Raw genomic sequence first — 112,479 nt, 5'->3', positions numbered from 1 at the left:
TCTTGACTTCTCTTCTCTCGGTTAAGTGAATGCAAGTGTAATTTCTGGCTGGTCACTTTCTCAATTTCTTTCGCAAAAAGCATGAGATTTTATAACATTTCAGGATATTTTTGGAACTACTAACTTTTAAGATTATGGAGGGCAGATGTAAGTGGTCACTAAAGACTCTAGGTTAAAAGTTAATCGTTTCGAAACGTCCTTAATCCTCAAATCCTTACGATTTAATCAAAGTTTTTAGATATTGTCTATAACCAATAGATAAAAAAAAAGAAAGTCGTAACTTTACCGTCTTGGCTCAACATTTAGTTTTAGTTTACCGTATTTCTCCACCTATAAGCCGAGCGATTTTTCAGTATTTGACACAAAAGTTTGGGAGATTTTTTCACAAAAAACGGGCTTCGGCTTATAGCCGAGGGTTTGGGATTCTAAAACAAGTACAAATTTAATTTTAATGCGAAATGACCGTAAATTCCGTGACTGCAGCGCTCTTTACGTGACATGCTTTAAAATTGATGTGACAACAACGTATTTCTGATCACCAGCAGATTCTCTACTTCCCACGCATTGAAAGACGATCTCACTCAACTCGGCAAAAACTCTTCTCATTTCACATTACAAATGAAATATTTGGTCTCTCTGCTGTGAAAACCAATCCATCGCTTGCTCGTTTAGTTCGGGATACTTGGGAGTGATACAGCCCATTTTTGCACATTTTCTCATCGATTTTTCGCCTACATGCATATCTCTAAACGTGAAATTTTCCATTCCTACCAAAAATCTCGAAATTTTTTCACTTTTTTTACCTTTCTTGATCAATCATCTTGTATAAAGAGCTACAAAATGTAGGTTTATTCGGTCAAGTGACCGCCTAGGGCAAGAATTGTATGACAAAATTGTGGCAGTGTCCAAAGATTTTTTTGATGATTTTCAGAGATGAAATGATGGATTATAAAGGGGAATCAAGACAAGTGTTTCACCTTTCTGGCAAGGGGAGATATTTGACCTCAAAGTTGTCAGATATTTGGATGAATCGAAAAGTCTAAACACATAGTCGTTTATTTGCCTCTGTTAATTGAGAAGCTGTCAATTAAATTAACTGATACTTGCAGCAGACATTGACTAAGGATGTAAAAATATATATACAAACCTTCAGAGTGATTGATTAAATACCATCGCAGTGAGAGCTTCATAGATTTTACCTATTTTGAGGCGATTTCCTTGGTGAAAACCAAGAAAAACTGGGGGGTGGTCTATCTCCCCCCAGAAAAAAACCAAAACAGAAACCAGTTTGTCTTTTTGAGTTTTGGGGTAGATCCTTTAAACTGGCAAAGTTTCATCGAAATTGGTGAGATGGCATGTAAAACGGCTGCCTGGTGCTCTCGTGGACACGCTCTTAAGGAAGAAATATAACTCGTGTTTCTTTACAAACTGAGAAGCATTTGACTTCGACGAGCAGAGAGGTCTAAAGTTTTTACATAAGCTTATCACAGAAAGTTTGGCAATGATTTCCTTCTTTAATAACGACAAAACAAGAGGATACAGAGTCTTGTATGCAGCATGACCAGCTTTTCTTTGATAAATGGAAGTGGCTGTAAAGTGATTACACTTTTGTTGAGTTTTGTTTTGAAGGTTTTTTAAGTGAGCGAAACCGATCAGGCAGGGAGCGGTGACAGCGTGTGGTACAAGTCATCGGCTAGACTAATATGATTAAATGTCTCTCTGAAAAACTGTAAAACATATTAAAGTTCTGCGGGGACTATGTGGAAAGAAAAGCGATCAAAGCTTTTTGCCAGGCTAAACAAGGTGACATGCTTCTGGTCGTAAAATAAATGTCGCCGAGTTCACAACGAGTGAACCAGTTTCTTTTGGCACACTTATTTGAATTTGCCATTGTGTAGGCTTAATCTTTTTCAGATGCAAATACTGTGATTAAGTATCATGGATACCGCGCAGCATGAAAACAAGAGAAAAATAAACACCAGTCAATAGCGCCTTGTTTTAATTGTAAGGACGGGTGTTACAAAGTGCGAAGAGCTGGTTACAAAGTGCAATAGGTTCTTACAAAGTACGACAGGTATTCAAAGTATGACGATTTTTAAAAACCTCGCTGCTCTAATAACTAAATATCATCAGTCGATTATTCTATAAAATTCAAGCAGGTTTTTTTTACGCGGGAATTGTGCTGCAGATTTTCAAACTACAAAGCTTCTTCAATGTTGCTCTATTGATTATTCTTGTTTTTTTTTTAGTGCGGCTCAACGCTATCAAGTTTTCCGAGTGCCTCGTATTTTTATGTGTATTTGTACGAAAAGTTGTTGAATTATTTTCTCCCATCAGGTTGGAGTCATAGACTTAAAGACGTAGTGACTAATTGAACTATGAAACTTCTCCATATTCTTCTGTTACTGGTTTACTTAAAATTTTCCACGAATTCTGAACAAAAACGCAGTGCAGGTTCAAAGTAGCTTTGCTGAACACTCCTCCTTATATCATGAACGGAAGTCTCGATCCAGGATTTATGTGCCAAACCATTAAATGGTTTGTGGACATGGCTTGCTTTAGTAGACAAGCAAGCGACCCAACAGCTTGCAATATGGATACCATCTTTGTGCGAAGTCAAGATGAAATGTCAAATCTGATGAAAACCAAGCAAGTGGATTTCACTTTTCCCTTTCAAGCTAACCATAAGATAGACGATGATGGACTGCCTAATGTCACACTGATCCGAGCATTTGTGTCATTTGGCAGTTCTCTAATAGCAAACTTAAAGAAGTGTGAGGAAGAATCAGAGGAACAGCTCTTTGCACCTATTACGTCACAATGGCCAATTCTGGTTTGTAGGATATTACTGTCAGGAGTTTCAGGAATACTCGTATGGCTTTTGGTGAGAACATAAATTTATGTTGGTCATACAGTACCACATAGACTTAGATAGGCAGCACGTTCGGGCGATGGGACACGACAGAACTCTGAGAGGAGATGCCTGGAGGTTTTAGGAAAACTTTAATGAATTTTGTTTTACTAGTCATGAAAATGTACATCTGACCTCTTGATAGAATGGAATTTAAGCAGAATTTTTTTTCCTGTTCTTTTTTATGAACGATATCCAAGTGATCTGAGAATAACAATTTCTTTTGGGATAGCTCCTAGTTAAAAACCGTAACATTCTTTTGCAGGCTATAAAAGTAGACTTTTCCTTCCTGATTGCAGGAACGCAGAGTTAACAAAGACCAGTTTTCACCTTTATTTACGGCTGGTGCACCTCAAGGATTTTGGTGGGCCGTGCTCTTCCTCACAACAGTGGGGTATTTCAATCTGTCTAAGATAATTGCACTTGCAAATAAACGTACTTCTAAGTTTTTGACTTGAGTTGCGGTTTTTTATGATTACTCCTTTTCTAAATCAGGTACGGTGACATAACTCCAAAGTCCTTTCTTGGCCGTATCTTGGCATTATCTGGGTTCTGGTGGGAGCAATCATGATGTCATTGTTCACAGGCTTAATAATCAGTGCCATGCAAGCCTCCCTTGATTGCACAAAATGCAAAGATATTGCTGGTAAAGAGGTGCGTATAAAGAAAGAAAAGTTTCATCCTAAGTGTTGCCAAAAGAAGACGAATCTGTCCTTTAGTAGTAATTTGAAACTTAGTATGATTGTACCTTTTTCAGCCCTCTCTGAGTTCTAAGTACATGTAGCAGAAATCAACTCCCCATAGTTGTTGGTATTAATGCAAATTATTGTATTTTTCACATCAGGTTGGTGTCTTAGCTCCATTTCTTCAACCCAAAAAGTCGCTGAAGAGTTTGATGCAAAGATCATCAGTAAGTGAGAATTCATTTATGGTAACAATGAGCTGTAATGCCACAAATTATAGCCAGATGAAATGCCAATTAGTTAATATCACTTCATTACCTTCGCGGTCACACTAAAACTTTCTCAACAAGGTAAGAACTTTATTCTCGGCTTGGTTGCCTATATATTGAATATGCTAAAACAACGAGGCAATGAAAATTTGATAAATGATAACTATGTGGAGAAAAAACCTGAGGCAGGCTAAAAATTTATTGATGGTTATTTGGCACACAGTTTTGAAGTGCACAAGTATATATCTAGAAGACACCAAAAAGGCCAGAGATTAGAATTAAGGTAAAGACTACGTTTAAGAAGACATAGCTGTCGGAATTTCTACCTCAATAAAGTTCTCACATCCTTTACTACCATTGTGAATTTTACTATCAACAATCAGGTAATCAGTACTAGCTGCACAACATGAACGGAGTTAGTTTTCATCAAAAAAGGACTTTAGCTCTTTAAACCCATTAACCTACGTAATATTCCTATTCGAATATAACCTAGGTAATCGTAAACCAAAACCATTGAACCTCCATCGCCAAAACAACAACCCCAGAACAAATACAAAATGGCTGACAAAGAGTTTTATAGGCAAAAATCTCGTGGTTCGTCATGTGACCCGGCCCCATCCTTGCATGACAACGTCAATCATCATCAAGATGACACACGCGATCTGAGGGTGAAGGTTTTCACATGCTGATCATCAGCATGTGAACACCTTCACCCTTATTGGATCACAGTTGGTTGTCATGGTGTTGAGGGCCCAATGACCACTGGGTGCTATTGCGCAATTTTTCCATTTCGTGGCGGAGGAAAAATAAAGGCGTTTTATGACTGGGCTACCACAGGTATCCCAATGAATAGTTTGTTAACGACTAACCATGAATCGAGTCTGTATCGTTGGGGCAGACTCGGGAACTTTTGATAGAGAGAGGAAGGGAAGGGGTCACACTTACATTCAAAAAACAATTTTTTTTCTTTTATGCTAAGGCCAAAATAATCTAAGAACTATTTCAAGATAACTAAATTTCAATTACTTCAAGTCGAGAGGTATTTTATCATCTTGTCGTCGCACGAAGTTTTGCTTCAAGCAAGTAGTATACACACCACATGTCTGGTTGGAGAGAGAACACATTTTCATGAACAAAAGGTATTCAACTTCTTGTGATATCAAAGCAATTTAGTTGTTATGATAACAGACAGACATCTTTGGTACATTGTAAGAATGAAACTGATATGTAATTTCTGAGTGGTAAACACGTTTGGTCCAAGCTTCAGCATTTTGTAATTTTGCAATATTCGAGGGAAGAATGTTACCGGAATACTGCGTCAGTCGTCGTCCAGTGGACTGGGCACACTGGAAGTTAGATTACGTTGGTCACAGTTCCCGCTTTCACAGGCTCCAAAATGTCAGAACATATTAAATGTGTAGTAGTGTTTTCTCAGAGCAAGTGTGTAACTCAAGATAAGGAAGATATTACGCTATTAATCATGAGTAATGATTATATAATCTGAGCTTGTCTTGTTCCCTCTTTAAAAACCGCACTTTAAGAAAAAGTGGCATAATTTTGAGCATAATTTGGAAACACATCGGGCGATGCTAATAGCAAATAATGTCAAAGCATAATGAGCTACTTTTATTATCACAATCTGTTAGAGCCTAATCACTATTCTACTGGCGCCTGTACACTTCATGCAGATAATTTTCAACATGTTGACGAAAATAAGGCATTTCGTCATTGATACAGATAGTCTACTTGATTGTTTTGGTAGTATGGACCAAGTATTAACTTCTTTGTGAATAGAATGGCTTTCGTCGAACCGTTTTCTACTTGTTTTGGTTGGCTGATAATTGACTTATTTGACTTATTTGACGCAATCGAGTCCAATGAACTTGTCATTTAAGTACAGTTTTGACTCGGCTATTGTTCATAATCAGCACGTACACCCGTGTTCAATGTGGACAAATAGTTCCTTTTTGCTGCGTTTTTTTGCGTCAAAGAACGTTTAAAAGAATAACAATTTGTCAAAAATTATGATTGCAAAGGATCAATATGAGACAGTTCGGTCTTTTAAAAGTGGGCTCATTATTTTTATGCAAACCAGGCGTAATTTTGGCGAGCGAGTGCTCAGTATTTTCTTAACGAAAATTATGGCCGCCATCTTTGATTTTAAAGGGCAGCGGAAGGCTGGGGAGAGAAAGAAGTTTGTACCAAGGGGCGGTCGACGGTCAAAAATAAGGAGAGCAGATGGGAGGTGGGAGAGTAAAGATTACGGCCCTGTCAAAAGTCATTTGCAGAACCCCGTTCGCCAACAAAGGAATCCCTGATTGGTGCAGTTAAGCTCCAGCTGTCAATCACATTATTAGGGCGAGCTTATAACGTTAGCTCGCAGTGATCAGGCTCTGCACTGCAGGCTAGGCTCACTGTGATTCTTGATACCGTGGAGTTTCCTCTTTAATAAAGTGCTTCACACGAAACTTCATGAGGTAAAGCTCCCAAAATTTCCTTTTGTAACATGACAGCGTCGACTGTTGAGTTTTCTAGATTTTAGTTAGAAACCATCGATGAGTCTGGAAGTTAACCAGCGTGCAAATAGTCTCAAGGGAGAAGGTTAAAAATAGATAGTGTGTTGTCATACACCATCTGTTATTTGCGTATGATTTCTAGTTGAAACTTTAATAACCTCCTCGTTTACCAACTGTTTGGAATCATTTTACGTCTGACGCGTTTTCCGTGAATAATGATGATGACCTTCGGAATGATCGAACGCCTTTTTCCACGCAGGATTGAAAGCATTTCAATAGTATAGAGCACAGTCATTTCTACATATATTTTGAGGTATTTCTTATTTCATTACTTTGTGTGTGTGTTTCACTGCAAAACATATGGTGCTCACCCGTTCAGAAAACAAGTCCTGAATATTTGAAAACGCGGCATTATTCACGCATTTTTCTGACATTTTCCGACAAGAGAATCCCAAGTTTTTCGGTTGTTTTCGAGTCGGCGAATTGGTCAGGAGTATTCGTTCGCATTATCCAGCAGTTTTCCTTCACTGTTACTCTACGAAAACGATTGTTTTCCTGATGTTAAGAATGCGGTGTCAGATGGAGAAAACGGTTTGTATTCGTTGCTTACTGGTGTTTTCCAGTAACAGAAGATTGGCTTTCACAGAATTTTTCCGTCGAAGACAGAGCGTTTTCTTCTTCATTTTCCTTGGACAGGAAAATGCGTAGAAAACGCTTCAAAACCACGGGTCGTCCAACGTTCACGGGTTGGTTAACGTAAAGAAGTGCGAGGTTTTTGGCGTCTTTTTTAGCTGTTTGCGTTGAGAAAACGCGTTGTTATCGGCGATTCACCGAATGCGGTTATTCCCACGCATTTTCAAGTAGTTGCCGATCGATTATCGTGCGAAAAATTGGTATTTATTCCTATATTTATTCGGTGTTTTACACCGTTAACCATTTGGACATCTATAGATATGTTTATTAAACATATATTTTTTGGTAAACCCTTTTTTTCTTAAATGAAAAAAAAAACCAAACAAAACAACAAAAACGGCCACACCGTTTCACCAAAGCATGCCGGTTTGTTTGATCGAACAATGATGGCATGTAAATCATTGAGTGCAGTTAAACAGCCTTTAAATATTCGTAAGAGAAAAGATTAAAAATGGATAGTGTTGTCTTACACCATTGGTTATTTGCATGTCATTTCTAATTGAAACTTTAATACCCTCCTCGTTTACCAACTGTTCGGAATCCTTTTACGTCTGACGCATTTTCCGTGAATAATGATGATGAACTTCGGAATGATCGAACGCCTTTTTCCTTGCAGATTAAAAGCATTTCAGTAGTATAGAGCACAGTTATTTCTACATATATTTTGAAGTATTGTTTATTTCATTACTTCATGCGTGCTTTATTGCGAAACATATGGTGTTCACGCGGCTCGGAAAACAAGTTCTGAATATTTGAAAACGCGGAATTTTTCAAGCATTTTTCTGACATTCTTCCGACAAGAAAATTCAACGTTTACCCGTTGCTTTCAAGTCGGCGAATTCGAGTGTTCGTTTCATTATCCAGCCGTTTCCTTCACAGCTAACTCTATGAAAACGATTGTTTTCGTTGCTTACTGGTGTTTTCCAGTAACAAAAGATTGCTTTGAAAGAAGTTTTCCGTCGAAGACAAGCGTTTCCGTCCATTTTCTAAGACAGTAAAAATGCGTAGAAAACGCTTGAAAACAACATGTCGTCTAACGTTCACGGGTTGGTCAACGTAAAGAAATACGATGTTTTCTGACGTTTTTTTAGCTGTTTGCGTAGAGAAAACGCGTTGTTATCGGTGATTTCCGAATGCAGTTATTCCCACGCATTATCTCGTATTTGCTGTTCCAATTATCGTGCGCAAAATGATATGTATTCCTGTATTCATCGGTGTTTTACACTATTAACCATTTGGATATTTACATATGTAGATTCTACTCCTTGTGGTTTCCTCAGCTTAAGCCCTCCTTGCTTTGAATCGATTTCGACGAGGTTCCATCGATCGCTAAATCCACTGCGCAAATCAAATGATCCATTGAACTACTTGGGCCTTTACATGAATTTTTTAAAGCATTTTTATTACCAACTAACCAAACTGGTATTTGGCTAGTTACATCGGTTTCTTAATAAAACAATTTTACAATATTCCTTTTGTTCTATGTAGTGCTGAGGGACTTTGGCCGAAGCGACGCAAAAAAAGGCCGTGATTTAATCGGAAATGATTGATGACGCCAGCTGAAATCACATTTATTTGCCTGGCTCTGAATATTTCCCATAATGATTATTAATCATATTTGCAGTATGTTTACTGATTCCCTTCTGAAAATCTCTCATTACATCGAAACGCGTTCGTCTTTTCAAATTTCAATGCATCCCTTCGACAGACTTCATTAATTGTGTTCAGAGTCCGCCCCCACTCTCTCCCCCACAGTTAACTATATAATAACATTCGCTCAATCTGGCGTCACAGTCTAGGACACAAAATATCCTGCAGTGTTAGAAAAAAAATCACCTTTACGAGGTGTTTTTGTTCACAATGGTGAGTTATTTTTAATCCTGGCATAGCCATGCTTACAGATTTTGTAGAACACAAATTAATATGCAAAGAACTGCCCTTACATTCTTTGACACTCAAAAACGGAGTCGAAGAAAAAACCATATTTTATCAAAAGATCTCATATAATGAGATAATAGTTTAAATTCTTTTAAAAATTATTATCTTCTAGCCCAAAATTTAATAATCAAGCCCTTAAACTGCATATGCCACAATTACAAATTGTGTCGGTCTGAAGATTCACAGTACGGTTCTGTTTTGGGAAAAAGGGATCCACTTGTAAACTGGTTAGATTTCAGTCATAAAACTTTGGCGTAAAGTATATTTCTAGAAGCCCACTTGATGACACAGACCTTGACAAAAAACAGTTATTGCCAACCGCGAAGCGCAATTCAAAATTCATAATGGGTTAATCTTTCGAACTTCTTGATGGAAGCGAATCACAATTTGTCGGTATGTCTGAAGCCGCCTTGTCTGAATCCCTTACTCCGCACTTGCACATACGCTTGTTGATGTAAATTCTGCAAGCACACCGACTCAGATAACGGCATGTTGTGTGGTAGCAGAGACATCGTAGCTCATCGTAAAAAAGCGTTCAGTGAGGGTAGGTGACTATTGCCAGGAGTGGAGGTTGCTACTCTAATGAGGACTCCAGAACTTTTTGTCTATAAAAAACTCCTTCGAGTCCTTTTAGAAGGTCAAAAATCATATTTTCGTTCCATTCTTTTCAAGTGCATGATGTCTTCTTCGTGAAAACTCTCATGTAAGTGTAATGGAAATCACATTGAGATCTGGTCTCGCATTGCGCCCATGCGGTATAAAACAGATAATACATTATTGGGACTTTCGCATCTGTGTTTTATTTTTTTTTTAGATCTAAATACAACTTGAAGTCTGAAGCCCGTAAAGGGAGGTTTCTAACCATAATCATATCTTGGGGTGTTAACGATGCACGTTGCAGCTCTGAGACTGGTCGTATGCCTAACGGTTTGCTGCGATTTATGGCTTGCCAGCAGCCAAAAGCTCCCACTTGATTCAATTCATCAATCGGAATTAGCGCGCAAAGCCCGTGAAATCAGGCAACATCGTCAAGTTCGCCAAACGCGTCAACTTCGTCAGGAACAAGATAAAGAAACGAAATGCAAATTCAAGCTTGCCCTGTTAGATTTTCCTCCTTACATTATGAACCAAAGTATTAACCGAGGATTTATGCATGAAACCCTAACATGGCTTGCGGACATGGCTTGCTTTGGTAGAGTAGCAACACACTCCATAGCTTGCAAAATGGAACCAGTATTTGTTCAAAATCAAGACGAGATGGTGAGGGTGATAAAAAATCGGTTGGTTGATTTTGGTTTTCCGATTCTATCAGATGCAAAAGAAAACTTACGGGTCTAGACAATGTGACACTCATCCGGGCATCTGCATCATCCGGGTGTGCTGTTCGATGATTGTGAACTTAACGGCAGTGCGAAAGCAGAGTCACGGGAACAGCCTATTACTTCCATTACGTCACAATGGCCCAATATTGGCACCATTTTATCATATTGCTGTAGCAAGGTCGATATCACGGAGTGCATCATTTGGCTCTTGTGGTAAGAGTTAAGAGCTTATCATCGATCAATCTATACTCAGACTTGTGAAGCTCTTTAGTTTTAATTCTACTGTAAGATTAGATTCAAACCTTAATTGTTACGGCTTTAGATTAAAAATAGTACAAGGAGGAATCGACTCGGCAGACATTTTTGAGCTAATGGTAAACGGTTTTAAGTTAGGCCACACCTTATCGCTTCACCGATAATAGAACCCAGCCAAAACTAAAACACAGGAATCTCACAGTGGAATAAAGAAAAAAACTGTATAATGCCCCCACCACAATTTCATAAATCCACAAATAATGTGTTGTTTATTTGTAGGTGAAAAAAAAAGACCCTTGCACAATGACCGCAAGCTACTCGAATAATAACATTTTAAATTCCAAGCATGCTACGATTTCTGGATACTAAACGTCACCTAATATTAGTGTTTTTGTAAATAATATTAATTCATTAAATAGTAATAAACCGATTTCATGACAGGAACACCGTCTCAAACGCGTCTCAGTTTTCACCGGGCCTGTTCACGAAAGGATCACCAGAAGGCTTTTGGTGGGGCCAGTGGCATTATCTTGACAACTATGCTAAGGAGTTCAGTTGAATTTACGATTTGGGTATTGGTGGTGATTTTTTTTTTATAGCGTCCTTTGAAGTATAATCAAAAATTAGCAAAATGTGTAAAACCCATTTCTTTGTCGGTTTTGTTACATGCGTCGGCGTTTATCAAAATCTCAGGGCGTTCCATTCTTCAATATTGGCTTCCAGTCTTACAAACAACTAGTTGTCAAGTGGGGTACCGGATTCCTCTCGTTTACAGCTCTTCACAGAAACCAAGCAAAATGAATAGTAACAAAGAAAAGAAAAATAATTTTCCATTGCCACATCTTATAAACCATGTTTTCAGTTTTTTATCTATTTATTTATTTTTTACATACATACATGTCAAGTACACTCGACACCGCTATACGATTCGTCTACGGTCATGTGTTGACTGAATCGACACACCGGAAGTGCGAAAATCGTGCGCCTTTTAACATACCGGAAGTGGAGGATTTGCGTGCGTATAAACAATTTTTGAAAATGGAATAGCCTATAAAAGCGAGGGGCGTGAGCAAATATTGTGAAAAATGAAGTAGGATTGAAATGAAAAGAGCGAAAATGACAACGTGAACCTTCCACGTTCTTAAAATGTGTAAAACAGCGACAATTCGTCCACGGTCGTTGACGAATCTTCAACACCGGAGGTATGACGGTTCGACATCAACTGATGACGAGTCGTTCGCATTCGAGTCGATTTCGAACAAAACATCTCCAACCACTCTTCGTAGAGTACTCGCGGAATATTTTCTAAGTGTCTCGCCAAATCGACTCGTCCGCGTATGACAGGTCGACACCAGCTGTGACACGAAGTCGTTCGATCCGACAAAATCTGCAACCCCTTTCGTGGCCACTGCCGGAATAGTTTCTAAATGTCTTGTTAATGCCCGACTTCTGGTATGCAAGGGTCGAACGGGTTTTGACATGCTGCCAACTGAGACGAGTCGGTTCAAGCGACAACAGTGTCACACAATCCCTTGACAGTTACTTGCCGAAATATTTCCCAAGTTGTGCATTTGCCAATTGACTACCAACCGTATGCGTTGTCATTTAATGAGAGATGGCCTTAATAAGGATTTAAGGTACAACAAGACGACATATTAAACGCAAAACAGGTAGAATGATTCGCAAACTGCCTTGTACGAATTCGTAGCGGTTTGGGTGTATTGCGACAACATATTTATCTACTTACTACACTATCCTCAAAGTGCGAAGATATTTGGTTCCTTTTTCTCATTAGGTACGGTTGAATAAGACGTCCCTCTAACCCCTCTGTGCGACGTGCATTTGCCGTATTAATGTGGATCCTGATAGGAGTTATAACGTTGTCGCTGCTTCACCGACCACATTTACAAATGCCCCTATGCAAGCTTCCCTGGATGGTTACGGCGATGGCCTAGGGAAATCGGTGACAAAGAGGTTAGGCTAACCTTAACATGAATAACTAAAAAACCCTTTGCACCCTAACACAATCATTATGACATTCTCTATAATTTTCTCTATCTATTTCTTATGGCTGCTGAAAAAAAAGAATTTATTTAACAATCAAGAGTTTCTTTGATTGCGTGATCAAGTTCTTTTATTCTCGTGACCTCAATGTTTGATTCAGGCTTTGATATAGGTAAGGAGATTATATCAGTTCGATTTATTTTCTTGGTTTCAAATTAGACTTCCCGACATTTTTCAATTTATCTTTAACCCAAGACTTCGAAAGGTTTTTGCCCCTGAAAAAGTTTATGTTGCAAACAAATGAAATCTTACCCTCATCGATCGAAACTCAGGACACAACTCAAATGTAACTCGGCACTTGTGACCTCAAACCTCGGAGTCAAAGGGCCAGGGTTGTTCAAATTCAGGGTTCAGACAACTCAGCCTCAGTAATGTGAAATGCTATTTCAGATTTGAAAGCTGTAAAAGAAAATTCAGGTATAATTATTTTTGTCCACATCCTTAGTAGATGCTCCTTTGAAAAAAATAAATAAAATTATTCGAAAAGAGGTTTGCTGAACACCAAGCGTATGAAGAAACTCGTAATGAAATTAACCCCGCCGATTAGTACTACTGAGACCGCTTCGAAACTGCTGGGCCCCTGGAGGCCTGAGTGAGGGTCATGGTTATTGTCCCTGGAGGCAGCTAGGAATAATGAGCTACCTGAGTCCGTGTTAGCAAGTTGTATTGAAGAAATCAATTAACATTTAAACAATTTTGAGTGATTCTCCAAATGAGAAAATGGCTTTGGTTTTGTACAATTTCGCGATCATTATTGGCCCTTTCACAAACGATGCCTTTCCTGTCTTCCTATGATTTAGGGTGGGGGCTTTCCGAGAAATACAACTTATAAGTGTAGTTTAGTTTGCACAGACTTTAATATCTTTTGAAAGAGGAATCTTAGTGACTTATCATTGGCCATAAGTTTCATCAATTTGTGCTTCTTTTTTTCGCTGATATTTTTTGATCTCGTGCGACGACGACCTCTCCAAAAATTCGCAGACTGCTTGCATTCTATGCCACCAAATTCAAATATAAAAACAAGACAAACAAAAAAAAAAGAAAGAAGTACGAAACATCTCGCTGCGGCCCACCCTTGAGCGTCTTGTAACATCATGCGTCTGAGCTCTCAGGACTCGTTCCAATATGCATCCATAACTTTCTTAGTATAATCTATAGCAAGTAATGACCCTCCTTCCCCCGCTGACAGAATCACTCCAACAAAACTTTCTAGAATCTGTTAACGCTGCAAAACCTACTAATTGGTAGCCAAATTGTAATGTACGCAGAAATATGTGGATATTCCAATATGATAGATAATTTTTCCTTGACAAGACAAAACAAATTTTGTAGGTTTTATCGGGTTATTTTTCGGCGCCACAATGTGTAAGTCTTTACCATGGACTCGTCGATTAAATTTGTCTATGTGCGATGAACTATAAAGTAATTGAACCAATTGAAATGTGAGTAATCTGAGTTCAGAGAACTTAACAAAGTGTTTGGTTTTGTCCTTGAAAATAGATGAAAGGAAACTAAAGGATGTAGTCGCGTACGCAAGAAGAGAAAAGGTAACTACTTCTTAAATTAATTTACCATAGGTTCCTGCAGAGTAAATATAAAACAGATACCTTTTGAAGAAAACTGTTCTATCTTAATTAATATAAATCGTGGTATTGGTGTAATTCTATATTTTTAAATTCAGATGGCGATCAAAGGCAATGAGACAGTCACTCGTCCTTCAGTTGGTCAGTCTGTCAGTTAGTTAGTCAGGCAGTCAGTCAGTCAATCAGTTAGTCGGTCAGTCTGTCTGTCAGTCAGTAGTCATCTTAGTCAGTCAGTCTGTCTGTCAGTCAGCCGGATAATCGTGGTATTGGTGTAATTCTATATTTTTAAATTCAGATGGCGATCAAAGCAATGAGACAGTCACTCGTCCTTCAGTTGGTCAGTCTGTCAGTTAGTTAGTCAGGCAGTCAGTCAGTCATCAGTTAGTCAGTCAGTCTGTCTGTCAGTCAGTTAGTCAGTCAGTCTGTCTGTCAGTCAGCCGGACTAATTCGTGGTATTGGTGTAATTCTATATTTTTAAATTCAGATGGCGATCAAAGCCAATGAGACAGTCACTCGTCCTTCAGTTGGTCAGTCTGTCAGTCAGTTAGTTAGGCAGGCAGTCAGTCAGTCAGTCAATCAGTTAGTCAGTCAGTCAGTCAGTCAGTTAGTCAGTCAGTCTGTCTGTCAGTCAGCCAGACAATTCGTGGTATTGGTGTAATTCTATATTTTTAAATTCAGATGGCAATCAAAGCCAATGAGACAGTCACTCGTCCTTCAGTCAGTCTGTCAGTCAGTTAGTTAGGCAGGCAGTCAGTCAGTCAGTCAATCAATCAGTTAGTCAGTCAGTCTGTCTGTCAGTCAGCCAGTCAGTAGTCAGTCAGTCTGTCTGGTCAGCCAGACTAATTCGTGGTATTGGTGTAATTCTATATTTTTAAATTCAGATGGCAATCAAAGACAATGAGACAGTCACTCGTCCTTCAGTCGGTCAGTCGGTCAGTCTGTCAGTTAGTTAGTCAGGCAGTCGGTCTGTCCGTCATCCAATCAGCCAGTGAGATTTTAATCAGAAATGTGGAAACCTTCGTTACATGAAACAGTTCAATACTTATTGAAGGTCGGTCTGTCAGTCAAATAATAAGTAATTATGTAAGTCCGTTTTTCAGTGAGAAAATGGTCATTCATTCAAACGATTAATGACCGAATCAAATATCGACTATTTGTGTACTGACAATCGGAAAGACAAAAGTAAATGTTCAGGGATTATTTAGTGGTTCATTTTCTTAAATGTCCTCTACAATCCTTCTTCTAGGACTGATTCTTAGCAGCAGGAAGATGTCAATGATGCAAAACTTCCTGGATTTCAAGGAACGACTAAAAGACATAACGTCTGATCTACAAAAGTTAAAAGAGGAATTTGAAGGTGCCGCGAACGATTTGTCTCGTGAATACTCAAGACCAAAAGAACGCTCATTTTCTATTAATATGCTTGATCTGAATGTAAAGAGTAAAAATACGGAAACAATAGTATAACACATAAAACATTTTTGTCACTAGTAAACTCAGATAGCATTTTACTTTTCTGAGATTTCCATGGCCAGTGGTATATTTTTAGCTTGAGCAAAAAAAAGGTGAATGTGTCACACAGAGTAGGACACGTAACTGACTTCTTGTTTATTATGAATTGTATTGAATTCTTTTCCTTCCTTTTTCCTATTCCCTTTTTAATTTCCTTACTTTCGGTTTTTAGGCCAACAAATCAATACGTTATGTTCAGAGAAAGGTAGCAAGTGAACCAAGAGGGTTTATAAATTTTCTCATTCCACTGCAATCAGTTTTAGCTGTCTATTGATGAAATAGCTCGCGCTATTAACTACAGACTCTGCCTCGTCCGTCCTGACGGATGAACAGAATCGAGGGTTAAGAATAATAACTTCGGTATTTGCTTTTCAGTGCCTAACTTCTGGTTTGTTTGTTTATACTCTATGGAATTAAATTTCACAGGTGCTGGAAAAAAGCAAGCTTTTGAGAATGGGTGGTGAAAATTGAAAGTATAAATGAAGAATTCCTTTCTTTAATATTTATTTAAGGAAGAACTTATCATAAAATATATAATATAACAATAATTGTTTCTTGACTTCTCTTCGCTTCGTTAGACGAATGCAAGTGTAATTTCTGGCTGGTCACTTTCTCAGTTTCTTTCGCAAAAAAGCATGAAATTTTATAACATTTCAGGAGACTTTTGGAACCGCTGACTTTTAAAATTATGGAGGGCAGATGCAAGTGGTCACCGAAGACTCTAGGTTAAAAGTTAAACGTTTCGAAACGTCCCTAATCCTCAAATCCTTACAATTTAATCAAAGTTTTTAGATATTGTATATAACCAATAGATCTGTGTGCCTATAGCAGCAAAAAAACTGATTATAGGAGAATAACGGCCAGTCAAGGACTATTATTCATTTACAGGTAATAATAAACTCCAATCCAGGTGATGTCTCTCTGAGAAATGCATCCCCGTTCTGCACTTGAATCTTGCACCGTAGTCGCTGATTTTTTTAAATTCAGGCAAGACTGAAGCGTTATATATGCTACAAGCGAAAGCTACAACTTGTGAAGTAATTAAAGGAATCTTTACTTTTAGTGATCAAGAAATATACTGATCAATGTATAGTTATAATTGCAGGTGAAAAAAAAAAAAAAACAAAACAAAACAAAAATAACCTTAGATGTGGATCAAATAGTGTCCACAGCTATTTATTTTAGGGACCTTACTCCCACACTAGATGATTGGTTCCCTTGACTAAGAATTTTTGGGTCGCTCTTTTACTATGAACAGATTAATCGTGTCGCGGCAAGCAACTACAGGAATGGGCTAACGAATTAGAAGAAAAAGATGACGAATCCTAAATCTTGGCCAAAAAATTAGTTACATGAAGGAATGATAAAAGAAAGTCATAACTTTACCGTCTTGGCTCAACCTTTAGTTTTAATTCTTTCGTGAAAATAGCCGCGGCAGTAAAACATACTCACATATAATAGCTTCTACTACAGCATTAGAATGGAAAGGTTTATAATACATACCAGATACAGATTTTAAGTCTAATAAACAAACCTATTATACAAAATAAAATTACAAAATTATGTCTTGACTATAAAATCGTCTCTGCTTGATGGGTTACAATTATGTTACCATCGTTTTTGAGGGTATGAGGCGTTGCGGCGCGCCGTGCAAGGCAAGCTCCGCTATTACACAATTATCTAGTTGCAAAGTGAACTGAAAAATATAATAGTATGTATCGGTTAAACGAACAAAAAAGCGTATGCACGGGGAGAAAACGAATTTTGGGCTACTTGCCACCAAGATTTCAAATTTGTTCGTGGATGCTGAATCCTCTCTTAAAACTTCCCGTGAATATCTTGTCAAAACTTCGAAGTCTCTGGTAGTTTAACATATAAAACGGGAAGACTGCGACGAAGTTGACGATTCTGCCGTTTTTATTTTTTCTTTTCATCGACTAAGTGATAGAAATTCTAATTTTTCGTACTGTTTTGTCGTTCATTGCGCGTGGTGTTTGTTATGTTGGAATTTCGAAACGGACAAGTTTAGGAGTGGGCATCGTGTTTTCAAGGCAAACTGAGTTTTGGAGTCCATCGTTGTTCGTTTGAAAGTTACTCACATTTTATTAACGCGCGCTCAAGATACCATGGAGGAGTAAATATATCGACTGATGTAATGTACTCAGAGCATCTCGAAAGTACAGCAAGCGCACAATGCAGGAGGTAAGAATATAAATTAAGTTATCTTGACCCCTATTGGGGTGTGTGGTTTTATAAAGGGTCAAATCAGCCTACTTTCAATATCGCCCACTCGAGATCGAGAGTGAACTCCGGTTTAATCGTCAACAGGAACCAAGAACAATTTATCAATCACTTCTCGGGTACTCGTTGGTACTTACTAAGGATTACGGAGATGATGTTTGACTGGTATCTATTGCTAATTAATGCTCATTTCTTTTGGGTGCTTTGAATGTAGAGGATTGACCAATACACTGATTCTTTTGTGACCACACTGCATATTCAATAATTAGTATAGGTCCAGGTAAGCTTGGTTGTTGAACTGGTCATTACAAGTTGCCTGTCAGTTCAGGTATATGTTGAGAAAAATTCCATCGATGTAGATATATCAACAGTAGAAGAAAAACGTTTAAAGGGGAGATAGGATAATTACGGGTCAGAATGGTATTACTTATCTTTTACACAGAATAAGGAAATAATAAACTTGGCACATTTTAACAGATCCAGTGTTCCACTCTAATTTATTACTGTTAATCATTGTACACTTACTATGTGTAACATATAACATTGGCTGCATCACTTTGATTTGCCCTTCCTGTGCAAAATGTTATGCTTATTGTACAAGAACACTTACACATAAGTCATGTTTTTATCACATTAAAAGTTACATACTGCTAGTGATGTGAAGTTATACATGTGCAACAGTATAATGATATAATCTACATGTAGTTGAATATTACATTTATTATGTTCTTAAACTGCTGAAATTAAGTGACAGCAATTCAGTGTTTGTTCATATTCTACAAAGCTACAGTCATACATAACAATTTAAAATCAGATACCTTACAGCTTCGTATACCTACTGTTCATTTTGAATGTAATAGTCAATTCATTTAATTCAAGATCCAATACAACATGATTGTACATGCATGTCTCAACTTTGGCACCGTGCACTTTACTTTTACCCTGTCAAACCAGTTGCAATATTGTAAACCAAAAAGCTAACATGCTACATGTACATATACTAAGATATTAAGCTATGTTCACTTTACTAACATGGTATATACAACATGCTTTTACCAGGTTAATTCTAACATGTTGTGTTGAAACAAATCAATTATTAGATGTGTCTTGTGGGTATACATGCTGAGATATATTTATTTCATGCAGTGTGGTCGGTGAAATCAATTCTTATATGTAAAAATCTAAAACGTTTAAAAATTACTGATCCACCCCTCATGATTACTCTATTTTCATGTGCAGGCAACAGTGTAACATGTTCAGACATGGGATATGGAAAGAGGAGTAGTTGGAGGCTGGGAAGACATTTAGAAGTTTTTGTAGACACAACGGGCATTCTCTTGGTAGATCATAAATTGGTAGCTCCTCCCCATAGTTCCACACCTTTAGTGCTGCTAGCTGAATGAGTCTTGGAACTTGTCCATCAGGTGTACAGGTAACTTTATCAATTACTGTTGGGTTGAATGACCTCTGTCCCTCCAGTGTAGATGTTCCCTTGGCAGAAGCCTTCCATTGAAGTTTAAGTTTGCGACCATCTGCTTTTAGGGTCTGACTTGTGTCTGGTAAGGGATTGTTTACTTTCTTCTCTACCCGCGCTCTAGGGTAAACTTCCTTTGCAGTAAGTGGCTCATGTGTGCAGGTTTCTCTAATCTTGTGGAAGTTCTTTTTGCCTCTTGCAAAACGTCTGTGGGGAGCATTTGGGTTTATTCTTTCATTCTTCTTCGTGAAACTTCACGTGCCGCTTCTGTGGTCCTGGTTGTTGGGTTTTCCAATATGCAGAATATTTTCAACAAATGTGATTGAGGCCTGTTTTGATAACTCTGACATGTTATCATTAAGATACAGTTGAGAAAGGTTGAACTGTCTTTCTGCAAGAGCATTGTTAACTGGAAGACTGAAAATGTGATTGGCATAGAACTCAAACAGGTTTGGAGTGGCTTCTTACTTAAGAGTGAGCTGTGTGGTGATGAAGCAAGTTTCTTTGACCTACTGAGAAATTGTGGTTCCATCAATTTCCAAAGAGTGGCCCATTTAATCAATCCAACTCTATCCTTAGACACCAATGTGAGAATGGTCTGTCCATGTACATGAAAGAGATTGTTCACTGACTTTTTTGTTGATTTTCAGATCTGACTGGAATTTCAAGAAGCTTGAAAACAGAATGCCAGAAGGACTTGGGTATCTCTGATCAGCTCCCATTCCAAACAACTTGGGAAAAGTAACAACTCTGCTCCATGATCTTTGATTACTTTAATTGCTTCTTGTAACATTGGCCCCTGTACTTGTTTATGAAAATGGTTAATAGCTGCTGGGTCCTTCAATGACATCTTCACCTGTTGTGATGTAAAGGAAAATATTCTGCAGAGACATCAACATTTTACTTAAAGTTTCATGGTGCTTCAGAACAGTTGCTGGCCATAACCTTGCTAGGTAACCACAGCGAATCCAAGTTCTGCATCACTAGCTTGGGATGTATTCAGAGATGGGATGATAAACTTATCGAGGAATTCAAACAAAATTTGATTTCAACTTGAATCATGGACTGGAGCTCAGCTTAATAACATCTTGCCAAATAGTCTGGTGGCTATATGATTTTGGCAATCTTTCAAGGAGACACTCAGCGAGCTGTAAACAAGCTTTTCCATACTTAAGATACCACTGAAGAGTTTCATCATAATATGTCCACCTTATGTGTAGGAATGTCTGGGGAAGGGGTGGCTCTTTACTTAGAATACGAGAGAAACATACATAACTTTGTATTGGCTTGGACGCTCATGATGGAGCCAAGATATTTTATAGAGTAATTGTAAAACATGGGGGTTGCTCATGTCACCCTTGGCCCCAAACCCGGCCTGGCACATTCTTCTCAGCATAATGTTTAGTACATGTGGGTAGCATCCTACAAAAAAACATCTCTTTTCCAAAAATTCTGACATTGTTGGCTAAGAGACCGTTTACTTTCCCTTTTGGGTAGAGGTATTGTCCCCAACCAACCTGAAAAACATTGGTAATATCATATCATTTTGTACAACATGGTAATCTACATCAGCCTGGTGTTTTCCAGACCCGCTTGCTGTTAGGCTGTTTGCAAGGACATAACTCGCGATCGTGGTCCTCTCTAAGGGACACCACCCTGTGAACACCCGCCTTCAGAACCCTGCTGTTAGGCTGTTTGCAAGGACATAAACTCGTGGCTTCCTCTCTAAGGGACACCACCTGTGAACAACGCCTCAGAACATTCTCACATTGGTGTCTAAGGATAGAGTTGGATGATTAAATGGGCCAATCTTGGAAATTGATGGAACCATAATTTCTCAGTAAGGTCAAGAAATGCTTCATCACCACCACAGCTCACTCTCAAGTAAAGAAGCCACTCAAACCTGTTTGAGTTCTATGCCACTCGTGCCTTCTCTCCTCCTTTGTGGGAGTCATCGCCTCCAGAGATGAAAATCATACTTGGAATTTGAAAAGTGCTTGCGTAAAATTAGTTTGTAAGCTTCACCTAAGAGAAATTCCAGTCAGGAAGTGTAGTTGGGGAGACAATGAAGTTTGTTGGGGGGCTACAATTGAACAAAATATTGAAAATCAGATGTAATGTACAGGGTCTTTTGATATGATAACAAAGATGCATGTTGCATGTATCTGACACAAGCCGTAAACATTAAGGTTCTTTGGTGTGTCCATTGTGACCATGAGCAAATGTCTCCACAAGGGAATACACTTTTTGGCAATTTCACCGTTGCCCTGTAATTTCTGTTTAAGTTTGAGGAAGAAGATCTTGTCCCCCTTAGCTGTGTCTGACTTGTTTTCCTTTTTTTCAGTAGAGGTCAAATTTTTTGACACTTTTTAAGTTGAGTTTGAAGCCTCAACACGTCCTTTTTCAATGGATGTCCTTCCTTTTACAAATACTGAATTATGAAAAAGGTGACACAAAAATTAGGTAAATGTAACTGATTTCACATGATAGAGGATTGAAACATAGAATACACGTAAAAATTCCTACCAGAAATCTTATCGACCAGGTATATTTAGAAAGTTTTGTTCAAATTTGGTAAAAACATTGTTATCACAATTGCAAGGTGGAATAATTGAAAACTATTGTGTTTCCTCGGTGGTCCGTACGCAGATAATTTTATTCATGTTGATAAAAACTTCTAACACAAGCCTCAAAACTTCACTCGTAAAATTCTCGATACTGTGTGACACTTAAAGATACGCGTCCTTATGATCTGCTGACCGAAAAAAATCAACTTGCCTGTACATTTCTTTTCTTAGGTACGAACCTTTAGAGGGAATCTAGTCCGCAGTTTTTTTTCGCTTTGAGTGCGCGTACTGCCTCCCTTGCGTTAATCGCCGCTACAAATAGTTAAGCAAGAAAAAGCCTGAAAATACTGACCATGCAGCCATATCGACTACTTTGTCTTTATTTTCGAGAAGTTTTTTTTCAGCTTCTGTTCGGTGGGAGTATTATCGGTTTATGATTAAATCCTCTTAAAGTAGTGTCATTAGCGATCGCGTAAGTTGCAAACCGCAGAAAATCATTCACCGTAGTTCGTGGCTCAGGTAATCTGCAGTGTTATTCTCAGACATTTGCAAGTCCTTGCAAACTTCCTTTGACGAATCGTAGCGGTTTGGGTGTATTGGACAACCCTCTTTATATATTTACTACACTATCCTCAAAGCGCGAAGATATTTGGTTCCTTTTCTTATTAGGTACGGTGATAAGACGCCTAAAACCATCTGTGGACGTGCATTTGGTATAATATGGATCCTGATAGGAGCAATAACGTTGTCGCTGTTCACTGCCTTATTTACAAATGCTATGGAAACTTCCTGGATGGTACGAGATGTAGGGACATTGGTGGCAAAGAGGTTAGTAACCCTAACATGAATACCTAAAAACCCTTTGAACCCTAACATAATTATGCCCCTTTCTCCATACTTTTCTCTATACATTTCTTAAGGTGCTGGGAAAAAATGGTTTTTTAACAATCAAGAGCTTCTTTAATTGGTGATCATTATTTATTCTCGTGACCTTAATGGTTGATTCAGGGGTGATATTGTAAGGAGATATATCAGTTGATTATTTTTCTTGGTTTCAAATAAGATTCTCCACATTTTCAATGTATCTTAATCCAAGCTTCCAAAGGTTTTTCCCTGAAAAAGTTATGTTGCCAATAAATGAAATCCTACCCTCATCGATCGAACTCAGGAACAACTCAAATGCAACTCGGCCCTGTGACTCAAACCTTTGAGTCACAGGGCAGAGTTGTTAAAAGGAGGGTTCAGATAACTCAGGAGTAATGTGAAATCTTATTTCAGATCTGAAAGCTGTAAAAGAAAATTCAGTATAATTCCTTTTTTCCACACTTTTTAGATGCTCTTAGAAAAAAAATAGAGAAAATTATTGGAAAGAGGTTTTTTAACAAAGGTATAAAGAAACCGCATGAAATTAACCCCGAATTAGCGCTACTCAGACCACTTCGAACTGCTGGGCCCTGGATGACTAAGTGTGGCCATGTTTATGATCCCTAGAGCAACTAGGAATCATGAGCTACCTGAGTCCGTACGCGTCTTAGCAAGTTGTGCTGAAGAATGAAATTAATATTAAACAATTTTAATTGATTATCGAAATGAAAAATTGCTTTGGTTTTATACAACTTCGGATATTGTTGGCCCTTTCAACAACAATGCCTTCCCTGTTCCTATTATTTAGGGTGGGTCTTTCCGGAACTACAACTTAAGTGTACTTTCGTTGTACAGACTCTTCATATTATTTGCAAGAGGAAAGTACTTATCATCTGGCACTAAGCCTTTATAGATTGTGCTAGTAAAAGTAGCATATTATGCTAGTGGTATTGCTCGATCATCTTCAAATAATGCTCAAAATCATGCTCGTTTTTAAAATTTTGCTACTTTTTATTTAAGTGTGTTTAAAAAAAAAAAAAGGAAAAAAGAAGTCCAAATTATATATCTGTCATCAATTAAATTCTTCATTTGAGAAACATACTCTGACAAAAACATAACTAACCATTGGATTCCGGACGAGAAGCAGTGACTTGACAAGTCAAAATGTAAGTTTCTCTTTGACACCATTACTTGCCTGTGAAAACGGTAACTATAAACGATGCAATCTTTACTACGGGTGTGCCTAGTCCTCTAGACAACGAACGATTCAATACTTCGTTAACCCTCTTCTTCCAAGACATTGAAAACCTGAAAATAGACATGAACCATGGACTGAATTTGAAAATAATCGATCTTGGAGACCAAACAAGCCATGACTCTGATAACGTTTCCTTCAAAATAAGAAAAAATATGCTCATTCGGCTTGCAGTGCTACTTTCATAAATAGAAGGAAAATTATGCTTGTTTTTACAATTTAGGTCAAAAATTATGCTTGCCCAATCTATAAGGGCCCAACTGGCGCATAAAAATTTGTCTGACCCCAATTTACTTGTTAGGTGGGTGTGTCCAACAAGAATCCTGAAACGCATGTAGTCGCTATGGAGCTGGATGCAGACTTTGTCAGTAAGTAGTTCTTTTCAGATTTATTTTAATGTCCTTGAATAATGTGTTGCATGACCATTGTTCCTCAGGGACGACTGGGAAAGTAAAGAAATAAGCTTAAAAATTACCTTTTAATTTCAGTCATATTTCGTATATTTTTGTATCAAAACTCTGAGGAGAAATTTCTCCGCCGCTTTTTCTCATTTTATTCATGTAAGAATTTGCGTTGGCGAACTAATGAAATAAATTTTTAACCAACAGAGTTCAAAAACCTGGACGAAATGCAAAAAAGTCTTATCCAAGGAAAAATTGGAAGAGTAATGATGGATCGCAACACTGCATTTCACTTTTTGGATAAATCTGGTTTAAAACGAAACAGGCAGATCCGAATGATTCGTAACGTCGATTATCCAATGGAATATTACCTGGCTCACGTGAGCCATGACGTAATGGCGTCACCGAATGACACGAGCGATTCTAATAACGAAGTATTGGCTAGAAAAACTGAGCTTTCGGTTTGCGGGGAAAGACTGAAAAGAGCATCAGCGGATTTTGTTGCAGTTGCAAAAGACACTGCCAAAGAGCAACTTATTCCTGCCGAATTACAGGTGTTTTGTTGTGAATTTTCTATATTTCACCACGCGCCATTCTTCTCTATTTGTTTAGCATTAACTCCGATGAAATCAACAGTTTGAAAATTATTTATTTCCTTTTAGACAGCGGATTTGTCCGATGAAATGGAAGGGTTATTCTCCACTGGCTCACAAATGACCAAATCTATTTTATTTGCTTTATTGGGAATGTGGCCTTCCTAATAATCATCGGCAAACTTTGGGAGGTCTACACCAACTTTAAGCCAACGGTACGCAAGAAGAGAAAAGGTAACTGCTTCTTCAATTAATTTACCATAGCTTTCTGCAGAGTAAATATAAAACAGATACCTTTTGAAGAAAATTGTTCTATTTTAATTAGTATGAATCTTGGTATTGATGTGATTCTATAATTTTAAATTCAGCTGGCAATCAAAGGCAGCGAGACAGTCACTCGTCCTTCAGTTGCTCAGTCTGTTAGTTAGTTAGTTAGTTAGTTAGTTAGTTAGTTAGTTAGTTAGGTAGTTAGTCAGTCAGTCAGTCAGTCGGTCAGTCTGTCTGTCTGTCTGTCAGCCAGACAGTAGGTCAGTCAGTCAGGCAGTCGGTTGGTCAGTCATCCAATCAACTAGTTTGTCGGTTACCACGTCCCTCAGATTTTAATCAGAAATGCGGAAACCTTCGTTACATGAAACGGTTCGATGCTTATTGGAATGTCGGTCTGTCAGTCAAATAATAGGAAGTTATGTCAGTCCGTTTGTCAGTTAGAAAATAGTCAGTTATTCAAACGATTAATGACCGAATGAAATATCGACTACTTGTGTACTGACAAACGGAAAGACAAAAGTTCAGGGATTTATTTTAATTAGTGGTTCATTTCTTTAAATTTCCTCTACGATCCTTCTTCCAGGACTGACTCCCAGCAGCAGGAAGATGTCAATGATGCAAAACTTCCTGGATTTGGAGAAACGACTGGAAGACATAACGTCTGATATACAAAAGTTAAAAGAGGAATTTGAAGGTGCTGCGAACGGTTTGTCTCTTGTGGACAGTCCTGAACACTCAAGACCAAAAGAACGCTCATTTTCTAACAATATGCTTGATCTGAAAGGAAAGAGTAAAAATACTGAAACAATAGTATAACACATAAAACATTTTGTCATTAATAAACTCAGATGGCATTTTACTCTTCTGAGATTTCCATGACCAGTGGCATATTTTTAGCTTGAGCGAAAAAAAGAAGGTGATTGTATCTCACAGAATAGGACACCTAACTGACTTCTTGTTTATTACGAATTGTATTGAATTCTTTTCCTTCCTTTTCCTATTTCCTTTTTAATTTCCTTACTTTCGGTATTGAGGCTAACAAACCAATACGTTATGTTCAGAGAAAGGTAGCAAGTGAACCAAGAAGGTTTATAAATTTTTTCTAATTCCATTGCAATCAGCTTTGGCTGTCTATTGATGAAATAGCTTGCACTGTTAACTACAGACTCTACCTCGTCCGTCCTGACGGATGAACAGAATCGAGCGTTAAGAATAATAACTTTGGTATTTGCTTTTCAGTGTGTAACTTCTGGGTTTGTTTGTTTACACTCTATGGAATTAAATTTTCACAAGTACTGAAAAAAAGCAAGCTTTTGAGTATGGGTGGTGCAAATTGGAAGTATAAATGAAGAGTTATTTTCTTTATTAATTATTTAAGGAAGAACTTATCACAGAAGATATAATATAACAATAATTGTTTCTTGACTTCTCTTCTCTCGGTTAAGTGAATGCAAGTGTAATTTCTGGCTGGTCACTTTCTCAATTTCTTTCGCAAAAAGCATGAGTTTTATAACATTTCAGGATATTTTTGGAACTACTAACTTTTAAGATTATGGAGGGCAGATGTAAGTGGTCACTAAAGACTCTAGGTTAAAAGTTAATCGTTTCGAAACGTCCTTAATCCTCAAATCCTTACGATTTAATCAAAGTTTTTAGATATTGTCTATAACCAATAGATAAAAAAAAAGAAAGTCGTAACTTTACCGTCTTGGCTCAACATTTAGTTTTAGTTTACCGTATTTCTCCACCTATAAGCCGAGCGATTTTTCAGTATTTGACACAAAAGTTTGGGAGATTTTTTCACAAAAAACGGGCTTCGGCTTATAGCCGAGGGTTTGGGATTCTAAAACAAGTACAAATTTAATTTTAATGCGAAATGACCGTAAATTCCGTGACTGCAGCGCTCTTTACGTGACATGCTTTAAAATTGATGTGACAACAACGTATTTCTGATCACCAGCAGATTCTCTACTTCCCACGCATTGAAAGACGATCTCACTCAACTCGGCAAAAACTCTTCTCATTTCACATTACAAATGAAATATTTGGTCTCTCTGCTGTGAAAACCAATCCATCGCTTGCTCGTTTAGTTCGGGATACTTGGGAGTGATACAGCCCATTTTTGCACATTTTCTCATCGATTTTTCGCCTACATGCATATCTCTAAACGTGAAATTTTCCATTCCTACCAAAAATCTCGAAATTTTTTCACTTTTTTTACCTTTCTTGATCAATCATCTTGTATAAAGAGCTACAAAATGTAGGTTTATTCGGTCAAGTGACCGCCTAGGGCAAGAATTGTATGACAAAATTGTGGCAGTGTCCAAAGATTTTTTTGATGATTTTCAGAGATGAAATGATGGATTATAAAGGGGAATCAAGACAAGTGTTTCACCTTTCTGGCAAGGGGAGATATTTGACCTCAAAGTTGTCAGATATTTGGATGAATCGAAAAGTCTAAACACATAGTCGTTTATTTGCCTCTGTTAATTGAGAAGCTGTCAATTAAATTAACTGATACTTGCAGCAGACATTGACTAAGGATGTAAAAATATATATACAAACCTTCAGAGTGATTGATTAAATACCATCGCAGTGAGAGCTTCATAGATTTTACCTATTTTGAGGCGATTTCCTTGGTGAAAACCAAGAAAAACTGGGGGGTGGTCTATCTCCCCCAGAAAAAAACCAAAACAGAAACCAGTTTGTCTTTTTGAGTTTTGGGGTAGATCCTTTAAACTGGCAAAGTTTCATCGAAATTGGTGAGATGGCATGTAAAACGGCTGCCTGGTGCTCTCGTGGACACGCTCTTAAGGAAGAAATATAACTCGTGTTTCTTTACAAACTGAGAAGCATTTGACTTCGACGAGCAGAGAGGTCTAAAGTTTTTACATAAGCTTATCACAGAAAGTTTGGCAATGATTTCCTTCTTTAATAACGACAAAACAAGAGGATACAGAGTCTTGTATGCAGCATGACCAGCTTTTCTTTGATAAATGGAAGTGGCTGTAAAGTGATTACACTTTTGTTGAGTTTTGTTTTGAAGGTTTTTTTAAGTGAGCGAAACCGATCAGGCAGGGAGCGGTGACAGCGTGTGGTACAAGTCATCGGCTAGACTAATATGATTAAATGTCTCTCTGAAAAACTGTAAAACATATTAAAGTTCTGCGGGGACTATGTGGAAAGAAAAGCGATCAAAGCTTTTTGCCAGGCTAAACAAGGTGACATGCTTCTGGTCGTAAAATAAATGTCGCCGAGTTCACAACGAGTGAACCAGTTTCTTTTGGCACACTTATTTGAATTTGCCATTGTGTAGGCTTAATCTTTTTCAGATGCAAATACTGTGATTAAGTATCATGGATACCGCGCAGCATGAAAACAAGAGAAAAATAAACACCAGTCAATAGCGCCTTGTTTTAATTGTAAGGACGGGTGTTACAAAGTGCGAAGAGCTGGTTACAAAGTGCAATAGGGTTCTTACAAAGTACGACAGGTATTCAAAGTATGACGATTTTTAAAAACCTCGCTGCTCTAATAACTAAATATCATCAGTCGATTATTCTATAAAATTCAAGCAGGTTTTTTTTACGCGGGAATTGTGCTGCAGATTTTCAAACTACAAAGCTTCTTCAATGTTGCTCTATTGATTATTCTTGTTTCTTTTTTTAGTGCGGCTCAACGCTATCAAGTTTTCCGAGTGCCTCGTATTTTTATGTGTATTTGTACGAAAAGTTGTTGAATTATTTTCTCCCATCAGGTTGGAGTCATAGACTTAAAGACGTAGTGACTAATTGAACTATGAAACTTCTCCATATTCTTCTGTTACTGGTTTACTTAAAATTTTCCACGAATTCTGAACAAAAACGCAGTGCAGGTTCAAAGTAGCTTTGCTGAACACTCCTCCTTATATCATGAACGGAAGTCTCGATCCAGGATTTATGTGCCAAACCATTAAATGGTTTGTGGACATGGCTTGCTTTAGTAGACAAGCAAGCGACCCAACAGCTTGCAATATGGATACCATCTTTGTGCGAAGTCAAGATGAAATGTCAAATCTGATGAAAACCAAGCAAGTGGATTTCACTTTTCCCTTTCAAGCTAACCATAAGATAGACGATGATGGACTGCCTAATGTCACACTGATCCGAGCATTTGTGTCATTTGGCAGTTCTCTAATAGCAAACTTAAAGAAGTGTGAGGAAGAATCAGAGGAACAGCTCTTTGCACCTATTACGTCACAATGGCCAATTCTGGTTTGTAGGATATTACTGTCAGGAGTTTCAGGAATACTCGTATGGCTTTTGGTGAGAACATAAATTTATGTTGGTCATACAGTACCACATAGACTTAGATAGGCAGCACGTTCGGGCGATGGGACACGACAGAACTCTGAGAGGAGATGCCTGGAGGTTTTAGGAAAACTTTAATGAATTTTGTTTTACTAGTCATGAAAATGTACATCTGACCTCTTGATAGAATGGAATTTAAGCAGAATTTTTTTTCCTGTTCTTTTTTATGAACGATATCCAAGTGATCTGAGAATAACAATTTCTTTTGGGATAGCTCCTAGTTAAAAAACCCGTAACATTCTTTTGCAGGCTATAAAAGTAGACTTTTCCTTCCTGATTGCAGGAACGCAGAGTTAACAAAGACCAGTTTTCACCTTTATTTACGGCTGGTGCACCTCAAGGATTTTGGTGGGCCGTGCTCTTCCTCACAACAGTGGGGTATTTCAATTCTGTCTAAGATAATTGCACTTGCAAATAAACGTACTTCTAAGTTTTTGACTTGAGTTGCGGTTTTTTATGATTACTCCTTTTCTAAATCAGGTACGGTGACATAACTCCAAAGTCCTTTCTTGGCCGTATCTTGGCATTATCTGGGTTCTGGTGGGAGCAATCATGATGTCATTGTTCACAGGCTTAATAATCAGTGCCATGCAAGCCTCCCTTGATTGCACAAAATGCAAAGATATTGCTGGTAAAGAGGTGCGTATAAAGAAAGAAAAGTTTCATCCTAAGTGTTGCCAAAAGAAGACGAATCTGTCCTTTAGTAGTAATTTGAAACTTAGTATGATTGTACCTTTTTCAGCCCTCTCTGAGTTCTAAGTACATGTAGCAGAAATCAACTCCCCATAGTTGTTGGTATTAATGCAAATTATTGTATTTTTCACATCAGGTTGGTGTCTTAGCTCCATTTCTTCAACCCAAAAAGTCGCTGAAGAGTTTGATGCAAAGATCATCAGTAAGTGAGAATTCATTTATGGTAACAATGAGCTGTAATGCCACAAATTATAGCCAGATGAAATGCCAATTAGTTAATATCACTTCATTACCTTCGCGGTCACACTAAAACTTTCTCAACAAGGTAAGAACTTTATTCTCGGCTTGGTTGCCTATATATTGAATATGCTAAAACAACGAGGCAATGAAAATTTGATAAATGATAACTATGTGGAGAAAAAACCTGAGGCAGGCTAAAAATTTATTGATGGTTATTTGGCACACAGTTTTGAAGTGCACAAGTATATATCTAGAAGACACCAAAAAGGCCAGAGATTAGAATTAAGGTAAAGACTACGTTTAAGAAGACATAGCTGTCGGAATTTCTACCTCAATAAAGTTCTCACATCCTTTACTACCATTGTGAATTTTACTATCAACAATCAGGTAATCAGTACTAGCTGCACAACATGAACGGAGTTAGTTTTCATCAAAAAAGGACTTTAGCTCTTTAAACCCATTAACCTACGTAATATTCCTATTCGAATATAACCTAGGTAATCGTAAACCAAAACCATTGAACCTCCATCGCCAAAACAACAACCCCAGAACAAATACAAAATGGCTGACAAAGAGTTTTATAGGCAAAAATCTCGTGGTTCGTCATGTGACCCGGCCCCATCCTTGCATGACAACGTCAATCATCATCAAGATGACACACGCGATCTGAGGGTGAAGGTTTTCACATGCTGATCATCAGCATGTGAACACCTTCACCCTTATTGGATCACAGTTGGTTGTCATGGTGTTGAGGGCCCAATGACCACTGGGTGCTATTGCGCAATTTTTCCATTTCGTGGCGGAGGAAAAATAAAGGCGTTTTATGACTGGGCTACCACAGGTATCCCAATGAATAGTTTGTTAACGACTAACCATGAATCGAGTCTGTATCGTTGGGGCAGACTCGGGAACTTTTGATAGAGAGAGGAAGGGAAGGGGTCACACTTACATTCAAAAAACAATTTTTTTTCTTTTATGCTAAGGCCAAAATAATCTAAGAACTATTTCAAGATAACTAAATTTCAATTACTTCAAGTCGAGAGGTATTTTATCATCTTGTCGTCGCACGAAGTTTTGCTTCAAGCAAGTAGTATACACACCCACATGTCTGGTTGGAGAGAGAACACATTTTCATGAACAAAAGGTATTCAACTTCTTGTGATATCAAAGCAATTTAGTTGTTTATGATAACAGACAGACATCTTTGGTACAGTTGTAAGAATGAAACTGATATGTAATTTCTGAGTGGTAAACACGTTTGGTCCAAGCTTCAGCATTTGTAATTTTGCAATATTCGAGGGAAGAATGTTACCGGAATACTGCGTCAGTCGTCGTCCAGTGGACTGGGCACACTGGAAGTTAGATTACGTTGGTCACAGTTCCCGCTTTCACAGGCTCCAAAATGTCAGAACATATTAAATGTGTAGTAGTGTTTTCTCAGAGCAAGTGTGTAACTCAAGATAAGGAAGATATTACGCTTTATTAATCATGAGTAATGATTATATAATCTGAGCTTGTCTTGTTCCCTCTTTAAAACCGCACTTTAAGAAAAAGTGGCATAATTTTGAGCATAATTTGGAAACACATCGGGCGATGCTAATAGCAAATAATGTCAAAAGCATAATGAGCTACTTTTATTATCACAATCTGTTAGAGCCTAATCACTATTCTACTGGCGCCTGTACACTTCATGCAGATAATTTTCAACATGTTGACGAAAATAAGGCATTTCGTCATTGATACAGATAGTCTACTTGATTGTTTTGGTAGTATGGACCAAGTATTAACTTCTTTGTGAATAGAATGGCTTTCGTCGAACCGTTTTCTACTTGTTTTGGTTGGCTGATAATTGACTTATTTGACTTATTTGACGCAATCGAGTCCAATGAACTTGTCATTTAAGTACAGTTTTGACTCGGCTATTGTTCATAATCAGCACGTACACCCGTGTTCAATGTGGACAAATAGTTCCTTTTTGCTGCGTTTTTTTGCGTCAAAGAACGTTTAAAAGAATAACATTTGTCAAAAATTATGATTGCAAAGGATCAATATGAGACAGTTCGGTCTTTTAAAAGTGGGCTCATTATTTTTATGCAAACCAGGCGTAATTTTGGCGAGCGAGTGCTCAGTATTTTCTTAACGAAAATTATGGCCGCCATCTTTGATTTTAAAGGCAGCGGAAGGCTGGGGAGAGAAAGAAGTTTGTACCAAGGGGCGGTCGACGGTCAAAAATAAGGAGAGCAGTGGGGTGGGAGAGTAAAGATTACGCCTGTCAAAAGTCATTTGCAGAACCCCGTTCGCCAACAAAGGAATCCCTGATTGGTGCAGTTAAGCTCCAGCTGTCAATCACATTATTAGTGCGAGCTTATAACGTTAGCTCGCAGTGATCAGACCTCTGCACTGCAGGCTAGGCTCACTGTGATTCTTGATACCGTGGAGTTTCCTCTTTAATAAAGTGCTTCACGAAACTTCATGAGGTAAAGCTCCCAAAATTTCCTTTTGTAACATGACAGCGTCGACTGTTGAGTTTTCTAGATTTTAGTTAGAAACCATCGATGAGTCTGGAAGTTAACCAGCGTGCAAATAGTCTCAAGGGAGAAGGTTAAAAATAGATAGTGTTGTCATACACCATCTGTTATTTGCGTATGATTTCTAGTTGAAACTTTAATAACCTCCTCGTTTACCAACTGTTTGGAATCATTTTACGTCTGACGCGTTTTCCGTGAATAATGATGATGAACTTCGGAATGATCGAACGCCTTTTTCCACGCAGGATTGAAAGCATTTCAATAGTATAGAGCACAGTCATTTCTACATATATTTTGAGGTATTTCTTTATTTCATTACTTTGTGTGTGTGTTTCACTGCAAAACATATGGTGCTCACCCGTTCAGAAAACAAGTCCTGAATATTTGAAAACGCGGCATTATTCACGCATTTTTCTGACATTTTCCGACAAGAGAATCCCAAGTTTTTCGGTTGTTTTCGAGTCGGCGAATTGGTCAGGAGTATTCGTTCCATTATCCAGCAGTTTTCCTTCACTGTTAACTCTACGAAAACGATTGTTTTCCTGATGTTAAGAATGCGGTGTCAGATGAGAAAACGGTTTGTATTCGTTGCTTACTGGTGTTTTCCAGTAACAGAAGATTGCTTTCACAGAATTTTTCCGTCGAAGACAGAGCGTTTTCTTCCATTTTCCTTGGACAGGAAAATGCGTAGAAAACGCTTCAAAACCACGTGTCGTCCAACGTTCACGGGTTGGTTAACGTAAAGAAGTGCGATGTTTTTGGCGTTTTTTAGCTGTTTGCGTTGAGAAAACGCGTTGTTATCGGCGATTCACCGAATGCGGTTATTCCCACGCATTTTCAAGTAGTTGCCGATCGATTATCGTGCGAAAAATTGGTATTTATTCCTATATTTATCGGTGTTTTACACCGTTAACCATTTGGACATCTATAGATATGTTTATTATACATATATATTTTGGTGAAGCCCTTTTTTCTTCAATGAAAAAAAAACCAAACAAAACAACAAAAACGGCCACACCGTTTCACCAAAGCATGCCGGTTTGAATCGAACAAATTATGGCATGTAAATCATTGAGTGCAGTTAAACAGCCTTTAAATATTCGTAAGAGAAAAGATTAAAAATGGATAGTGTTGTCTTACACCATTGGTTATTTGCATGTCATTTCTAATTGAAACTTTAATACCCTCCTCGTTTACCAACTGTTCGGAATCATTTTACGTCTGACGCATTTTCCGTGAATAATGATGATGAACTTCGGAATGATCGAACGCCTTTTTCCTTGCAGGATTAAAAGCATTTCAGTAGTATAGAGCACAGTTATTTCTACATATATTTTGAAGTATTTGTTTATTTCATTACTTCATGCGTGCTTTATTGCGAAACATATGGTGTTCACCGGCTCGGAAAACAAGTTCTGAATATTTGAAAACGCGGAATTTTTCAAGCATTTTTCTGACATTTTCCGACAAGAAAATTCAACGTTTACCCGTTGCTTTCAAGTCGGCGAATTCGAGTGTTCGTTTCATTATCCAGCAGTTTTCCTTCACAGCTAACTCTATGAAAACGATTGTTTTCGTTGCTTACTGGTGTTTTCCAGTAACAAAAGATTGCTTTGAAAGAAGTTTTCCGTCGAAGACAAAGCGTTTCCTTCCATTTTCTAAGACAGTAAAAATGCGTAGAAAACGCTTGAAAACAACATGTCGTCTAACGTTCACGGGTTGGTCAACGTAAAGAAATACGATGTTTTCTGACGTTTTTTTAGCTGTTTGCGTAGAGAAAACGCGTTGTTATCGGTGATTCCGAATGCAGTTATTCCCACGCATTATCTCGTATTTGCTGTTCAATTATCGTGCGCAAAATGATATGTATTCCTGTATTCATCGGTGTTTTACACTATTAACCATTTGGATATTTACATATGTAGATTCTACTCCTTGTGGTTTCCTCAGCTTTAAGCTCCCTTGCTTTGAACGATTTCGACGAGGTTCCATCGATCGCTAAATCCACTGCGCAAATCAAATGATCCATTGAACTACTTGGGCCTTTACATGAATTTTTTAAAGCATTTTTATTACCAACTAACCAAACTGGTATTTGGCTAGTTACATCGGTTCTTAATAAAACAATTTTACAATATTCCTTTTGTTCTATGTAGTGCTGAGGGACTTTGGCCGAAGCGACGCAAAAAAAGGCCGTGATTAATCGGAAATGATTGATGACGCCAGCTGAAATCACATTTATTTGCCTGGCTCTGAATATTTCCCATAATGATTATTAATCATATTGCAGTATGTTTACTGATTCCCTTCTGAAAATCTCTCATTACATCGAAACGCGTTCGTCTTTTCAAATTTCAATGCATCCCTTCGACAGACTTCATTAATTGTGTTCAGAGTCCGCCCCCACTCTCTCCCCCACAGTTAACTATATAATAACATTCGCTCAATCTGGCGTCACAGTCTAGGACACAAAATATCCTGCAGTGTTAGAAAAAAAATCACCTTTACGAGGTGTTTTTGTTCACAATGGGGAGTTATTTTTAATCCTGGCATAGCCATGCTTACAGATTTTGTAGAACACAAATTAATATGCAAAGAACTGCCCTTACATTCTTTGACACTCAAAAACGGAGTCGAAGAAAAACCATATTTTATCAAAAGATCTCATATAATGAGATAATTAGTTTAAATTCTTTTAAAAATTATTATCTTCTAGCCCAAAATTTTAATAATCAAGCCCTTAAACTGCATATGCCACAATTACAAATTGTGTCGGTCTGAAGATTCACAGTACGGTTCTGTTTTGGGAAAAAGGGATCCACTTGTAAACTGGTTAGATTTCAGTCATAAAACTTTGGCGTAAAGTATATTTCTAGAAGCCCACTTGATGACACAGACCTTGACAAAAAACAGTTATTGCCAACCGCGAAGCGCAATTCAAAATTCATAATGGGTTAATCTTTCGAACTTCTTGATGGAAGCGAATCACAATTTGTCGGTATGTCTGAAGCCGCCTTGTCTGAATCCATTACTCCGCACTTGCACATACGCTTGTTGATGTAAATTCTGCAAGCACACCGACTCAGATAACGGCATGTTGTGTGGTAGCAGAGACATCGTAGCTCATCGTAAAAAAGCGTTCAGTGAGGGTAGGTGACTATTGCCAGGAGTGGAGGTTGCTACCTTAATGAGGACTCCAGAACTTTTTGTCTATAAAAAACTCCTTCGAGTCCTTTTAGAAGGTCAAAAATCATATTTTCGTTCCATTCTTTTCAAGTGCATGATGTCTTCTTCGTGAAAACTCTCATGTAAGTGTAATGGAAATCACATTGAGATCTGGTCTCGCATTGCGCCCATGCGGTATAAAACAGATAATACATTATTGTGACTTTCGCATCTGTGTTTTATTTTTTTTTTAGATCTAAATACAACTTGAAGTCTGAAGCCCGTCAAGGGAGGTTTCTAACCATATCATATCTTGGTGGTGTTAACGATGCACGTTGCAGCTCTGAGACTGGTCGTATGCCTAACGGTTTGCTGCGATTTATGGCTTGCCAGCAGCCAAAAGCTCCCACTTGATTCAATCAATCAATCGGAATTAGCGCGCAAAGCCCGTGAAATCAGGCAACATCGTCAAGTTCGCCAAACGCGTCAACTTCGTCAGGAACAAGATAAAGAAACGAAATGCAAATTCAAGCTTGCCCTGTTAGATTTTCCTCCTTACATTATGAACCAAAGTATTAACCGAGGATTTATGCATGAAACCCTAACATGGCTTGCGGACATGGCTTGCTTTGGTAGAGTAGCAACACACTCCATAGCTTGCAAAATGGAACCAGTATTTGTTCAAAATCAAGACGAGATGGTGAAGTTGATAAAAAATCGGTTGGTTGATTTTGGTTTTCCGATTCTATCAGATGCAAAAGAAAAACTTACGGGTCTAGACAATGTGACACTCATCCGGGCATCTGCATCATCCGGGTGTTCGATGATTGTGAACTTAAAGCAGTGCGAAGCAGAGTCACGGGAACAGCTATTTACTTCCATTACGTCACAATGGCCAATATTGGCTTTTATCATATTGCTGTCAGGGATATCCGGAGTGATCATTTGGCTCTTGGTAAGAGTTAAGGCTTATCATCGTCAATCTATACTCAGCTTGTGAAGCTCTTTAGTTTTAATTCTACGTAAGATTAGATTCAACCTTAATTGTTACGGCTTTAGATTAAAAATAGTACAAGGAGGAATCGACGGCAGCATTTTTGAGTAAACGGTTAGTTAGGCACACCTTATCGCTTCACCGAAATAGAAAGCCAAACTAAAAAAAAGGATCTCACAGTGAATAAAGAAAAAACTGTAATGCCCCACATTTCATAAATCCACAAATAATGTTTGTTTATTTGTAGGTGAAAAAAGACCCTTGCAATGACGCAAGCTATCGAATAATAACATTTTATTCCAAGATGCTACGATTTCGGATACTAAACGTCACCTTAATATTAGTTTTTGTAAATAATATTAATTCATTAAATAGATAAACCGATTTCATGACAGGAACACCGTTCAAACGCGTCTCAGTTTTCACCCCTGTTCACGAAAGGATCACCAGAAGGCTTTTGGTGGGCAGTGGAATCACTTACAACAGTAGGGTTAGTTGATTTAGATTTGGGTATTGGTGGGATTTTTTTTTTATAGCGTCCTTTGAATATAATCAAAAATTAGCAAAATTGTAAAACCCATTTCTTTGTCGGTTTTGTTACATGCGTCGGGTTTATCAAAATCTCAGGGGTTCCATTCTTCAATTGGCTTCCAGTCTTACAAACAACTAGTTGTCACGTGGTACCGGATTCCTCTCGTTTACAGCTCTTCACAGAAAGCAAAATGAATAGTAACAAAGAAAAGAAAAATAATTTTCCATTGCACATCTTAAAACCATGTTTCAGTTTTTTATCTATTTATTTATTTTTTACATACATACATGTCCAATACACTCGAACCGCTACGATTCGTCTACGGTCGTTGACGAATCGACACACCGGAAGTCGAATCGTGCGTTAACATACCGGAAGTGGAGGTTGGTAAACAATTTTTGAAAATGAATAGTATAAAAGTCGAGGGGCGTGAGCAATATGTGAAAATGAGTAGGATGAAAAGAGAAAATGACAACGTGAACCTTCCACGTTCTTAAAATGTGAAACAGCGACAATTCGTCCACGGTCGTTGACGAATCTTCACACCGGAGGTATGACGGTTCGACATCAACTGTGACGAGTCGTTCGATTCGAGTCGATTCGACAACATCTCCAACCCACCTTCGTAGTTACTCGCGGAATATTTTCTAAGTGTCTCGCAAATCGACTTCCGGTATGACAGGTCGACACCAGCTGTGACGAGTCGTTCGATCCGACAAAATCTGCAACCCCCTTTCGTGGCCACTTGCGGAATATTTTCTAAATGTCTTGTTAATGGACTTCTGGTATGACGGGTCGACGGGTGCAACTGAGACGAGTCGTTCAATTCGACAACATTGTCAACAACCCTTGACAGTTACTTGCGAAATATTTCCCAAGTGATTTGCAAATTGACTACCAGTATGCGTTTTCATCTAATGAGAGATGGTTAATCAGATTTCCGGTACAACAAGACGCATTAACCGCATCAAACGGTAGAATGATTCGCAAACTGCCTTTGACGAATCGTAGCGGTTTGGGTGTATTGGACAACCCTCTTTATATACTTACTACACTATCCTCAAAGTGCGAAGATATTTGGTTCCTTTTTCTCATTAGGTACGGTGATAAGACGCCTAAAACCCTCTGTGGACGTGCATTTGGTATAATGTGGATCCTGATAGGAGTTATAACGTTGTCGCTGTTCACCGCCACATTTACAAATGCTATGCAAGCTTCCCTGGATGGTACTGGATGTAGGGAAATCGGTGGCAAAGAGGTTAGTAACCTTAACATGAATACCTAAAAAACCCTTTGCACCCTAACATCATTATGCCTCTTCTCTATAATTTTCTCTATATATTTCTTATGGTGCTGAAAAAAAGAATTTATTTTAACAATCAAGAGTTTCTTTGATTGGTGATCATTTCTTTTATTCTCGTGACCTCAATGTTTGATTCAGGTTTGATATTGTAAGGAGATATATCAGTTGATTATTTTCTTGGTTTCAAATTAGATTCCCTACATTTTTCAATTTATCTTAACCCAAGCTTCGAAAGGTTTTTCCCTGAAAAAGTTATGTTGCCAACAAATGAAATCCTACCCTCATCGATCGAACTCAGGAACAACTCAAATGTAACTCGGCCTTGTGACTCAAACCTCTGAGTCACAGGGCAGGGTTGTTCAAATAAGGGTTCAGACAACTCAGCAGTAATGTGAAATCTTATTTCAGATCTGAAAGCTGTAAAAGAAAATTCAGTATAATTATTTTTGTCCACACTTATTAGATGCTCTTTGAAAAAAATAAATAAAATTATTCGAAAGAGGTTGCTGAACAAAGGTATGAAGAAACTCGTATGAAATTAACCCCGGATTAGTACTACTGAGACCGCTTCGAACTGCTGGGCCCTGGATGACTGAGTGCGGTCATGTTTATGATCCCTGGAGCAGCTAGGAATCATGAGCTACCTGAGTCCGTGTTAGCAAGTTGTATTGAAGAAAGAAATTAACATTAAACAATTTTGATTGATTGTCCAAATGGAAAATTGCTTTGGTTTTGTACAATTTCGGATATTATTGGCCCTTTCACAAACGATGCCTTTCCTGTTCCTATTATTTAGGGTGGGTCTTTCCGGAACTACAACTTATAAGTGTAGTTTCGTTGCACAGACTTTTCATATTCTTTGAAAGAGGAAAGTACTTATCATCTGGCCCTAAGTTTTCATCAATTTGTGTTCTTTTTTTCGCTGATATTTTTTGACTCGTGCGACGGACCTCTCCAAAAAGTGCAGACTGCTTGCATTCTATGCACAAATTCAAATATAAAAAACAAGACAAAAAAAAAAAGAAAGAAGTACGAAACATCTCGCTGCGGCCCACCCTTGAGCGTGTAACATCATGGTCTGAGCTCTCAGACTCGTTCCAATAGCCTCCATAACTTTCTTCGTATAATCTATCGCCAGTAATGCCCTCTTCGCTGACAGAATCACTCCACAAACTTTCTAGAATCTTGTTAACTGAAAACCTACTAATTGTTAGCAAATTGTAAATGTACCTAAAATATGTGGATATTCCAATATGATAGATAATTTTTACTTGACAAGAAAAACAAATTTTGTAGGTTTTATCGGGTATTTTTTCTGTCCACAAATGTGTAAGTCTTTACCAGGCCCTATTAAATTTTTCTATGTGCGATGACCTATCAATTACTGACCATTGCCATGTGAGTAATCTGATTCAGGACTTACAAAGTGTGTCCTTGCAATAGTGAAAGGCCTAAAGGATGTAGTCGCGTGCGGAGGCCCTAAGGGGAGGGGGGTAAGGTTGCGAAAAAAGGATGACCACACCCAATACATGCGCAAGAGAAGATAAAAGCTGTTCTAATGTAGTGGGATTTACCTTAGGTTGGCGTGTTCATCAAAAATACTGATACGAAAATTGTGGCAAAGCAGTACGACGCAAAGATAATTGGTAAGTAACAATTTTCACTGAGGCTATATCTACTGACAACATTCCGTTCACAAATAAGTTTTCAAATGCATCTGTCTTCATTCGTCCAATTAACGTGACGATGTCATACTCGATTAACGAAAATTAGGGATGTGCTCCTGATTCGGAGGACTCGGGGATAGTTCTGCATTTACATGATTCCGTAACATTAATTCGTACCGGGGGCACACGCCAGTATGACTTCCCATTCAAATGCAAACGTGCACGAACACAGAGCCACGAGAGGAGGGAAGGGGGTTGACTTCGCTCAGAGGTGAAAGTCTTCCCATATCACGAAGACACACCTTACACTAAAAATACATTTGAATGACACCCCAACTAACAAACTATCAACTGGAAAAGCCTCAGTGGTTCGTTTTCTATGAATGCATTTTTGTAAAAATATTTAGCCTTTTTTAAGTGACCTCCATTGTAACTGGACTGATCCTGAAATATCTGATATTACAGAGTTTAGCAGCTTGGAAGAGATGCAAGAAAAACTCAGCGAAGGAACCATCGGAAGAGTCCTTGTGGATCGAAAGACTGCATCTTACTTCCTCGATAAATCCGGACTGAGAAAGAACAGGCAGATACGAATGATTCGCAATATCCATTATCCGATGGATTATTATTTGGTGCACGTATACAAGGGACCAGTGAACGTTACAAATGCCACCGATCCAGAAATTGTCAAAAGAAAAAAAGTGGTGGAATGTGGACCAGCATTAAAGAAGTTTTCCACAATATTGCGCGGAGAAAGTCTAAAGGCATCAGCTGACCTGATACCGGCAGAACTGCAGGTAGTCTTCTATAACACTTTTCAACTAAAGTGATCAAGAGTAATTGTTGATACTCACGTCAGGTTTCTGATGCACGACCGTACAAAGGTTGTTTTTTGTCGCCTTACGGATTTAACTGGCCGAAAAAATATTAGAGGGTCGGTTTAGGTATCTCTAGCCCTCTGATGATGAATTTATGAAAATATGTCGAATCCAGAACTAGGAAAATGAGAAAAGTAGGATGTCTGTGGGGAAACAAAGACTACCCTTGCCCTTTAAACAATTCTATGTGGTTGAATCTATCCCTCTTTAATGTTTTTTTTTCTTTTTAGACGGCAGCCTTATTTGATCAAATGGATGGTTTATTCTCAAGTGGCTCAGAAAGAACCCGGTTTCTCTTATTTAGTCTTCTTGGGATATTCCTCGGACTTGTCATCATTGGGGTGTTTTGGGAGGGCTTGAATTCTTGTAATCCCGCGATTCTAAAGAGGAAAGGTAAGTTTAACCCCTGTGGAAATATTTGGATTCCATTTGTCCTTGTTCTACCAACAACAAAGGTTGTCATTTTTCAGGGGGCAGGTCAGAGGATTTTGCGGCGGGGGGGGGAAGGAGATGCGTGCTTTTCAGGGGGAAGGGAGGGAAGGACCAGTCGTCCCTATAAAAGGGCGATCATTGGCATTCAACAGAACTAAATGGAGGATCAGGTAAATTGTGATACAACCCAAATCCTCCAAAGTAACTCCTTCCCCGTCTTCAAACCCCAACTGTGTGATAGATATTGACCGTTCCCAAATACAATTTATTTTTTGCTAAATTAGGTATTGACAGATCCATCCATCATCCAGGCCACTTTAACAGGAAGAAATTCGTGGTGGAGAATTTTCAGGGTTTTGAAAATAGACTCAAAGAATTATCCAACGACTTGCAGAAGATTAAAAAAGACTTTGCCAAAGCTCTCCTAATCCAGGAAAGAGATGCACCTCATGAAACACTGCTGCAATAAGGCGAGAAATTGTAACGTTTAAATAGCCTTATCTTATTATAGCTCATTCTGAGCTGAGTTTGTAAATTATTAGTAATAACATTGTATCTATAGGTTCTTCTGCACGGGAGAATTCATTGTTATGTCATTTATCACATTTTGAAAGCCACCAAACTTTGTCCCCTAAACTGTCTCCTCTGGCCTGATGCATGGTCAGTGCATTGGACTCTGGGTCGAGAGGTCTGGGTTCGAGACCTAACTGGGGCTTGGACGAGACACTTTACTCTGCCCATGCCTCTCTCCACCCAGGAGTATAAACGGGTATTAGCGAATTGTCAAGGAAGCCTGATGAATGCTGGAAGTAACCTTGCGATGGACTAGCAACTTATCCGGGGGCGGAGGGGAGGGGGGAGTAGTAATACTCCTCGTTATGCTAAAGTGAAACAGGGATAAGTTCCGGCTGAGTGGGTCACTTGGCTTGACGATGGAGCCAAGGAAGGCCAGTTTTAATCTTGTAAAATTATCGTATGGCTGTATCCCAAACAAAATCAAGTGTTGTGTCTCATGATCGATACCTTGTACATAGAGTTACCTTCTGAGAGTTGAAAAACAAAACCAAAGTTATTAAAGCAACCAATCAGAAGAACAGTTTACATTATCATATGCCAAAGAGAGCTTAAAGTGAAAACAAGCAAACTGCTTCGAGAAAAGGAAAAAGGGGAATGAGCAAGTTGCAAATGTAATCTTGCATCCGATAGGTTGAGAGGATGGCTCAAGTTTTCTGGGCCAATCAACGAGCAGAGTTCAGCGAAATTTAAGCAATCGCGGATTTCTTTTATCAATCATCAAATTCTACTTTTTCGACAGGCGTGTGGCAATCTTTTATAGTTGTTTATAGTATTTCATTATTTAGAATAGGATTGTTTTATTTTTACGCTAGTGATAAGCTTGTAGATTCTGTCTCTCGGGTTTCAAAATATTATTTTACTAGGCACACTCTTGTAAAGAGCTTTTGGACATATGGACATATGAAAATGTGTGACATAAATGTTGATAATAATGATGATAATTACTTTCTTTGTTGTTACAAGTTGGTCTCCTTAAGATTACTTGAAATTACTTGAAAATTTCATCATTTAAAGGGTTTTTTCTAACCAATACATACTACTATATTTTCCAGTTCACTCTGCAGCTAAATAATTGTGTAATAGCGGAGCTTGGATTGCACGTCGCGCTGCAGAGCCTCGTACCTTCAAAAATGGTGGTAATATAATTGTAACCCATAGAGCAGAGAAAATTTTATAGTCAAGAAACAGTTTTTTATTTTACTTTGTACAGTACGTTTATTTATCAGACTTATAATCTGGTCTGTATCATAAACCTTTCCATCTCAATGTTGTGGTAGAAGCTATTATATGTGTGTATGTTTTACTGATGCGGCTATTTTCACGACACAATTCAAAAGAAATTAAAACTAAAGGTTGAGCCAAGACTGTAAAGTTTGGTTTGTAGCGTGCACATACATTGTAAACTATCATCTTAATATCATCAATATAAATTTTAATTCACTAAAATTCTTTTCCTACAATATAGTATAAACTTGACTAAATTAAAATCTGTCATAAGTCTCATTTCACATAATTATTTCATTCTAATGATTACATTCAATCGATTATAATCTGTTCCTTCCTAATCCTATCCTTATATACTTCCGAGTTCAACCTAGCTCAAGGGAAATATCATGGAAAATCTTATTTGAAGATAAAAAAAAACCATCTTATATATTAAAAAATCTAAAAATATTCTAAAAAAAAAAAACAAAACTATTCTCTAAATCCTGCTTGTTCTTTTTCGATCTCAAAGTCACAATGTTCGATGTTCAGAGGGACACGCCTAGTGGTGCGTGAACCTCTTAGGAAAAGTAAGGCGGACCTTAGTAGAGCGAAGGACACTTTTGAACGTATCCATGAAATCGTTGTGCTGTACTCCTCTCCTTACTTAATAGATATGAGTTCCGCTAATCTACTGTGGAAACGCTTGCATTCGTCCGCCATGCCTCCGGCAGTAGTGAAGGCTAAAGGTGTAAAAGTCCCTCGTTCAACTTCCAAAACCCTGTTCGCGTATAACCTCTTCTTCTCATCTTCATGTTTGCGATAAATCTGCTGAATGGTGAGATCTTTGTAAGACTCTGCGTTTGGGTGAAAAACCCGTACGTCAAAAAAGGCAGAGCCTTGCCTAGCATATCTTACATTCTTTCAACAGTGCTTGCATTAGAATCATGAAAATCATGTTCTCTCCCCAACCAGACCTGTGAAAGGTATAGATCCACTATTTTTCTTTCTAAAGGAACGACGTGACTGGCGGGTGACGTGAACAAATTTTAAAAGCGCACAAGGAAGAAAAAGGTTTATGACTATGGGCAATACCATAACGTGAGCTGCTGAGAAGTTCCCACGTGACAGGGGCCGTACGCATAGAAGCGAAAAAAAGTCCATAGGAAACCCACGAATAAGAGTCAGACGATGGTGCACGCAGAATACCAGCTGTGACGAAAAGAAGGACATGTTCGATACTGCTGGCCCATACTTTCATCTTTTTCGTCTCATGTTGTACTTCAATACCAGAAAATTCTGCAAAAAATTTTCTTTTTTTGCAGAATAACAGTTCAATTAGAACTTCCCTCTCAGTGGGAGGAGGGGGGGAGTCCACAAACTTTGCACTTCTTTCCCAGATCCACCTCTGTGTTTTTGGATCTACTACATGACACCAAAATTCTTCTGACGAAAGGACAGCATATTTAGGCGCAATAATTGACTCTTTCATCTCGCTTCGTAGGGCTTAGGGCTTCGTAGGGCTTAGGGCTTAGGGCGTATTAAAAAAAAATGGAGAACGTAAGCAACAAAGGCTCTATTCTTTTCAATCTCCAAAGCCTGAAACGGTCATAATAACAAAAACTCAAAATAAAACTAATTCCTTGGTCTCACTTGGTGGCCATTTCCATTGTGTTACTAAAGAAAAGCTGAACAAACTACATACCAGACTCTGTTGGATCCTTTCGGTTTTTCCTGCCTAATGAAGGTAATTAGTGTCAAACTCTCTTTGAAAAGCCTCTCTAATGCGAAATATGTCCTACCCAGGGCCGTGTTCATACGAATACTTTTAATTGTTTAAAAACAACGAACCTTACTTTCTATCAATTTACCGGTGTAATAACCCAGAGAGGATGTTGAGAGAACACGATAAAAGTTTGTAAATCACAAGCGAGAAGCGAGCTACTTTTAGATTGCAGTGAAGCCTTTAATAAACGATCACACTGTATTTAGCGTTTTGTTGTCAGTCCCGAAATTTTTTTTCCCTTTAATAACCGTAGTTTTTACCTCTAGTAAGCGTTCGTGGTCACCCTTTACTGAGTACCAGCGGCCTGTTTGTATTCTCCTCCACCTGTATTGAACGATCACTTAGAGCGGAACCACTTCAAATAGAATTAGTTATAACCTTTCAAGAAAAATTCGATTGATGTTTATCTCCCGAAATCAAGGTTAGTAATAGTTTTGGATGATTTTTTATACTTATAGCATAGGGTGACGTTTTAATCATTTTTTGTGAAAGCCTTATTCTGTATTGCCAGTCTTGAGCACTGACCATTTCCCGTGGGTAAGCGCTCGTTATAGGGTCGACTTTGTATTAATGTTTCCTATTACCACGCATCTTTCAAATTAAAGAGCATCCCTCTTCGCTTGACGAACGAGCTCGTAATAGCCATGAAGCTGTTTGAATCGTGTCGTTATTACACCCATACAAATTTCATTTAATTTTATGGAAAAGTGAAGTATGTTTTCTAGGAAGAAATGTAACTCGTATTTCTTTACAAACTGAGAAGCATTAGACATCGAGTGGCAACGAGGTCTAAAAGGTTTTACATAGGCTTATTAGAAACAGTTTTGCAATAATTCCCTCCTCTACTAACGACAAAACAAGAGGATACAGAGGTTTGTATGCAGCATACCAGCTTCTTTAATAAATGGAAATGGCTGTTAAGTGATTACACTTTTGTTAAGTTTTGTTTTGAAGGTTTTAAGTGAACGAAACAGGTCAGGCAGGGAGCGGTGACAGCGTGTGTTACAAGTCATCGGCTAAACTAATATGGTTAAATGTCTCTCTAAAAAACTGTAAAATCTATTAAAGCTCAGTGAGGTACCATGTGAAAAAGAAGCGATCAAAGCTTTTTGCTAGGCTAGGCAAGGTGATATGCTTCTGGTCATAAAATAAATGTCACCGATTTCACAAGTGAACATGATTTAAATTTCAGTTTTCCAATTTTTATTAGCATATTTATTTGAATTTTCCATTGTGTAGGCTTAATCTATTTCGGATGCAAATACTGTGATTAAGTATGATGGATACCGCGCAGCATGAAAACAAGAGAAAATAAACACCAGTCAATAGCGACAATTTCATCACTAGTGTCCTGTTTTAATTGTAAGGACGGGTGTTACAAAGTGCGAAGAGTTGGTTACAAAGTGCAATAAGGTTCTTACAAAGTACGACAGGTATCACAAAGTGTGACAATTTTTAAAAACCTCGCTGCTCTAATAACTAAATATCATCAGTCGATTATTCTACGAAATTCAAGCAGGTTTTTTACGCGGGAATTGTGCTGCAGATTTTCAAACTACAAAGCTTCTTCAATGTTGCTCTATTGATTATTCTTGTTTCTTTTTTTAGTGTGGCTCAACGCTATCAAGTTTTCCGAGTGCCTCATATTTCTATTTATATTTGTACGAAAATTTGTTGAATTATCTTCTCCCATTAGGTTGGAGTCATAGCCTTAAAGACGCAGTGACTAATTGAATTATGAAACTTCTCCATATTCTTCTGTTACTGGATTACTTAAAATTTTCCACAAATTCTGAACAAAAAACGCAGTGCAGGTTCAAAGTCGCTTTGCTGAACACTCCTCCTTACATAATAAGCGGAAGTCTCGATCCAGGATTTATGTACCAAACCATTAAATGGTTTGTGGACATGGCTTGCTTTAGTAGACAGCGAGCGACCCAACAGCTTGCAATATGGATACCATCTTTGTGCGAAGTCAAGATGAAATGTCAAATCTGATGAAAACCAAGCAAGTGGATTTTACTTTTCCCTTTCAAGCTAACCATAAGATAGACGATGATGGACTGCCTAATGTCACACTGATCCGAGCATTTGTGTCATTTGGCAGTTCTCTTATAGCAAACTTAAAGAAGTGTGAGGAAGAATCAGAGGAACAGCTGTTTGCATCTATTACGTCACAATGGCCAATTCTGGTTTGTATGATGTTACTGTCAGGAGTTTCAGGAATACTCGTATGGCTTTTGGTAAGAACATGGATTTATGTTGGTCATACAGTACCACATAGGCTTAGATAGGCCGCACGTTTGGGCGATGGAACACGACAGAATTCTGAGAAGATACCTGGAGGTTTTAGGAAAACTTTAATGAATTTTGTTTTACTAGTCATGATAATGTACATCTGACCTCATGATAGAATGGAATCAATGCAGAATTTTTTTTCCTGTTCTTTTTTATGAACGATATCCAAGTGATCTGAGAATAACAATTTCTTTTGGGATAGCTCCCAGTTAAACACCCGAACATTTCAGGCTATAAAAGTAGACTTTCCTTCCTGAATGCAGGAACGCAGAGTTAACAAAAACCAGTTTTCACCTTTATTTACGGCTGGTGCACCTCAAGGATTTTGGTGGGCCGTGCTCTCCCTCACAACAGTGGGGTATTTCAATTCTGTTTAAGATAACTGCACTTGCAATTAAACGTATTTCTAAGCTTTTGACTTGAGTTGCGGTTTTTTATGATTACTCCTTTTCTAATTCAGGTACGGAAAGTCCTATCTTGGCAGTATATTTGGCATTATCTGGGTTCTGGTGGGAGCAATAATGATGCAATTGTTCACAGGCTTAATAATCAGTGCCATGCAAGCCTCCCTTGATTGCACAAAATGCAAAGATATTGCTGGTAAAGAGGTGCGTATGAAGAAAGAAAAGTTTCATCTTAAGTGTTGCCAAAAAGAAGACGGATCTGTCTTTTAATAGTAATTTGAAAAAAAAAACTACTTTGTATGATTATACCTTTTTCAGTCCTCTCTGAGTTCTGAGTACATGTAGCAGAAATCAATTCCCCATAGTTGTTGGTATTAATGCAAATTATTGTGTTTTTCATATCAGGTTGGTGTCTTAGCTCCTTTTCTTACAACCCAAAAAGTTGTTGAAGAGTTTGATGCAAAGATCATCAGTAAGTGAGAATTCATTTATGGCAACAATGAGCTGTAATGCCACAAATCATAGCGAGCTGAAATGCCAACTAGTTAATATCATTTCATTACCTTCGTGGTCACACTAAAACTTTCTTAACAAGGTCTTGTCTTAGTTGCCTATATATTGAATGTGCTAAAACAAAAAGGCAATGAAAATTTGATAAATGATATCTATGTGGAGAAAAAACCTGAAGCCGGCTAAAAATTTATCGATGGTCATTTGGCACACAGTTTTGAAGCGCACAAGTATCTAGAGGACACCAAAAGGCCAGGTATTAGAGTTAAGGTAAAGACTACGTTTAAGAAGACATAGCTGTCGGAATTTCTACCACAATAAAGCTCTCACATTCTTTACTACCACTGTGAATTTTATTGTCAATAATCAGGTAATCAATACTAACCGCACAACATGAACGGAGTTAGTTTTCATCAACAAAGGACTTTAGCTCTTTAAACCCATTAACCTACGTTCCCATACTGATTTGATCAAGAAACTTTTAATCTACAGAGTTTGACTCTCTTCAAGAAATGCAAAAAAATCTTAGCAAAGGAGCAATTGGAAGAGTATTGTTAGATCATAACACAGCATTGTACTTTCTGGATAAATTTGGTTCGAAACAAAGCAGACAAATTAGAATGATACGTAACATCGATTATCCGATGGATTATTATCTGGGGCATGTAAGCCATGACGTCATACCACTTGCAACAAGGTCACCAAATGAAACCAATTACTCCGAGGAGCAACGATTTAAAAGAAAACAAGAACTGTCCAGGTGCGGGAAGAATTTAAAAGAATTATCTACAGACTTGGTCGCAATTGCTAAGGAAACTGCAAAAGAGCAACTTATTCCTACTGAGGTACGTCTAAGTGCAAATGTTTTTCTAACTGTTCTCTTATTTTGACACGTGCGGCCGTTCAGGATGAACACCAGTGCATTTGCCTTGACTCCTTTAGTTTTTTTAAGGCTTAACTTCTCGCAGACAACAGACTCATCAAGGGTTAGGGTAAGAAATAGAGGTTTAATTTCATTATCTCAAAGAATACCTGATCCATTTTGCCTCACCTTCAAATATTCCTTTTCCTCAAACTCGTGAGGGAGTCTACGGTAACTTAAATGTCAACTTACTTGGGTCAATATAAACCGAAAGTTTATTGGAAAAGTTACCACAGCTGATGATTTTTCCAAGTCCCTAGAAGTAAAGTAAAACAAGAAATCGTACTAGTGGAGCTAACAAGAACAGAACAATTTTAAAAATAACGCTTGAGATCATTTTACTCGAGTAGAATAACCAATTGTGAAATGCAAATCATTTAGATCACATCTATGTTCTAAACACGAGTGTGTTTTTACAACAATTTCGCAATGGAGATACAACGAATGAAAGAGGAGATGAATATGACCATCCCTGGCCAAGAAACCCCGACCTCAAGGAATTTTTAAAAAAATCGATGATAAGTCGCATCTGTCAACTGCACCTCATTATGGCCACCATCCTTAAAAAATTTAAAACTTAGAGCGTTTGTATAACACCGTTATAATGTTTATATCCAACAAGATTTGCATCAAAACCTTCTTCTTTTTAGTCCAAAGTAACTTATGATTTTTCATTCGTATAACACACTTAGAATTTATCATCAAGCACATGTAACACCCATCCTTAGATCGCGATCTGGCTATAATGAGAGCGCTGCCCTAGCCCATTACGAGCCAAAGGCTATCGTTCAGTTCCTTTCAACGGCTGTTAAACTCAGCTCAGAGTAGCTTTAAATTAACGACAAGGCAAAGGTAACACAATCATTTGAATTGACTATCTCACTAGACCCGGTGAGCAGGGTAACTGAGATACCTGAATGGTACTGGATCCTTGGGATCAAGTATTGTGATACTACGGGTGTCGGACTAGTATACTGAAATAGTGAGCTCAAGTCTGGCCAAGGGCATACACCTATTTCAAAAAAGGTAGTCATCAGGCGATAAGTGTTAGGTCATTCCAAGACTGAAAGGAATCATGGGTATACAACTCAGTAAATAGTTCTTGCTGAGTGTTGTACATTTGATTTTTCAACTAGATAACAGTTTTTCTGTATAGTATTCTGTTACAAACCGAACAAATATAGTATGAACCTTCCCTAATCTTACTTTGGAAAGCTGTGATCTTATGATCTAAATCATGTTTAACTGAGTTTCTATGGGCTTTCCCTTAGCTTGGACTTGTGATATGATCTTATCTTTGTCTGCAAGATCCAGTGTTTTATACCATTATGCTCTGCCAGACAAAAGTTTTTCTTTTTCTTTAGGATTCAATGACTTATACCATGCTGCTTTTTTTGTTTTTGAGCAGAATTGAGCGAGTTAAATCATTCTGCTCTCTTTTGTTTTTGTGCAGTATCGAGTGATTGATACCAAATTACTCTGCTAGACAAAAGATTTTGTTTTCCTGCAGAACCAAGTGATTTATACCAATCTGCTGATAAAACATTTGGATTTTGATAAAGACCTTGAAAATATTTTATCAGCTCATTTAAGGTGTTAACTTCTAACAGTACACAAGTTCCTTGAGGATGAGACATGCAATATGAATCTCTACCATGATAATCAAATATCTTAAACTTACCATAACCATTACAATAAAAACCTACCGTAGTACTAAGGATTGTTAAAAGAAAGGAATTATAATTTTTTCCCCGATGGCCTGCATAGCATTTGCAAATGACACAAAATAATTAAAATCTTGTACTTCACAAGTACCATGTATATTACCATTATAGCTTGGACTATATTGAAGCTGATAATTAATATTAAATACTATTACCATTTCAGGTACTTCTGTTAGCAGTAAATAGGATTCCCTGGATAGACTAGATAGACCAGAATACAATTCGTTAACAATGTTCATGATATTAACCAAGTCCATTTAGGATGCAATATCATTCCTCTTGTTATATATGAGGGAAGCAAATGACATGGCTACACACTGTGTACCAGCATTTAACCCAAACATTGCCACATTGTCTTGACTGTAAGGAGCTTGAATTGTTTTAGCAGAATTGATAACAGGACCAGGGTTTGTTTCTATATCCCCGGACAGATTGGACTTAAAATGTTTTACCCTGTGATTCAGATTTTTATAAACATTTGGTATTGAATTAGGCCCCCATGCATTCGACTGCTTTGGCTTTGGACATTTTATTACATGTGTATATTAGCTCTACATTTTCAGTTTCCTGTATTTATTAGACTTTGGATATTTTCTCCAGACTGCAGAAGAGGGATATTTCGTTGTTCCTTTATTCTCAAATCTGATTCCTTGTGCATATATTTTTTCACGAGCTTAATTTGTAAAAAGGTGCATTCGGGAAGACTTCGGTATGCTTTTTCTGATGTAGGTTCGAAGTAAACGTCTCACTTTCCTGGATTTCTTCAAAATACGTGTAATTCTTTTCTTTGGTATTCTGCTGGGCTCACGATCACGAATACGAATACCATGCGTACGAGGGCGATTAAAATTAAAAAAATTTGTCGTACTGAGATCTACAGTTACAGATTGTATTTAGTGAAAATGCTTCATCATTGCTATTTCTAAGCTTATTATCATATACAATGACAGATAACTGAGCAGCTTTCTCAAATACGTTACATTCAGCGACGCTATTCACGACAGCTTTTGCTGAAGACATCAACAACTTTACGTAGAAATTAGCCCACAAGACAATTGCGTAAACGATAGATAACACAATAACATTATAAACAAAAGACACGGGATTTTGGATCATGAATTTATTAAAAAAGAATATCCCTACAACTACAACGAAAACAAACACAACATTCACCTTTCTGATCCTAAAATTAATACCATTCGTACTTTTATAAATTATCGTTGTTACGTTCCCTGGCATCAAGGGAATCCAACATGGCGTCTTTCTTCACAAACAATTTGCATCCATTAGAGTTTTGTTCTTCAGTCTCACGGTAATCGTGTTGTTCAGTAGATTGCCTAGAGTATATGCAGTTTGGTTTCAGATTTCAGATTTTGCTTTTTTCAACAAGTGTGCGTTTTTCAACTAAGACATTGGTATACTTGGCATACAAGGCATACAAGGCATACAAGGCTTTCATAGCTTTCAAGCGTTCGCGACTCAATCCGTTCCAAACATCTTTTAGTGTGGATTGGCCGCGAACAATACGACTTCTGTATGAGAAGTCTATAAGTATTTTGAGCGTTTGCACCATAAAGCTCCAGTCCAGTGGACTGGGCACGCCGGAAGTTAGATTGCGTTGGTCACAGTTCCCGCTTTCACAGGCTACAAAATGTCAGAACATATCAAATGTGTAGTAGTGTTTTCTCAGAGCAAGTGTGTAACTCAAGATAAGGAAGATATCACGCTTTATTAATTATGAATAATAATTATATAATCTGAGCTTGTTTTGTTCCCTCTTTTAAACCGCACTTTAAGAAAAAGTGGCATAGTTTTGAGCATAATTTGGAAAAACATCGGGCGATGTTATAGCATATAATGTCAAGAGCATAATGAGCTGCTTTTATTATCACAATTTATGAGAGCCTAATTACTATTCTACTGGCGCTTTTACACTTCATGCAGATAATTTTCAACGTATTGACGAAAATAAGGCATTTCGTCATTGATACAGATAGTCTACTTGATTGTTTTGGTAGTATGGAGCAATTATTGACTTCTTTGTTAATAGAATGGCTTTCGTCGCACCGTTTTATACTTGTTTTGGTCGGCTGATAATTGACTTATTTGACTACTCCGCAATCGAGTCTAATAAACTTGTCATTTAAGTAAAGTTTTGACTCCTCTATTGTTCATAATCAGCATGTACACCCGTGTTCAATGTGGACAAATAGTTCGTTTCCGCGGCGTTTTTTTGTGTCAAATAACATTTAACAGAATAAAATTTGTCAAAAATTATGATTGCAAATGATCAATATGAGAAAGCTTGGTCTTTTAAAAGTGGGCTCATCATTAATATGCAAACCAGGCGTAATTTTGGCGAGTGAAAGCTCAGTATTTTCTTAACGAAAATTATGGTCACCATCTTTGATTTTAATGGCAGCGGAAGGCTGGGAAGAGAAAGAAGTTTGTACCTAGGGGTGGTCGACAGTCAAAAATATGTAGAACGGTGGGGTGGGAGAGTAAACATAACGCCTGTCCGAGTTTCCTCTTTAATTTTCCTCCCAAAATTTCCTTTTGTAACATGAAAGCATCGACTGATTAGTTTTCTAGATTTTAGTTAGAAACCATCGATGAGTCTGAAAGTTAACCAGCCTTCAAATAGTCTCAAGAAAGAAGGTTAAAAATGGATAGTGTTGTCAGTCACCATCTGTTATTTGCGTATGATTTCTAATTGAAAATTCAATAACCTCCTCGTTTACCAACTGTTTGGAATCATTTTACGTCTGACGCGTTTTCCGTGAATAATGATGATGAACTTCGGAATGATCATATGCCTTTTTCCATGCAGGAGTGAAAGCATTTCAATAGTATAGAGCACAGTTATTTCTACATATATTTTGAGGTATTTGTATATTTCATTACTTTGTGCGTGTGTTTCACTGCAAAAACATATGTTGTTTACCCGTTCGGAAAACAAGTCCTGAATATTTGTAAACGCGGCATTATTCACGCATTTTTCTGACATTTTCCGACATGAGAATCCCAAGTTTTCCCGTTGTTTTCGAGTCAGCGAATTGGAGTACTCGTTCCATTATCCAGCAGTTTTCTTTCACTGTTAACTCTACGAAAGCGATTGTTTTCGTGGTGTTAAGAATGCGGTGTCAGATGGGAAAACGGTTTGTATTCGTTGCTTACTGGTGTTTTCCAGTAACAGAAGATTGCTTTTACACAGACAGAGCGTTTTCTTCCATTTTCCTAGAACAGGAAAATGCGTAGAAAACTACGTGTCGTCCAACGTGAATAATGAAATGCCATGTTTTCTGGCGTTTTTTAGCTGTTTGCGTTGAGAAAACCCGTTGTTATCGGCGATTCACCGAATACAGTTATTCCCATGCATTTTCAAGTAGTTGCCGTTCGATTATTGGGCGAAAAATGGTATTTATTCCTATATTCATGGGTGTTTTACACCGTTAACCATTTGGACATCTATAGATATGTTTATTATACATATATGTTTTGGTGAAACCCTTTTATCTTTGATGAAAAACAAAAACAAAAAAAACAATAACAACAACAACAAAAACAGCCACATCATTTCACCAGAGTATGCCAGTTTGAATCAAACAAATTATAGCGTGCAAACCTTTGAGTGCAGCTGTTTGTTGCTTCAAAGAATCGTTTACGATCAAATGGAAGAAAAGTTGTCAAACAAATAACCAGCACCTATACTCAAGGATTTTCGTTTGGAAAATATAGATTGTACTAAATATCAGCTTATATTTGTGACAGGGAGATTTTGTCGAAGACATTCTTTCCGAGCTGAAAATAAAAAACTTCCTCACAGTTTCACTCATCGGCTCTACGTGTCTTTGTTTTTGTCGAAAGACAGTGTTTCCGGTTTTTAATTTAACTCAGTTTGATTGGTTACGGGAAAATGTAGTGACACGCAATTAATCAAATTCTAGATTGTACTAAATATCAGCTTATATTTGTGACAGGGAGATTTTGTCGAAGACATTCTTTCCGAGCTGAAAATAAAAAACTTCCTCACCGTTTCACTCATCGGCTCTACGTGTGTTTGTTTTTGTCGAAAGACAGTGCTTCCGGTTTTTAATTTAACTCAGTTTGATTGGTTACCCGCTCATCTTCGGGAAATGTAGTGACACGCAATTAATCAGGGTGTTCTTCTTTTCAACAGCCTATTCGGGCAGGTGTCTTCTTGCCCTTTCTCCGCCCCCTACTTCCACCGTCCACTCTAAACCCAAATCAAACATGGCTGGTCGGAAAAACGATCGCGAGCTTACAACGTTAGCTCGCCCTAATAAGACGCCTGCACTGCAGGCTAGGCCCATTCTGATTCTTGATAACGTAGAGTTTCCTCTTTAACAAAGGGCTTTACGAAACTTCATGAGATATATCTCCCAAAATTTCCGTTTATAACAAGACAGCGTCGACTAATAAATGTTCGAGATTTTAGTTTGAAGCTATCGATGAGTCTGAAAGTTAAACAGCCTTTAAATAGTCGTAAGAGAAAAGGTTAAAAATGGAAAGTGTTGTCTTACACCATTTGTTATTTGCATATCATTTCTAATTGAAACTCAAATAACCTCCTCGTTTACCAACTGTTTGGAATCATCTTACGTCTGACACGTTTTCCGTGAATAATGATGATGAACTTCGGAATGATGATTACAGGATTGAAAGCGTTTCAATAGTATAGAGCACAGTTATTTCTACATATATTTTGAGGTATTTGTTTATTTCATTACTTTGCGTGTGCTTCATTGCGAAACATATGGTGTTCACCGGTTCGGAAAACAGGTTCTGAATATTTGAAAACGCGGCTTTAATCACGCATTTTTCTGACATTTTCCGACGAGAAAATCAACCGTTTTCCCGTTTCTTTCGAGTCGGCGAATTAGAATATTCGTTCCATTATCCAGCAGTCTTCCTTCACAGTTAACTCTACGAAAACGATTGTTTTTCTGGTGTTAAGAATGCGGTGTCAGATGGGAAAACAGTTTGTATTCGTTGCTTACTGGTGTTTTCCAGTAACAGAAGATTGCTTTCACAGAAGTTTTCCGTCGAGGACAAAGTGTTTTCTTCCACTTTCCAGGGACAGGAAAATGCGTAGAAAACGCTTGAAAACCACCTGTCGTCCAACGTTCACGGGTTGGTCAACGTAAAAAAATGCCATGTTTTCTGGCGTTTTTTAGCTGTTTGCGTTGAGAAAACGCGTTGTTATCGGCGATTCACCGACTGCCGTTATTCCCACGCATTTTCAAGTAGTTGCCGTTCGATTATCGTGCGAAAAATGGTATTTATTCCTATATTTATCGGTGTTTTACACCATTAACCATTTGGTAATCTATAGATATGTTTATTATACACACATGTTTTGGTGAAGCCTTTATTTCTTTGATGAAAAAAACCAAAAAAAACAACAACAAAAATAACAACAACAAAAATTATGGGGTGCAAACCATTGAGTGCAGTTGTTTTTTGCTTCAAAGTATCGTTTACGATCAAATGGAAGAAAAGTTGTCAAACAAATAACCAGCATCTATACTCAAGGATTTTCGTTTGGAAAATATAGATTGTACTAAATATCAGCTCATAGTTGTGATTTCAGATGAGATTTTGTCGAAGACATTCTTTTCTAGCTGAAAATAAAAAACTTCCTGACCGTTTCACTCATCGGCTCTACATATGTTTGTTTTTGTCGGAATACAATGCTTCCGATTTTTAATTTAACTTAGTTTGATTGGTTACCCGCTCATCTTCGGGAAATGTAGTGACACGCAACTACTCAGCGGGTGTTCTTCTTTTCAACAGCCCCTTCAGGCAGGTGTCTTCTTTCCCTTTCCCCGCCCACTACTTCCACCGTCCACTCTAACTCCAAACCAAACATGGCTGGTCTGATAAACGATCGCGAGCTTATAACGTTAGCTCGCTCTAGTAAGACGCCTGCACAGCAGGCTAGGCTCATTCTGATTCTTGATACCATAGAGTTTCCTCTTGAACAAAGGGCTTTACGAAACCATCGATGAGTTTGAAAGTTAAACAGCCTTTAAATAGTCATAAGAGAAAAAGTTAAAAATGGATAGTGTTGTCTTACACCATTTGTTATTTGCATATCATTTCTAATTGAAACTTAAATAATCTCCTCGTTTACCAACTGTTCGGAATCATCTTACGTCTGACACGTTTTCCGTGAATAATGATGATGAACTTCGGAATGAAAGCGTCTCAATAGTATAGAGCACAGTTATTTCTACATATACTTTGAGTTATTTATTTACAAAATTGTATGTCTAACTTTTGAAAAACAAATAGAATCTGCTTTATTTCGGTCAATAAAATGAAACTACTAAATGACAAGAACAAACCTTGTACTAAAATGAGTGTAACAACTTCTGTTTACCACTTGAGGTGGATCTGCAAAATTGCAAATATGTTGAAATTCGTAGACGTGAAATTTGGATAGTTATATTGGGACTTAAAAAGCCAGTTATAAAAAAGCTATTTCATGTATAGAGCCGTTTTCTTAATTTTGATAAATATTACGAAAATACTCAACAATTTACTAGGCTCAAATATTAAAGTTTGAAAAGTTCTACTCTACACCTTCCACAATAATAAGAGAACTTTTGTAGTTGAACCTATGGAACATTGTATTCTTAACGTGGAACACATTTATTTGCTTACTATTTATTTACCGTCACAAATAGTGATGTTTTTATTGGCACTGAGCAGATACGGTGAACACTTAAAAAGTTCTTTTGAAATTCCTAAATATCACGGGAGTATTTCGCTTTTGTTGTATGACCATAGACGATGGAAAAAAAAAGCCATAATGATACTCGCTAATCTACGGCTATCCTCTCCCCAACTTAATACTATCAGCAATTAATTAAGGAAATCCTGATTAAGTATCGGTTCATTAAAACGATAGCATTATAAATTATAACATAAATGCGCTTGTTCATGTTCGAATACTGACTTATATTATGGCGTTGATCATCTTTCAGTAATATATTTCTCTGAAGAGCCAGCGCTATTTGTTGAGATCACAACAAAAATTCAAGTGTGCAAGCAAGGGAGGTTTTCCTGTAGTTCCTTTCTTCGGCAGTTTTTGCCATGCATATTGCAACCATAAGACTAGCACTATCTCTCCTCTTTTGTTCCGATTTACGGCCTGCTAACAGCCAAAAGCCCCGAATTGATTCAATTGATTCAATTGATTCATCGGAATTAGTGCCCAAGGCCCGTGATATCAGGCAACATCGTCAAATTCGCCAAACGCTTTTTATTCTTACAGAAGTTGGCAACCTAATTTCCAATATTTCTGTTGATATTGCTATCTGAAGTTTTTTTAAATGGACTCTCCTAAAATTAACGAAAACCTGTCCTAAATTCAGAATTTTTATGACTTATTTTGAATTGCCAATGAGATCCTGTTATGTAACAGAATTTAAGCATAAGAAGAAGTAGAAGTAGTGATAGTTCAATAATTTCTTGGCTTTGCAAACGCCAGCTGAAAGCACATTTATTTGCCTGGCTTTGAATATTTCCCATAATGATTATTTATCATACTGCACTATGTTTACTGATTCCCTTTTGAATATCTTTCATTAAAAGTTTATTTTCCCAATTTCTTAATCGAACATCGAAACGCGTTCGTCTTTTCAAATTTCGATGCAGCCCTTCGCCAGACTTTATCAATTGTGTTTAGAGTCCGCCTCTACTCTCTTCCCCACAGATAACGGTATAATAACTTTCGTTCAATCTGGCGTACAGTCCAGGACTCAAAATATTCTGTAGTGTTAGAAAAAAAATTACATTGACGCGGTGTTTTTGTTCACAATGAGAAGTTATTTATAATCCTGGCATAGCCATCCTTGCAGATTTTGTAGAACACAAATTAATGTGCCAAAATTGCCGTTATGTTCTTCGACACACAAAAGCGGGGTCGAAGAAAAACCATACTTTATCAAAAGATCTCATATAAAAAGAGCTAATGAAGGATTCTTTTTAAAATTATTATTTTCTAGCCCAAAATTTTGATAATCAAGCCCTTAAACTGCATCTGCCATAATTAAAAATTTTGTTTGTCTGAAGATTCACAGTAAAGTTTTCTTTTTCACCACCTGCCAGTTTGGGAAAAAGGGATCTACTTTTAAACTGAAGACGTAAAGTATTTTTCTAAAAGCCTTCTTGATGACACAGACCCTGACAAAAAACAGTTATTGCCAACCGCCAAGCGCAATTCAAAATTCATAACGGGTCCATCTTTCGAACTTCTTGATGGGAGCGAACCAAAATTTGTCAGTATGTTTGTAGCCGCCTTGTCTGATTCATTAACTAAAGAGAATGTCTGTTTTTTGCTTGTGGTGTCAGTGTCAGTGTCAGTAAAAAGTGTCAGCTTTTAATTAGTAACTTTGATTATACTACCCCGCACTTACACTTACAATTGTTGGTGTAAATTCTGTAAGCACACTAACTCAGATAACGGCACGCTGTGTGGTAATAGATATATCGTAATGGGCGGTTTTCGCAAATTGAGACAAAAAAAGCGTTCAGTGAGGGTAGCTGGCTATAGCCAGGAGAGCAGATCGCTACCTCAATGAGAACTCCAGAACTTTTTGTCGATAAAAAACTTCTTCCAGTCCTTTGAGAAGGTTAAAATCATATTTCCGTTCCATTCTTTTCAAATGTACGATGTCTTCGTGAATGTTCTGGAAGTCATATTGAGATCTGGTCTTGCATTGCACCCATGCAGTTTAAAACAACAAGCTTGCAAACAGACAACATATCATTCTGACTTTTGCATCTGTGGTTTTTCTGTTTGTTTGTTTGTTTTTGGTTAGATCTGAACACAACTTGAAGTCTGGTAGCCTCAGGAGAGGTTTCTGACCATATCATATCTTGGCAGTGTTAACGATGCATGTTGCAACTCCGAGATTGGTCCTATGTCTAATGGTTTGCTGCGATTTATGGCTTGTCAGGAGCCAAAATCTTGATTCAATCGATCAATCGGAATTAGTGCGCAAAGCCCGTCAAATCAGGCAACATCGTCAAGTTCGCCAAACGCGTCAACTTCGTCAGGAACAAGATAAAGAAACGAAATGCAAATTCAAATTTGCCTTGCATGATTTTCCTCCTTACATTATGAACCAAAATATTGACGGAGGATTTATGAATCAAACCCTAACATGGTTTGTGGACACGGTTTGCTTTGGTAGAAATGCAATAGACCCCATAGCTTGCAAAATGGTACCAGTATTTGTTCAAAATCAGGACGAGATGGTGAAGTTTATTAAAAATCGGTCGGTTGATTTTGGTTTTCCAATTCTCTCGGATGCAAAACAAAAACTTACGGGTCTAGACAGTGTGACACTCATCCGGGCATTTGTATCATCCGGGTGTTCAATGATTGTGAACTTAAAGCAGTGCAAAGCAGAGTCACGGGAACAGTTACTGACTTCTATTACGTCACAATGGCCGATATTGGCTTGTGTCATGTTACTGTCAGGGATATCTGGAGTGATCATTTGGCTCCTGGTAAGAGTTAAGGCTTATCATCGTCAATCTATACTAAGCCTCTAAAGCTCTTTAGTTTTAATCCTACGTAAGGTTATATTCGAACTTAATTGTTACGGCTTTAACATGAAAATAGTTTAAGTAAGAATCGACGGCACCATTTTTGAGTAAACGGTTAGTTAGGCACACCTTATGACCTCACCGAAATAAAAAGCCAAACTAAAATGCCCTACAAGTCATGAAGCTACAAATAATGTTTGCTTGTTTGTAGCTGAAAAAATACCGTTGCAATGACGCAAACTATCAAATAAGAACATTTTATTCCAAGACGCCACAATTTCGGATACAGTAAAACTGCTGCAAACTTTGCGCGTTGTAGCAAGGCCTTAAGTAAGCTAGAAGTGTTTTCTAATCAATTTATTTACTCCACACTAAAAGCCACCTTCATGTTAGGTTTTTTTTATATATAATTCATTAAACAGTGATACCAATTTCCATGACAGGAACACCGTTCAAACGCAGTTCAGTTTTCACCCACGTTCACGATAGGATCACCAGAAGGCTTTTGGTGGGCAGTGGTATCACTTACAACAGTAGGGTAAGTGGATTTAAATTTGGGTGTCAGTGGGCTCTTTTTTTCACTGCGCCCTTTGAATACGATCAAAGATAAGCAATATTGTAAAACCCATTTTTTTGTCGAATTAATACATGCTTTGGATTTATCAAAATCTCTACCAGGGTTCCATTCTTGAATTGGCTTCTAGTCTTACAAATTACTAGTTGTTACGTGGTATCGGGGTCCTTTAGTTCACAGTTCTTCACAGCTTATAAACCAAAATGAATAGTAGCAAATAAAAGAAAAATAATTTTCCATAGTATATCTTAAAACTATGTTTCAGGTTTTTTTTTTTTTTTTTTTTGACATGGTGGATAGTGTAAGGAGAGGAGGGCGGGATGGGGAATGAGACTCGTCAAATTTAGATGGAGTCATAATTTTTAGCTTAAACGCACATACTCTGGTTAGTTTCAATTTAGTTGATTGTGATCATTATCGATGGGCCAGGGCATTTATTATGCTACAGGAGGGAGGCAATGTGGGCCAGTGGTTGGAGTGCTGCATTTGTAATCTGGGGGTCCCGGGTCTAGGCCCTCCACCCTCCGCTACTCACCGGATTTGTTTCCGGTGGCCACGAGTTTAAGAGTTCAACTCCTCGGCTGCGCTTTGTATATAGCCAAATGTTCAGCTTCCTTCCAGTTGGGATTTTGATTCATTCTCTCATTTATAAATTCATTCATTTGTACTGATTCTGAAAAGCCTCATCGGGGAAGTGGTCAATTATACATTAAGAATTTTTATACTTACTACATTATCCTCAAAGCGCAAAGATATTTGGTTCCTTTTTCCTCATTAGGTACGGTGATAAGACGCCTAAAACCTTCTGCGGACGTGCATTTGGTATAATGTGGATCCTGATAGGAGCAATAATGTTGTCGCTGTTCACCGCCATATTTACAAATGCTGTGCAAGCTTCCCTGGATGGTACGAGATGTAGGGACATTGGTGGCAAAAAGGTTAGTAACCCCAACATGAATACCTAAAACCCTTTGCACCCTAACATCATTATGCCCCTTTCTCCATACTTTTCTCTATATATTTCCTAAGGTGCTGGAAAAAAATGTTTTTTAACAATCAAGAGCTTCTTTAGTTGGTGATCATTTCCTTTATTCTTATGACCTCAATGTTTGATTCAGGGGTGATACTACAGAAACAACTCAAATGCAGCTCGGCCCTGTGACTGAAACCTTTGAGTCACAGGGCAGAGTTATTCAAAGCAGGGTTCAGATAATTCAGGAGTAATGGAAATCTTATTTAAGATCTGAAAGCTGTAAAAGAAAATTCAGTATAATTCTTTTTGTCTGCACCTATTAGATACTCTTAGAAAAAAAATAGAGAAAGTTATTCGAAAGAATAAAAGAGACCCGCATGAAATTAGACCCGGATTAGCGTTACTCAGACTTCGAACAGCTGGGCTAGGAATTATGAGCTACCTGAGTCCGAGTTAGCAAGTTGTATGGAAGAATGAAATTAACATTAAACATTTTTAATTGATTGTCGAAATGTAAAATTTCTTTGGTTTTGTAGAACTTCGGATATTGTTGGCCCTTTCAACAACAATGCCTTCCCTGTTCCTATTATTTAGGCTGAGTCTTTCTGGAACTACAACTTAAGTGTACTTTCGTTGTACAGACTTTTCATATTCTTTGCAAGAGGAAAGTACTTATCATTTGGCACTAAGCCTTTATAGATTGCGCTAGTAAAAGTAGCATATTACACTAGTAATATGGCTCGATCATTTTTCAAATGGTGCTCAAAATTACGCTCGTTTTTGAAAATTATGGTACTTTTTATTTAAGTGTGCTTTACAAAAAAAAAGAAACAAACGAGGTCCAAGTTATATATTTGTCGTCAATTAAGCATGAAATCTTCTTTATTTTGAAAAAAATACTCCGACAAAACAAAATTTAGCATTGAATTCCAGACGAGAAGCAGTGACTTGACGAGTCAAAATGTAAGTTTCTCTTTGGCGCCATTTTTTGCCTGTGAAAGAGGGAACTATAAACGATGCAAACTTTACTACGGATGTGCCTAGTCCTCTAGACAACGAATAATTCTATACTGCGGTAGCCCTCTTCTTCCAAGACATTGAAAACCTGAAAATAGACATGAACCTCGGACCGAATTTGAAAATAATCGGTCTTAGAGACCAAAACAAGTCATGACTCTGATAATGTTTCCTTCAAAATAAGAAAAAACATCCTGAATAGGCTTGCAGTGCTACTTTCATAAATACAAGCAAAAATTATGCCTGTTTAACAATTTAGGTCGAAAATTATGCTTGCGCAATCTATAAGGGCCCAACTGGCATATAAAAATTTGTCTGACGCCAATTTACTTGTTAGGTGGGTGTGTCCGACAAGAATCCTGAAACGCATATAGTCGCTATGGAGCTGGACGCAGACTTTGTCAGTAAGTAATTCTTATCAGGTTATTTCAATGTTCTTGCATAACGCGTTGCATGACCATTGTTCTTCAGGAACGACTACGAAGGTAAAGAAATAAGCTTAAAAATTACCTTTGAATTTCAGTTATATTTCGTATATTTTTGTATCAAAACTCTAAGGAGAAATTTCTCCCCCGCTTTTTCTCATTTTACTTATTAAGAATTTGCGTTGGCGTACTAATCAAATAAATTTTTCATTAACAGAGTTCAACAACCTGGATGAAATGCAAGAAAGTCTTAGCCAAGGAACAATTGGAAGAGTAATGGTGGATCGCAACACTGCTTTTCACGTTTTGGATAAATCTGGTTTAAAACGAAACAGGCAGATCCGAATGATTCGTAACATCGATTATCCAATGGAATATTACCTGGCTCACGTGAGCCATGACGTAATGGGGTCACCGAATCACACGAACGATTCTGATGACGAAGTATTGGTTAGAAAAACTGAGCTTTCGGTTTGCGGGGAAAGCCTAAGAAAGTTATCAGCGGCTTTGGTTGGAGTTGCAAAAGACACTGCCAAAGAGCAACTTATCCCTGCCGAATTACAGGTAGTTAATTGTTTTTTGGGAATTTTATATATTTCACCACGCACCATTCTCTTCTATTTGTTTAGCATTTATTCCGATGCAATCAACAGTTTGAAAGCTATTTATTTCTTTGTAGACAGCTGATTTGTCCGATGAAATGGAAGGGTTATTCTCCACTGGCTCACAAATGACCAAATTTATTCTATTTGCCTTATTGGGAATACTTGCTTTCCTAATAATCATCAGCAAATTTTGGGAAGTCTACATCAACTGTAAGCCAACGGTACACAAGAAGAGAAAAGGTAACTGCTTCTTAAATTAATTCACCATAGGTTCCTGCAGAGTAAATATAAAACAGATATCTTTTGAAGAAAACTGTTCTATCTTAATTAGTATAAATCGTGGATTGGTGTGATTCTATAATTTTAAATTCAGATGGCAATCAAAGGCAATGAGACAGTCACTCGTCATTCAGTTGGTCAGTCTGTCAGTTAGTTAGTTAGGCAGTCAGTCAGTCAGGCAGCCAGTCAGTCAGGTAGTCAGTTAGTCAGTCTGTCGGTCAGTCATCCAATCAGCCAGTTAGTTAGTCGGTTAGCACGTCCCTCAGATTATAATCAGAAATGTGCAAACCTTCGTTACATGAAATAGTTCAATACTTATTGGAAGGTCTGTCAGTCAAATAATAAGTAATTATGTCAGACCGTTTGTCAGTGAGAAAATAGTCATTCATTCAAACGATTAACGACCAAATCAAATATCGACTATTTGTGTACTGACAAATGGAAAGACAAAAGTGATATGTTCAGGGATTAATTTAGTGATTCGTTTCTTTAAATGTCCTCTACAATCCTTCTTTTAGGACTGATTCCCAGCAGCAGGAAGATATCAATGATGCAAAACTTCCTGGATTTGGAGGAAGAACTAAAAGACATAACGTCTGATCTACAAAAGTTAAAAGAGGAATTTGAAGGTGCCGCGAACGGTTTGTCTCCTGTAGGCAGTCCTGAATACTCAAGACCAAAAGAACGCTCATTTTTTAATAATATGCTTGATTTGAAAGGAAAGAGTAAAAATACTGAAACAATAGTATAACACATAAAACATTTTGCCATTAGTAAACTCAGATAGCATTTTACTCTTCTGAGATTTCCATGACCAGTAGCATATTTTTAGCTTGAGCGAAATAAAGAAGATGAATGTGTCACACAGAATAGGACACGTAAGTGACTTCTTGTTTACTACGAATTGTATTGAATTCTTTTCCTTCCTTTTTCCTATTTCCTTTTTGATTTCCTTACTTTCGGTTTTTAGGCCAACAAACCAATACGTCATGTTCAGAGAAAGGTAGCGAGTGAACCAAGAAGGTTTACAAATTTTTCTCATTCCATTGCAATCAGCTTTGGCTGTCTATTGATGAAATAGCTCGCACTATTAACTACAGACTCTACCTCGTCCGTCTTAACGGATGAACAGAATTGAGCGTTAAGAGTGATTACTTCGGTATTTGCTTTTCAGTGCGTAACTTCTGGGTTTGTTTGTTTACACTCTATGGAATTAAATTTTCACAAGTTCTAGAAAAAAGCAAGCTTTTGAGAATGAGTGGTGCAAATTGGAAGTATAAATGAAGAATTACTCTCTTTATTAATTATTTAAGGAAGAACTTATCATAAAAGATATAATATAACAATAATTGTTTCTTGACTTCTCTTCACTTCGTTGGACGAATGCAACTGTAATTTCTGGCTGGTCGCTTTCTCAGTTTCTTTCGCAAAAAGCATGAGATTTTATAACATTTCAGGAGACTTTTGGAACCGCTAGCTTTTAAGATTATGGAGGGAAGATGCAAGTGGTCACCACAGACTGTCGGTTAAAAGTTAATCGTTTCGAAACGTCCTTAATCCTCAAATCCTTACAATTTAATCAAAGTTTTTAGATATTGTATATAACCAATAGATATGTGTGCCTAAAGAGCATGCATAAGAAACACTGATTATAGGAGAATAACGGCCAGTCAAGGACCGTTATTCATTTACATGTAATAAACTCCAATCCAGGTGATGTCTCTCTGAGAAATGCATTCCCTTCTGCACTTGAATCTAGCACCGTAGTCACTAGTTTTGTTTTTGAGTATCTATAAATATATTTTTAAATTCAGCCAAGACTGTATCTAGAAGCGTTATACATGCTACAAGTAAAAGCTTAATGATGTTTACAACTTGTACAATAATTAATGGAATCTTTACTTTTAGCGATCAAGAAATATACTGATCGATGTATAGTTATAATTGCAGGTGAAAAAAAAAAAGCCTATTTAGATGTTGTATCATATAGTGTCCACAGCGAATTATTTCCTCAAGCTCGGGAGTCGATAAACTTTTGGGAGTTTACGGTAACTTAAATGTCAACCTACTTGGGTCAGTATAAATCGAAAGTTTTTCGGAAAAGTTTCCACAGCTGATGATTTTCCATGGGAGTTAACAATAACAAAACAATTTTCAAAATAACGCCTTGAGGTCATTTTACTAGAGTAGATAACCAATTGTGAAATGTAAATAATAAAAATCACATCTAGTATGTTTTCCTCCACTGAACAATTGTCTGTATCTCTTTTGAATGAAACTTTCAACTTTTTCAAGAAATTCTAGGACAGAGTGACTGAATCACACTATTTCCCTTCTTGAATTATTGATCTTTACAGAGCGCAAACCTGTCCGATGAAATGGAAGGGTTTTTTTCAACCGGCTCGAAAATGGCCCTGTGAATGTTGATTTATCGTCTGGTGGTATTTCTCGGGCTGGTGTTTCTCGGTATCTTATGTCAAGTCTACATCAAGTGTTACCTAGCCAGGGTGCACGTAGTAACAGAAGGTATGATTATCATCTATACATAGGCTGATACTGAGTAATATCACTCTTTGTTTACCCAAATAAAGCAAACGCCTCCTCTAAATTGTAAGTTACTAAATCTTGCGACTGAATTGAGCAAGTTTATGTTTGCAGCAATCCTAGGTCTTTCGATGGGAATCTCTTATTTCTTCATGAGCAAATGGGCAAGTTTCAGAGACAAGAAAAATCATTGTTCATTGTGAAAATAGGTTTCAAAATTTTTTGCTTGTTAGTGGCAGGAAGCGGAAATTGAAAAGACCGCGATTTTTTAATTTTCAAGAAGTTAATATCAATATCCTCAAGTTCATTTTCAATCCGTTTAATTTTTGACCCTCAATTCTTTTGTTTTTTCTTTGAAAGAATTGTGAACATGAAGTAACTTCTTTGGCAGCCCATTTAAGCTTACGACCATTTATGGATGATTTAGATAAATTTGTGACTAGCAAAAACATTGGAAGTATAAGTACATTTGTAGATTTTCCACACCGTAATGATGTGTCTGAGAATCTCCGGGACAAGCACGTGGCTGATATTATGCAATATGTCAACAGTTTGGAGGAGAGACCAAAAGATTCAATTGCAGCGAACGAAAGAAGAGATGAACATGACCATCCATGGCCGAGAAACCCCGACCTCGAGGAATTAAAAAAAAATCGACGATAAGTCGCACCTGTCAACTGCACATCATTATGGCCACCATCCTTTGTCTACGACCATAATTATATTAAATAAAATTTAAGACTTAGAGCGTTTTTATTCCACCGTTATGATATTTATTTCCAACAAGACGTGCATCAGAACCTTCTCATTTTTAGTCCATAGAAACCTATCATTTGTCATTCGTATAACACACTTAGAATTTATCATCAAACACATGTAACACCCATCTTTAGATCACGATCTGGTTATAAGGAGAGCACTGCCCAAGCCCATAAAGGGCCAAAGGCTATTGTTCAGTTCCTTTCAACTGCTGTTAAACTCAGCTCAGTAGCTATAAATTAACGATAAGGCAAAGCTAACAGAATCATTTGAATCAGACTAGAATGAGCCCACTTCTAAAAGATCGAACTGTCTCATATTGATTATTTGCAATCATAATTTTTGACAAATTTGATTCTGTGAAACGTTCTTTGACGCAAACAAACGCAACGAAAACGAGCCATTTGTCCACATTGAACAAAGGTGTACGTGCTGATCATGGACAATGGTGGAGTTAAACTGTATTAAAATGACAAGTTCATTAGGCTCGATTGCGGAGCACTCAAATACTCGGGCTCGTTAAGGCATGGCTCAGGATGATAAAAAAGACTGCCCACTCCTTTAGACAACAAACGATTCTATACTGCGGTAACCCTCTTCTTACAAGACATTTGAAAACCTGAAAATAGACATGAACCATAGACCGAAAATCATTCTTGCGCAATCTACAAGGGCCCAACTGGCACATAAAAATTTGTCTGACGCTAATTTACTTGTTAGGTGGGTGTGTCCAACAAGAATCCTGAAACGCATATAGTCGCTATGGAGCTGGACGCAGACTTTGTCAGTAAGTAATTCTTTTCAGGCTCTTTCAATGTTCTTGTATAACGCGTTGCATGACCATTGTTCTTCAGGAACGACTACGAAGGTAAAAAAATAAGCTTAAAAATTACCTTTTAATTTCAGTTATATTTCATATACTTTTGTATCAAAACTCTAAAGAGAAATTTGTCCGCCGCTTTTTCTCATTTTATTAATATAAGAATTTGCGTTGGCGAACTAATCAAATAAATTTTTCATTAACAGAGTTCAACAATCTGGATGAGATGCAAGAAAGTAATAGGAGGAATAATTGGAAGAGTAATGGTGGATCGCAACACTGCATTTCACTTTTTGGATAAATCTGGTTTAAAACGAAACAGACAGATCCGAATGATTCGTAACATCGATTATCCAATGGAATATTACCTGGCTCACGTGAGCCATGACGTAATGGCGTCACCGAATGATACGAACGATTCTGATGACGAAGTATTGGCTAGAAAAACTCAGCTTTCGGTTTGCGGGGAAAGCCTGAAAGAGTTATCAGCGGATGTGGTCGCAGTTGCAAAAGACACTGCCAAAGAGCAACTTATCCCTGCCGAATTACAGGTAGTTTATTGTTTTTTTTGTGAATTTTCTATATTTCACCACGCGCAGTTCTTCTCTTCATGCTTAGCATTTATTCCGATGCAATCAAGAGTTTGAAAATTATTTGTTTCTTTGTAGACAGCAGGTGTCTTCTTGCCCTTTCCCTGCCCCCTACTTCCACCGTTCACTCTGACTCCAAATCAAACATGGCTGGTCGGAAAAACGATCGCGAGCTTATAACGTTAGCTCGCCCTAATAACACGCCTGCACTGCAGGCTAGACTCATTCTGATTCTTGATAACGTAGAGTTTCATCTTTAACAAAGGGCTTTACGAAACTTCATGTGATATATCTCCCAAAATTTCCGTTTATAACTAGACAGCGTCGGCTAATAAATTTTCTAGATTTTAGTTAAAAACCATCCATGAGTTTGAAATTTAAACAGCCTTTAAATAGTCACAAGAGAAAAGGCTAAAAACGGATAGTGTTGTCGTACACCATTTGTTATTTGCATGTCATTTCTAATTCAAACTTAAATTACCTCCTCGTTTATCAGCTGTTCGGAACCATCTTACGTCTGACGCGTTTTCCGTGAATAATGATGATGAACTTCTTGAATCTTGAATCTTTATTAAGTCATAAGATAAATAATCACATATCCTATGTTACAACATTAAAAGAAGGCATATATATAAATTACAGAGAAAATCAAGATAAAAATTATAAGACTAGATTATGTTTAAAAATTAAGCGATTAACAAACGTGTTTTTGAACCTATCAGTGTTTATTTTAGGATGGTGACTTGTCTCTTTCCTCAGATTGTACTTGGTTAATTTCTTTTTTGGCATTATAGCTCTTAAAGGGTGTATTGTATTATTAAAAACATTCTTGAAGATACGCGTGTCCTGTTGAACTAACAATTCATAAACATTAATGTGATCGGATGTATACTTGCGCTTATAACATCGATCTAAGAAACATTGGATTGTTGTTAATTCGGAATTTACAGCGCCAAATACGGACAGCCCGTATAATATATTTGGTAGAACCAGATTTAGAAACAGATGGTCTATTTCGGCCTGATTGTACCCTTCTTTCCTTAAAGATCTTAAAATGAACAGGCACTTGTTTGCTTTAATTAGTTTTTCCCGAATATGTGTTATGAACCTACTGTCTTCCTGAAATGTTACCCCTAAAATAGTAAGCTCTTTTGTCTGTGGTATTCCAGACACCATCGGAAACTCTATTGTACAACCTTTCTTGCGGAAAATGATTTCCTTGCACTTAGATGGATTGCTACACATACCATTACTTCTAGACCACTGGGAAAACTGATTAATCAGTGCGATAGAATTGTCATTATCACCTATCACAGGCGAGATAATGGTTGTATCATCTGCATATTTTACCAGCACGCTCTTATTGTCCAAGTGTATCTCTAAATCACTGAGAAAGACATTGAACAAGTGCGGCCCGCTGACACTTCCTTGGGTGGTACCTTTGTTGACACTTTTCCATTTTCCAATAAACCCATTTCTAATGACTCTCTGCTGCCTGTCTTCCAAAAAGCTTAGATACCAGTTAACTATAAAAGGATTTAGGGGGAGTTGCTTCAATTTGTGTGAGAGGAGATCGTGTTTCACACTATCAAAAGCCTTGCTGAAATCCATAGCGAATAGGCGTACCGCTTTGCACTCTGGGATATCAAGATATTGATTGACAGTATGTTGGATAGTCAGTAGAGCATTGGTACAGCTCCCTCCCTCTATGTATGCAAACTGTGAGATCCCAGAATGTTCATCGAAGGTCTCCCTTGCGTGTGTTCCTAAGACAGCTTTCTCAAAGCACCTTGCGATGACAGGTGTCACATTTATTCCGCGGAAGTCTGATATTCCCTTAGGTATATCAACCTTCGGCAAGGGGTACAGGTCTGACTTTTTCCAAGAGACAGGCCAGGCGTGTGTTCTAAGAGACAGATTCCAAATCCAGGTGATCACTGGAACGAATAGCTCGGCGTGGTCTTTCCATATAGTATACGGGATGCCATCTGGTCCGGTTGCTGTTTTCTTTATACGCATAAGAGAATTCAGGACTTGTCGCTCTGAGATTTCTGGGACTTCCTGATCTTCACTAATCTCCAGAGGTGTTGGCTTTCTGTAGGCGTGGTCAGTACATAGGTCACCAAAGTAGTCATTTAACGCGTTGAGTTCGTAGTGGCCAAGAGATAGAGAAATCACCGGCTTGCGGCGCTGAGATGTTTTATCCACTTTTTTCCACCAATCCCGAGTTCCAATAGAGGCGATAAAGTCCCTTCTGTTTCTGAAAATGACTTCAGAGATCCTTTTATTCATAACTTTAAGACGGTCTAGATTACTGAGTGATATGCGTGATTTGGCTCGTATCATCGATCGAACGAGCGGAGTCATCCAGCCCGGGTCTCTTGAAGACATGCGCACTGTTTTCAGAGGCATGCAGCTATCCAGGTGCCCTAGGATGGTATTTTCGAGCCTACCAACCACTTCATCGACATCAGTTTCCTGTATCATATCATCCCAGTTTTCCTTCGCCAACGCGATATACAGATCACGCTTTCTATGAGCCCTTTGGTCACGCACGTATACTTTACGGCGGATAGGTGGAAGCTTTATACCGGGTGGTAAAATAACTCCCATGTGATCCGTCTTGGAGAGCATGTGAAAGGGATAGCACTTTGAAAAGAGATCCGTGCGGTTCGTGAAACAGTTGTCCAAACAAGAATTCCCTCTGGTGGGGAAATTAACCAGAGCATTCCAACCAGACATTTCTTCAGAAATGATATTCGGACTTCGGAATGATGATTGCAGGATAGCATTTCAATAGTGTAGAGAACAGTTATTTCTGCATATATTCTGAGGTATTTGTCTATTTCGTTACTTTTTCCGTGCTTCATTGCGAAACATATGGTGTTCACCGGTTCGGAAAACAATTTCTGAATATTTGAAAACGCGGCATTATTCATGTATTTTTCTGACATTTTCCGACAAGAGAATCCAAATTTTTCCTGTTGTTTTCGAGTCGGCGAATTGAAGTATTCGTTCTATTATCCAACAGTTTTCCTTGACAGTTAGCTCTCCGAAAACTATTGTTTTCCTGGTGTTGAGAATGCGGTGTAAGATGGGAAAATGGTTTGTATTCGTTGCTTACTGGTGTTTTCCAGTAACGGAAGATTGCTTTGAAAGAAGTTTTCCATCGAAGACAGAGCGTTTCCTTCCATTTTCTAGGACAGAAAATGCGTAGAAAACACTTGAAAACAACGTGTCTTCCAAGAAGAAAAAAAGAGAATGTTTTCTGGCGTTTTTCTCCTGTTTGCGTTGAGAAAACGCGTCGTTATCGGCGATTCACCTAATGCAGTTATTCCCATGCAATTTCAAGTGGTTGCCGTTCGATTATCGTGCAAGAAAATTTTTTTTTTCCTATATTCATCGGTGTTTTACACCATTAACCATTTGGACATCTATAGATATGTTTATTGTACGTATATGTTTTGGTAAAGCCCTTTTTTCTTTTATGAAAAAAAAAACAAAACAAAGAAAACAGCCACACCGTTTCACCAGAGTATGCAGGTTTGCATCAAACAAATTATGGCGTGCAAACCATTGAGTGCAGTTGTTTGTTCAAAGTATCGTTTACGATCAAACGGAAGAAAAGTTGTCAAACAAATAACCAGCAGCTATACTCAAGGTTTTTCGTTCGGAAAATATAGATTGTACTAAATATCAGCTCATATTTGTGACCGCAGAGGAGATTTTGTCGAAGACATTTCTTTTCTAGCTGAAAAACAAAACTCTCCCTCTGTTTAACTCATCGGCTCTACGTGTATTTGTTTTTGTCGGAAAATACATAGAAAACACTTGAAAACAACGGTCCTCCAACGTTCACGGGTTGGTCAACGTAAAGAAATAAAATGTTTACTGGCGTTTTTTAGCTGTTTGCGTAGATAAAACGCGTTGTTATCACAACTATCGCGTTGTAATTCACCATCCGAATATAGTTATTCCCACGCATTTTCTCGTATTTGCCGTTCGCTTATCGTGCGCAAAATGGTATTTATTCCTATATCGTTGTTTTACACTGTTAACCATTTGGACATCTACATATATAGAAAGTTCTTTTTGAAATTCCTAAATATCATAGGTCATAGGGGGGATTTCCCTTTTGTTGTATGATCATAGACGATGAGAAAAAAAAACCATAACGAAACTCGTTAATCTATCGGCTATCCTCTTCCCAACTTAAAACGATCAGTAATTAATTAAGGAAATCCTGATAAGTATCAGTTCGTTAAAACGAATGCATTATAAAATATAACCTAAATGGGCTTGTTCATATTCAAATACTGACTTATATTATGGCGTTGATCATCTTTCAGTAACATATTTCTCTGAAGAACCAGCGCTATCTGTTGAGATCACAACAAAACTTTAAGTGTGAAGGCAAGGGACGTTTTCCAGTAATTCATTTCTCCGGCAGTTTTTACCATGCATGTTGCAACCATAAAACTGGCGCTATGTCTCTTCTTTTGCTCCGATTTACGGCCTACCAGTAGCCAAAAGCCCCGAATTGATTCAATCGATCAGTCGGAATTAGTGCCCAAAGCTCGTGATATCAGGCAACATCGTCAAGTTCGCCAAACGCTTTTTATCCTTACAGAAGTTGGCAACCTAATTTTCAATATTTTTGTTGATATTGTTATCTAGAGTTTTTTTTTAATGGACTCTCCTAAAATTAACGAAAACCTGTCCCAAATGCAGAATTTTTGTGACTTATTCTGAATTGCCAATGAGATCCCGTTATGTAGCAGAATTTAAGCATAAGAAGAAGTAGAAGTAGTGATAGTTCAATAATTTTTTGGCTTTGCCAAAGCCAGCTGAAAGCACATTATTTGCCTGGCTCTGAATATTTCCCATAATGATTATTAATCATACTGCACTATGTTTACCGATTCCCTTTTTAATATTTTTCACTAAAGGTCAACTTTCCCAATTTCTTAATCGATCATCGAAACGCGTTCGTGTTTTCAAATTTTAATGCAGCCCTTCGCCAGACTTTATCAATTGTGTTTAGAGTCCGCCCCCAGTCTCTCCACCACAAATAACTGTACAATAACATTCGCTAAATCTGGGGTCACAGCCCAGGACTCAAAATATTCTGCAGTGTTAGAAAAAAAGTACATTGACGCGGTGTTTTTGTTCACAATGAGGAGTTATTTATAATCCTGGCACTCTGTAAGCACACTAACTCAGATAACGGCACGCTGTGTGGCGATAAATACATCGTAATGGGCGGTTTTCGGAAATTGAGAAAAAAAAGCGTTTAGTGAGGGTAGCTGGCTATTGCCAGGAGAGCATATCATTACCTAAGTGAGAACTTCAGAACTTTTTGTCTATAAAAAACTTCTTCGAGTCCTTTGAGAAGGTCAAAATTATATTTTCGTTCCATTCTTTTTAAGTGCATGATGTCTTCTTCGTGAATATTCTCATGTAAGTGTAATGGAAATCACATTGAGATATGGTCTTGCATTGCACCTATGCAGTATAAAACAGCAAGCTTGCAAACAGATAACATATTGTTCTGACTTTTGCATCTGTGGTTTTTTTGTTTGTTTGTTTGTTTGTTTTTTTGGTTAGATCTGAACACAACTTGAAGTCTGGTAGCCTCAGGAGGTTTCTAACCACATCATATCTTGGCGGTGTTAACGATGCATGTTGCAACTCTGAGATTGGTCCTATATCTAATGGTTTGCTGCGATTTATGGCTCGCCAGGAGCCAAAAGCTCCAACTTGATTCAACCGATCAATCGGAATTAGTGCGCAAAGCCCGTCAAATCAGGCAACATCGTCAAGTTCGCCAAACGCGTCAACTTCGTCAGGAACAAGATAAAGAAACGAAATGCAAATTCAAATTCGCCCTGCTAGATTTTCCTCCTTACACTATGAACCAAAGTATTAACCGAGGATTTATGTATCAAACCCTTTCATGGTTTGTGGACATGGCTTGCTTTGGTAGAGAAGCAACAGACCCCATAGCTTGCAAAATGGTACCAGTATTTGTTCAAAATCAAGACGAGATGGTGAAATTGATTAAAAATGGGTCGGTTGATTTTGGTTTTCCAATTCTGTCGGATGCAAAACAAAAACTTACGGGTCTAGATAGTGTGACACTCACACGGACATTTGTATCATCTGGGTGTTCAATGATTGTGAACTTAAAGCAGTGCAAAGCAGAGTCACGGGAACAGTTATTTACTTCCATTACGTCACAATGGCCAATATTGGCCTATATCATATTGCTGTCAGGGATATCTGGAGTGATCATTTGGCTCCTGGTAAGAGTTAAGGCTTATCATCGTCAATCTATACTCAGCTTCTGAAGCTCTTCAGTTTTAATTCCACGTAAGGTTAGATTCAAACTTAATTGTTACGGCTTTAGCATGAAAACAGTTCAAGTAGGAATCGACAGCACTATTTTTGAGTAAACGGTTAGTTAGGCACACCTTATCACTTCACCGAACTAGAAAGCCAAACTAAAAAAAAGAACCTCACAGTAAATAAAAAGAAAACTGTAATGCCCCACAAGTCATGAATCTACAAATAAGGTTTGTTTGTTTGTAGGTGAAAAAAGACCGTTGCAATGACGCAAACTATCAAATAAGGACATTTTATTGCAAGATGCCACAATTTCGGATAGAGTAATACTGCTGCAAACTTTGCGCGTTGTAAGCCTTAAGTAAGCTTGAAGTGTACTGATTTTCATGACAGGAACACCGTTCAAATGCGTCTCAGTTTTCACCCTTGTTCACGAAAGGATCACCAGAAGGCTTTTGGTGGGCAGTGGAATCACTTACAACAGTAGGGTAAGTTGATTTAGATTTACACACCGGAAGTATGACGGTTCGACATCAACTGTGACGAGTCGTTCGATTCGAGTCGATTCGACAACATCTCCAACCCACCTTCGTAGTTACTCGCGGAATATTCTCTAAGTGTCTTGCAAATCGACCTCCGGTATGACGGGTCGACATCAGCTGCGACGAGTCGTACGATTTGACAAAATCTGCAACCCCCTTTCGGAATATTTTCTAAGTGTCTTGCAAATCGACTTCTGGTGTGACGGGTCGACTTTAACTTAGACGAGTCGTTCAATTCGACAACATTTTCAACAACCCTTGACAGTTACTTGTGAAATATTTCCTAAGTGATTTGCAAATCGACTTCCAGTTTCCATCTAATGAGAGACGGTTTATCAGATTTCCGATATAACGAGACGCATTAACCGGTAGAACGATTCGCAAACTGCCTTTGACGAATCGTAGCGGTTTGGGTGTATTGGACAACCCTCTTCCTATACTTGCTAGACTATCCTCAAAGCGCAAAGATATTTGGTTCCTTTTTCTCATTAGGTACGGGCAGGGCATTTATTATGCTACAGGAGGGAGGCAGTGTGGGCTAGTGGCTGGAGTGCTGCATTTGTAATCTGGAGGTCCCAGGTCTTGGCCCTCCACCCTCCACTACTCACTCCTCGGCTGCGCTTTGTATATAGCCAAATGTTCAGCTTCCTTCCAGTTGGGAATTTCATTCATTCTCTCATTTATAAATTCAATCATGTCTACTGATCCTGAAAAGCCTTATCGGGGAAGTGGTCAATTAGGTATAGATTGAGAATTTATATACTTACTACACTATCCTCAAAGCGCAAAGATATTTGGTTCCTTTTTCTCATTAGGTACGGTGATAAGACGCCTAAAACCTTCTGTGGACGTTCATTTGGTATAATATGGATCCTGATAGGAGCTATAACGTTGTCGCTGTTCACCGCCTTAATGACAAATGCTATCCAAGCTTCCCTGGATGGTACTGGATGTAGGGACATCGGTGGCAAAAAGGTTATTAACCCTAACATGAATACCTAAAACCCTTTGCACCTTAACATCATTATGCCTCTTCTCTATAGTTTCCTCTATACATTTCTTAAGGTGCTGGAAAAAAGAATTTTTTTTAATAATCAAGAGTTTCTTTAGTTGGTGATCATTTCTTTTATTCTCGTGACCCTAATGTTTGATTCAGGTGTGATATTGTAAGAAAATATTAGTTGATTATTTTCTTGGTTTCAAACTAGATTCCCTACATTTTTCAATTTATCCTAAACGAAGCGTCGAAAGGCTTTTCCCTGGAAAAGTTATTTTACCAATAAATGGATCCTACCCTCATCGATCGAACTCAGGAACAACCAAAATGAGTCACAGGGCCGAGTTGTTAAAAGCAGGGTTCAGATAACTCAGCAGTAATGTGAAATCTTATTTAAGATCTGAAAGCTGTAAAGACAGGTTGTTACGATTTTTCCACACTTATTAAATGCTTTTAGGAAAAAAAATAGAGAAAATTATTCGAAAGAGGTTGCTGAACAAAGGTGTAAAGAAACCCGCATGAAATTAACCCCGGATTAGCGCTACTCAGACTTCGAACAGCTAAGCTAGGAATTATGAGCTACCTGAGTCCGAGTTAGCAAGTTGTATGGATTTTAATTGATTGTCGAAGTGGAAAATTGCTCTGGTTTTGTACAACTTCGGATATTGTTGGCCCTTTCAACAACAATGCCTTCCCTGTTCCTATTATTTAGGGTGGGTCTTTCCGGAACTACAACTTAAGTGTACTTTCGTTGTACATGTTTTTCATATTCTTTGCATATTCATATTCTTTGCAAGAGGAAAGTACTTATCATCTGGCAAACTATTTTCGTTGTACAGGTTTTTCGTTGTACAGGTTTTTCATGTTCTTTGCAAGAGGAAAGTACTTAACATCTGGCAATAAGCCTTTACTACGGGTATGCCCACTCCTTTAGACAACAAACGATTCTATACTGCGGTAACCCTCTTCTTACAAGACATTTGAAAACCTGAAAATAGACATGAACCATAGACCGAAAATCATTCTTGCGCAATCTACAAGGGCCCAACTGGCACATAAAAATTTGTCTGACGCTAATTTACTTGTTAGGTGGGTGTGTCCAACAAGAATCCTGAAACGCATATAGTCGCTATGGAGCTGGACGCAGACTTTGTCAGTAAGTAATTCTTTTCAGGCTCTTTCAATGTTCTTGTATAACGCGTTGCATGACCATTGTTCTTCAGGAACGACTACGAAGGTAAAAAAATAAGCTTAAAAATTACCTTTTAATTTCAGTTATATTTCATATACTTTTGTATCAAAACTCTAAAGAGAAATTTGTCCGCCGCTTTTCTCATTTTATTAATGTAAGAATTTGCGTGGGCGACCAAATCAAATAAATTTTTAATTAACAGAGTTCAACAACCTGGATGAAATGCAAGAAAGTCTTAGCCAAGGAACAATTGGAAGAGTGATGGTGGATCACAACACTGCATTTCACTTTTTGGATAAATCTGGTTTAAAACGAAACAGACAGATCCGAATGATTCGTAACATCGATTATCCAATGGAATATTACCTGGCTCACGTGAGCCATGACGTAATGGCGTCACCGAATGACACGAACGATTCTGATGACGAAGTATTGGCTAGAAAAACTCAGCTTTCGGTTTGCGGGGAAAGCCTGAAAGAGGTATCAGCGGACATTGTTGCAGTTGCAAAAGACGCTGCCATAGAGCAACTTATCCCTGATGAATTACAGGTAGTTAATTGTGTTTTTTGTGAATTTTCTATATTTCACCACGCGCCATTCTTCTCTTCATGTTTAGCATTATTCCGATGCAATCAAGAGTTTGAAAATTATTTGTTTCTTCGTAGACAGCAGATTTGTCCGATGAAATGGAAGGGTTATTCTCCACCGGCTCACAAATGACCAAATTTATATTATTGGCCTTATTGGGAATACTTACCTTCCTAATGATCATCGGCAAACTTTGGGAAGTCTACACCAAACCAACGGTACGCAAGAAGAGAAAAGGTAACTACTTCTTAAATTAATTTACCATAGGTTCCTGCAGAGTAAACATAAAACAGATACCTTTTGAAGAAAACTGTTCTATCTTAATTAATATAAATCGTGGTATTGGTGTAATTCTATATTTTTAAATTCAGATGGCGATCAAAGGCAATGAGACAGTCACTCGTCCTTCAGTTGGTCAGTCTGTCAGTTAGTTAGTCAGGCAGTCAGTCAGTCAGTTAGTCAGTCAGTCTGTCTGTCAGTCAGTCAGTCAGTCAGTCAGTCAGTTAGTCAGTCAGTCAGTCAGTCAGTCAGTTAGTCAGTCAGTCTGTCTGTCAGCCAACCAGACTAAATAGTGGTATTGGTGTAATTCTATATTTTTAAATTCAGATGACAATCAAAGACAATGAGACAGTCACTCGACCTTCATTTGGTCAGTCTGTCAGTTAGTTAGTCAGGCAGTCGGTCGGTCGGTCAGTCATCCAATCAGCCAGTGAGATTTTAATCAGAAATGTGGAAACCTTCGTTACATTAAACAGTTCAATACTTATTGGAAGGTCGGTCTGTCAGTCAAATAATAAGTAATTATGTAAGTCCGTTTGTCAGTGAGAAAATGGTCATTCATTCAAACGATTAATGACCGAATCAAATATCGACTATTTGTGTACTGACAATCGGAAAGACAAAAGTAAAATGTTCAGGGAATAATTCAGTGGTTCATTTCTTTAAATGTCCTCTACAATCCTTCTTCTAGGACTGATTCTTAGCAGCAGGAAGGTGTCAATGATGCAAAACTTCCTGGATTTCAAGGAACGAGTAAAAGACATAACGTCTGATCTACAAAAGTTAAAAGAGGAATTTGAAGGTGCCGCGAACGATTTGTCTCGTGAATACTCAAGACCAAAAGAACGCTCATTTTCTATTAATATGCTTGATCTGAATGTAAAGAGTAAAAATACGGAAACAATAGTATAACACATAAAACATTTTGTCATTTGTAAACTCAGATAACATTTTACTCTTCTGAGATTTCCATGGCCCGTGGTATATTTTTAGCTTGAGCAAAAAAAAGGTGAATGTGTCACACAGAGTAGGACACGTAACTGACTTCTTGTTTATTATGAATTGTATTGAATTCTTTTCCTTCCTTTTTCCTATTCCCTTTTTAATTTCCTTACTTTCGGTTTTTAGGCCAACAAACCAATACGTTATGTTCAGAGAAAGGTAGCGAATGAACCAAGAGGGTTTATAAACTTTCTCATTCCACTGCAATCAGTTTTAGCTGTCTATTGATGAAATAGCTCGCGCTATTAACTACAGACTCTGCCTCGTCCGTCCTGACGGATGAACAGAATCGAGGGTCAAGAATAATAACTTCGGTATTTGCTTTTCAGTGCCTAACTTCTGGGTTTGTTTGTTTATACTCTATGGAATTGAATTTCACAAGTGCTGGGAAAAAGCAAGCTTTTGAGAATGGGTGGTGAAAATTGAAAGTATAAATGAAGAATTCCTTTCTTTATTAATTATTTAAGGAAGAACTTATCATAAAAGATATTGTATAACAATAATTGTTTCTTGACTTCTCTTCGCTTCGTTAGACGAATGCAAGTGTAATTTCTGGCCGGTCACTTTCTCAATTTCTTTCGCAAAAAGCATTCAATTTTATAACATTTCAGGAGACTTTTGGAACCACTGAATTTTAAGATTATGGAGGGCAGATGCAAGTGGTCACCGAAGACTCTAGATTAAAAGTTAAACGTTTCGAAACGTCCCTAATCCTCAAATCCTTACAATTTAATCAAAGTTTTTAGATATTGTATATAACCAATAGATCTGTGTGCCTATAGGGCAGCATAAAAAACACTGATTATAGGAGAATAACGGCCAGTCAAGGACTATTATTCATTTACAGGTAATAAACTCCAATCTAGGTGATGTCTCTCTGAGAAATGTATCCCCGTTTTGCACTTGAATCTTGCACCGTAGTCGCGTTATATATGCTACAAGTGAAAGCTACAACTTGTAAAGTAATTAAAGGAATCTTTACTTTTAGTGATCAAGAAATATACTGATCAATGTATAGTTATAATAACAGGTGAAAAAAAAAAAAAAAAAAAGCTTAGACGTTAGATCAAACAGTGTCCACAGCTATTTATTTTAGGGACCTTACTCCCACACTAGATGATTGGTTCCCTTGACTAAGAATTTTTGGGTTCGCTCTTTTACTATGAACAGATTAATCGTGTCGCGGCAAGCAACTACATGAATGGGCTAACGAATTAGAAGAAAAAGATGACGAATCCTAAATGTTGGCCAAAAAATTAGTTACAAGAAGGAATGAAAAAAGAAAGTCATAACTTTACAGTCTTGGCTCAACCTTTAGTTTTAATTTAGTTTTAATTCTTTCGTGAAAATAGCTGCGGCAGTAAAACATACTCACATATAATAGCTTCTACTACAGCATTAGAATGGAAAGGTTTATAATACAGACCAGATACAGATTTTAAGTCTAATAAACAAAAGTATTGTACAAAATAAAATTACAAAATTATGTCTTGACTATAAAATCGTCTCTGCTTGATGGGTTACAATTATGTTACCATCATTTTTGAGGGTATGAGGCGTTGCAGCGCGCCGTGCAAGGCAAGCTCCGCTATTACACAATTATCTAGCTGCGAAGTGAACTGGAAAATATAATAGTATGTATCGGTTAATCGAACAAAAACTAGTAAATAAATGACGAATTCAATTCATCAATTGAAAAAAAAATCATTTAAGTAATGAAATTTTCAAATAACATCAAGTGATCTTATCTAGACCAATTTGCAATAACAAAAATAATAACTCTAATGGTTGATTGGCCCAGAAAACTTGAGCTATCCTCTCAACCTAGCGGATGCAAAACTAATAGCAACTGCAACTTGCTCATTCCCATTTTTCCTGCTTTTGAAGCAGTTTGCTTGTTTTCTTTGAGTTCTCTTTGGTTAATGATAATGTAAAGTGTTCTTCTGATGGGTTGCTTTAATAACTTTGGTTTTGTTTTTCAACTCTCAGAACATAACTCCTCTATGTACAAAGTTTCAATCACAAGAGTCAACACTTGATTTTGTTAGGGATACAGCAAAAATCCCCAGCCATACAATAATTTTACAAGATTAAAACTGGCCTTCCTTGCCTCCATAGTCCAGGAAATTGACCCACCCAGCCTGAACTTATCCCAGTTTCACTTTAGCATAAAGAGGAGTATTACTATTCCCCCAACCCCCCACCCGATCAGTTGCCAGTCCATCGCAAGGTCACCCCCAGCATTTTATTAGGCTTCCCTGACAATCCGCTGGTACTCGTTTATACTCCTAGGTGGAAAGAGGCATGGGAGAGAAAAGTGTCTTGCCCAAGAACACAACCCATTGACCCCGTCAGGTCTCGAACCCAGACCTCTCGATCCAGAGTCCAGTGCACTGACCATGCATTAGGCCATTGGAAGACGTCTAAGGCGAAGTGGGGACAGAGTAGAAGCACAGAACAAATGAGCCGACTGTTTCTTATGCTGACTTTACCTACCTTATTTATGATAATGATTGCAATTTGACCAACGACTATTTAAATTTTTCCTCTTTGCTGTAAAATGTCAGAGGTAACAAAGGCCTCTGCTCTAAAACATGGATGACTGCAAGACCTTTGATTAGAGAATGATACATGTTAAATGAAACTTATTTTCATAAGACAGATTTGCAGCTTGGCTCACTTGAAAAAGAGGGTTTTTAAAACCGAAAATTACCTGTAATACGTATGGAAAACGTCTGGTGGCTGTCAAAATGTGACAAATGACATAACGATGAATTCTTCCGTCCAGAAGAACATATAGATAGAATGTCATTACTAATAATTTACAAACTCTGCTCATAGGAATGAGCTAAAATAAGATAAAGCTATTTAAACGTTACAATTTCTCGCCTTATTGCAGCAGTGTTTCATGAGGCGCATCTTTTTCCTGGATTAAGAGAGCTTCAGCAAAGTCTTTTTTAATCTTCTGCAAGTCGCTAGATAATTCTCTGAGTCTATTTTCAAGACTCTGAAATTTCTCCGCCACGAATTTCTTCCTGTTAAAGTGGGTTGGATTATCTTCTTCGCTTCCTTGGTCACACTTGCGCATATCTGAAGAATTAAAGAAATGCGGGATCTGTCAAAGCCTAATTAAGCAAAAAAAATTGTATTTAGGAACCGTCAGTATCTATCATAAAATTGGGGGTTAGCGGGACGGGGAGGGAGTTACTTCGGAGGATCTGAGTTGCATCACAATTTATCTGATCCTCCGTAAGGCTCTGTTGAATTCTAATGATCTCCCTTTATGCTCTGATAGGTCCTCCCTCCGTACCCCCTGAAAACTACGCATTCCCCCCCCTCCTCCCGCGAAAACCTCTGACCCGCCCTGCCAAAAATGACAATGTTTGTTGATGGTAGAACAAGGACAAATTGAATCAAAATATTTCAACAGGGGTTAAACTTACCTTTCCTTTTTAGAATCGCAGGATTACAGGAATTCAAGCCCTCCCAAGCCATCACAATGATGACAAGTCCGAGGAATATCCCAAGAAGACTAAATAAGATAAACCGGGTTATTTCTGAGCCACTTGAGAATAAACCATCCATTTGATCAAATAAGGCTGTTGTCTAAAAACAAAAAAACATTAAAGAAGAATAGACTCAACCACTTAGAGTTGTTTAAAGGACAAGGGTAGTCCTTGTTTTCCATAGGTATCCTTCTTTTCCCATTTTTCCAGAACAGACAACAAACAATTAGTTTATTTCTCTCATTACAACAAAAAATGGTTGGTGACGCGCCATTTGTCTCTTGGGCTACTCAGAGGTGAATACTGCTTGTTATTCACCTCCGCTAATTAGCCAATTAGCGCGCGTGAAAAGTACTATTGACTTGTGTGGTATATACTAACACCTTTTACCAGATAAGTTTGAGTATTTCCATGACCTGTTTGCGAGGTAATGCATGAATAGTATAGGGAGAGGTTATTTGTTAATTTACTCTGGGTGTTAAAGGATAAGAGACTAAAGAAAAGCGTCTAATAACTGTAGAAGAAGGTGTTCCGCAACTTTGCAAGCGTTCTTTCATCATCAGAGGGCTAAGCTACCTAAAACGAACCTCTCATATTTAGCCGGCCAGTTAAAGCCGTATGGCGACAAAAAAAAAATTTTGTATGGTCGTGTATCAAAAACATGACATGAGTACCAACAATTACTCTTGACCACTTTAGTTTATAAGTGTTGTAGGAGACTACCTGGAGTTCTGCGGGTATCAGGTCACCTGAGGCCATTTTACTTTCTCCGCGCAATTCTGTGGAATCTTCCTTTAATGCTGGTCCACATTCCACCACTTTTTTTCTCTTGACAATTTCTGGATCGGTGTCATTTGTAACGTTCACTGGTGCCGTGTATACATGCACCAAGTAATAATCCATCGGATAATCGATATTGCGAATCATTCGTATCTGCCTGTTCTTTTTCAGTCCGGATTTATCGAGGAAGTAAAATGCAGTATTTCGATCTACAAGGACTCTTCCAATGGTTCCTTCACTGAGTTTTTCTTGCATCTCTTTCAGGCTTCTAAACACTGTAATATCAGATATTTCTGGATCAGTCCAGTCGCAAGGGAAGTCACTTAAAAAAGGTTAAAAAACCTTTGAGACTTTATCCAGTTGGTAGTTTGTCAGAAGAGGTGTCACTGACATGTATTTTTAGAGTAAGGTATGGCCTCATGATATGGGAGGACTTTCCCGTCTGGGTGAAGTCAATCCCCTCCCCCTCCCCCTCCCCGTCTCCCTCCTCTTCCCCCCTCTCGTGGCTCTGTGTTTGTGTACGTTTGTATTTGAATGGGAAGTCATACTGGCGTGTGCCTCCGAATGAATAATTGCCACGGAGTCGGGTGAAATCAGAACTATCCCTGAATCCTTCGGTGAGACGGGAATCAGGAGCACATGCCTGATCTTCGTTAATCCAGTATGGCATCGTCACGTTAATTTACTAAGGAAGACAGAGGCATTTATAAATTTTATTTGTGAACGGAATGTTGTCAATAGATATAACCTTAGCGAAAATTGTTACTTACCAATTATCTTCGCGTCGAACTGCTTTGCCACAATTTGTGTATCAGTATTTTTGATAAACAAACCAACCTAAGGTGAATGACACTACATAAGAACAGCTTTTATCTTCTCTTGCGCATGTGTTGGGTGACTTCATTTTTTTCATAACCTTTCCCCCTTGCACGCGACTACATCCTTTGGACTTTTCACTGTTACAAGGACGAACTTAGTAAGTAATGAATCAGATAACTCACTCAGCAATAGTCAGTAATTGATAGGTCTCAAGGAACAGTGCTTACATATTATGGTAAATCAACAATAAAATCGCACGTAAAAAAACTTAATAGGGCCTGGTGAAGATTTGATCTGTCATCTTGGAATCTCCACATATTTTTGGGTGAATTGCGTGACTACTTCGCAATTCATACACCTAAAATTTACAAACAATAAGTTGGTATTCAGTTAGGAAGATTCTGGAAAGATTGCGGAGTGATACTGTCAGCGAAGAGGGTATTACTGGCGATAGATTCTACGAAGAAAGTTATGAAGGCTTTCGGAACGAGTCTGAGAGCTCAGACCATGATGTTACACGCTCAAGGGTGGCCCGCAGCGAGATGTTTCGTTTTTCTTTCTTTTTGTTTTTTCTTGTTTGAGTTTGTGCATAGACTGCAAGCAGTCTCCACTTTTCGGAGAGGTCCGTCGCACGAGTCAAAAAATATCAGCGAACAAAAGAACACAAATTGATGATAGCGTGGCGCGCGGAAATGTGCAGATGAGGCACGCCGCGGCGCGCCAATATCAATTTTTTCCACGGTTACTTTTGTGCTTTTTATTTTTGTGTTTTTGATTGGTGCGACGGACTTTATCAAAAAGAAGGGACCACTCTTATCCTTGCCCGTGTAAGGTTAGCATCCACCCTAAAGGCCATGATTTACCAGATTATCATCAATCCATAGAAATATTAAAATGAGTTGATAGGCCAGGTTTATGGAAATAACACAGACAACGATGTCAACTTCGTATTTTTTACTTTTGACAACTCTCACCTCTTTACCGCTGATATCTTTGCATTTTGAGCCATCCAGAGCAGTGTTCATAGCATTTGTGACCATGGCAGTGAACAGCGATAACAATATCGCTCCAACAAGGATCCAAATTATGCTAAATAACCGTCCAGGAATCGACCTTGGTATTTTGTCACCATACCTAAAAAGGGAGACAAAAATTAATTTATAGGGGTGGATACAGAATGAAGATCCAGGGATCTGGACCTGGGTATTTTTACAACCAGAATTATTGAAACGTCAGGATCGCATGTCACTACGAACAGTAGTTGAAATTTACTTATCTTAGGTTCTACTATGAAAAGAGAATTTAATTTGCGCTTTCTGAATCAAAGCTTGGGTTCCCCTGTCATAAAACCCTTGATCCAGCTCTGGTGTGAGTACAAGCGCAGGTCCATCTGACAGTTTTTATACTCTTGACAGAATTCAGGGTAAAAATTGGTAACGCTTTTATTTTAACCAAAAAAACGTTCATCATAGACCTAGTGGAGCTTCGAGCGAAAAAATTCAACGTGAATAGCCATTCCTGAAAGTTTTATCCTTCGCTTTTAAACCTGTTCAATCTTGCAGCTTGCGACTTAAGGTTACTTCACACCTTAGCGGGTGTCCTTCGCGAAAAATTCGTACGCGCTTTAGTTCGTAGAATCCTAGCAAACTATACACCTGAAGAAAGCTTAATAACTGCATTTTGCGATAATAATATAATTTAAGCGACTTTTCTTTTAAGGAAGTGTCAGGAGCCGTTCAGGAGCCGGTATCAAGGCATCAAAAAACAAAAGTGTGTCAGGCTTTCTAGATATTCTTATCGGTTGTCTAAATATCGACATCTAAAGTTGGAGTAGCTAAAAATATGCCGGTCGTGTTGCGTTAATAGACGCAATGGGACAAATATTTCAAATATCAAAATTTTTCGACACATTTTCGTTTGTTATTATTCCTAGGATGTCGGCGAAATTTGACGAAAATTTGTCAAATCTAAATACCCTATAAATTCGGTCAAAGTGGTTGTACTCCTCCCAAAATCAAATGCGAGATTTTAGCTCATAAAGGTTCCCAAACTTAATGTTCTCCAAACAGGAGATTGTTTCGCCTCCATTTACGCAACACACCTCCCGTATTTTAGCAACTCCGACTTTAGATGCCGACATCTAGACAACCAATCAGAATATCGAAGAAGCCTGACACACTTTTGTTGATTGATGCCATGTGAATAACTGTGGCATCCGATACCCGATAAATTCAATAGAAGTACCTTCGGTCGTTTCACGCCTTACCGGCTCCTAACACTTCCTTAAAAGAAAAGTCGCTTAAATTATATTTTCTTCGTAAACTGCAGTTATTAAGCTCTCTTCTGCTATATAGTTTGCTAGGACTTTAGTAAAACTTGCGCACGTACGATTTTTTTCCCGAAGGACACCCGCGAAGATGGGAAGAAACCTTAAGAGAGCAAAGATACGTGGTTCAAAAACGCCAGCTTACACTTCCGACGAAATAGGTGGCTAGCGGCGTCTTTATATCTTTAAGCCGTGCTTAAAACATGAGATTTGTCCATGAATTAATCATAACTAATATTTTTCGCTAGGGGGAGGGGGGTAGGGTTTGGAGGATTTTGGTTGTGTTAAGGTAGAATTTACCTGATACCCCCATAAGGCTCTGTAATAACCATACCCCCCCCCCCATTGACAGTTATACTCGGTTGACAACGACCCATATCCACCCCATTCCCTCTAGAAACCACGCAACCCCGCCTCTCCCCCCCAAAAAAAAATAAATAATCGACCCCTCCCTAAGGCGATAAATATTGACTGGTCGCTGAGAAGAAAATGCACATGACAATGTGCCGCCAGTGTTTTTGCTCTCTAACCCGCGAAGTTTTTTATTAAACAAAAGAAAAATAAGATGACTTACCCTACTGTTGTAAGTGATACCACTGCCCACCAGAACCCCTGAGGCGATCCAATTGCAAAAGATGGTGAAAAATACTCTTCATTTTCTCTATGTTCCTGAGGGATTCAAAACAAAAGCATGGTCTTCAAATGAATACTACACATCCGTCCACAAGCCAAATTATTTAAATTATAACGACCTACCCCTGCGCGCGCTACGAGCTCGCTCATACCGTTTCGATATCTCAGGAACACAATTTTCTTTTACCTGATTAAAATCTTTCACGATAATCTTCGATTTCAGACAGTTTGAGTTAATTTCGAGTGTTTTTTTCTATAAGTTTAAGCACTATGAGTGTTGATGAACAAAGATGGCCAATCATGAGATTAGACTAATTCATCATTGAATTCTCTAGCGCTTTGAAGTTTCCTAAAAAATTAAATTGCGTATGCATTAACTTCCAGCATTTAAAAATGTTTATTCATTATAAATACGTTTTCTAGGCCAATGATACTCACAAAAAGCCAAATGATAACCCCAGATATTCCTGATAAAAGTATGATACAAGCCAATATCGGCCACTGTGACGTGATGGAAGTCATCAACTGTTTCCGCGAATCCTGCTCGCATAACTTTGTATTCACTATCATTGAACACCCGGATGAGACAAATGCTCGGATGAGCGTGACATTGGTTTCAGTCGTCAGCTTAGCTTTCATGTCGGACAGAATAGGAAAAGCAAAATCCACTTGCTTTTCTTTAATCAGTTTGATCATCTCGTCGTAGTCACGTACAAAGATTGGATCCAGGAAGCAGTTCAGATGAGATTCCGTTGACTTTTTTTCATCAAAACAAGTGTTATTTATATACTCCATGAGCGGTTTGTACATAAAGCCTCTGTTTGACTTGTTACTAGTTGTGTTCATTATATATGGAGGCACGTCCAAAAGAGCCATTTTGTATCGGCATTTGGTGTCGCTGGAATGTGCCTGACGGGTTTCACGCGTTCGTCGCTCTTGCCGGATCTCACGAGTCCCAGGGATTAATTTCGATTTATGACTTGAATAGCTAGCAGCAGGCAAGGTAACGAAGCAAACCAGAACTACGATGAATCCAATCGTGACTCTATACATATTGAATTCTGCGGAATAAGAAGTTTATCGTCAAAGTTTAAATTGTCCCCGAACCAGAGACGAAGATGAAAGGAAACAGCTTTCTACGTTGTTCATGAATTAGTTTATTCCATAGTTTTCTTTTCAATTAAAATATTTATGATCTATTAAATTCTTACCCGGTTTATAAATTATTCAGAGTTCCATCTTTTAGTGAAAAATTTCAGTTCAAAAATTGCTTCCACGTTTCCTGAGAATGGCAAATTGGAAGTGGCTTTCTTTTTTTCACTGTTGTTTTTTTTACTCTTTTTGAGCAACCGAAACTAGTGAAGTCGGCAAGTTAAGAAAAAGTAATGAGCCGCAGAAAAAATACCCTCATGAACGTAATGTAAACGAATGCAAATCGGGGATAGCGGTTTATTTTGCTTGGAGGCAGGTGCAAATTCAACCCTACAGTGTGTAATTAAAATTACCACAACAAAACCGTCTTTAAAGGGAGTGTTGAATCGAAGCGAAATATTCACACCAGGACTTGGTAGGGATGTGGCCATTTCTACGTAAAGCACGAGGGATGAGCAAATAAAATGGACAAAGCTCAAGAAATTTGGAAACAATTTTTCACAAAATTCCGACGAGGATTGTTTCTGCAAACAATAAAGAAATTGTATGAATAAATTGCCATGATTACGATACAATATTTCGAGGAAACACGTACCTTTTTGAAAAGGAAAAAAGACCGAAACATTGTTGCATGCTGCATGTTAATTGAACAACTCAAGAACGAATGTGGAAATTTTGTTCGTAGTCGTCTATTCCGAGGAGTTCGGTCAGTGTAAGAATAAAATACAGCATAAAATGGCTGGAAAAAATTTCAGGTCTTAAATAATGCAACGTTATACTCACCTCCAAATCCTGCTATCGGCATAAATCATGCGAAAAGAGAGCTTGAAGGTGGGAAAACTTCGCACTGGACGCAGAAAACAGGAGAGTCGAATCCAAGTTAATTAAAACCTTCACTAGCAAATTAAGACGATACCGGCTGTGAACGAAGATTTTATCTTAAAGAGTTAGGAACATGATCCATTAGAACATATATTTTAGCGCTAATGGCGGCTGGCCGGCTGGTATTTTTATTGAAATGATTGACTACAATTTGCTGACACCTCTTATCGTCGCTTGGGTAAAAAATACGAGAAAAACAAATTTGCAGTCCTGCTGAGAATACAAGCAATGACTATCGCTTGAGTAAGATAACGAACAGCCAAAACGAACGGAAAAGGTAATAAATTGTTTGTATTCCTGGTATAAATGAAACTTTGCTTACTAACAGTGCTGCGATAGAAAAATGTGATGCTTTTTTTAACCAGTGGCAAACACCAAAAATTTGCAAAAAGGAACCAAAAAAGGAAAAATGTTTATGCTGTCTTGAAGTGCCGGAGGACTGTACTGAAAGTATTTTCAAAATATTCGTAGCGAGATTTTCAGGCAAACGCATATATTTGTATTTTTCTTTATGTGCATTTGTGATAATCCTCTGAGGATTTCACAGGGAAGAAATCTATACAAATTTTGCATTATATTCTTTCTTTAAAAAGATATGTTGTGTCATTTTATATAAAAAGCACGGACTATTATCTCTGAAAAATAGTGACTCAATCACCAGAAGTGTTGATCGAGCGCGGGATCGAAAGCAGGAAGGCTCCAGATTCCACTTACCTTGACTTACTGCAGTTGTAAAAGAGTTATATATTTGCTGAAGTACATGTTGTGTGAAATATCAAACGCAGTGAAATTTAATCTCCCTTTCAACAAAAGACAAGGATCGCTGAATAATTGTAAGTCAACAAGAGTCTCACAGCTCACGGGGTGCAGCTGCCGATTACGAAATATGGCCATCATTCATTGGTCCATTGTTTCAGGTATTTTTGGTTAACCACTAAAATGATTTTGACTCTCTTGAATTGTCAATCTATTTATTTATTATTCTTAAGGCCTTATCCACTCATCTTAACTCCTTTTAACTTTTCTTTTGGGTCAGGGCTAAGAACCCGTAACTTCCACTAAAATTATAAACGAATATTAAGCTTACTATCAACAAAATCTGGTCAAAACTAATAGAATTTCGTTTTTTCGCTCTTTAGTCAAAGAAAGAAGTCAAGTCTGATTTTTTGGGGAAATAAAAATTACAGAATCTTGAAAATAGGGAGATATGGCTGAGAGAATATCATAACTCTTTAACTCCCATGGGTAACCAAGACAGAATTTCACCTTACATTATCAATACAAAATCAAGCAGACAAGTAATGACAATAAAGAAAAATATAAATTAGTGGATTATTAGTCGATCCAATACCAAGTGCTCCGAACTAATATCACAAGATTTACGAGGCAGACAGTGAGGAGAATTGCTAATGAGATCGTGGGAGTTAAAGGGTGTTAGTTAGCACAGTGTTAACGTTTTCTGCGGGGTTTCATCTGGGATTTTTATTTGCATATTTTGTTTGAAATCACGACGTCTTGCACCACACAACGAAGGGGAATTTCTGTAATATTTCGCAACACGTTAACAAATCAGATTCCTCATCAAAAAAAGAATCGTCGTGAGAGAGCCCAGGCCGAGAAAACAGAAGGCAAATTTTTTTTTTCTTTTGCTTGCTTTACTCAATTTTCTTCATGTTCTTCAATTGAGGATGAACATTAGGACTTCGTTGAACTATCGAAAATTCGTTTTCCCCGTTTCGCGAAATTACCTTTCCCGTGAATTTCGGGGTTTTTCGTCTGGAGACATAACAGGGGGTCGATGTCGCGTTCCATTGGTCGGCGGTTTGACTGCAATGACATGCGAAAAATGTGAATTTCTTTGGAGAACGAAAACTCGAGGCTGGTTTTTATGCAAGTTACCTCTACTAAAACGAATTTACAGGGTATATAGATTTGTTGGATTTTCATGAAAATTGGCCAGAATCCAGTAAACTTAACAAACATGAAATTTAAAAATCATCAGTTTATTTACAATTAGTTGAAATAAGACTCACAGGGGTGAGGGTTTGGGAAGAAGTCTACCTAGTTTCCAAACTAAGGCCGTGAATGACTAAACTAAAAGACTTTATGCAAAATTTTCCCTAATATTCTATGGTTTTACAATATCTTAATTCTTCATTAAAGGGTCCTTACACCACTTATACGGTGAAGATTATCCATTCTTTATAAGGTAGGTATACATATTGTCTCGTCATCCAGAAACTCAAGCTTATGCAAATACAGACACGGAAAACTTGGGGGCTTACAGAAGCCCCTAGCAGAGAATTTAAACATACTGATAAAATTTTTAGAAAAAACCAGGAAAGATTTATTACTCGACGTTTCGGGGTCATCGTGACTCCATTATCAAGAGACTAGTTTAAAAACATGCAAATAAGGAAAGGTACAAGAATAGCATAAATTAGAATGAACGGCTTAAACAAACACCTTGGCGCGGATGGAATCCGTTTGCACGTTCAGTGTTGGCTTACGCATGCGAATATACAACATTTCATTAACAAGGCAATCAAATTTGCCGTTACATTTCGCGATGACGTTGAATTGCTCGATCAAGCGTTCAGGCATTTCACTATTGTGCTGGAGGTGGTAGTGTTTGTAGATAGAAGATGATTTCCTTGTGTGCCCTTCTACGCGCTCGTGTAAGTGACCACGAGTATAGCCCACATACCCTGCATCACACAGGTTACATTTAAATTCATAAACGATACATTGTTGGTTAACAATAGGGGGCTTAATTTCGTGTTGCTTAAGCTGTTGATCGAGCTTAGGGCTAACGAACACTGGTTGGACAGTCACGCTTAACTTCGAGCTTAGACTGTTCAGTTGTTGTTTAACATGATTAGCTGACGACTGGTCCTTGAAGGGTAACACTAATCTCACAATCTCCGATGGTACGTCTGGTGATGGACAGGGCTCTGCAGATGAAATCCTTCTCTCAACGAACCGCTTGATTGCAGTTTCAACCAGTGGCTTTGGGTATTTCAAGTTATGAAAAACCCCTCTAAGGCGGTCACATTCCTCGGAGAAGAAAGACCAGTTAGAAGATAATCGATAAGCGCGATCCACCATGGTGTTAACTAGGCTGCGCTTGTACTTAATATCAACATGACTCTGGAAATGCAGAAGGAGACCCGTGTTGGTTCTTTTGATGTAGACCTTGTAGACCTGTAGACCTAGAAAAGAACCAACACGGGTCTCCTTCTGCATTTCCAGAGTCATGTTGATATTAAGTACAAGCGCAGCCTAGTTAACACCATGGTGGATCGCGCTTATCGATTATCTTCTAACTGGTCTTTCTTCTCCGAGGAATGTGACCGCCTTAGAGGGGTTTTTCATAACTTGAAATACCCAAAGCCACTGGTTGAAACTGCAATCAAGCGGTTCGTTGAGAGAAGGATTTCATCTGCAGAGCCCTGTCCATCACCAGACGTACCATCGGAGATTGTGAGATTAGTGTTACCCTTCAAGGACCAGTCGTCAGCTAATCATGTTAAACAACAACTGAACAGTCTAAGCTCGAAGTTAAGCGTGACTGTCCAACCAGTGTTCGTTAGCCCTAAGCTCGATCAACAGCTTAAGCAACACGAAATTAAGCCCCCTATTGTTAACCAACAATGTATCGTTTATGAATTTAAATGTAACCTGTGTGATGCAGGGTATGTGGGCTATACTCGTGGTCACTTACACGAGCGCGTAGAAGGGCACACAAGGAAATCATCTTCTATCTACAAACACTACCACCTCCAGCACAATAGTGAAATGCCTGAACGCTTGATCGAGCAATTCAACGTCATTGCGAAATGTAACGGCAAATTTGATTGCCTTGTTAATGAAATGTTGTATATTCGCATGCGTAAGCCAACACTGAACGTGCAAACGGATTCCATCCGCGCCAAGGTGTTTGTTTAAGCCGTTCATTCTAATTTATGCTATTCTTGTACCTTTCCTTATTTGCATGTTTTTAAACTAGTCTCTTGATAATGGAGTCACGATGACCCCGAAACGTCGAGTAATAAATCTTTCCTGGTTTTTTCTATGCCTTTGCTTTAGCAAATCCCTGCTGATCAAGTGATAAAATTTTGTAGAAGTAATCTTGCAGAAGTGCCTTTTTGATCGAAACGTTCAAGGTTATGCATGAGTTTCATTTTTCATTTCCTATAAGTCTGAGACGTCACATTTTGCTTAATCCTTTCAAAAAATGAACGAATAAGACTGAACTATAACCAAAACCTTAGACTAAACTAAATCTTCTTTTATTGTAACTAATTTTTTAGCCGAGATTCAAGATTCGTCATCTTGTTTTTTTCTAATTTGCCAGCCCATTAGACTCTCATTCCTGTAGTTGCTTGCCGCGACACGATCTATTTTTTCATGGTACAAGAGCGAGCCTAAAAATTCTTAGTCAAGGGAACCAATCATGTAATGTGCGAGTAAGGTCCCTAAAATAATACGCTGTGGACACTATTTGATCTAACGTCTAAGCTTTCTTTTTTTTTAACCCAGAATTATAACTGTACATTGTCCACCATATTTCTTGATCGCTAAAAGTAAAGATTCCTGTGATAACTTTCCAAGATGTAAACATCATTTAGCTTTCACTTGTGGCATATCTAACGTTACAAAAATATGCTTCTATATACAGTCTTGCCTGAATTAAAAAATATATTAATTGATAAACGAAAAAATTATCGATTACGGTGCAAGATTCAAGTGCAAAACAAGGATGCATTTCTCAGAGAGAAATCGCCTGTGGAGTTTATTATCTGTAAATGAATAATAGTCCTTGACTGGCCGTTATTCTCCTATAGTCAGTGTTTCTTATGCATGCTCTAAGCACACATATCTATTGGTTATATAAAATATTGAAAAGGATTTAAGGATTAAGGACGTTTCGAAACGATTAACTTGTAACCTGGAGTCTTCAGTGACCACTTGCATCTGCCCTCCATAATCTCAAAATCTAGTGGTTCCTAAAGTCTCCTGAAATGTTATAAAATCTCTTGCTTTTTGCGAAAGAAATTGAGAAAGTGACCAGCCAGAAATTACACTTGCATTTACTTAACCAAGAGAAGAGAAGTCAAGAAACAATTCTCGTTATATTATACCTTTTATGATAAGTTCTTCCTTAAATAATTGAAAAAGAAAGGAATTCTTCATTTATACTTCCAATTTGCACCACCCGTTTTCAAAAGCTTGCTTTTTTCCAGCACTGGTGAAAATTTAATTCCATAGAGTGTAAACAAACAAACCCAGAAGTTACACACTGAACAGCAAATACCAATGTAATTATTCTTAACCCTCGATTCTGTTCATCCGTCAGCACGGACGAGGTAGAGTCTATAGTTAACTGTGCAAGCTATTTCATCAATAGACGGCCAAAACTGATTGCAATGGAATGAGAAAAATTTATAAACCTTCTTGGTTAACTTGCTACCTTTCTCTGAAAACGACGTATTGGTTTGTTGGCCTAAAAACTGAAGTAAATAAATTAAACAGGGAATAGGAATAAGGAAGGAAAACAATTCAATACAATTCGTAATGAAAAAGAATAAGTCAGTTACGTGTCCTACTCTGTGTGACACATTCACCTTTTCTTTTTGCTCAAGCTAAAAATATACCACTGGCCATGGAAATCTCAGAAGAGTAAAATGCTATCTGAATCTATTAATGACAAATTTTTTCAGCGAGTTATAGTTTTGTTTCAGTATTTTCACTCTTTCCTTTCTGATCAAGCATAATAAAAAATGAGCGTTCTTTTGGTCTTGAGTATTCAGGAATGCCTACAGGAGACAAACTGTTCACGGCACTTTCAAATTCCTCTTTCAACTTTTGTAGATCAGACGTTATGTCTTTGAGTCGTTCCTCCAAATTTTGGATGTTTTGCATCATTGACATTTTCCTGCTGCGAGGAATCAGTCCTAGAAGGATCGAAGAGGACATTTTAAGAAATGAACCACAAAATTAATCCTTGAACATATTACTTCAGTCTTTCCGTTTGTCAGTACACAAATAGTCGATATTTGATTCGGTCATTAATCGTTTGAATGAATTACTATTTTCTCACCAACAAACGGACTGACATAATCACTTATTATTTGATTGACAGACCGACTGCCTCTTCCAACTGTTCCTTGGCTAAGATTTTTTTTTGCATTTCGTGTACGTTTTTGAACTCTATTAACTGAAAATTTATTTGATTATTTCTCCACTGAATGCAAGTTCTTACATGAATAAAACGAAAAAAACGGCGGAAAAATTTCTCCTTAGAGTTGTGATAAAAAAATGCACGAAATATGACTGTTTGGAATTAAAAAGTAATTTTTAAGCTTATTTCACTACTTTCGCAGTCGTCCCTGAAGAAAAATGGTCGTGCAACACGTTATACAAGGAAATTGAAATAAACCTGAAAAGAAATACAAAGTCTGCATCCAGCTCCATAGCAACTATATGCGTTTCAGGATTCTTGTCGGGCACACCCACCTAACAAGTAAGTTGGGATCAGACAAATTTTATGCGTCAGTTGGGCCCTTATACATAGCACTATCATAATTTTCGACCTAAATTGTTAAAACAAGCACAATTTTTCCTTTTTATTATGAAAATAACACTGCAAGCCTAATCAGGATATTTTTTCTTATTTTGAAGAAAAAGTTACCAGAGTCATGACTTGTTTTGTCTCCAAGACCGATTATTTTCAAATTCGGTTCATGTCTTTTTTCAGGTTTTCAACGTCTTGGAAGAAGAGAGTTACCGCAGTATACAATTGTTCGTAGTCTAGAGGACTGGGCACATCCGTGGTGAAGATTGCATCGTTTATAGTTCCCACTTTCACAGGCAACAAAATGGTGCCGAAGAGAAACTTACATTTTGACACGTCAAGTCACTGCTTCTCGTCTGGAATCCAATGGTTGATTATGTTTTGTCAAAGCAAGTATGTATCTCAAAATGAAGAGGATTTAATGCTTAATTGACGACAAATGTATAATTTGGACTTCATTGTTTCTTTTTTCTTTTTTTTTGGTAAAGCACACTTAAAGAAAAAGTAGCATAATTTTCAAAAACGGGCATAATTTTAAGCATCATTTGGAAAATGATTGAGCAATGCCACTAGCATAATAGGCTTCTTTTACTAGCACAATCTATAAGGGCTTAGTGCCAGATGATAAGTACTTTCTCTTGGAAAGACTATGAAAAGTCTGTACAACGAAACTGCACTTCAGTTGTAGTTCCGGAAAGACCCACCATAGATAAAAGGAACGGGGAAGGCACTTTTGTTGAAAGGGCTAATGATAGCCGAAGTTGCAAGGGTCTTTTTTCATCTACAAACAAATAAGCTAGCGGCTTAAGAACTTTCGTATCCCCCCTCTTTCTCATTCGAGAAAGGACCTGCTCTTGTAGATTTCAATTTGGGAAATTTTGTGAGCCATTTTGATGTCATTTTTCACCGGCCTATTTGTAGGTGCCATGAAAGCAGCTTTCAATGGCCTCCAAATGCAGAGAAATTGCTGGTAAAGAGGTGTAAATCCTTTCGTTCCTCGGTATTAATTAGAAGAGAGCCGCTAGTTTGGCTAATGTTAGTTTCCATTTTGAAGCACTTAATAGGTACTTCTGTTAGTCTTGTTACATAGGAAAAGGCCAGGTTAGCTGAAGTAAGCCCTTCCGGAATTTCTGTTATCAATCGCTGTATGGGCTAAATATAGTAGACGAGGATTTTAAAGACAATATGCAAACACCTCGGTAAATTCTGATTAATTATATAAATTTACAGCTTCCTCTTGCTAAATTTCAATTAGACACCCACTTGAAAATAGGGCGAAACAGCACAAGCGACTGCATTATTTAGAAAAGTTTATAAGATTACCTTTACAACACAGTAAAACTTAATATCTTCAACTCTTCTAAAAAAATGGACCATGCGAGTTTTTCTTCATACTTACCAGTTGTTGGCGGCAGTCCACTCGTTATGGGCGTGAAATACAATCTCGTTGATGGGGATTTTAATGACTTCCTAAGATAAGATTTAGTTGAAGATGGGTAAACCACTTTACATGAAAAGTTCTGACGAGCACTTTCGTAAATTAGTGCATTTTTGGATAGCCTTATCATGCATGTTGCCTCAAAATGATGATTATTTTATTATGATTTTCTCTAAGGTATTTTTCTCGAAAATTATCTCTATATGATGCCGTATAAACTGATACCGACTAAAGAGATTAAAAATAAATTTTCCTTTTTGTAAGATAAAGCGAAATGAAACCTAGAGCAACTCTAACTTAGGTCATATCGATTGAATTAAGGACCTACCGAGCTGCTTTAATAACTATTAGAAATAACTGCAATGCAAAAATCAAATATACTGGTATTCAAATTAAATCCATATACTAAGCAAAATTTTGATAGTTTATCACTATTTTTTTTCTTCTGAAATTTACGAGAAATGTACTTTAACATGAATATGTTTCTAATAAGTTGAGCTTAAATTATACGTGGGTTTATTCCCTCTCGATATTCAGTTAAAATTATTAGAAAAACATGGCTTTGGTGATTTAATTTGATAAAGCCTAAAACACTTGACAGAGGAAAAGGATTCGTAAACGCGTCACCGCTTAGGAGAGATGTTTATCAAAAGGGGTTAGTTACATTTAGCTCTGGTGTAATACAACCTTATCACCCTCATTAATATCGCTTTCCCTATTTATTCCCTGGTGACACTCTTCCATACAAATTCAAAACGACTTTTAACGAAAATCCGTTTTAAGTTCTTAACTTTAATGTCATTGTCTCTTTTATCTTATTATGAGGAAACAGTACCGCTAAGAATTACTTTGAGGATTCTTCCCGGGAGTTGGTACGAAAACAGTTTCCTTCTCATCCAGAATGGTTAATGAGCACGATGATATCCTTAAAAAGACTAAATGCTCCCCATAACTCTTAATGTTGTGCTTATGATGAGTTCCAAAGCTTTCTATATTTCTGCAGCTCATTTCGCAAATGATGGTGGTGTAAATTATGCGCTCTTTAAAGGATATAATGATAACATTCTCAATTCGCGACCTTTTGATCCTTGATTTAACCGCAGATTTATTATTGTAAAAAGTTGTCCAATGCCTTGATTGCTCCATCATTTGCAGCTGAACATTCTTATTCTTTTGGCGTTCTGTACATTGACTGTGCAAACCAACATGTGAATGACAGTAATAAAGTATGCAAAGAAGGCAAAACTCGCACCTTTTGTCCGCCCTCGCTGAGAATTTTAACAAGTTGTTTTCGGTAGCTTCGAAGTGTCGCCGGCATTCTAAGGAATCGCTTATCGAGGAAATGAGAGATAAAAGTTAACTTCGTAGGACGTCTGCTATTTGCTTCACAGCGTTGCAAGGGAGGAGCGATTTGTATTTTGAATACGATTAAGATTCTTTTTGTAACATTTGAGCCGTTATTGTTCCTTGACTACAAAGGCCAAGCACTTTTTGAAGGAGGACTGAAATTTGTTACGAGTAAATCTCTGGTTGCCCTTTGCTGAGTGGACAGTGCAACTAATTTGGTAAGTGAAACAAGAATTGAAATAAAATATTTCCTGTAAGGCAATAAACTTGATATTTTCTTTGAAGAAAAAAAACATAGAAAATTGAAATCTCGTTTGAAAAGTATTGGGAGTTAAAGCCACAATTAGATAGGGCAGAAAAAATTAGTTTATATGGTCAAAATTCAAACCTGCCAGAAAGTTAGCTATTTCTTTTCCAAGTAGGTAGCACTGCAATAGCCTGCTTTCTGAATTTAAAATGTTTTTATTTTCTTTGTTACAACTTTCATGAAAAAAACACTTATTTCAACTTAAGCCAAATAGTAGCGATGTGAGAGATTTATTTCAAAATATATTTGACTGTTATGATCTTAAACTGTTTTATTGAAAATACCCTCGCAAAAAACACGACACGAGTGCTGAATATTTACAGTACCTACACCAACCAAAGGCTGAACCTAAGCACTACTATTGAGAAGCGTAGTAATAATATCGGTGAGATATTGACTGAGAGTCACATCCCAACGAAATCAAAGGCAAGGAGAAGGAACTAGGAAAGAAATCGTAAATCAGTCACTAAGAATTTCATCGAAGAAACCGGAAAAATTTGAGTCGTATTTTATGCGACAACACAACTTTCAAACCTTGAATGTAGTCATTCTTTCCTTCAATTTTAAATTTATTCTTGATGAAATAAAAAGAAATTCATTACTTTTGTAAGCGTTGGTGTTAAAAAAGCTTTCAACCAAAAATGTTGATATCAATTCTGATCGTAATGGTCTATGATTAAAGAGGACAACGTTAGGGTAGGTTTTTTTGTAAATCTTACAAGTTCAATGTATATAGACCTTTACCTTCCCACACATTTCTCCATGAAACTTTGCGATTTAATTCATATCACTGATAAATAATTTATTAGAAATATGTTGAAAAAAATTCTCAATAAAGCAATTTTCTGATGCGGTTTGATTTTGTCTCGTCGAAAGGCGATATTTATCCCTGATTCGTAATCACAAAAATGTTTGGCTCTTTCTCAGATCAAAACAATTCTCGTTTGACAACTCGCTAGTGCTTTTTGATTAAGTCTCCTTGAGCGAGCCACAATTGGCGAAAACAAACTCAGGTTTTACCTTTCAAGCTATGTTTTGCTTTGAGAGCTTCGCTCGTCTCTAAGTCTTCCGACAAAATAGTCTTTATTTGGCATAAACAAAGAAAGTTTTTCTTCAGTAAAGAAGACTCCTGTCTTACTTGGTACATTGTTTAAGAGATTATCGCCAAACCGATCTTGTTCGTTATCGTTGCACCTGCTTGGGTAACAATAGGCCTGTTTGTTGTGGTTGATTTGTAGTCATCTCGAACACAATCGATGTTTACAGATATTTTCTTTTTTGATTGAATAAACCCAGTCTTACTGACGTATATGAGGCGGAAATTTACTTTCCAGAATTTTTATAGCCCTGTCATCAGGCTGATATCGTGCAAGGATTTCCGAATCCAGAAGATTCTCTGAGAAAAAAATTATTTGTTTATTGAGTCATTTACCTTTGACTGATGCATTTACTTGATAGTGATAATCACTGATGAAATGAACTTGACTTCTTTCTTTCCTCAACTCAAAGTTTCTCTGATGTACTAATGACAATTTACTTTCCTTGATAATGGAACACATCAGAGGGAAAAAAGAGTTAATTTTTCCGAGCAATGTGAAGTTTTTTAACTTTGAACAATCATTCTCGACAAAAAGAAAAAGGGAATAATTCTTCGTTTATACTCAGCCATTTATTTCGGAATATTTAAAGGATCTTCTTTATTCTTCCTTGTCACCCTTGAAATCGCAGATTTCTTAACTGATGCACTAAAATCTAAAAACTCGCTTATCATTTGATAAAAGTATATTTTGACAAGACTTTTACCGCACAAAGTTTATGCGTTCACCCGGCAGCACTTGTTTCTTAGCGCTTTGCGGGGAGTTTTCCCAATAGAAGAGTCAGCAAGTTTTCTTACAGTGAGCTGTGATATTCATTTGTCCTTCTTTGTCACGGATCTCCTGAGGTCTAATTTCCGTATTGTCTCTATTGGACTGTTTTCTTGGACTTCCACCGACACTTGTAAATGAATTAACATGACCAGAACCGCCCTGTAATACAGCTTGTACGAAGCGCGCTGAAAATTTCTAATGAGCGCGACATACATATTCCCAGCTGGGCTAAGACATGGGAATTTAACGACTTCCCGATCTTATGATGTCGGTGTATAAATAAACATATCAGCCCGTGCGATTCAGTTTTTGTGATAGCTTATTGTTGCTCAGATCTGATTGTCTTGCCTTTCTGTGGTCGTGTGTTGGTTTGGGTTCACCCGCTCGGCGCCGTGGCGCTGATTCTTTTAATTAAGACAGTGTAGAGTGTGGATCGGTTAATAAACGGAACAAAAGATCAAATCCGAGGATGAATAAAGCAGCTTGTGAAATTTTTATGTGTTGCCGGTGGGGGGGCGATTGTACGGAGGATATAATCAAGAAAAATTCGCCTGCATTGGGGTCGAATTATATCAGGATATTATAAAGATTAACTTGTAGAAAAGTTATGATCACGTCAGAGCTAAGTAAATAAACTCGAGAGCTTGACAAAATGACTGCAATATCTATGGAATTTAGAGGACCTTGTCAAAAAGGGTTAGAGGTGCTGTGGCCATAACCAATCAAGAAAAAAAATCCTTATCTGCTTTTGTGTATCACAAATAGTCATTTCCTGAGCCAATGAGGAAGAAATTTTAACTTTTTTAACTGGACTTCTAAAATAAACGCATTCTGCCCACGTTCACATCATTAATAAGATCATCAATTTTTCAAGACATTCTTTATGAATGGATTTGAAATTAAGAGAAATAAACCAACTTCCTTTGAGCTTTTAAGGTTGCACAATAGGCTTCCCAATGGCGTGAGAATACAACCAAATGCCTCAGCGGTGGTTCATGAAAAGAAAGAGGAGATAGAAAAGGCGAAATTAATACTATTTTGAAACCTAGGGTCACTTTGCCACTAATTTCCTTGACCACACTAATAGAAAAATACCCCCTATTCATAGATCATATATTTGTTTGCAATCGTGGCTCTGACAGGAGAATATAAAACCTGAGTGACACTACACCGCACCACAAAAGCCAAAGGAACGCAGAACTGACAACACCAGGAGTCCAAAGCACAAGACCGCTAACAAAAACATGGAGAAACTTGCATTCTTAGTGATATTCGCCGCTTTGTTTGCAATTACATGTGAGTCTTCTGCTAGTTATCTGTATTCTTTTCATTTTCTTTTTTTTTCCGTTTTTAACATTTCATTTCCATCTTTATTGAAATTTTATTTTTTGGTTTTTCCGAATAAGCATTTTTTTAAACAGACTTATCTGCGAAGCAATTTTAGTTTTTTGAGAATTATTTTTTCTTTTTATTTTATTACTGTTAAGTTGGAATGATTGAGAAATAAATAAGAAGAACATTAAAAATATTCATAGCCTGCTTAACAACTAACACATTTCTGACAAGTTTCGTTCTTTTACAAGTTTTAAAGAAGATTATTTTTCTTTTACTCTGTCCCACTTCTTGACAAATTGCTTTGAAATTGAAAAAGAAATCTTCAATTTCTAGCCATGCCTGAATAAGATAGGAAACAGTAAAAGGGACTCACTTATACGGATCAGATTCATTTTATCGAGTTTTAAATCAAATCTAAGACTACCACAAATTTTTAGTCCTGAATCTAATCGCAATTCGTTTTTATATATTTCAATCAGCTTCTTTATCATTTGAGAGCAAGGGTATTTTTACAAATATACATCAATATCGTGGTTGAAAAATCATTGGCGCCATTTTCTTATTAAGGTTTTGTGATCTCTTTTTTCTCATGCTGTTAAATTTAATTTCATTTTGACTCCTTTCGCAGGTTCTTTTCCAAGCGACGATAGAGGTGAGACTTTTGAAAACCTTCTACTCCCAGAAAAATATTAACTTCAGAAATATTTTGAGAAACATTAATCTTTATCCTTAATCCCACCAATAGCGCGATTTAAATTTTATTCAATATGAAAAAAGCTATAACGATATGGTTGGCCACAAGAGGGAAACAAATATCTTTCCTTAATAGAGAACATGAATTTTTCGTAACACAAAAATTGCATTTGGAGGAACAATTTAAATGCATACAGTACTTAAAACAGACGCGAGAAGCTATTGAAAATGACGCTCAGACGTTTTTAGAGACCCGTACAAAACTGCGCATTATTTAAATACGATTTTTTAATTAGTTAGATTTCCAAGAAACAAGAGCTATACTGGAAGAAATTTAAGTCCAATATTCCACAGCTTTTTCAAAATACTTCCTAAAAATGATAAGCGAATGGGTGAAATACCATTTAAAGAAGTGATTAAATCGTAACAATTATTTTAAGAGAATTTCATCGGCTAAATTTCCGTTCAAAATGTATGTCTCTACTTTTATGCGAACATAAATTATAATTCTACAGACCAAGCCTGAACTGTACTGTAGTTTCGCGTTTTGCCTTGTTTATCTTTAAAATTAAAAAGCGATCTACGATAGACAAAAACTAGACAGCTGATGTACATTTTGAAATATTGCAGAACTTATATGTGACAAATTAAGATATCTTAAGTAAAGAGAAAAATATTCCTTGAGTAATCTCGGTCGAAGGTAATTTCGATATCGGAGCAAAAATCCATTCCAGTGACGCTTCGAATAACAAGTAATAATTACTTTGCGTTTCACACGAAATGAAAAATTAAAAGAAAAATACATTAAACTACAACGAACATCTTGAACGTCTTACAGAAATCCAATTTAACTCACTTTTGAATCTGATTTAAAGAATTTAACAAAAAGACGGAAAGATGAGAGAATCTTGAACGATGAGCTTGACCTGGTTTTCAATGATATACGGATCTCCAAGCAACCCAAACATAACAAGCTTTGAGCTCCAGATGAGTTCTTTATCAAAAAGAAGCAATTTAAGAAGACAGTTTGAGGTTGTTAGGCTAGAGTTTGAAATCGTCGTTTCATTAACCGATTGTTTTTCCGCCTTGGGCGTCATTCCAGTTTGGAGACTAAGTAAGATCTCTTTAGAAAATCAGTAAAGACAAAAGATCAGAAACCTATTACTCTCTGTTTTGGCTAAATGAAATTTTAATATTTCTCAGTAATGAACTCTATTGAGTTTTCTCCATTACTCTTTTATTGCTTTCATCTGTGAAATGTAAGGCCTAAATTCTTATTTTAAAACTGCTCTCGTTAAGTAAAAAAGAGAGTGGCAGAAATTACAAAATCCCTAAAGTACATAAAATTACTTTTATTTTGGAGGTTAAATGAAAAGAGAAAAAAAACCGAAAATCTTTTCCTCTCCATTAAATAAAAAAAACAAAAGCTCTCCAAAGTTTGCCCTAAATTTCCGCTTAGATAACAAATGCCTCAAAACATCGAAATTTAATTTTTCATCTTTTGGAAGTTTGGTCTTGTTAAATTAAACTAAAGCTGCCATGAGTTACAATTCCGTAGCCTAACACATAATTTTGGTGTACGACTGAAATTACAATCCGGAATTTGTGATCTGAAAAACATTTAGGCCTCTAATGTTCAAGCTGAACAGAATAACGGAAAAAAATTCTACTTCGATTATGAGATGTCTCACGTGAAAAGAAACAAATGACATGACGAAATATTTCCGATAACGATATTGCAAAACCTAACACTTGGCAAGCTTGGTTATAATTGTTTAGAGGTAATTTATCAAATACCTATTTTTTCCACCTTTAGAAAATATTGCTTTCAGAAACTGGAGGAAAAGAGTGAGCGAACTTTATCATAGCAAGGCGTCAAACATATATTTAATAATTCATGATTTACCAATGCAGGATTAGTTGTTGTGTATCAAGTTATTTTAACTCTGACCCAAATAACAGACTTTTTCTCCTTACTATCACCGCCGCTGTTCTTTGAGTGTGAAGTGCAATTAGCCTTCCCCAGTTTTAAAAGCCAGAACTACGGACACGGTTTTCTTGATTGCATTTTTGGAAATAGGAAATACAAAACACTGCATTATAAGATGTCTGACTTTAAACTTCAACTATTTAATCCAAAACTAGAACAAAATTTATAAGAGAAATCACTTGATTTTTTTCCCCCGCTCACTACATATAAAAGTTTTTTACCTAATTGACATCCTCGTTAGTAATCTATTGCGACGGAGTTTGTGATTAAAGACTAGCTCTTTTCCATTTATTCCACGCTTTTACAAAAAAAGCAACCTCTTTTCTATCTCGCGCAGGAAGCACATACAATTTGAAAAGGAGCATTTGTCGCCCTTTTCCGACTTGTTTTATCTATGGAAGAGATGCAGACTTAAAGTTCTTTCAGATGCTTCAAAATTTCCTGATGTGGATCTTAATGTTTACAGCATAAGTGTTTGCCACATTTTACAATATAAACAAAAGTTATTTTAATGCTTCAAAACGAATTTTCTACAACTTTTTTTCCGCCCGAGCCTTTTTTTTAATTTCCTTATATGTCATGGTTAATAACTCATTAGAAATGTAGCTTAACTGTTCATGCTTTTTATTTGAAGTCAACGATTATTATCTTTTCCATCCTTTTTTTTTTATTATTATATCTAGAAGCCTCTTTGATGATTTGTTCTTTCCATACGAATGATACGTCGATTTGTCTGGAATAAAACTTACTGTTTATGTTAATGCAAAAGGGACCAAAAATGTCTCGGAAAGGTTTCAACAAAACCATTGTGCAGCAAGAGAGCTTAGAAAAATTTGTCTTTTTTCCGAGAAAAAAATATAAATATGACGAAAGTTAGAAGGCAAATCAATCCATATTTTTGTTTTTTGTTTTGGAACTCATTAAAGGTAATAAATTGCAAAAATCCGGTCACCAATGCACCTGTTATTTACACATTTCTCGGCAAATTCACAACTCAAAGCAAACTCTGCAAAAGGTTTTCTGGAGGTAAAAAAGCTTTGATGCCTTATTCATCAAAAAAGTTTGAATTAAATTTATGAATAGGGAGTTTTCATGCGTAGGAATAGTTTTCTTCACTCAAAAGTTACAGTAAATTAAAACTGATATATCCTCTGAGGAGTTTTACATCTCTTAGAAATTTCTTACGAAGTAATATGAGAAATTTCTATAATCAAGTGTGAATGTGGGTAACTAACTAACAAAAAGACGGGCTATGGCATAGGCAACTGACATAGCTAACATCATAGTAAAGTCTAAATTATCGCCAATCATGAATCCTTGTAGTAAGTTATAGGAAACCGAATTTAACGGCAACCTAAACATAGCTTTAATGCCCCGCTCTAACCCTGTAACTTTAATACTAACCATAATTATTTTCCCTAGATTTAATAGAGAGTGAATGGCTGCAAGATACACGTTAGTACTAGTGAAAATATTTACTTATTTTCATTTACTTACTTTTATTTATTGTTTCCTGATTCAAAGACAAAGTGAATTTATTTTCTTCTCAGTCTGTTGCAGTTTGCCTATCATGTCTTATCAATTTCTTTTCAGTTTAGAGGGAGAACGAAAATTTATTTTCATAAAATTTTGAGGGATTATGTGAAAGACTTCCTCAGATATCACCACCAAGTTACTTTTTAAAAATGGCAAAATCTTCCATCGTCTCCATGATTTTTTTTCCTTTCAGATTATAGGCTTACAAGGTTCTAAGGCGTTGTTTCAACTTTGACTGATATATTCAGTTCCTTCAACAACTGTATGTTACTTGAAGAATGAAAGTTATTTTCTAATTCAGAGGGACAGAACGAAAGAATAAGTGGAAGAATTGCACCCGATTTAAGGACAATGAAGATCCACCTTGTTAGCGAGCTTCAGTAATATAAAAAATTGGCAGGTTTCGCATTAATGAAGCTATTTTAATTACTCTATCACATTGAATCTTTCCTAAAGATTTACAACGCCAATTAAACGTATTTTATTCCGAGAGGAGAAAATTCTGAATCCTTTTTTCTTTATTATTTCTTCATTTACTTCATATGTGCACTACAAATGCAAAACCGATTGGCAAAAGTAACGCCCTGAACAATCTGGTTTTCTATGATTTATTACAGGAGCGAATATACGAGAACAAGAAGACGAGCTTGGTAAGATAAGATTTTGTAACGCATTACTATTTTCTTATTAGCCTAAAATTTTTGAAAATGATTTGAGAGCTTGGAATAGTTTCAAAAATTAATAATTCGAAAGCAGTTGGTTTCAACCTAAAAGAATATGAGTATAATTAAGGTGTGGTACGTTGAACGGATGAAGTTTTTGTTTGACATCATTGTCCACAAAAAGACTAAAAAGAAGTCTAAGGTGAATGTTACTAAATTTAAAACTGGACCTTTCCTTTCATTTACGAGTTTTTGATTTTGTAAAGATTACTTCCACTCTTATTATTTACCTAGAAGACAGTGCCAAGTTCTATTCCAAATTGCCATGCATGTTTCTTGCTTTTTCCAGAAACTCGTAATGAAATGCCTTGTGCCGAGGAGCTTGGACTTTTGAAACACTACCACATCAATTTGAAATCCGTTCCATGTAGTACAGTGACCAAGAAACGTAAGTAGTTCACCTTAAATGGCACAAAAAATCAAGCAGATCGCAGAAAAGTTCTTGGGGCAATTGATTCGAATCTTGTTTGCTTAGATTGTGTCAAGTCGTGACCATGATAGCTGAGGCTTCAATTTTGGAAAGGCTCATCCTTCATGTACTTTACTCTACCCCTGGGTGTAAATGTGCGCAGGCCCTTCGGCTGGCACTAAGACCATTTTGCCGAATTTTATTTCGTACTCTGTTAGTATCTGCTCTCCTGGTTTTTAACCATTTCCTTTTTTTGATTGTAGGTGCCTCAAACTTGCTTGCAAGAGAGTTTAAAAACAAAGGTACAAAGGACTTTGCTCAGTTGCAATGAGCTTATAAATTTTAATTTAAGGGCGCTTCTCATCGGTCGGAAAAGTCCGGTCAGACTTATGATAACAAAAAGGCCATACATTTGACCAAATAATTTCCTCATCCATTTTTTTTCGTGGTCAGAGTGGACAAATTTCTATCTCAGGATTATCTATTTCTATGAATTTCTGAAGAACAGAAAAGGGGCAATTTAAATAACCGATATAGCCACTAGTCACTCAATAACGTCAGGTGGGAAATATCTAGTTTAACTACAAGACCAAGTAAAGAGTTTTATGCAGGAAGCAACCCTCAATCAAAACTACATTGAATGTCACATTTCTAGCCACTCAATTTATTTCGGGTCTAATTCCCACCGTTCGATAGTCTTTCATAAGCTTGCATGTTTTAGTTTTTAGCCTCCACTAATCATTTCTTCTTCTACTTCATTTGCAGAATCTGATTACGGAAGGAGGAATAGCTATGGTAAGATCTGCTCATTTTTTATTGCTATGTGAGAAAAAATTCTGTGAGACTTAACGACCTAAAAACAACAAAAACAAAAACACTAAAAGACACTCAAAACTAACGACAGAAATGTTAATATGTAGCTGTATGAAAAACTTCGCAAAAAACAAAAACAAAAAACATTTGGGAGAAGAGAAGCTGTTAACGCTTATAACAGTGCATCACATTTCATTGGTACTCACGTCAACCAATCAGAATCCTTACATTCTGTTAGCTCAGTAAGACTGATGACGATGAATCTTTTTTTTTTTATTTCAGCCCGTGATTTTAACTCTTGCTGCAGCCCAGACTGTGATTGGCTGCTGGATTACTTGGAAATCGACTCCACCGTGGTGAAATGTCTGGACCGCAAATAAATCCGTTCTTTAGTTTCATCCTTGAACACAAAAATTTAAAATGAAATAAAAACAACTACAGAACAAACGACGATGAGAAATCTCCCAATTAAATAGTATCACTATTCAGGATGTTCGGTCGCACGATGAGGGTTTAAGTTACAAGAGTCAGAATTATAATTTGTTAGTTAACATCAATTTCATGCTGTACAAAGCTATCACCTCAGGATAAATTAAATTCACGCTTAACTGAGTCTAACGTGTCTTATTCATAATGAAAAACAAGCTCTGATGGTCCAAACCATCAATCTTTGATGGTTTGGAGGAGCCACAGTGCGTCTAGGGTTTTCGCTTCTCATATAATGACGTTTAAAGTACCACCGAGTGAAGACCATGGATGGAGGCGACAAGAGGTCAAGGCGAAGTTGAGACGGAGCCATGCCGAAAAGGAGACGAATATAAGACGAGGGAAACGCGAAAGATAGAGTAGCCATTATCGAGGCACGAACAAGACTTCGATACTATGAGATTGAAACGAAGATGACACGATTACGAGACGAGGTTGAGACGAGGACGAGAGGAGATGGGCTGGGGTAGTTTTCGAAAAGATTGCGCGGAAAATGTGTATTTCTATTGATTTCCTTTTCCATTTTACGCTTGTTCTCTTTAAAAAGCCTGACATCACTTTTCATGCTAAACAGGCACACATGCCTGTCAGTAGTTCTTTTCCCTTTCAATAAAAGTTTCGCCTTGGCATAATTAGCGAAAATGATTTTGCTTTCGAAGTTAAAAGCAGTATTACCACGATGATTCAACATTTTATTTATCTATTCTGTGAAATTTCAACCAAATTCGCTCAATACTACTTGAGTCTTCAACAAAGTTTACCGTCCTGATAAAATACTTTTTTTCGTACTCTCGGTTCTACGATACATATGTCTGAAAACTGAACAAAATGGCATCGAAGGCTTGATGGAGAAAGCGTGTTACACAATGAGGCTTAACTTATTTCATCTCTAGCGCAGAGTTTCCTTCATTCCACAAGTGTTTTGACAATCTGCCAGTGACTCAAAATTGTTGCTGTTGCCTTCACAGCCGCCATAGATAAATTCTTTGCAAGTGCCAGCATTTTGGTCGAAGTAATACCTCCTCAGGTATGCCATACAACGACCACCTTCGGCGTCAAGGTTGCAGAAATCTGGCCGCCCTTTTGTATAACCTAGTATGAGGAACGAAATGAAAACCTCTCATAAACTTTTTCCATTTTACCTATGTAACTACAAGCTTATGGAACAAATTCGTTCATCGACATATGAAAGATTACGAGCTAAAGAGTATGTTCGTATCTGCAAAATTTAATTTAGAGCAGTCAAATAACTTCAAGTTGCGCATACTCATTCCGTAATACAGTTATTTAACTGAGAGATATGCTTCATATCTTTATCATTGAAAAGTAAATATACAAAGTTACTGCTACGGTTGGGAATTTCAGAGTTACCTGGCTGTTCGAATATGGTCTTGGAATGTGCTATAATCGACTGTGACCTCCATTTTACAAAGGATTTTTACAAAACTTGGTAACCTGGCCGCAACGAAACCTGAATGCAGAGCTCGCAGAAAGCCGCTTTCTATTTTTACTTTCTTTCTTTTTTCTCAGCTTTGTTTACAACGCTATACGCCACCTACAATATATTCATTACTTGGGTTGAGAATTCCATCCTGTCTATCTCCTAATTGTTCAAAAAGATAAAAAAAACGGAAAAAAATGAGACAAATTGACTTCAGACCCCAGAGGTTGGCGGCCAGGTTGCTAGGCAAGTTTCAGAATCTCCGACACATTAAAGACAATTGTTGAAAAGTCAGGTTAGTCTTTCGAATCTCAAAACACGTCAAATCTCAACACTGTATGTGTCCTTTCAAATAGTGGCGAGGAAAATCAGAAGGTTTGTGTTGGAAGCTTTCCTCTAACTTGCCATTGTGCTTCATGACTGGATGAACATATCTTTCTATCATAATTCGTGAACAGAAAAACTGCTGATAAAATCAATTCACAATGTTATGCATAGAAATTCTGTCATTTGTGAGAAATTGAGGATAACGCTTCAAAGCCCTAACCAGAATTGGTATCAAGAAGCAAAGTAATATTTACCATTTCCTTTAAATTTACAACAGGCCGAATCTTTCTCGTTTGCTGCTGACATGAAAAGTATTCAATGCTAAATGTTCACTTGGAGAACTTTACGATGATCTATCGGCCCA

At 37.5% G+C, this 112,479-nt stretch overlaps 5 protein-coding genes and 3 pseudogenes across 11 annotated transcripts; 7 read left to right on the top strand and 1 right to left on the bottom strand.

Annotated features, from left to right (window-relative positions):
• Window positions 1-2,440: 2,440 nt before the first annotated feature.
• LOC136279000 (uncharacterized) lies at window positions 2,441-9,830 on the top strand (annotated as a pseudogene).
• Window positions 9,831-9,898: 68 nt separating this feature from the next.
• Window positions 9,899-10,549, top strand: LOC136278999 (uncharacterized; annotated as a pseudogene).
• A 22,853-nt stretch (window positions 10,550-33,402) lies between these two features.
• On the top strand, window positions 33,403-42,666 carry LOC136279091 (uncharacterized). The gene is made up of 8 exons (XM_066162514.1): window positions 33,403-33,517; window positions 36,638-37,338; window positions 37,773-37,867; window positions 39,008-39,167; window positions 40,792-40,858; window positions 41,345-41,676; window positions 41,988-42,150; window positions 42,474-42,666. Exons 2-8 carry the CDS (start codon window positions 36,712-36,714, stop codon window positions 42,656-42,658), a joined length of 1,629 nt encoding a protein of 542 aa, XP_066018611.1. The 5' UTR covers window positions 33,403-33,517; window positions 36,638-36,711; the 3' UTR covers window positions 42,659-42,666.
• A 4,825-nt stretch (window positions 42,667-47,491) lies between these two features.
• On the top strand, window positions 47,492-51,817 carry LOC136278998 (uncharacterized; annotated as a pseudogene).
• A 2,586-nt stretch (window positions 51,818-54,403) lies between these two features.
• LOC131780513 (uncharacterized) lies at window positions 54,404-66,435 on the top strand. The gene is made up of 8 exons (XM_066162519.1): window positions 54,404-54,496; window positions 60,465-61,158; window positions 61,641-61,735; window positions 62,550-62,709; window positions 64,099-64,165; window positions 64,404-64,750; window positions 64,866-65,031; window positions 65,589-66,435. Exons 2-8 carry the CDS (start codon window positions 60,538-60,540, stop codon window positions 65,819-65,821), a joined length of 1,689 nt encoding a protein of 562 aa, XP_066018616.1. The 5' UTR covers window positions 54,404-54,496; window positions 60,465-60,537; the 3' UTR covers window positions 65,822-66,435.
• A 2,983-nt stretch (window positions 66,436-69,418) lies between these two features.
• LOC131770418 (uncharacterized) lies at window positions 69,419-80,676 on the top strand. Its single transcript, XM_066162449.1, has 8 exons — window positions 69,419-69,744; window positions 75,391-76,088; window positions 76,522-76,616; window positions 77,486-77,645; window positions 78,757-78,823; window positions 79,062-79,408; window positions 79,525-79,684; window positions 80,418-80,676. The coding sequence occupies exons 2-8, from the start codon at window positions 75,462-75,464 to the stop codon at window positions 80,636-80,638; spliced, it is 1,677 nt and encodes a 558-aa protein (XP_066018546.1). The 5' UTR covers window positions 69,419-69,744; window positions 75,391-75,461; the 3' UTR covers window positions 80,639-80,676.
• Window positions 80,673-91,664, bottom strand: LOC131770408 (uncharacterized). Of its 5 annotated transcripts, none has more exons than XR_010716704.1 (9): window positions 90,728-91,648; window positions 89,231-89,853; window positions 88,734-88,828; window positions 86,808-86,967; window positions 85,785-85,851; window positions 84,958-85,289; window positions 84,172-84,334; window positions 83,225-83,818; window positions 80,673-82,347 (listed from the first exon to the last, which is right to left on the bottom strand). XR_010716704.1 is itself a non-coding variant. In XM_066162446.1 (9 exons), the coding sequence occupies exons 2-9, from the start codon at window positions 90,747-90,749 to the stop codon at window positions 83,619-83,621; spliced, it is 1,662 nt and encodes a 553-aa protein (XP_066018543.1). In that variant the 5' UTR covers window positions 90,750-90,863; window positions 91,541-91,664; the 3' UTR covers window positions 80,675-83,618. The 5 variants fall into 5 exon arrangements, 4 of the variants coding, with proteins under 4 accessions (XP_066018543.1, XP_066018545.1, XP_066018544.1 ...); XM_066162446.1 differs by having other exon boundaries at window positions 80,675-83,818; window positions 90,728-90,863; window positions 91,541-91,664; XM_066162448.1 differs by adding an exon at window positions 90,004-90,468 and having other exon boundaries at window positions 80,675-83,818.
• Window positions 91,665-100,251: 8,587 nt separating this feature from the next.
• Window positions 100,252-110,473, top strand: LOC131770419 (uncharacterized). Of its 3 annotated transcripts, none has more exons than XM_066162471.1 (9): window positions 100,252-100,406; window positions 103,506-103,659; window positions 104,327-104,350; window positions 107,804-107,836; window positions 108,535-108,567; window positions 108,929-109,027; window positions 109,312-109,350; window positions 109,814-109,843; window positions 110,144-110,473. In XM_066162471.1, the coding sequence occupies exons 2-9, from the start codon at window positions 103,608-103,610 to the stop codon at window positions 110,239-110,241; spliced, it is 408 nt and encodes a 135-aa protein (XP_066018568.1). In that variant the 5' UTR covers window positions 100,252-100,406; window positions 103,506-103,607; the 3' UTR covers window positions 110,242-110,473. The 3 variants fall into 3 exon arrangements, with proteins under 3 accessions (XP_066018568.1, XP_058942113.2, XP_058942112.2); XM_059086129.2 differs by having other exon boundaries at window positions 100,267-100,406; window positions 103,472-103,659; XM_059086130.2 differs by lacking the exon at window positions 107,804-107,836 and having other exon boundaries at window positions 100,265-100,406; window positions 103,472-103,659.
• The last annotated feature ends 2,006 nt before the right edge of the window (window positions 110,474-112,479 follow it).

Source organism: Pocillopora verrucosa, chromosome 2, assembly GCF_036669915.1.
Source record: "Pocillopora verrucosa isolate sample1 chromosome 2, ASM3666991v2, whole genome shotgun sequence".
Classification (NCBI taxonomy): domain Eukaryota; kingdom Metazoa; phylum Cnidaria; class Anthozoa; order Scleractinia; family Pocilloporidae; genus Pocillopora; species Pocillopora verrucosa.
Note: the sequence above shows the minus strand (reverse complement) of the source record. Positions and strands in the feature narration are given on the sequence as shown.

Excerpts from the sequence above, each read along its gene's own strand:
- LOC136279091 (XM_066162514.1), top strand. The coding sequence starts at position 36,712 with ATGCACGTTGCAGCTCTGAGACTGGTCGTATGCCTAACGGTTTGCTGC. Across the intron at positions 37,339-37,772 it reads GAGTGATCATTTGGCTCTTG|GAACACCGTTCAAACGCGTC; the intron begins GTAAGAGTTAAG and ends ATTTCATGACAG. Across the intron at positions 42,151-42,473 it reads CGCGATTCTAAAGAGGAAAG|GTATTGACAGATCCATCCAT; the intron begins GTAAGTTTAACC and ends TTGCTAAATTAG.
- LOC131780513 (XM_066162519.1), top strand. The coding sequence starts at position 60,538 with ATGCATGTTGCAACTCCGAGATTGGTCCTATGTCTAATGGTTTGCTGC. Across the intron at positions 61,736-62,549 it reads GTATCACTTACAACAGTAGG|GTACGGTGATAAGACGCCTA; the intron begins GTAAGTGGATTT and ends TTTCCTCATTAG. Across the intron at positions 65,032-65,588 it reads GGTACACAAGAAGAGAAAAG|GACTGATTCCCAGCAGCAGG; the intron begins GTAACTGCTTCT and ends TCCTTCTTTTAG.
- LOC131770418 (XM_066162449.1), top strand. The coding sequence starts at position 75,462 with ATGCATGTTGCAACTCTGAGATTGGTCCTATATCTAATGGTTTGCTGC. Across the intron at positions 76,089-76,521 it reads GAGTGATCATTTGGCTCCTG|GAACACCGTTCAAATGCGTC; the intron begins GTAAGAGTTAAG and ends TTTTCATGACAG. Across the intron at positions 79,685-80,417 it reads GGTACGCAAGAAGAGAAAAG|GACTGATTCTTAGCAGCAGG; the intron begins GTAACTACTTCT and ends TCCTTCTTCTAG.
- LOC131770408 (XM_066162446.1), bottom strand. The coding sequence starts at position 90,749 with ATGCCGATAGCAGGATTTGGAG. Across the intron at positions 85,852-86,807 it reads AAGATATCAGCGGTAAAGAG|GTTGGTTTGTTTATCAAAAA; the intron begins GTGAGAGTTGTC and ends CATTCACCTTAG. Across the intron at positions 83,819-84,171 it reads TGCGATTCTAAAAAGGAAAG|ATATGCGCAAGTGTGACCAA; the intron begins GTAAGTTTAACC and ends TTAATTCTTCAG.
- LOC131770419 (XM_066162471.1), top strand. The coding sequence starts at position 103,608 with ATGGAGAAACTTGCATTCTTAGTGATATTCGCCGCTTTGTTTGCAATT. Across the intron at positions 103,660-104,326 it reads CGCTTTGTTTGCAATTACAT|GTTCTTTTCCAAGCGACGAT; the intron begins GTGAGTCTTCTG and ends CTCCTTTCGCAG. Across the intron at positions 109,028-109,311 it reads TAGTACAGTGACCAAGAAAC|GTGCCTCAAACTTGCTTGCA; the intron begins GTAAGTAGTTCA and ends TTTTGATTGTAG.